This window comes from Apodemus sylvaticus, chromosome 5 (assembly GCF_947179515.1).
Source record: "Apodemus sylvaticus chromosome 5, mApoSyl1.1, whole genome shotgun sequence".
NCBI lineage: Eukaryota > Metazoa > Chordata > Mammalia > Rodentia > Muridae > Apodemus > Apodemus sylvaticus.
This window is the reverse complement of record NC_067476.1, coordinates 26,325,967-26,470,145: the sequence shown is the minus strand read 5'-3', so window position 1 is coordinate 26,470,145 and position 144,179 is coordinate 26,325,967. Positions and strand designations below refer to the sequence as shown.

Genomic DNA, 144,179 nt, shown 5'->3' with positions numbered 1-144,179 from the left:
ACACACACACACACCTTTACTCTCTCTGGCTATAAGGCACTCCTTTAATCCCTTTGGGTAGAACAGAGACATGCCTTTAGTACAAACCTTTAATCCCAAACAATGATGTCTAAGCACAAAGATTGAGAGCAAATTAGAGACAGATTTAACAGAATATGGTCAATTCTCACAAGAACAGACAGAAAGAATGGCTACTTAACAAGTAATGAGAGAGAGAGATATAAAGAGGACTTGGGATCAATTCAGTTCAGTACAGTGGGATTCAGTTCAGTTCAGTTCAGTTGAGGTCAGTTCAGTTCAGTTCAGTTTGGAGTTCAACTAATAAAGTTCAGAAGCAGTCTTTCCAAACAGAGCAATACAGTTAGAAGTTGAGGGAAGCAAATTTGAAACAGTCAGCTTGGAGAGGAGTTTGAGTCAGAAAACCTGATTTGAATCAGCCAGCTAGAGTTCATGGAGAGATAGAAAGTATGAATTTATTCAGAAGTAAATCTCAGAGGCTGAAATATTCTAGGAATGGTTAGTGGATGGAATCTAGAAGATGAAGTAGTCAAGGTCAAGACTTGCATAATATTAGAATTTTCCAGGCTAAAGCCTATGGATAGTTAGCCAGAAATGTGCTGAGGTTGACCCAAGCCACGTATCTTTACAGCATGGGTAAAGATTCTATCATATCCCTTCATCTTAGGAAATAAAAGCTACATTTGCATTAACATGTGTGTGTATTTAAACACTTAAATTATTCAGAATCTTTACTTCGCATAATAATACTGGATTTTCTTAGCCAGGAAGTGAGCACTTGTACACTAACATAAAATAAGCATGTTACTAACAGGAAAATGTCATGTAGAAGACATTTAATAACAGAATCATCATTGAACAATAAAATGATTAAGGTTAAAATGCCAGTAAAAGTTCCAACAACCAACTTAAAAAATTTGTGATTCATAGAGAAAAGACTTGAATTAAACTCCAAGAAAATTGAATATTAAATACAAAGAAGTTTTAGTTGGACTATCAGCAGGTGTCTTAGCAAAATCTTATATCTAAGGGAATTGTAGCCTACTGTTTCCATAGTTCTGAGGAAGCAAAGATTTTACCTGAGAATACAAAGTCTCATATGTTAGTATTTAGAAATAAGAGACTTTCCTAGGAATAAAACCTAAGGTCCTTTATTACTAATTTGATTTGCATTCAAGAAAATCCCAAAGAAGACTTTAAAAGAAAGAATCCTAATTGGAAATGTGAGTGCACGTGGGAATAAGATGTTTACTGGAAATTAAATTCATGCACTAAATATTAGAATACTTTACTAATGAAACTAGCAAAATGGTTAAAAGGAAAAAACTGCAATAATTTATCAGTAGATGACACAAAACTAAATAAACTATGCTACCAAAATCATAAAACCAGGGGAGAATAATGAGTATCATTTTTCTGAAAGTAAGCTAAATTGCTTATGATGTTTTACAAAATCTCTATAGCTACACCAAGGAAAAAGTATAATAGATACACAAATGTAGAAGAGAAAAAAATCTTTGTACTACTCCTGAAATGGAGAAGGGGATGAATGAAACAATATTTCATAAAAGAACAGAAATAGGAAACAAGAATTGCAATATAGTTATACAGCAATGGACAAAACAGAAAACTTATATATATACTCAGTGACTCTAAATAGAAATGGTTTATCTTATCCAGATGGAATAAATCTTGGTGTTGACTGGTTGAAGAGTGAGTTTGAAGTATGTCTCTTTAGAAAGAGATTTTATTTAGGTTTAAGGGATAGAAAAGATAGTCCCCTAAAGGGGCACCAAAGTGAAACAAGAGCTATGCCTCAAGAAAGAGACTATGGACAAGTATAAACAGAGGCCAAAAATGTCAATGTAATAGAAATTTGTTTGATTCATCAACAGATTCTAAAAGTGTAAATAAACATATGTCATTGTTAGGGAACAGAGAGTATAAAGCAAGCATTAACAATTTGAAAAGAGCACATAGAAAATTACACAGTACCTGCAGTGGACTTTAACCAAAAGAAAAATAACCAAGAAAATATTACAATCCTAACTATATATGAACCCACATATATTGTACCTAATTCTGCAAAACGATTTGCCAATAGTAGGGGAATTTCTCCCTAATTAATTGGTTCGCTAATAAAGATGACAAGAAGCTAATTGCTGAGTGAAGAGGAGGAGTTAGGATTTCTATATCTTAGATAGGAAGAGCAGATGCAGGTGGAAGGAAAGGCTTTTTTTTTTTTTTTTTTTTTTTTTACAGAAGGTGGAGAGCAAGAGGATCAGGATGTAGACCTGGAATTGTTAGACTCTGTGGTTTAGGACGATAGATTCCACACCCAGCATTTATATCATCTGCTGATTTTAATCTAAGATTTTCTGCTGTTTTCCATTCTTGGCAACTCAGGTGGACAGGAGCCAAAGATCACAGCCAGAGCAGAATTTGTCCAGTCTTTGAAGCAGGAAGATTGGGCAAAATACAAAGCTTCAGGAAAGAGGTAAATACAGTGGAGCACAGTCTGGCGAGAGTGCTCCAGCAGCTGGCCTTGGGGTTGCGAACTCTCTGGGAACTAAACTACTAACCAAAGAGTACACATGGATGGACCCATGGCTCCAGTTGCATATATAGCAGAAGATGGCCTTGTTGTACATCAAAGGGAGGAGAACCTTTGGTCCTGAGAAGGCTCGGACGATGCCCCAGTATAGCAGGATGCCTGGAAAGGGAAGCTGGAGTAGTTGGGTTGGTGAGCAGGGGGAGGGGGAATGGGATAAGGTGTTTTTGGAGGGGAAACCAAGAAAGGGGATAGTATTTGAAATGTAAATAAAGAAAATGGCTAATAAATAATAATGATGATGATGATCATCATCATCATGATCATGATGATGATAGAGAGACAGGGAGAGAGGAAGAAAGAGAGAGAGGGGGGAACACACAGCTTGCTCCAGTGGGTCGGCACCACAGAGCTTAGGTTCCAGTCGGGAGCCTTCAAATCTCCACTTCGGGATCCAGAAGCACCTGGGCTACAACACCACATCTCCAGGTCCAGCAAGAGGCTAGTGGGGCACCCGGGAGGCCAGCTGGGAGGAGTCAGTGTGCTCTGGTGTGTTCAGCAGGCCCCAGCAGGAGCCTTCAGGTTTCTGCTTTGGGATCTGAACAGCATGGGACACAGCACTCCATCTCCAGGAAGTGCAAGAGGAATGGTATGCACCCAGAGGCAGACTGGGAGCACACAGGCTGCTCCATTGGGTTGGCACCACAGAGATTAGGTTCCATTCCTGAGGCCTCTGGCAGGAGCTTTCAGATCTCCACTTCAGGATCCAGAACAGCCTGGGCTACAACACCACATCTCCAAGCTCTGCAAGAGGCCAGAGGGGCACCGGGAGGCCAGCTGGGAGGAGTCAGTGTGCTCTGGTGAGTCCAGCAGGTCCCAGGCGGGAGCCTTCAAGTGTCTGCTTCAGGATCTGAGCAGCCTGGGCCACATCACCCTGTCTCCAGGCAGTGCAGGAGGTCAGCTGTGCATCAGAGGCCACGTGGGAAGAGGCAGCTTGCACTGGTGAGTCCAGCATTGACAAGACCAACTAACACCAGTGAGAACTAGATGGCAAAAGGCAAATGCAGGAATGTCACTAACAGAAATCAAAGCAATATGGCAGCATCTGAACCCAATTCTCCTTTAACAGCTTGTCCTGGATATCCCATCACACCAGTAAAACAAGATTTGGATTTAAAATCACTGGTCATGATGCTCATAGAGGAACACATGAAAGACATACTTAAAGAAATTCAGGAGAAAAATGGACCAAAAGTTAGAAGCTGTTACAAGGGATACACAAAAATCATTGAAAGAAATTCAGGAGAATACAAAAGCCAATAAGAAGGAAACACAAAAATCACTTAAAGAAATACAGGAGAACTTTGGTCAACAGGCTGAGGTCATGAAAGAGGAAACACAAAAAACTCTTAAAGGATTACAGGAAAGCACAAACAAGCAAGTGAAGGAGCTCAGCAAAACCATCCAGGATCTAAAATCAGAAGTAGAAACAACTAAGAAAACTCAAAGGGAGACAACTTTGGAGATAGAAAACCTTGGGAAGAAATCAGGGGACATAGATGCAAATATCAACAACAGAATACAAGAGATAGAAGAAAGAAACTCAGATGCTGAAGATAGCATAGAAACCATGGACTCAACAGTGAAAGAAATTGCAAAATGCAAAAAGCTTGTAACCGAAAACATCCAGGAAATCCAGGACACAATGAGAAGACCAAACCTAAGGAGTATAGGCATAGATGAGAGTGAAGATTTACAACTTAAAGGGCCAGCAAATATCTTCAATAAAATTATGGAAGAAAACTTCCCTAACCTAAAGAGAGAGATGCCCATGAATATATAAGAAGCCTACAGAACTCCAAACAGACTGAACCAGAACAGAAATACCTCCTGTCACATAATAATCAAAACACCAAATGTACTAAACAAAGAAAGAATATTAAAGGCAGTAAGAGAAAAAGGCCAAGTAACATATAAATGAAGACCTAGTAGAATCACACCAGACTTCTCACCTGAGACTATGAAAGCTAGAAGATCCTGGGCAGATCTCATGCAGACTCTAAGAGAACACAAATGCCAGCCCAAACTACTATACCCAGCAAAACTCTCAATCACCATAGATGGAGAAACTAAGATATTCCATGACAAAACCAAGTTTACCCAATATCTATCCACAAACCCAGCCCTACAAAGGATAATAGGAGGAAAACAGCAGTACAAGGAGGGAAATTTCACTCTGGAAAAAGCAAGATAGTAACCTTCTTTCATCAAACCCAAAAGAAGTTAACCAATCAAATTTTAAAAATAGCATCAAAAATGACAGGAAGTAATAATCACTACTCCATAATATCTCTTAACATCAATGGCCCAATAAAAAGACATAGATCAACCGACTGGATACATAAACAGGACCCTACATTTTGCGGCATACAGGAAACACACCTCAGGAAACACACCTCTACTACCTTAGAGTAAAAGGCTGAAAGACAATTTTACAAGCAAATGTTCTCAGGAAACAAGTTGGAGTAGCCATTCTAATATCAGATAAAATTGACTTTCAACCCAAAGTCATCAAAAGAGACTCTGAGGGACACTTCTTGCTGGTCAAAGGAAAAATACAACAAGAATAACTCTCAATCCTGAACACCTATGCTCCAAATGCAAGGGCACCCTCATCCATAAAAGAAACTTTATTAAAGCTCAAAGCAAACATTGCACCTAACACAATAATTGTGGGTGACTTCAACAGTGCACTTTTCTCAATGGACCAATCAGGAAAACAGAAACTGAACAGGGACACAGTGAAACTAATTGAAGCTTTGTAGGAATTAGATTTAACAGATATATATAGAACATTCTATCCTAAAGCAAAAGAATATACCTTTTTCTCAGAACCTCATGATACCTTCTCCAAAATCTACCATATAATTGGTCACAAGACAGACCTCAACAAATATAAGATTGAACTAATCCCATGCCTCCTATCAGATCACTATGGAGTAAAAGTGGTCTTCGATAGCAACAAAAACAACAGAAAACCAAGATACACATGGAAACTGAACAATATTCTAATCAATGATACCTTTGTCAAGGAAGAAATAAAGAAAGAAATTAAAGACTTTTTAGAACTTAATGAAAATGAAGACACAACATACCCAAATCTATGGGACACAATGAAAGCAGTGCTAAGAGGAAAACTCATAGCCCTGAGTGCCTCCAAAAAGAAAATGGAGAGAGCATATACTAACAGCTTAATGTCACAACTGAAAGCCCTGCAACAGAAAAGCTATTTCACCCAGGAGGAGTAGAAGGCAGGACATCGTCAAACTCAGGGCTGAAATCAATCATGTAGAAACAAAGATAACCATACAAAGAATCAACAAAACCAGGAGCTGATTCTTTGAGAAAATCAACAGATTTTTCCTTAGCCAGAATTTTCCACAAAATAGAAACAGAAGGGACTCTACCCAACTCCTTCTATGAAGCCACAATTACGCTGATACCAAAACCACACAAAGATTCATCAAAGAAAGGGAACTTCAGGCCAGTTTCCCTTATGAATATTGATGCAAAAATACTTAATAAAATTCTTGCCAAACCAATCCAAGAACACATCAAAACGATCATCCACAATGATCAAGTAGGCTTCATCCCAGGGATGCAGAGATGGTTCAATATAAGAAAATCCATCAATGCTATCCTCTACATAAACAAACGCAAAGAAAAAAACCATATGATCATCTCACTAGATGCAGAAAAAGCATTTGACAAAATTCAGCATCCTTTCATGCTAAAACTCTTGGAAAGAACAGGAATTCAAGGCCCATACCTAAACATCTTTAAAGCAATATTCAGCAAACCGGTAACCAACATCAAACTAAACTTGAAGCAATCCCACTAAAATCAGGGACTAGACAAGGCTGTCCAGTCTCTCCATATCTTTTCAATATAGTACTTGAAGTTCTAGCTAGAGCAATTAGACAACATAAGGAGGTCAAGGGGATACAAATTGGAAAGGAAGAAGTCAAATTATTACTATTTACAGATGACATGATAGTCTATTTGAGTGACCAGAAAACCTCCACCAGAGAACTCCTATAGCTGATAAACAACCTCAGCAAAGTGGCTGGTTATAAAATCAACTCAAGTAAATCAGTTGCCTTCCTATACTCAAAGGATAAGCAAGCTGAGAAAGAAGTTGGGGAAATGACACCCTTCACAATAGCCACAAACAATATAAAGTATCTTGGTGTGACTCTAACCAAGCAAGTGAAAGATATATGTGACAAGAACTTCAGGTCTCTGAAGAAGGAAATTGAAGAAGACCTCAGAAAATAGAAAAATCTTCCATGCTTGTGGATCGGCAGGATTAATATAGTCAAAATGGCTAATTTGCCAAAATCAATATACAGATTCAACGAAATACCCATCAAAATCCCAACTCAGTTTCTCCCAGAGTTAGAAAAAGCAATTCTCAAATTCATCTGGAATAACAAAAAACCCAGGATAGCTAAAACTATTCTCAACAACAAAAGAAATTCAGGGGGAATCAGTAACCCTGACTTCAAGCAATACTACAGAGCAATAGTGTTAAAAACTGCATGGTATTGGCACAGTGACAAACAAGTGGACTAATGGAATAGAATTGAAGATCCAGAAATGAATCCACACATATATGGTCACTTGATCTTCGACAAAGGTGCCAAAAATTTCCAGTGCAAAAAAGATAGCCTTTTCAACAAATGGTGCTGGTTCAATTGGAGGTCAGCATGCAGAAGAATGCAAATTGACCCATTCTTATCTCCATGTACTAAACTTAACTCCAAGTGGATCAAGGACCTCCATGTAAAACCAGACACACTGAAACTAATAGAAAAGAAACTGGGGAAGACCCTTGAGGACATGGGCACAGGGGAAAAGTTCCTCAACAGATCACCAATAGCTTATGCTCTAAGATCAAGAATTGACAAATGGGACCTCATAAAATTAAAATTTTCTGTAAGGCAAAGGACACTGTTAAAAGGACAAAATGGCAACCATCAAATTGGGAAAGGATATTCACCAACCCTACATCTGATAGAGCACTAATATCCAACATATCCAAAGAACTCAGGAAGTTAGACCCCTGGGAATCAAATAACCCTATTAAAAATGGGGTACAGATCTAAACAAAGAATTTTCACCTGAAGAAATTTGGATGGCTGAGAGGCACCTTAAGAAGTGCTCAACATCATTAGTCATTAGAGAAATGCAATTCAAAACAACCCTGAGATTTTACCTTACACCAGTCAAAATTTCTAAGGTCAAAAACTCAGGAGACAGCAGGTGTTGGCGAGGATGTGGATTAAGAGGAACACTCCTCCACTACTGGTGGGCTGTAAGATGGTACAACCACTTTGGAAATCAGTCTGGCGGTTCCTCAGAAAACTGGACATGACACTTCTGGAGGACCCTGCTATACTTTTCCTGGGCATATACCCAAAGGATTCCCTGGCATGCAATAAAGACACATGCTCCATTATGTTTATAGCAGCCTTATTTATAATAGCCAGAAGCTGGAAATAACCCAGAAGACCCTCAAAGGAGGAATGGATACAGAAAATGTGGTATATTTACACAATGGAATACTACTCAGCAATTAAAAAAAATGAATTCACAAAATTTTTAGGCAAATGGTTTGATCTGGAAAATATCATACCAAGTGAGGTAACCCAATCACAAAAGAATACACATGGAATGCAATCTCTGATAAGTGGATATTAATTAGCCCAGAATTCCTGAATACCCAAGGTACAAATCGCATAACAAATGACTCTCATGAAGAAGTATGGAGAGGGTCTTGATCCTGGAAAGGATTTGTCTAGCATTGGAGGGGAATATAAGGACAGAGAAAAAGGAGGGAGGTGATTGGAGAACAGATGGAGAGAGGAAGGTTTATGGGACATATGGGGAAGGGAGATCTGGGAAAGGGGAAATCATTTGGAATGTAAACAAATAATATAGAAAATAAAAAATATTAAAAATAAAAAACAAGGAACCCGAGAGAGAGAGAGAGAGAGAGAGAGAGAGAGAGAGAGAGAGAGAGAGAGAGAGAGAGAGAGAGAGAGCTCTGAGGTCTGGCAAGGCAGGGCAGGGCAGGTATCTGTGGGAGAGGCATTGGCTAGAAGAAACACATGGTCATGGTCTGCATCTATGCAATGAGCTAGGAACAGACAGTGACTGCCAATACCAATGCATAGTCAGATTTAGTGTGGGTTGATTTTAAAATTAAACAAAACAGCCAATAGATTTGAAGGCTCAAATTAAATGCAAACTAACAATAGTAGGTGATATCAATACCATATTTTTATAATAGGATATTTGGACAAAATTAAACATGTGAAATACCAGAACTGAATGGGGTTATGTTAGAGAAAACTAAAACTATCTACATACCATTCCACCTAAGCAGAAAGATAATGTATTCCATTCAGCAGCCTATAAAAAAGTTCTTAAAAGGAAATACAGTGGGACCCAACCCAGAACTTAGTAAGTATAGAAAAAAAATTTAAAATCCCTGAATTTTTTCTGAAAGAAAACAAAATTTATGTTAAAATTAACAGCAAACTATCTATTAAGATATTTGATCATACTGGGATTCTCAAATTGTATTATTTAATGAAAAAACAAAACTCTATTTGTGATATGGCTTAGCCCTTAACACAGACCTATCATCCCACTGAAAGGAATACAGACATGCTTTTATTCCAAATAATAAACGTGAAATTAATGTGTAGAAGCAAGCAAGCACTGATGTTTAAAACTGATGTTTAATTGAGTGGCAGACAATGTGATAAATTAGAAATTGATTTGACAGAAACTTCCCAGAAGGGAACTGAAATAGGAGCTACTTAAGGGGCAGTGCAGAGAGACGGACAGAAAGGAACAAAGAAACAGAGAGAGGGAGCAGGGGAGAGAGAGAGGAGGCAGTTTTATCTGCACAGAGAGAGGTTGAAGAGAGAGAGAGCAAACTAGACCTGGGTAACAAAAGGATGAGCCAGAGAATGAGAAGTAGCAAGAAGATTAGAACATGTTGCCAAAATTTGTATGAGACCAGGCAGAGCAATTCAGGGGAAACTGAGAGATCCCAGATTGAATCAATTAGTATGGAGAAGAGTTTTGAGCCAGGACTGCTTAGTTGAATCAGCCAGCCAAAGAACAGAAGAACAAGACAGAGTCAGTTTATTCATGAGTAAATCTGAGAGGCTGAAACATTATAGGCCTAGATTATATTTTTCAGAGGCTAGAAGCTTCCAGGACTAGTCCTAGGTTAGCAAACAGAGGCAGTAAATTGCGGAGATGACAGATACATCAGGCAAGTAAAGTTACTTTTACAAGGAAATCTCTGATAGTCTAGAAACTCATGCAGATTACATAAAATATTCTAAATGATGGATATTAACAAAGTAAGAAAGGAAGGAAGAAGGGAAAGGAAAGGAAAGGAAAGGAAAAGGAAAGGAAAAGGAAAAGGAAAGGAAAGGAAAGGAAAGGAAGGGAAGGGAAGGGAAGGGAAGGGAAGGGAAGGGAAAGGAAAGGAAAGGAAAGGAAAGGAAAGGAAAGAGACAGTACTTAGAAATGAATGGAAAATGAAATCATAACACAAGAAAACCTCAGGGACACATTAAAAGATTTATACACTAAACACACATCTCTATTTTCCTAAATAAAAAAAAAAACACTCTTGGCTCACTTAACCAATGAAGAGATAATACAAATTAAAAGAATCAATTATAAAAGACATACACAAGAAATTTATAATGAAATAAGATAATACTTAAAAATTAGAAAATCTAAAAAATTATAAAAGTTTTAAAATTTATCTAAACCATCAAAGGTAAACTAAGAAGAGATCAAGAGTTTAAATAAAGTAATAATAAGATTGAAACACCCATAAAAGCTTTTCAAGTAAAAAATACAAGTTTCAGATGAATTTAGAACAAAATTCTACCGGCCAGTCTATCAATGAATATCAACAACCCAGACTTATCAAATGATTCCACAGTGTAAATGAAAGGAGTACTTCAAAACTCTGAACGAACCCAGCACTATTCTGAAATTTGCATGGAACCACAAAGTCATCCAGCTAAGCCAAAGAAATCCAGAACAGGGAAAAACGAGGAATGACAGTGACAAGATACAGTATAAACACACAGTAATAAAGACACCATGAACTTAGCAACAAAACAGATGTGCAGATCACTGGAACAAAAAAAACAAGACCTATACATGAATATAACATTGACAAAGGTACGAAAAATACATGATGAAGACAAAATAGCCTCCTTGACAAATGGTGCCTGAAAACCTGGGTGTCCACATAAATAATACAACCACACACACACACACACACACACACACACACACACACACACCTCTCTGTCTCTGTCTCTGTCTCTGTCTCTGTCTTTCTCTCTCTCTACCTCTCTCTTTGTATATATATGCATATATATTTCTACTTCTCTATAATACAATAATAATAATTATAATAATAATACAATCATACAAACATACACACACCTCTCTCACTCTCTCTGTCTCTCTCCATATGTGTATATATATATATATATATATATATATATATATATATATATATATATTTCTACTTCTCTATATTTCTGTATCTCTATATATCCATCACTATTTTTTTCTATTTATATATATATCTACAATCTCTATTGCTATCATCCATATCAATCTTTATAGTGTTCCTGAAGATCAGTCAACTTTTTTTTAATTTTATTTCAACTATTTTTACACTCCAGATTTTATCTCCCTCTGGGACCACCACTCCACATACTATACTTCCAGCCTCACAAATACACAACCTTCCCACCCCCTCAAACTCTGCCCCATCAGACCTTCCACTCTTTGAGGCCTACAGTCTCTCAAGGGTTAGGTACACTTTCTCTGAATGAAACCAGACCCAGCAGTCCTCTGCTGTATATGTGTTGGGGACCTCATATCAGCTGGTGTATGGTGCCTGGTTGATGTCTCAGTGTTTGAGAGACCTCAGGTGTCTAGGTTAACTGAGCCTGCTGGTCCTCCTATAGGATTGCCCTCCACCTCATGTTCTTCCAGCCTTTCTCTTATTCAACCACAGGGATCAGCAACTTCTGTCTATTGGATGTGTGTAAATATCTGCATCTGACTCTTTCAGCAGCTTTTTGGGTCTTTTGGAGGGCAGACATGATAGACTTCTTTTTGTGAACACTCCATAGCCTCAGTAATAGTGTCAGACCTTAGGGAATAATGTCTTTTAGTCAAATTAACTAAGGTGTCTGATGCACAGCATGGTGACTACAGCTGATGTACGGAAATGTTTTGACCAAATCGGGTGTGCTTCATCCACTCATGAAGACGGTGTCTGTGAAAGGTGAAGGTTACATCTATGAACCAGTAGTGCAGAGCATAAAGAATTATAATACACACAAATCTATCAGCTTGCACATACATAAAGCATTTCTCAAAAAAGAGACTAGGGAATATGAGTAACTCCTTCCACATTTTGGTCAAGTTATGGCACCAAATCACTTCATGTCATGTCTTCCAATGAGCAAATTGGGTCTATTTGGCACTGAATACATTGGAAAAAAAGTCATCTGAGTCCTGGAACTATTAGGACATCAGCAACATGGGACATGTGGTAGCCACCTCTATAACATCACATACTGTCTACATTTTGCACTGTTTTTCCTCAATAAAATACCATGAATTTTTATGAGTTTTAAGGAACATCAGTAAAAAGGCGTGTATATGATTTCAAAGTAACATGAAATACAAAATATAGTCAAATGCAATTAATTTTAAAAAATACTGAAGGAAATAATTGTAATTATTTTTACTTTGAAGGAATGTGTGCCCTGTGTTTATTTATTTCTTGTATTTTCTTGTTTTGCTATATCATGCTAATCCTACTTAGCCCTCATAATGTACAGAATGATTCATTTACTGTCATTGCCAAGTCATTACTTCAGCTCACACGAGTCGCACCATCTCATTTAAGAAATGACGTGCACGGACTGATTACTGTGAGCAAGAGGTTGGATTCTGCAGCACTCTGCTCTCAAGGCACCCTGTAATAGTTGTGCTTTCTTCACTGAAGCAATCTCCTTCAAGGCACTGTTTGTTTCCAAAGCTTCCTATACACAATATGCAAGCCTTTCGATTGTGAACAGTGCAGTCAGAGTAGTTAGGGCTTTATTACTTAGTTCTAATTTGTATTGATGGCCTAAAAAAAAGTAGCATGCTTTGCAGTTCTATGAAAGAAAAGATTATAAATGGAGATTAATTATAATTTTGCTAGCTCAGTACTTGTAAAACTAAAGCAATTTATATTCTTTCTCTTAATGATCTCCATTCGTGATTGCAGTAATGTAATCTAATTGTGATTATGATAGTATCTGAATCATGTGGGCCTCAATGTGATTGAAACTACTCTTTGCATTAAAAAGTAATTTTGGAGTAATGATGAAAAGTTACTGTGGAAAATTGGCAAGTAATATATTTTCCTCTGTATCTTAAGATTCTGCTTTCATTTTTGATTATATCTCAAAGCATGGGTAAGTATGATATTATATCAAGGATTTATTACATCAAAACCTTATTGATGATGTGTGAGTATCATGGATGAGCATGACATTGAAGCTGCAGTACTATGTTTGTGTCAGGGGATTGGCTACAAATTTAAAATGCTAGGATATGTTTACTGAAAGTAAAAACCATCTAGAAGGCTCTTAGGGAAAGCTATGAGTGTTTTAGCAACACAGTTTGGATATAAATTAAGGAAAATAAGAATGGACAGGTGATTTATGAATGTAGAACTCTAGCTCCACAATGTAAAGAGAAAAGAGAGAAGGAGCTGTAGTAAGCTAAAGGAAACAACCTGTGAAGTAGTACTTCAGACTCTGGAAAACATGAGGGTTAACATATACTTTTGGAAAGCTGCGTGCTATTGATGCATACAGAAATATACTTATGAAAATAGATGTTCGGAGTAGTTAATTTTGTATGAAAAATATTTTGGAAAGAGCATTAAATTGAAAAACATGTTTCTCCAAATGTTATAATGCACAAAGAGTTTATGATAAAAAATTGTAATTAAAATGGTATGATGCATTAATATCCATCTGAAATTATAACATAAATTATATGATTGAAAAACTTCTACATAGGCAAAACACTCCTTAAAATATCTAGAAATATATTAAAGAATGAAAACAGAATCTAGAGTAGAGCTGATTATTGGCTATCTACAACATTTTGAAAGACAGGGTAGCCTTGTTTTGGCTGTGCTCCTATAGAGCCTTTGCCTAGTTCTTCAAAGCATGAGGATGCTGTGGGAGCAGCAGGTATAATACCAGCCCTATAGCAACACCAAAGTTAACAAAGTTAACCCTGATATGAAAACTCCTGCCCTATCCTGAGAGCCCTTAAAGATCCATTTCAGACATCTCTTGATGCAGCTCTGAGGAAGAGAAAGGATTGCCCAATACAAACTGCTTGCTGTCTACCACTGGAAAATGTACATTTTTTTCAGGCCAGTAGAGTCAATTTGCCAAATAACTTTCTGTTCTGTTTTTTTTTTTCAAGGCAACAAATTGCATTGAAGAAGTAACGCAACTCTATGAAGTGCATCATTTACTCCCATTCTGTCTTTGATGCTTATATACAGATAAGTGCCTCCACTATTGCCATTTTTAGACTCTCCCTTTAAGGGGAATATACTGTGAAATAGATACTCTCCAGGCTCAGTCAAGAAGAGAACATCTAGAGCCTCTATGGTACATTACGGTCAGCTATAATAGACCAAGGGGGGAAGTGCTCCCCCGCCATAATGACTGTAATATGATGACCCCCTGAACAAGAGAGGCATCCAGAGGTAGCCCTGGACATTTTGCCGGTTTTCTTAATCAGAGATACTACATCTGTAAAAATGTTCAAGACAGACAAAACATTTATTTCTTCTCACCGTTTTGATGTACACAAGAATCTAACAAGCATCTGACTGTCGTCCTTTGCAGCACTCTCCGAAGGCGAGCTGACATAAAGATTCATATTTCATAAGAACAAAAGATCGAGGTTTCCCTCCGGAATTCTTGTCACATAGGTGGAAAGCAGGTGGAGCAGGCATGTCCCTTTTCCATGTCAGAGTCAACTCTTCTCACTGAGATTTCTAAAACGTCAAATCCTTGGAGGAAAAGGCTCACTTATTTACATGCAGCAAATGCTCATTAGGTAAATGCCTGAGATCAAGAAACTCCAGGGCAGTACCTTGGACCACCTAGTACACTCTGTTCATGATTTTTCCCCCAATTCCTGTGAGGTCAGTACTCCTGCTCCATTCCTCTCTTGCTGGAAAGAGAGAATTGAAGGAAATTAGAGAAATAGAGAATCTCACATCTCAATGGCAGGTAAAGTTGGAGAAAATTGCCGCAGAGCAGGAGGAATACCTCCAACTTTCACTGGCCAGGCAAACTCCAAAATTGGCCTTTTTCTACTTCAGATGTGCACAGTCTCTAAGAGTAAATCTTATAAACATGGTAGGCAGATGAAAAATGATTCAACTTGTCAAGAAAGCTTGTGTGAGTTACTGGTTATCCAAAAGGAACAGGGCGATAAAAATGCATTGGCTTTGGATCTTACAGATTTCTGTTTCTCCTTAATCTCAGCAGCTTAATTTTATATCTGGCAGCTGAATGACTTTCTGATTGCTACAATATTTCTTTTTCTGCAAAACTAGGTGTGGGTCCTGATTTATGGAAAAATAATAGCTAATTAATGTTCTTTGTTAATCCAGGTCAAAAAATGCTAAGCTCAGGTTGAAATTTAGAATCAAGAGACTATTTTAAAGCTATGAAACTGGGAGAGCTGATCAGCTGCCTCCTCATTGAAATGGAGCAGCATTTAAAGAGTAAGACATGTCACACATTCATGGTGAAACTAGTAGCTTACATCTGTATAGCAAGAAGGGCCCAAAAGAACCAGCACATACTCTTATTACTTGTTCTTGTTTGACTAAGAACTTAGACTGATAACCTTTCCAGTTAATGTTTGAACAATGTCTCAGTATTTTTTTTTATATTCTGATATCTGTTTGCAACTGTCATGGCTGCATTGATTTAACCCAAGATAATAATCTTTTCACTGTGGAACTGTGGCTAGCTTTGGCTTTAGAATATTTGCTCAAAGTCCGTAACTAATAGCCAGAGTCTAAGTTTCAGTGACTTGGCCATGAAGCTTCAAGGATATATTTGGTCAGCAGTAGTAATGATATGTAGGACTTATGTTGTTTATGTTCTAATGAATATATATCTGTTCACACAGAAAATAAACAGACAAAACAAAATGAGATAAAAACAAAACACATTTAATGTATAAGGATGTTTTCTTTCTCATAGGACATTTAAAATTTGCTAATTCGAGGGATCTAGAGCCTTGCGTCTTTTGTTCCTATCACACTGCATCCCGCATCCAGCCTATCTTTTGAAAAATCAGAAAAATGTTGCCTCTTTGGCTAGAGAAGGTTCTATGAGAGTGGTTCTCAGCTTGTGAGCCACGACCCTTTTACGGGAAGAGTCCAAGGACCCTTTCACTGGGGTCATCTAAGACCATCAGAAAATACAGATTTTTTTCTTAAAACATTCATTTCATGTATGTGAGTACACTATCACTGTCATCAAAAACACAAAAAGAGGACATCAGATCTCATTACAGATGATTGTGAACCACTACGTGGCTGTTGGGAATTGAACTCAGGCCTTTTGGCAGGGCAGTCAGTGTTCTTAACTGCTGAGCCACTGTCCAGCCCCGAAAACACATATGTTTATATGAGTCATCACTGTAGCAAAATTACAGTTATGAAGAAGCCACAAAATTAATTTTATGGTTGCAGCTCACCACACCAACTATAGTAAATGGCCATAACTTTAGGAAGATTGTGAACTGCTGTTCTATGACAAGGGGGAGACAACTGCAGCTGAAGTCAGAAAACAACCCTGTTACATTTGACAACAGCACTTGAAAACAAGACCCTGAAAGGGAGTTTAATGCCATTGAATTCCTTCACTCAGACCTACACCTGGTTATACAATTGACCTTTTCCATTCAGTAGCCAAAATCCAGCCTGGAGAGAAACGAAAGCAGGATTTACAGTGCTGTTGAAAGTTTCACAGCTTTCAAGCCACACAGATTAAAAACGAGTTTGAAAATCTGTCTCCTGACTTCTTTTAAAGAGTCACTGATCTTCCAAAGGATCTCATGCTCGCTGTGCATGAGGGGGCTTCCATAGGAAACACACTTAAGCTCTTGGAAGAGACCAATTTGTTTTCTTTTTTAACCTTAGAACAATAAAACTACTTGTCAGGCTGAACCACTTCAAATCAATATCAGATATAATAGAATGTTTCCTTAAATTTTTCAGGCCATGTAGACAAGTATGGCTCTTGTTCTTTTGACTTCTAAGAGAATATATAAAAGCAGAAGACAAAACTAAATGAAAGACTGGATTAACGTCTCTTGAATTGATAGACTGAGGTCCAGAGCAAGTGGGTATTTTGGCCTCTACTCTACAAAGAGGAGGCTGATTCTGTCAGTGACAGTAGTCCTCCTGGGGAGATACAACAGATTCTGCTTACTTTATGTTGAGGAAGAAAATGTATCTCTCAATATTTTCTGCAATATTCAGATTTCTAAAGAGTGGTTGTCTATTGTAAAAGGACAAATGACTGTTATAGCGGTTTAGTTTGGTTGTTTAATGTTTCAAAACATTGGACTTGATTTCTTCTGAATGCTGGCACGCATACACATTAACTAATTGCCAAACGACAGAAAGGCGAGTCTCAGTGGGTCAAAGAACCATGTGATGATCTGTTTAGCATCTTTTTCATGGGATATCTTGTTTTTAATAATAGTTATGTCTTCTACTATGAGAAGAGAGGTACCTTAATGCCCTTCACAACGTGGCAGAGCCGCAGGAAAATCCTATTGCCAAAAGCCAGTTTCTAAGCAACAGCACCCTCTCAATGTGTCACAAAGTCTGAAGCCCTTTGGCCCCTCAAAGGAAGTTCCTTAGGTGTCTTTTACACATTGACTGCTTTGTGATAGTTGAGGCCTGCTGGCTGTCAACTCTGTCCCTTAAGGGAACTTGACAGATCTTAAAAAAAATCAATTTTAAGCTCACATGCCCCAGTGGGTGCCAAAGCCACTTCAGAGAGCCTGAAAGATGGCTGAGTCGACAGGATTTGACTTCTCGAGGTAGAAAGGTGACAAACTCTATCATGAGAAAGGGGCAGCTCCGGGCCTCGGAGGCCTAACCTGCTCCCAGGATCTTGGGCCTAGTGCTGTATTGAACCTATTTATCTCTTTCAAGGGCCTAAGGTACCACAGGGAAAGAAAAGTTGTTCAAAAAATGCTGGCAGAATTCAGGGGTGTAAATGATGAATTACTTTTCATCAGCTGAAAGGAAACATACTCCGGAACAATACTGAAAGGGAGCAAGAGAGGCTGACCCCCTGCCTCAGAGCAGCCAATATCTTCATTCAAGAAGACAACCATGAAATTACACAGAAAATGGGATTGTCATGAACAGCCCCTTGAAATCTCAGTATACAGTCATTACTGCATGGGAAAAAGCCTTCATCCACACATCATAACTTGTAACAGACAAGGAGGGCGAAAAAAAGAGCAGGGGGAAGGCTGTGAGTTCCAGTAGGAATGTAGAAAGCATCTGTGGACGCTCACTCCCCCTGTATCCTCCCTGATGCTGATGCTTCTGCATAGCTTTTTACAGAGTCTTAACTTTGTGCTGAGTGATTTCTTCTCTTCTCAGCTATTATGGAAAAGATTGTATGGATTTTAGAAAAATGGCAGTGGGGAGAAATAGTTGCCTTTATATTAATAAGATCTTTATGCTTTAAAATGGCCTTATTTAATAAGTCCCGAAGCTATTGCATGATTCTTATTTTAAAGCCCAAGAATATCTGTTATCTAAGTAATATAAAAAAATTCTTCAATACTTTCAAACTTTGCAAGATTAACTAATTTTCAGGTCTCAATATGAGCCAGAATACAGGAAAATGTCATCAACATAATATTTTACAGGGTACCATATGTTAAAACTAGTAGGGATCCAAAATAATTAAAATTTAGTGTTTCAGCTACATGTTTACCTTGCTGCCCTGGCTACTTTCTCCACCGAGTTTAACTAACTTTACTTTAGGCTTTTTTTTTTTATTTCTGAAAGTTTTATTCACGACATTAACTCATTCCTCTGTACCCCTCCCAGTGGATAAAACGAGTAACACTCATGAAAATCCAAGTGACAAAATTTGTCACAGGCTTAAATGCAAATGAATCAGAAACTGTGACTTATTTGTGTGATGCACTTCTCTTTGTTGGTAGTCACAAAAAAGAAAATAATATTAGAAAGTGTTTTCAGACTAACTGATACCTTGCAAATTTTATAGAAGATTCTATGGGATCCTTTACTTATTCTCTATATTCAGTTAATTCCAGATTGTTACTCATAATTTAACCTGAAATCCAGTATGTAACAGAACAAAATAAGTTGTGTTTATTGAATGAGTAGAATTTATTTATACTAGGTTTTAGCTATTTATGATTTTCAATATGACAAGGTAAACATGACCTAAGGGATGTAAAGAGAAATTCACCCAGGAAAGCACATTGTTCTTGAGTGCCTCTGCATTAACCTTGTTTTCTATGCTCTATGAGAAGTTGTAGGACCTATGTCAGGTTAACACTGTATGTGAGGTACTGCATTCTGATGTATTGGCAGTGTCTGTAGGGCATTCGTCATTCCCACTGATTACCAAAGAGTGAAAATAATGACACAGAAGAAGCCACATTTTGTAGGGACCTATACAGCAAGACTATATACAAAATAAATGTTATATAGATTGGTAGTAAAGTTAAGCTTAATCTTAAATTAGCTAATATGTCCCCAGGATTGGCATACAGAAGCATATTACAATAGTGATAGTTTCCAAAGTCCAAGAGTTTGCAACCAGTCCTCTTAGTGTGGTAAGTGTAATTTATTAAAGATGCCACAAGGGTTGTTTTTAAAAAACAGAAAACCAACAGGCAGAAAAGAAAAAAAATGATGTTTTAGATTCAATGATAAAATAATCTCTTTAATGTCATCAGAAGAGTCATAACTTAACTTTCAAGATCATGAGTTTAGCATTCATGTATTTAACTTCTTTCTAAGTCCCTGGAAAAGACTGAAGTTCATCTCTTCCTTTTTATCCATCTCTTATTTTCCAGTAACAAACTTGAAATTGCATCTTTGGAGCGGAAACTCCATATTTGACACAAAAAATTGGACAGAAAAATGTAATGGGTAACTTTACTAGAACTAACATTTTCAAAGATTAAACTAAGTGATATTACTCCTAGGTAGCATTTTTTTACTTGTTGACTCAATTTATAAGGTTTGATTTAGCGCTTTCTAGTATTATATGAATACATGTCTTCATACATATTAATGCTATGAATTTATACTCATTCATGGTCCTTGTCTCTCTCTTATTCTTTCAGTATAATACATATGCACAATTTATTTTCCATAATTTGGATCTGTTTTATACATGATAGCTTTCATATCACTAAAACTTTTCAGTAGCATAAAATATTGCTTTAGCTATAAATTATTTAATAACTTCCATTAAAGAATTGTATATCATAAGTAGATGTGTTTATCCTGATTGCTCTTAAAAAACTATATCAATAATTTGTTACCCATTTTTCTATTTGTCATATTTATACAGTCTCTACACAGTGAAAGAGGCCATCAATTGTTAATTTTTTCATCCAACATGAGAGAAAGTATAGTATGACTTTGTATAGAGGTGGAAATATGCAATATTCTCGAATATTGATGTATATTGTAACCTAAAGTGTTAGTGAAATCTAGTTAATTTTAACATTTATTGTTCATCTTTCTTTGAATCATTTTTTTTTAAATCAAGTTAGAAGAAACCAAAGAGGAAAAAAATAGTTCTTTGGCAAATAGGGCTCCTGTTTACTTTCCAACTCTGAACTCAGCAGGTTAAGTAATTGGGCTGCGGAAAAGTCCGGCGTTTCTATTTCCAGCTGGTCATACACAAAAGGCAGGAAGTTATCTCATTAATGGGGCACCAGCTTTATGCAAATTATAGTAACAAAAAGGCTTCCCTTCATACTTTTTCATAAATTACCTAATAAAGTGGGAATAAATGGCCATATTCAAGAGCCTTTGTTGTATTTTTAGCACAAGACCCTTTCTGTGACTGCAAATATGACTGAATGTGCCTGTTCAAAAGGGTGTTTATGAAATAAGGCCACTCCAAAGCTTTTATTCTTAACAGCCTTCAGTTACTTTTATGGCACAAAATTAACATAATTAGTCACAGAGAATAGATGACATAAGCAATGTGCCCTGCACAGAAAGGGGGAGCAGTATCTAAGGAAGGTATTTTGAGAGATCAAAAATTTTCAAAGTGCTTAATACTGTAAGGTCCTTTTTATTTGTGCACAGCCTTAAGATACTTTTTTTTTCAACTCCGTGAAATTCACATAATGAGATGCAGTAGACAGATGACATTAGCGATGTGCCATTAGAAAGAGGTCAGTTTCCTCTGAAAGATAGTCACTGTTTCTCCTCGTCATTAATTTGCAGCTTCAAAGCACTGAGCATATGATAGCCTGGCATGTAGAGCAAGCTGCAGTTATCTTTAAATAACCATTTTTCCAGTTATTAGAAGCTAAAGTTTTTAAACTACTGACTGAACGTGAAATTAAAGCACGCAGCAGTGTAGGGGGAAGAAAGGAAAAGCAGGAAAGACTGCAAGATTAGCCAAAGAGAATCAAATGCATTTCAGAAATGGAGTTCTGGTATTCCCTGGGGTGGCCTGCTTTGACTTCAGCACTAGAATTTGGGTGGGGAGGGGAGTAATGAGCATCAAGAATGGGAGCTCCAGATTGTAAATGAAACAAGGGAAACATTTGGTTTCTGAACCTGTATAATGACGCACAGTACAAGGCTAAGAAGAAAATTTCATGGTTATTTATAATTCAACTGGGGAAGAACAATGCTTTTCTGAAGTCCAGGACTTCTGTGGAGAGGAGAATAAAAAGGGTTAAGAGCGCCTCTTCTTTGCACAAGGGCACTTCTCAAATATAAATACACTGAGAAAGACATCAGATGATCTTACTTTAAGGAAAAGATCAGGGAGATTTCTCTGGTTTTGTCTGTGAATAAATCATAGAAGAGAAGACAGCAAAGTAAAGAAATTAAGACGTTGCATTCTTCTGAGTTCAAATCTATTATTACAAGTCTATTGAGATTTATTTTAAGTAATTTATTTTTGCTTGAGAGTACATGAATGTGACACAAAACTCATCACGTTCATGAAAACAAACAGACCCTTACATTTCAAAGTCCCTTGGGGCTTATTTTTCACTTTGAAATGGTAGAAGCATTATTTAGCATTTAACGTACTCTCTGTGTGTAGATTTTATAGTGCTTGAGACTACAGATGCTAAACAAGAGCTTCACATGGGGCTTAACTATTTACAAAGTTGCTTTCATATCATTCGAAGTAAAATTCAGACATCCAAGCCTCTGCTGTGCATGTGATAGCAGGCATTCTGCAGAGGTAGACAGCAGTACTGTGGAATGTTCAAGTCAAAAGGTACTTACTGAAGAGGACAGTGTTCATCAGGAAACAGTGAGCGGTATTAGCGAGCATTTCCGGAGCATTTCCCAAGCTCTTAGGGAAATCTTAAAGGTGTGTATCCAGACCAAAACTTAACTACACTTCTATCATGGAATAACCTCAAATTTCTATTATTATGATTATTATTTTAAATATCTAAGTTTCTGGATTTTAATTTCCTGCAGTACAGATGTGGAGGCATTTCATAGATGCCACACTCCATGGTAAATATGCAGAAGCCAGAACTGCAGTAGAACACCAGTTGGGTCCTAGTCCAGCAAAACCATTTGGGGAAGCCCTGGCAGGAAAGAGAAAAGGGGTTCAAGAAAACTGACCCTGACTGAGACCTTTCCTTTCTGAGATCTGGCTTCATCTGTTTTTAATACTGTTTCCTTTGCTCTGCTTTAGTCACTAGAATTTCCCTCTCATTATCATTCTGGGTACTTACTGTACAAGGGTTCAGTTTTTCTCTGAGCATCAGAAGGTATTTCAGCACTTGGGCAACACAAAACAGCCCATAAGTCAGTGCTATTGGGAGCAAAACTCGACAGGTGCAAGCGCAGGGACTAGATGGTGTTAATACACATAGGTTTGTGTGAATGTGTCTCTCTTACTCCCTTTAAAAGATACTATTGAAGAGAGACAGAATTCACAGAGTCATGGAACCAAGCATCCTGAAAGGCCATAGGCCATGAGGTCAAGTACATCCCTGATGAAGCTTGAAACTTGGTCAGTTAAAAAGAGCTGGTACCATGTACCATGTTTGTAGAGAATGGATGACAACAAAGTGTAATAGCACTTTGATTAAAAAAGAAAACAATACAAAAAGCAGCAATTATATACAAAGCCAAGATTTATTGGACCACATAATGGAATCACATTTTTTTTTAAACTAATAACAACCGGTTTCTGAAGAGTCTTCCATGATTTTAGAATTGTAGTGGCTGATTTGCAGAGACATTCCATTTAACCCTTTACAATCTACTACGAAATAGACGTTTAAAAATGGGATAAATTTCAATTAAAAGAAAACATAAGAATCTCTAGGTGGTGTTCTAAAATACAGTAAAAATTAGCAAGATTGTTAATTATAATATACCTTGCTATCCATCAGTGGTTGCTTCACTAGGAAGAAAGACTCTTCTTGAATTTACACATAATTTTATGAAACATTTTCTGTTTTTACATTCTTTCTTAAAGGACAACACTCAGGTGCAGTAGTAAAAAGACTAACATTTGTATCTTTAATGCACAAACATGGCAAAAATCCAGTCAAAACTCCAAGAAATATACATCAATAATGTGTAGTTCTAGAAGAAATTTCCAATATAAAATTTAAATGCTGTAAGTAGCTCTCAGCTCCATTCCACCAAATAGTAGTGCTTAGCTTTAAACAAAAGAAACAATGATAAATATTTTTTCATATAGATCTCATCTGCTTTTGTTACCAAGAATAACTACTGTAAAAGGAGGAGCATCTTAATGTAGATGGCCTACATAAACTCTACCTTACTTTAATAAAAATGTCAAGTATCTATAGGACTACTTAGACACAGATAAAGCACCTCCACTTTGATGTTAACCCTAAAGCATCTTATATTGTTCTGCTGAGTATGTGGTAATAATAAGCAAGAGGATGCACTGAAATACTCTTAAATTGTGGATAAGGAAGAGAAAACGCACTAAAATTTGCATCAAAATGTGTGGCCTATGCCAAAGTAGTATTTTTGAACTACAGGATTTTGAAATAAATTGTTCATCTAATTTGGTATTATTACCTGTTGTTTATAATAGGTCCTATCAGACATTGCTGTTTCAAACAACTACATGTGGTAACAGGTAATCTTCTTAATTTAATAAAATTCTTTGGATAAAGGCAAATTTCAGATTTACTTTATACAAAGAGACTAAAAATACAACAAAGAACTGTAGGGCTTTTTTCATAATTTAAATATTATCACATTATAAAATGTATCTTTTCTCTTTATTGTATTCTGCCAGTGGAAGCCAATTTATTGGATTAATGCCAATGTAGGACCAATAGCGGCAGAATATTCTACAAGTTCTTCTGGAACATTTTTTTCTTTCAAATACATTTTTACAAAACAGTACCCAAAAGATATTCCAGTGATTGTCAGAGTTTCTAGGATAAACGCTATGTATTTTGGAGAGTCATAAGAGACAATTTGACCACTGCCAAATAGCTCAATCTGTAGTGTAGCCTGCAGCTTTGCACAAATTTGAATCTTGGCAGTGATCAGCTAAAGAAGACAAATTTGAAGATCATGTAAACAAGATTAAGAGAAACATTGAGGGGCTAGAAAATTTCAAGACATCTATCAAGATTAGAGGGGATAAGATAGAAGTAGACAGACATGGTGGCCAGCCAATCTGGGGCCATTTTATACTTCTGCTTTCTACTTTCTCCAAAGTCTATCTTTTTGAAGTGAGGAGAAAAGGTGCCAAATTAGAGATGGAAAAGGTGATGGTTCTAACTTTTCCTAGAGGAAATATGCATTATTTCTATCATGGGCCATTCTATTAGGCTGAAATCAAAATCTTCTTTGAAAGACAAAAATACGTTTAGTAAGTATGACATAGAAATCTGACCATTTGGGGACAGTGCTCAATCCTCAAAGAATAAATACCTGTCTCTATTAGATGCTGCCTTGCTGCATGAGGTAAGCTGTTCTTATCTGAAAAAAATCAGAAATATCGAAGTTTTAGTGACATAATATAGTTTTCTTGAAATGTGAGCAATTGGTTAGTTAGTATTAAGCAAATAGATGGCTACATTAATCAAATATAGTACAACTCTGAACCAATTTTTTCTAGCCTCATTTTCTCTTTCTGCTTTAAATATAATTAAATGGAATTACAGCATTTTCCTTCCTTTTCTGCCATTCTACAGCTTCCATCTTTTCCTCTCTCCCAGAGTCCCAACCCTGTATGGAGAACTACAAGCGAAAAAAAATTATTCTCCCCCAGAAATGAGCACAAACTGACTCATTAGATTAATTTTTTGAGATAGTTACCAAAATATTATAATGTTCTCACAATTAAAATTTCAGTACATTTTTACTTTTTGTTTTTTGACAAGATCTTACATTGATCTTTGATGCATTGATTCAAAAATGCAGTCTAGGCATGGTTGGCCTCAGGACTGTTCTTCCTGCACCTCATACGCATTGGGATTACAGAACAGTGCAGCAGTGGATCCTACTTAAACCCTTTTTAAAACAGGACACTGAAATTGATAAGAGTAAACCTGACCACAGCAAACAACAACAGCTTACTAGATATACTTAGGTTCCTCTTCTCCTGTGTAATGAAAGACCCGACTAATGTTACATAATTTAATAACTCTAACTCTGTAATTCATCTGTTTTCTCTTGAGTCCAAAGGATATCAGAATTTCTAGTGTTTTTTTTTTTTTTTGAAGTTTGGTTCATTTCTTCCTTCCTTTACTTTCTTTTCTTTCTGTCTTCCTTCTCTTCATCCTTCTTTTCCTCCTTTTCTTCCTGCCCCTTCTTCCTTTACTCATCCTGTTCTTTTAAAGATGTGCCAAATTATTACAGCAGAAATCAACACGAAAGAATTAAAACTCTTTAGTTTAAACAAAGATAAACACAGTAGTAACACAATATACTGTTATTTTATGGATATTCCTTTGGAAATTAAAAAAGTCTTAGATTTTGGCTATTTTTTTTTTTTTACTTTTAAAAGAAGATAATCACTGAAAAGCAGTTGCGTTCCCATAATCTTCCAGTATTCTAACTTTTCCTACATCAGAACTAAAAGGAAATAGAAAAGGACTAAGAGAGAGAAGTTTCAAAGTCAAACAAAACAATATTTACAAGAAAAAATGGGAAGAGAAAGTTTTCTGACAGTAATAGAAATATATTTCTCTAGAATATAGTATTTCATTTTACATATTACTTTTAAATTTTTATTTATTTTTGAGACTTTAACACATTATATTTGCTTATATTTTTGCCCTTCCTATAGCTGCTCCTAGATATCTCCCATGTTCCTAACCATGGGACATCTTGCTCTTTGTCTCCTATTCTCAATAAAATAAAATAAAATAAAATAAAATAATAAAATAAAACTCAGAACTTGAAGTCTAATTTATGTTAGACCACCATTGCAGAGCATTGGGCCAATTTCAAAAGAAAATAAATGTAACTTTTAAACAAGAATATATCCACGGCCTAAGGCCATTAGTATTATTTTAATATGTGTTTTTTACTCTGAAATATTAATCACATGGTTGCTATTATCTTGTATCTAAATTCTACTTACAATTTCTCTTATTTCTCTACATTTTATTTGAAACAAATGTGCTACACTAATATATCAAATGACAAGCTATCAGATCACAATCTACTCCTACCTTAAAATTATTAGGTATTTTAAGAATCCAAGTGTGTCCTCCATCTGACCATTTAATAATGTCTGTTATCTTAATTTGTTTCCCTTAAAAGTTTTGCGATAGCTTCAACAAAAAGGAAAGTGCATGTACTTGTCACTGAGGCAGAAAGGGCTCTAATCATGGTTTCCCACCAGAACAGGGTCACCTCCGCTGACATTCTCTATAAACAAGTAAGTGCTGAGACAGCAGATTGGCTTCCTTCGTGCTTCTTTCCCCTATTAAAATCAGTTTGAGATAAATTGCAAAATAAATAAATGTCAAGTAACAATTCCCACAACTAACATTTGAATTGAATTTAATGATTATTATGAAGACAAAGTTGTGATAGGCCTCTGACTGGAATGCTACAAGCAAACTGTCTGGAATGATTTTAGCTTGGAACCATCTTAACAAATGAGAACATTTCTTCAATGACTGGAGCAACTGACTCTTCTATCTAATTATGGATGGCATAAAGGACTACAGATTAATGATTCCAAAGATTAAACCATTATTTTGGTTGACTTTCTTCACTACTTAGTGAATAAGCCTGAAAAGTATTTTTTTCCAAATCTATATTTTAGGTTTCTATATAACAATTTCCTGAAAATAAAATAGAAACTTGTTGGAAATGGTTGAAATAATCAAATGTTTAGTTTAGTAAAGATACGTTAACTCTTTCTATCCTCAGATGATTACAAGTGCTTCTCTGGATAAAGATTTAAGTTATCTGTGACTTTTTCTATAACAAATTAAGGGAAAAATCGCTAAAATAATGTATTTAGTGGAGACAATGTTTGTCTAGTCATGCCTAGCTCATTTTACAAGCATTTGCTTTGATATTTATCCACCTATACGTAGCATCGATAAACCTGAGAGTAAGAACAGCACTGAATTCAAAACCTTTCTAAAAGACTGTAGGGAAATAATATATTGACATATTTGTGAAAAGCCAGAGAATATACTTGAAATATTTGAATTTTGTATTATACTCTTCCCTTCCTTAAGTATGTAGTCACCATTATTAAATAAATTTCCTGATTGTCTTAACTTTACACATATTTTATCCACTTATTTTGAAGGAACTGTCAAATAAGGGGTTAAAAGTTGGTATTAATCTTAAAAAGCTGTCTTGTTCCCAATTTCTCTCAGCCATATCCAAGAACATTATTATTTATTTAATTTTATTTTTTACTTATTCACTTTACATCTCGCTCATTTCACCCCTTCTGGTCACCCCTCCCACAATCCTTGCACAATCCCCTTTTCCTTCTTTTCTGAGTAGATTGGGGTGTCTGCCCACCCTCACCCCCCAGTGTAACACTCTCTCCCCCTGCCACCCAGGTATATCAAGTCTCTGTGAGGCTAGGGATTACTTCCACAGAGGCCAGTCAAAGCGGCCTAGATAAAAGAACAAATCCTACCCAGGTACTGGCAACAGCTTTTGGGATAGGTCCTGCAAAAAAACACCACCCCCACCCCTTTTTTATCACCCAAGGAATCTTTTATTTGCTTTTTATTATTACTTTTATTTTTTTTACAGCCCAGCCATTGTCTCCCTCCAGATCACCTCTCCCACATTTCCTCATACTATTCCTCCCCCTGCACCCCCCACCCCTGTCCCCGAGAATACTCCCACCACCACTACTGGACCTCCCACTCCTTGGGCCAGACCCAGAAGTCCATTGCTATGTATGTGTGGAGCCTCAGACCAGCTCTTGTATATTGCCTGGTTAGTGGCTCAGTGTCTGAAAGATCTTGGGGTTCTGGGTTAGCTGAGACTGCTGGTCTTCCTATGGGGAAGCTTCGTCCAGCCTTTCCCTAATTGAGCCACAGGGGAACCCGGTTTCAGTCTAATGGTTGAATGTACGTATCTGCCTCTATCTCAGTCATCTTCTAGTTGGGCCTCTCAGAAGACAGTAATACTAGGCCCCTATCCGTAAGCACACCATATCATGTGTAACAGTGTCAGGCCTTGGAGCCTTCTTTTGAGATGGATCCCAAGTTGGGCCAGTCACTGGACTGCCTTTCCCTCAGTCTTTCCTCCATGTTTGTCCTTGCAATTCTTTTAGACAGAAACAATCCTGGGTCTGAATTTTTGAATGTAAGATGGCAACCCCATCTCTCTGCTTGATGTCTTATCTTTCTACTGGAGATGATTCCTATGAGTTCCATCTCCCTACTGTTGGGCATTTCATGTAAGATCCCTCCCTTTGAGTCCTGAGAGTATCTCAACCTCTTAGGTCTCTGGTACATTTTAGTGCCCCCCCCCACATTCCCCCAACAAGGCTCCATATTTTTAATTATTCTGCCGAGCCTCAGGGCTTCTCTTCAATCTCTGCCCCTCCATATGTGATTTTGTTTCTCTTTTGCCTTCCCCCTCACCTCTCTCATCCAAGTCCTTCCCTCTCTCTGACTTATGTGATTATTTTCTTTTCCCTCCCAAGTGGGGTTGAAGCATCTTCACTTGAGCATGTCTGCTTGTTAAACCTTCTTGAACTCTGTGGATTATATTCAGGTATTCTGTACTTTTTTGGTTAATATCCAATATATAAAGTTTTTATTAGTATAGAATTAGTAAAGTAAGATTGGATGAACAGTCTCTAAAAGGTACAGAGTACCCAAGGAACTAGGGAAGGTGAAACCTTGCCTTATGTTGACAGGACTCAAGCTTCTCAAAACTGGTATTCATTTTTCTACCAACTCACAAATGCTCACAAATTTTATTTAGAATAACCTCTTAACTTATTATAACATTAATTCTTTATATTTTATGAATATTTTCAAAGAAGCTAAATTATCAATAACTACCACTTAAAAATTGTTACAATTTTTGAAGGGCAAGCACCATGCATTGCTGGGTAAAACTCAGTTTGTGATTTTGTAAGTTTAGGTGAAATCACCTAATTCACAAAATCACAAATAAAGTTATAAGAAATACTTTTAAATTTTCTTAATCGGTGATATGTTTGCATCAATTAGACAAGTAAGCTTTATCAATTAAATAAAACTAAGCTTCTCTTTGTAAGGTCAACTTTGATTTTGGTGTCTTCAGTATCTCTAGGGAGAACTTTCCTGTCTGCAGTTTCAAATACTTTCCCTCTTGCTCCTGCACATTTGTCACAATTACAGTGATGTGCCCATTTTCCTTTCTTTTTTCGTGTTGCCTGTGACTTTTTTTGCTACATTTCTCCATTATTTTATGTTAAGTGCAAAAGACTGAGCAGTTTTCTGTGACCACCCACCACTGAAGCAGCTACGCTAATCAAGATTAAGCATGTAGAGAGGCAATGCTTATTCTTGAAATGAAGAAGACACACACTGTTATAAGGTAAAAAAGGAGGCAAATATGCAAAATATGCACAATGTCAAACACTCAACAAAGACAGTAATGTACAGTAAGCAATAATCCTAATTATTCATATGAGACAGTGTTTGGGAAAACAATATTTTTTTCAAAAAATTTTAAGAATCTCTTGGTTGGAAACAGGTGGTTATCTACATAGAAAAATGAGGAATAATCTAAATTTATTATTTAAAATATTTTACTGTCTACAATAGTGACATCAAGATGAAATGTGTAAGTACAACTTAAGAGAAATATTTTGTTTTAATAACTCAACTTTAATATGGCCAAGCCTCCATGTTTCCTAACTATACCATTAGATTTTATTATATATTATTCACAGTCATTGAAGGGATAATTTGTCCATTTTAAAATGCTAACAAATAGAGGTGTCACAGAAAAGTTTGGGAAGAGAACTATTGCCTTTAATCCCATATCCTTTGGTGGGTCTACAGCTCATTGATGCAAAATATTAAACTATTGAACAAGAAAATAGATTCTATGCAAGAGATATTTTCTTTAAAGATAGGAAATTTGCAGGGCAAAAGACAGTATTGTCTGAGGATAAATTTTCCAAGAGCTACTAATGAAACAGCATGCCTTCTTGAGGAAAGTTTTGAAGAAAACTGATTTAATGCTGACATAAAAGCTTATGAAAATAACTGTGGCACAAAAACTCCATTGGGCCTATATTTTGTTATTATTTCACTTATTAAAATTGTTGCCTTGAATAGTTTTGTTGGTTCATTATGATTTTAAATAATGCTGTTTGTGTCTGTCTTTTGAAATCTTTATACTGAAGTAAATCTCATATTTCCTCTTGAGTTTAGTAGAACAGAAGTTAGCATATCAACAGGTAAGGCCATTTCCATATTTAAAGCATAGACAGGGACACCTTATTGCTTTGAGGTATTTTGTATTGGTGTGTTGTAGCATGAGTTACATTTACAAAAAAAAAATGCTCTTTTTTTGTACTTTCCCTTTTGGTATGTTATTTGTATTTCCTTTTTATATGTTCAGGTAATTAGAAGTTTATGTCACTTTGTCAGAATGGAAACAAATTTATTTGGCTAAATTTGGAAGTAGAGTTGAAGTAACATTACTGTAATATTTTCCTCGTATTCCCTACCTTTATTTGACCTGTTTAAAGAGATTTAGAAACATTTTCAATTTTATGTACAAAGTATGCCAGTAGGTGGTAGTAGTATTTTCTACAAGCAATACAATAGTATTTTCTTTAGCCAATAATACAAGAACAGAGACCATTCTAGGATCCTCATATTTTTAACAATATGTGGACTTTAGGGACACTGTTTTCCAAGTGATAGTTTCTTTCTATGTTTCAAACTAAAACTCTGCATTAGAGTTTGCAATGCAGGGTGGAAAGAAAATCCTATAGAAAGTTTGGAGGCATGTATTTAATTTCACCACATTGACCATTACATTTTTCTTTTTTAATAGATGTCATCCATTAAATTAGAAAATTGCAGTTGAAGATTAAAGGTTAGATATGCATATGTGCGTAGTAAGTGATTTTAACCATATTTTCTCCTTCATCAAGGCTCATTTGCATTGTGAATGCCCTGAGAGAAACAGATTTTGTGGGACCTTTGCTGTATTTGTTGATCCTACAGTGTAATTCAAAGAGTCTGATTGTGTATTCAGACATTAATGTGCATAATACTGTGAGTTTGGGATTTCCTGTTACTATGAATGATAAAGCTTTCCTATTAAATGTACAATTCACCCATTGTTTATAGATATATGAAAAGACACTTTGGTATGATATTCACAAAAAGAATCATGACTTGGAATAAGGCAGGACACAGTAGTTTGATGGAGAGCACAAAAAGTTTAGTCTAAAACGTCCTACCAGATAGGAGCTTGAGTTTGGCATATAGTAGTTGACAATAAGATCTAAGATTTAAGAATTCTGAATGTTTAAAGGGTTTTTGTTACTTCATCTAATCCAGCTTTTGTATTGATCCAATTTTATTTTTTATAAATCAGTAACTGGAAGAACAAAAGCAGATATAAATCAAGTTTACAAATGAACAAAATCTGTAAGTTTGGATACCAAGATTGGGAGAAGAATTGTTGAGAATCACTGTCTCCTCAGTTTCCTCCTTTGCCTGGCAGCGTCACCTGGGAACTGCCCAGAAATGCAGAATCCAAGACCACACACCCTGAGAGCTTTCTCAGTCACATCTGTAGCTTCCCAAGATTCCTTGGGGGGTCTGCATTCATGTCAATATTTATGAAACACTGAGAAAATTTCAAGCTAATAGAATCTGCTCTTGCTTTTCTTAGTAAGGGGCCAGCAAAACCTGAGTGGTGTTTCCGTGATTCCCACAGCCTAACTGAGGATATTGTCTTCACCATAAATTTCCTGCCTTCAAATTCTTCTTTTGTTGCCACAGTTTTGCATGGGGATTCTGTGTGTATTGCAATAAAGCATTTTTTAATCAACCAAACCACAACAGCAACAAAATCCTGGACAGATGGCCAAGAAGAACAATTTCAAGATCAACTTGCAATTTTAGGGATGACTGAATCTTAATGACTTAGTTTGTTCTTCCCCTGCCTTGGCACCCAGTGGCAATGTCCTCATGGATTATCCTTCCATCAGGACTTGGTGACTCAAGTGTCCTAGGAAGCTAGCTTTGCTCATAAAACTAGTGTTGCAGTTCTTCTTCCGAAGCTGAAAGCAAAACATCACAAAGTTTAGTAACTAAATTTTGAAAATGCAGTTATCAGCAGTAAAATAGAAGCCAGTAAATCTTATAAGCAGGAGGAATCCTCATTATCCTACAAGATTTCCTATTCAGTTGAATCCAATGCTGTTCCAAACACATTAGACGTATTTTGCAGAAATTTTAGCCAGTTACTACTAATAGGACTACCGATTTAACAAAATGAAAATAACCCATTTCCAATTTTAAAACATTTGCAGTAAACATTTTCAATAATGACAGGACTGTGGTTTCAATATTCTACAAAGTATGCCCCAATTTTTCAAAGTTATGAAGCATCCATAGTTCATTAGTACATATTTATTTATTTATAACAATATTTAATCACTATGTATATGACATTATCTAAAAAACAAAAAAGCAAATGTAGAAGAAGCAGAATCCTATGTGTGTATGCTGGATTCCAGTAGGAGATACTCCATGTAGATCCACGTAGAGAAGATATACAAATGAGTAAGTTCAATGGTCATAGTGGAATCCAGTTCTCAGATGAAATTTCTGTGTAGTAATCAGTTGAAAGCTATTTTCTAAAATAGATGTAGGACACTAAAATGACTTTAATTAATCGTTCTGGTCATTTTAATTGAAGGAAAGTCTATAGAAGTAAAAAAATTTCTGATACTCAAGAGTTGCTCAGACCAGCTACTGACACAATAGGACTCCTCTTTATGGAGATTTAGTTGACTCAAGACTCAGACCCTGTTCTACCAGTTACCTATACAAGTCTTCCTGCTTCTATACTGAGCTCCCTTCTGAAATTAAAAAACAAAGTATAGCAAAACAAACAAATAAACAGAAAATTCTATGCATGTCCCATTTTATTTGGTAACAGGACAGAACCAGGAGATGTAAAAGCAGTGATAGTGTTAAATCTAAATGAAAGCAAAGGGATGAAGAAATATAAGTAGCCTATTTGTTGCCTACCTCAATAGAAATCTGAGACATGGCTAACAAAACTGTCTTTTGAATGAATTGGGAGAAAAGATGCAGTGAAAAATCACATTCTGAATATTTCTCCATCAATACTCAAAGAAAAAAATATATCAGGCTGAGTATGTGGTAATAATCCTTGTCCCTAGGACCACTTTGCAGTGTTCCTAGGGCACACCCATCATAAAATATTGTCTGCCAAAAATTATCAAGGAGAGATTCCATTAATACTGTCATACTGAATTTCTATCAAAAGTAGTCAGTGAAACATGCCAAGGCCAGTGATGTTTAAGTCATGTTTTACATTTCTTTGTGGAATGTTAAAGGTAAAGGAGAGACAGTAAATTATAGTAATTTAATAAACACATTGGTATCATCAAGGAACTATTACTCGGACTATACAGTTCTCTTGCAATACATTTACAAGTTTCCTCATGAAGTATCTAGTCATTTAAATAGAAGTACAGACATCTTTATATACATATTCACACACAACATATCTGTCTGTATAGGCACATCAAGGACACTTATTCTACCATTTCATGAATATTTTGTGATAAACTATACTTATACACTGATAACTTTAGTGTTGACATGAGCAAAAATCTCCTATTATATAAAAGTCAGAAATATAATATCATATATTCTAGGAAATTATAGCAGGAGTGAGTATATTAGCTTATTAAAGAAACACATGATGAGAACAATAAATCTTTGGAGTTAGTTTAGTTGGCAGTTCTGCTCATGTTTCCCAGAGTATAACTCCATGACTTTCAGCATTTTCATTCCCAGGAAATCTTTCAAGTGTGTACATTTACAGAACTTCTAAATTTCATTGGCTAATTGACTGTCAGCTGGAGGCAAAAGCACAATGACAAATTATCAGGTACTATAAGGAAGAGGCAGGGTTAGTAAGAAATGAAGAACTTCTTGGTCAAGTTGGACTTCCCTCATGGATAGACTAGGATAGGGTGAAGTCAATGAACATCCTCTTTGCAAATTCTGTCATAAGTGGTAAATTCCTATGGGGGGGGGTTAAGACTAAAATCGAAGAAATGATACTGTCCTTTAATTTTTCAGTCTTGTTGGAATGCAGATAACTCTGCAGTCACAAGCCCTGTGTGTTCTCCAGAGGCTCAGTGAATGGGTATTTCCTTGAGGCCTTGTATCAGGAATTGGAATCTAAAAAGGAAGTGGAGGAGGCCTGGGGGTGGAATCATGAGATTATGACTAAGGTAGGCAGACCTTAAAAGTCACTGTGCAGGAAACAATAAAGTCACAGAACTACGTGTTTGTGCAGACTGCTGTGTGGGAGTAAAAGACAAAGAGCCTTTTCTTGGTCCTGAATCAGACTGAATAACTGTGAAAAACGGTTGTCATCTGATAATGTAGTGGTTGATAGTGATTTGTGAACCTGTTTTTTGGACTTTTTTCCCTTGTGTTGTAAAATAATAATCTGGGGTTAAATAAATATGCTGTTACTTCTTTGTTTCCCTTCTGTGGAGTCTGTTATTCAGTTATTACATGTTTCTTGATTGGATTAATTATATATGTCCCCCTTTTATTTTTCATTTCTACTCTCCAGAAGGAAGGAAGGAAGGAAGGAAGGAAGGAAGGAAGGAAGGAAGAAAGAAAGAAAGAAAGAAAGAAAGAAAGAAAGAAAGAAAGAAAGAAAGAAAGAAAGAAAGAAAGAAAGAAAGAAAGAAAGAAAGAAAAATAAAAAAGCCTGGGATCTTATGAGTTTTGGAACTAATGTCATTGCGTACTCCAAATACAGTTTTAAAGAAGCTAGGCTAATCATCCTCTGCTTTTGGATGTAGTTGTCATTTTCAGAGTGATGAGCAGAATTCATTTCCCTACAACTGCTTAGGAAAGTCTCCTGTCCTGTTGACTTTTTTTTTTTTTTTTTTTTTTTTTTGTGAAGAGTGACTTAATAAGCACATCCTTGGTAGCATTCTTATTGAAGAACATAATCTAATAAGTAATTCATGAGTAAATATAAAATATATAAAACTCATCAAACATATAAAATTTAGGTGTTAGATTTTTAAATTTGTAAGATTTTAAATTAGATTCTTGCTGCTATTATAATTTTCCAGCCTGAATATTTACTGAGTGAAATCCTGTGTTTCGTTTCCTTAAAAGTCGTGTCGAATGGGGCCCCTTGCTCATAACAGCTTCTCCCTGGTTCTGTGAGAGACAATGCTTGTTGACTGAAAAGCATTCCCTTGTCAGACTCTTGCCATAGCATGCTGTCCTTGAGATCTAGAAGCAAATATTAATACCTCTTGGTATTGCTGTTGTAGAATAAGTAGGCTCATTGAAATGGGTGATGTTCTACTGTTGAATTATATGTTTGTGCAGCAAAACAGTTTCAGAGTCTTCTTTCCAAATGGGTTATTGTTCATGTTTGAAATGACGATGTCATGGGTTTAAGCCAAAAATAAATGTTCTTTTTCCATGGTTTACTTCAAACTTACTAATGTTTCTTCACCCAAACTGTTCTAATATTTATCACTTTTGTGATATATCTGTTTCATCACATGGTCAATTTTTGCCAAATTCAGAATATGCAAACAAAAAGCAATTAACAGAGAACAAAAAGACAAAAACTGTATAATTGATCAGAGGTGAAATATGGTTGATTTTTATTCATACTTGAAACTTTTTTGTTTGTTTGTTTTTGTTTTGTTTTTTATTCTTATTTTTAATAGCTACATTCTTTATTTACATTTCAAATGATAGCCCGTTTCCTTGTCCCCACCCCCCGAAAATCCCATAAGGCATCTCTCTTCCTCCTGTTTCCCAATCAACCCTCTCCCACTTCCCTGTCCTGGTATTCCTCTACACTGCCACATCAAGCCTTTCCAGGTCCAAGGCCATCCTCTGCTGTTATGTTTCTGGAGCCATGGGTAACACCATGTGTACTATCTGTTTGATGTTTTGTCCCTGGGAGCTCTGGGAATAGTGGGTGGTTCATATTGCTGTTCCTCCTATGGTGCTGCCAACCCCTTCAACTCCTTTGGTCCTTTCTCTAGCTTCCCTACTGGGGGCCTGTGCTCAGTTCAATGGCTGCCTGAAAGTGTCCCCCTCTGTATTTGTCATGCTCTAGCAGAGCCTCCCAGGTCTAAGAGAAAAAAGTGGTACAACCAAGTGAGCACTAAGCCTCATTTACTTTCAGTAAAATGACTGTAGCTATAAAATTATCACTATCAAGAAATTACTGAAGCCTAATATCCATGCTACTTACAATTGCAACTAAAATGCTTTTGAGAACTCACTATTGTCAGAAAGAGATGATGACCCTATAAACCCATCCCATAGGTTCCCTGATAGCCTTTGCATATCTACACAAAAGATAACTTCATAGTCAAGTCTAGGGCATCCTTACAGCACTACATATATCTTTAATTTTTGAATGAATATACAGATACTATCCTCATATTTGTAAACTAATTTACAATAATGACTGTTCTATATCTGTGAATATGCATTTCTGTCATGAACAGATTTATTCATCTCTCACAGGAGAGAGCAATATTTGGAAAGCAAAATGTGAAAACAAACTTTTGACTTAGAAAATATAAAATCCAACAGCCCTAAAACTTCTATTTTTAGTGTATTTTCATGACAAATTAATAATCTTAGAAACTTATTTCCTAGTTTCAAACAAAGTGGAGAAAGAAGAAAGCAGTTCTATCATAATTTTCATACCATATTTCAGTGTTATGTGACTTAAAACACATGATATGTTAAGTATGAAAATTAGACATTATAAGAAAATTCAGTTGAACCTTGGCTCAGCTTGTCTCATAGTTTGAATATCTGAACTAAATTAAAGGTCTTTCTTTGTGTCAGATTAGGCAGTCCCTAACAAAACATTCCTACTATATTCAACAATGACCTATCTCTTTGCTTTGGCAAATTTGTACAAATACATAAGTTTGATTGGCAGCTCATTATTTTACCAAATCTTGATACCTGGGTCCTGGAACCAAGGTCCTGGTTCCTGGTTCAGTAATCCAGGGTTTTCTGCTTTGACTGCTGTAGTTGCAAATAGAACTGATGTACAGATACTGTCCTATTGACCTACCACACGGGACCAAGCTTGATTTCTATGATCGTAAGTTCAGAATATGTGCAGCAATTCTAAGTGCTCAAAGCAAGGGAATTGGAAGAAGGGACTAACGATTCTTTCTTTAAAATGCTTTGGCACACATGCAGATTTATGAGCTACATATGTGTTTTGTTTTTACTCATGGTTATAACTAGGGACACCTGTAAGACAGAGTGAAACTGGAAGAGTGAAAAATAAATGGAAGAAAAAGACTAATGAGAAGCTGCAGTTCAGGCATTGTCAGGGCCTAGGACATGAGATGCTAAAATCTCCCCTTTTCTGAAAAATGTTTTATCATTTAGCTCATGTGATTTCACATACAGTACAAAGGCTGAAATATAACAGTCTTCAAAGAATTCTTTCTGTATTTCCAACGGAAATGTTGAGCTAAGTGTAGAATTTGTGGGATCAGTTAGCTTATAAATAATGATCCTTTATGCTGGCATTGGGAAATCCCAGTTCCCACAGCTAGTTCAATAAAGCAATTAATATCAATAAATGCTGAAGAAAGCAAATCTCTGTTCACTTTTGTCTGGATTAGTTAACATGAAAAAACAACTATCCTTTTCCTAAAGTATTTAACCTCATAAAAAGATAAATAAAATATTTTGACACATTTCTATTGTCACACAGTCTGCTTTTAATAAGAGGATTCAACTTTCTCCTACCTCTAGAATATATATGATGTGGCTTTGATTTTAGACCAAGCACTTGTCAGAACGCTGTACTGTTTCTATACCCTTAAATATATTTTGGGCTTAAATGATATATTTAAAGGAAACATGTTCCTTTTTTTAATATCCATATGTAATGTTCCAACAATATAATGCATGTCTATTTCATACAACATTATACCCATATTTTCATCATTTATAGGAGTTTCTGGAGACAAAGGCATTCTATGACAAAGCCCTATTCCTGTGAATTCTTAAATGCAACCTATGTAATAAGAAGGTAATGCTTAACACACCTCACAGATGGATAAGGGTTTGGAAATTCAAATAGTCATGCATCAGTACACCAGTGTCAGGAAATGACTCTGAACTCTCACTGCATTTGGCTACATCATTTGTGATTACATACAAGCAGTAAAAAAGCTGAAAATATATTATCCTGTGGTGTCCAAGAAATGTGGTAATAAGGTAAGAGTTGAAATGTATTATTGCAGTAAGAAACCCATGGCTCATACTTGATTTATAACACACCCAGTGTTGTCAGAGTTGGCACCACACACTGCTTGACAATATGGTGATAACATACTACAAGTGTCGGCCCTGCCAATTCTTACACCTTCATTTTACTAGCAATGAAATTTAAAGGAAACTTTCAGTATTGCAATAATATAATACAACTTCACCCATTCTCAAAACTGAGAGACCCAAAGTTCATGCTGATAGCATCATGAAGAAAGTCTAATTTTTAATATACTTAACAAAGGATTTGAATGCATATTCATTGAACTAAATACCTTATGTACAGTTAAAATTTATGGGATGAGGTTAATTACTAACCCTTAAAAGTGGAGATAGTTCAATTTTGGAAATGAGAAGTTAATACAGTGTCCTAAAATTTAAACCCCATATTATTACTCTCATGATGGTTTAACTCAATTCCATACTATCCCTAGGATTAAATAAAATAATATTTCTTACAATAAAATTATATTTTACAAATTATATTTATACTTTGTATTATAATAAAACTTGTAAATGCTTTGCACAGTTGATGAAGCTTATAGTACTGAAAGGAAGTATTAATGTGGAAGAAGGAATATCATGAACCAAAGTTTAATGTGGGACAATGCTCTTACTGAGATTTATATAGTTTCAGCTTTATCAATTTTAAATGAATTATTTTATTTTTAATAATGTGTACTTCTGCGGAAGGTGGTGTGGAAATAGTATGTGTATGTGAATGCAGGTGCCTATAGAGGGCAAAAGAGAGAGGTAGATGTCTGGAGCTGGAGTTTCTGGCTATTGTGAGCTTTGTGTAGACACTGGAGACCAAGTTCTGGGTCTCTTTAAGAGGAACAAGGGTTATTCACCGTGAAGCCATCTCTCTAGTCTCAGCTCTTGTCTGCATATATGTGTATGTGTATATATAATGTTTATTTTCCAAACCAAGTTTAAAGGTGGTTATATTATACTGGTATTCATAGCAAGAGATTAATAGTACAGCACATTTCTTTATTTTATCTGGAGATAATTGTAGATTATCTCATAACTGTATGAACTTCTTTGGAGAGGATCTCTTGTATTACTGATCTAGTTGCCCTGGAAGGTATTGACATCATCAGGAATGTTATCACTGATAACAACTCCCTGATGATATTCATCATGCCCAGTTTCATTTGTACTTTCATGTCTGTACGCTCCTTTAGATCTCCATTGTTCTGTAATCTGTACTAGCCCATGCCTCTGACAAAATAGGAAGGACCCTGAAGAATTCAATTATATTTTCATTTATAAAAATTCCTACTGCCTATGCAAGCCACCCTGACTCCTGTAAACCACTATCTCTACCTTGACCACAGCTATATTGTCAGCTGTGTAATACAGTAAAATCATACACAAAAAAAGTTATTTTATATTTCCTTTATTTCCATGTCCCTAAAAACCTCACTAGATTCCAGGTGAGTTTCAGTGCCCATTGTAGAACAATGCTCTTGTTTTCTTTGCTGTCCATTACCTGTGACTCAGTTGTGCCCAATGATTTCAAGATTGTCTGAATATTTTTTATTCAGTGACTACATTAGCTATCCATCAACTGTTGCATTTATCACAATAGTTTTTTTCAAGTGGCATTTCTGTGATATTGTGATGCTCCCAAACACAGGGCATCGATGCTTCCTGTGCAGATGGGTCACAGAGTTCACACGTACCACTTCCTTTAAACTAAAAGGAAAAAAAATAACTTTTATAATAAAAGAGGTGACAAAAAGGTGTTTGGGTTTGTGTTGAAGAAATCTGTGGTAAAAATGAATCTTGTATGAAAATTTTTAAGAAATAAAAATGTTCATGATAGATTTGTCACTATCTCAAACTAAAAATTAAAATCACAACGTAAGAGAAGGGCATAGTTAAGCCTGAAAATGAGATTCAGACATAAGATTTGGTACTCCCTGGTGGTCAGGCCTCACTGTGAACTTAAGAACCATAATCAATGCCCCATCATTAGGGTACGACAACTGATTCAAAAATTTAAAAAATTGACTGAACTATTCGTGCAAAGCTATGATTACAATTTGAGCTATGATATGCAAAGGCACTTGTTTGTTTGTTATTAGTTTGAGCTATTCTGCAATAGGTAGAAATATGTTGCTCTTTTTAATGTATTTAATGAGAATCATTCTGTTAAGAGAATCATTCTATATGAGTTGCTTGAAATTAAATATGGTATACCATGACCCAGCATGTTTAAATAATCTGTAACCTTATTGTTCTTTTTATTTTTTGTTGTACCTTTGTCTTTTCTTTCTTTCTTGTGTATTTTTGGTGTGTTTGTGTGTGTGTATGTATGTGTGTGTGTGTGTTAATTTTGTTTTATAACATAGGATTTTGCAGTATAATTAAAATATCTCTGGTTTTTCTATTTCTTTAACTTATACCAGATTTAATTTTATATAAATTAATGTCTTAATATATATATATATTATATATATATATAATATATATATATATGTAGTTAGTTAGAACAATTATGTCTTCTGGGTAGATACATTTTTTTTTAATTTTTTTATTCGATATAATTTATTTACATTTCAAATTATTTCCCCTTTTCTAGCCCCCCACTCCCCGAATGTCCCTTAAGCCCCCTTCTCTTCCCCTGTCCTCCCACCCACCCCTTCCCACTTCACCGTTCTGGTTTTGCCAAATACTGCTTCACTGAGTCTTTCCAGAACCAGGGGCCACTCCTCCTTTCTTCTTGTACCTCATTTGATGTGTGGATTATGTTTAGATACATTTTTTATCATTTTATAATGATCTTTATTGCCTTTAGAAGCTTTATTCCCCTATAAAGTCTGCCTAATCTTATGTTAGTACAACAGCACTGTGCAGTGTTGTTCCCAAAAGTCATTGGTTATTAAATGAAAAACCCAGTGATAGGCATAAGATACTGCATAATGACTTGTTTGAAAAGGATGCCCAAGATCCCTCTCAAATCAATGAAAGCTAATGTGACAGCATTCTGGTCTCACACCAGAAACAAATGGTAAGAACCCACTGCTAATAACACTACACACATTTTAGTTGTGGGGCTTAGAAAAAACAAGTTTAAAATAATCCACAGATTTTTCTCCAGGCTGACTATATTATGAAGATCTCTAATGTGAGAACATCATCTATAATATTGTCCTGTGGTAGACCTTGCATACTAACCTGTCAGGTAAAATGAGCTAACTAGTAGAATACTGGTATATATGTTATTGGAGTAACCAAGCATCTACTGATTCTATTTGAGCCCTGAATCATTGGAGGAAGTACTGTAAACCTGGTCAAAAATCCCATAGCCATGCAGATGTTAAACCTTAAGAGATGGGGATTTTAATGTTTTTTTTCTAAATGTGCATGTTTTCAAAATGTACTATAAGTATTTTATTTATTCACATGGATTAGGGCCATTCTTAACCTTGATCAATGAAACTCCTGATTGAATTGGTAGCGGTTAAACAACAGACTTCTAAATGGTTGAAGCGCTGAGCCTAATTGACTTTTTTGAATGTTTAATCCTAAATGGGACATTTATTTTTCATTCCTGTATCATGTATGAGGCACTGGGAACATCTTAGAAGAAGGAACAGAAAGAAAGAATTAGAGGATGGGAAAGAGTGTGGTGAAATGATGTCTTCTAGATGTGACATCATAACTGTATTCACAAATTCACCTATGGTTACACTCATAAGCCTGTAACAAGATTGAATGTAGTAATATTCCAGCATGAACAACAGAAAAGTACATTAGGCTAACCCTACACAGAAAAATCATTGTCAATTTCACTGCTATAGATGACAGATTTTTTTCTATTCTTTTCTGATTTTTTGTGATTATAATATATAATTATATAATTTACTCCTTTGCCCTTTAATTTCTCCCATATTCATAGTCTTTTTCTTGAATTGTTTATATTGTAATAGTATATACATATGTATATTTATAAATATATATGTGGTGTATATATTTATATATATATGTATATATATATATTCCATATTCATGCAGATTCAAGCAGCCCTAATTATATTCAGTGCCGTCAACAAACCCCAGAACATTTGGAGACAGTTGTTTTAGAAAGAAGTGTTCCAAAAGGAGTTGGGAGAGGATAAATGAGAGCAATTAGGTGGCAGTAAATATTGTGAAAAAAATATATGTGGAATTGTCAAATAATAAGTAAGAATTACGTTTAAAAGAGAAATGACCTTAGAGGTAACAGATTACTTCTCTCCAGCTAGCTTCTCGTGCTTGTTTTAAGCAGTTTAATTACAATGTGTGCAGATGTAATTATGCTTTGTTTGTTTCCCATCTTTGGTTTTCTGTTATCTTCTTCATTCTAAATATTTAAATGTTCAGTGAGTTCTAGGAACTTTTTAGGGTTGTTTATTTAGATATTCCTTGGGATGTTCTGTTTCTTGTCTCTCTGGAATGCTGATGAGGCAAGTGTTAGACACTATCCATGTGCGGCAATACTGTGCAATTACTCCATGGGGTTCTCTTGACAAGCTTGCTTCCTCTGACCGTTTTTTCCATCTATTATTCTATCTTTAAGTTTACTGACTGTATCTTATCATTGACATTTTACCACTAAGCTCGTTGGAGATGATTTTTTTTATCATTAATCTTATTTTTTCATGGAGGGGTCTTTTTACTTTGTTTGATACATTTTATAACTGCTAATTTTTACTTTAGATTTCTAATATTTCCTTTCAAGAGGATTTAAAATTCCTTGTCCGCAAATATTTTTCATATTGTTTCTAAACCTTAGCCAGAAAATTATGACATAACTTACTTTTGACATCTTTCTATTGTCTTTTATTACTGACTTTGTGCTTTTCCTGTTTCTTGATAGAATTTAAGACGTCCAAAGAAAACCTCAGACATTTGAGCTATTGTATCAGTATCTTCATTAAGCATGCTGTCATATAGTCAACAGTTTGGTATTAGAATTTAAGTTCTGTTCTACAGTGGGAGATCATTGTGTAAATATATATTTAATATTTAGTGGGCTTGATCACCTTGCTTTTCTGTTACCATGTTTATTTTTTTCTCACTGCAACAAATTCATGCAGTCCTAGTTTAAAAGCTTTCCTATCTTTGGCTTTGATGAAATAAAAATGTTCTCAGTATACAGAAACAAACAGAGCTATTACCTGTGCTAAGAGAAATTCTGATGTTGTGACACACAGTATCTCTCAGTACAGAAGAGAGACGGAGGCCAGTGTGCAAGGTCAACACAGATGTTGTTAACTGTATCGCACTTGAGTCTGTTTTCCTGATGTTTGGTGAGAGATTTATCATCCAGAAAGATAATATCAAGAATGATAAGATCCAGAAGCATAAAATGCCTACCAACATTATCTTTTGTTAGCACACTGGATTTTAGAAAGTGTGAAGATTGATGCTATTATTCCATCTGCTGTTGAGAGACGTATCATCAGGCATCTTAGTGGAAAGACGAGAGATGGGATTCTCTGTTACCTTGTATCTCTATGTGCGTTGTTATGAGGACAGTATAATTTTGCAGATTCAAGCACAAGTTTATAAATGAAACAATCTCAGGAACAGGGGACATGGAAGTAAGAATAGGTCTGATAAGGAGTGTGAACGTTAATGTGTTCAAAAACATTTCAGAGATAGATTAATGTATCAATATAAGTAAGAAAGAATATATTAATGTATCAATATAAGTAAGAAATATTAATCAGAAATGATTAATGTATCAATATAAGTAATAAATACTATATATATATATATATATATATATATATATATAACGGGAAAAAACCAGATAGTTTTGATGCTTTCAACAAACCTTTAAAGTCTTGGTCAGAATAAATTAACAGAAGCTAACTGTAAGCAATTTCTTGTTTATGTATCATAAATACTTATCTTAGATATTCTAAGATACTAACATGGTTATAAAAATTCAGAATAACATAGTCAACTTTGGATACTAAAACAAAATTTCACAATTTGCATGATACACATATAAAGACATAATAAATATAGGACAAAATTGAAACCAGTTAGAAAATATATTGAAGATAAAAAAGAAGGAGGTCACATTTCATTATTGACTTGCTAGAGAAAAAGACAGTGCTCCATTTTGGCAAATAAATACCCTCAATAAATAGTGTTCAGTCAATTTCACATTTAAATGATAGGTACAAAGGACTCTGACCAATATTTTACCACTTCTTCAACGGCCTATCTCAGATAGATCATAATCTAAATTTGAAAGATAATATGCTACGGATAACACAGGAATGAACTTTCATGAACTTGAGACAGACAAAGATTTCTTAAGCAGAATATAAAAGCACTAATCATAAAGGAACAGATTTGTAATTTGTGCTATATTAAAATTTAAAACTTCTGTTCATCATATGACAATATTAAAGTGAGAAAAGGCGTGCTACAGAGTGGGAGAAGAAATTTGCAATGCATATATCCAACAAAAGACTTACACAGAATGTACAAAAACTCTTACAATGGCGATATAAAGACTGACAACCGATTTGAAAAATTGTCAAAAGACTTAAACAGCACATTACAAAAGAGATTATCTAACTTGTCAATAAGCATATGAAAAGTTACTCAACATTATTACCCACCAAGGATATTGAAACTATTACCAAAATGAAGTATACTACATATATATAACTAAGTGAAAAAAAGATGATATCGGAGTCATTGTGAAACTGGAGCATTCATACAAAACACTTGACAACTGAAATATCTTTATGACTTTGAAAAATATGTGGAGGTCCCTATAAAAATAACCATACTTGTAATCTTACAATCCAAGCAACTCTGCCCAAGGCTACACATAAACAAACCCACTTCCCAAAATGCATGCAAGAGAATGATAACAATAGATTTTTTTCATTGTAGATCAAAACAGGAAACAACCCCAATGCCCATCAACAGACGATTAAGTGAAAAAACTGCAGAATAGTTGTAAGTAGTAACATGATATAATCAATAAACAAAAATCATAACACATTTCTACAAAATACAAGGCAATAACTAATGCAGAACAGAATAGAGTCATTAAGTATATAACAGTATGTAATATTGATATTCTATGGAAAAAAGGAACAAATTAAGTTACAAAATCATTTAAATAAGTGTCTCACATTTCATTTACTGAGATTGGACTTAACAAATATTTCTTAGTGGACTGCTAAGGAAATCAAATAAGTATCTCTCAGTATTTATTTATCAGCTTTTCATGAATCCTACTTTGTTTGCTGAAGGATTACACATATATAGTCTTTAAAATGTTGTCACAACTAATTTTAAGTAACAACTAAAGTATGGAAAAGAGGCACTAATAAGCATTGATTTCATAAACGCTCAGTTCAAAACACAAAGTACAACATTATATATGATTAAAGGTGAGAGGATGAACTTTTGATGGGAGTACATTATAGCAGATTACTTATATTAGCAATTATATTTCATCCATAAAATACTAATTAAAACATTTCTTTCATTCAAGCTTCTTTGTATCTTGGGTAGATTTATTATTGCTGTCAAGAAACACTATGATCAAAGCAACTTGGGAAAGAAAGGGTTTATTCAGCTCACACTTCCACATCACAGTTCATCATCAAAAGAAGTCAGGAAAGGAACTCAATCAGGGCAGACACCTGGAGGCAGGAGAAGCTGATGCAGAGGCAATGGAAGGGTGCTGATTGGCTTGCTCAACCTGCTTCCTTATAGAAACCAGGACTACCAGCACAATGGAAGCAACCACAACTGGATTCCTCTCTCATCAACTACTGTTAAGGAAATGACCTACAGGCTTGTCTACAGCCCAATCCTATGGAGGCATTTTCATAATTGAGGTTCCATTCTTTCTGATGACTCTAGTTTGTGTCAACTAAGCTACCCAGTACGATATCTGAGTAACCATATGGAAAGGTGGATAGGAAAGTATTATAATAATTTTTACACAATCTACTTATTTATGCATTTACTTTCTTTCTCACTCAAGTGATTTTCATTTTATGTAATAGTTGTTAAGAGAAAATGTAGAAATTTTTAAAACTGCCCTCGGGTCTCTACTCTGCCTTTGACCATATAGTTCATGGATAAAGGGTATGTTTACAATAAGAATGAAACAGTACAAGAGCTGGGCAAACAGCTACCCTCATGCTATTAGAATCTACTTTCCTATGTGTAATCCAGAATTATTACTTACTACTTCTTATGTTTCATCTACTCCTAATTCCAATTGACCAGCCCTCAGGGTCATGTTCTCATACATATATATGTGGATATATATATATATATATTATAATCATATATTATAACTGCAGGGCTACTTCATTTGGCACTGGGGCTTCTTCCAAAAAATATTTCTGTTGAGTGGCAAGCATTGTCTACTCAAGTGGCACAACTTCATGGAAGTGTGTGTGCGTGTGTGTGTGTGTGTGTGTGTGTGTGTGTGTGTGTATGTGTGTCTGTATACATGTATTTTTAATAAATGTAGAAGTCTGATTCAGTGTTGCTTCTGAAATTGTGCTTACTCTTATTTACATCTCCCTGCCACTTCCCTTGCCAGCTTCATAGTGATCTCTAGCTCTGTTTATTCAAGGTCCTCCAAACCGTCCCTCTTTTCTCCCATCTCTCACTTTTATCTTTCTATTTCCCTCTCTAGTACGTGTTTGATTTCTGCAGTTATTTCAGGGTTATGGGATCATGCCTGATGATTTGTAGCTAACAACCAAAGATGAGAAGAACAGGCATCATTGTGGAGTTTTGTCATTTTATTTTTGTTTTTCTCAGTCTGAGTTACTTCACATTATAATCTTTTCTACTTCCATCTATTTACTTGAAGGTTTCATATTTTCAACAGCTGATAATAGTTCATCCTGTATACGTAATGTTGTCACTGTATTTTGTGTCAGTTGGAGAAAATTTCATTTATTTGTATTTCTTAGCTATTGTTAATTGAGTAGCAGTGAAATCACCTGAGTGAGTGTCTATGTGTAGGATGTCAAGATTTGGGGGCAAATACCTAGAAGTACTATGGGTGGCAGAATTCTCTACTCTGCTTCTTAGAATGGTGGTAGCAAGTAGCAATCTTACAACCAGTAAAGAAGTTTCTACTTTGTCCATATTTATTCAACAATTTGCTCTCAATTGTGTTGTCTGGTTTTAATAAAATCTTAGCCATTCTAACTCTTGATGCTGTTAGATGAAAAAGAGGTGTCTAGTTGGGTATTGTGCCTCTTTTCTATCAGCATTTTTAGGCAGAAGCAAGAAAGTCCCAAATTTAAGGCCTATCTTGTATTAAAAATGAGATCCTGTCCATATCCCAAATGTCAAAAACACACCATGCCAAGGTAATCAAAAATAAATATCATATAGCTGAAGCTAAATAAAATGTAAACAAATTGTGAAATATTCTGAATGAGAAATATAGGAGCTAAAATACAGAAAGTATAATTGACCAAGGTCTTCAGAAAATTGTTATGACTGTGAATGGGGACTTTTCTTTTGGAGGACTGCTGAACCTGTTTTGTCTAGAGCTAAACTCTTCATTCCCAGTTGTATTTCTCACTCTCTCATGGTCTGCTTTTTGTCCTTAATTCTTGCTAAAATCTTGCTTTAGACGTGCTTCAATAACCATGCTATTACTTTTTAATTTAGTCTCAACTCATTTTAGTCCATATTCCAGTGTAGGGGTTGTTCCAAGGCAAAGAAGCTATACTTCTTCAAGACATTATTACCTTAAAAACAAGCCATGCTGTGCTTTGCACTAGATGATAGCAAACATTTGACAATGAAAATATTTCACAAATGCCTGATCTCAATGCCCACCACTGTAGTCACTGGCTCCAGTGTATAAAACTGTGAAGTTATTTTGCATTAGATTAGATTCTGAATTCTTGATTAGAGAGCACATCCAGGGTAGCTATTTCTGTTACCCTGGTATTTCAACATCCTTAGCCATCAGGATAACTTGCTCAAATAGGGCCTCCTAGAGAATTGTTTTTTTCTTCAGAAGCAGATGCCCCATTTTAGCGCAGCAAGGACTAAGGATTCAACTACTACTTAATCTGGCATCAGAAAATTCCATAGTTTGTTGTTTTGCAAGCAGGAAGAAGGTCAATTATAGGCCATGCTTCAAGCAACTTCTTATTGTTGCTGTTGTTTATGATATTTTATATATACTACCTGTATGGATATTATTTCCATTTTATCTACTTGGTATTGGATAATCGGTATTGGATAATCAATTATGGAGCTCATCCCTGGGGAGGACTAGTTCTCTTTTCTCATCACTCACTAGGTTGTCTGTAGTAACTATCAAGTGATGAGATAGCATAAGATTTCCATCTCCGACATGTCTTTGTTTAAGTCTTATGGAGGCAACCACATTGTGGAAGAACCATGGATGAATCTTCCCTGCCATTTTTAGGAGACAAAATCTTGCAGCCAAGTACCAGGTGCTCTTATTCTTACAATCTTCCCACACCCTTTTCTTTGGTGTTCTTATACTTAGGTATAAGAGTTGTATTGTAGATAAATCCTTTGTCTCTGGGCACCCCACAATCAGTTTTTCAATGCATTTCTAGCAATTGTGGTTTTCTGTAATTGTCTCGATCTACTGCAAAGAGAACTTTCTTTCATTTGGGGTGAGAGATACACCCATTTGTGGGCATATGGGTTGGTATTTAGAATGCACTTCTGTAAAGTGGCAGTAGTCAGTTCTCCTCTCAAATTCTTGACCTCCCTAGTAACAAGAAGCAAGGATTCCAGTACCAGCAATTATTTCCTTCCTCTTACATGAGCCTTAAGCACAAAGGATAGCTTCTGGTTCCTGCCACACTATAAGTGCCACTATTGCACCTTTAGGGCTTTTACCATGGTGGTCATTGTAGTGGTTCATGGTCATCATAGCTGGGTAAGACCATTGATTGCCCCCACTCTGGCAGTGTGATACATACCTCAGAGTACAGTGTGAACTAATTCTAATGGAGGATGATTTTTAGGTCAGATCCAGCTGAGATCCTCCAAGAGTTATATCAAAGCTCCATAAACTTAACTTCAGCTTCTAGGAGGCAAAACAATACAAAACAAAAACAAACAAGCAAAGACAAAAACAAACAAGCAAACATAAAACCAAATAGACAAACAAAACAACAGTTCAGCAATAGCTTGTGGTATTTTGGGACTTTTTTGTACTGCTTTGACTATGTGGGGATTTTTCTAGTGCCTTGACTGTGGTTTTTGTTGGAGAGTAGATGGCCCTTGGGGATGGAGTGGCACTGTAACACTAAGTGGCACTTACATGAATTATAAATGATTTTAGGTGAATATAGGACGACATAATTCCTTTTCCAAAGAGCCTTACTTTTACTGAGTCCTCTTTCCTGATATTTGGTACTTACCTCTCTCCTCCTAAGAAAATAAAATACTCATTTTCCATTTACCCCATTGTCTGTTCATACACCTGAATCCTGTTATCTCCCCACTCCCTTCAGTGCTGTTTCCCTTCCTCAGTACCTGTTTACTTCCCTGGTTCTGTTGTAATTCCATATTATATCCTCACTTCTCAAGATCCAGATCTAGGATGCACAGATCAGCGAGAACATGTGGTATCTGCCTTTTCAGTCTGAAAATTTTGTGAGATAGTCAAGACAGGGTCAGAGACTCCATGGGAAGACCTAAGAATGTTGGTTCAGAAGCTTTAAGGGTAAAACCCAAGCCTTATAAAAAATTATCTATTGTCCTCCCTGTATACTGGATGTGCCAGAAATGTGCAACATCCTCCACTAAACCTTCAGGGAAGGAAGGGGACCAACTCAATAAGAGGATACTGAGCTACAAAGTACAAGACTGTAGGTAAGACTGCCCATCCTCACAGCATGAGAGTCGGATGGTGCACTAAGGGTTTAATATTTGCTGTGCTGAGTTTGATCTTGATTTGTTCTCGACCTGACATTTTTGCACTCATTCCTCCCTTTGGAAATGTGTCTGGATGCTCCTTTACACTGTATGTTTAATAAACAAAGCTAAACATTATTAGACATGATTTTTGGATTGTAAATTTGAAAATGTTGGAGCATTTAAGACGGTGGGACTTCTAAAATTGGATTAAATATGTTTTATCTTATGTTTTGGTGAAAAGCCTTTGGAATCCTAGATCAATATCTATTTTCCTTCTTTCTTTCTTTCTTCCTTCCTTTCTTTCTTTCTTTCTTTCTTTCTTTCTTTCTTTCTTTCTTTCTTTCTTTCTTTCTTTCTTTCTTTCTTTCTTTCTTCTTTTTTCTTTCTTTTACTTAAAAATAGATTTTTTTTCATACAGTATATTCAAATTATGGTTTCACCTCTCCCAACTCCTCACAGATCCTCCCCACTTCAACACCCAACAAAAGCTAAAACTTTTCTTGTTCTCTCTCATTGAAAAAAAAAGAGTTATGCTAATATTACTAATAAAATACAATAAATACAAGTAAACAAATCTTAATAAGCCAAGACAAACAAATGAACAGCATACCAATCTTAAATGCCTTGTTAATCTCATAATTTGAATAACTGATCCTCAGTTCTAGGCATTATTTTGGCAGGTTCTGGAAATCTGAAAAGGTACAAGTCACAGAAATAGATGGGACACTGTTAGTGGATCTCTCTCTCTTTCTCTCTCTCTCTCTGTATGTCTGTCTGTCTGTCTCTTTCCCTCTCTCTCTCCCCTAGTCAAATGTTTTCAGCCATATAATGACCATAAAGTTACACAGATAGACCAAACCCTCTGACCGAGGAAATAGCATACAGTCTCCCTTCTTTATGTAGCTTTTGTCAGATACTTTACCAGTGTAATCCAAACACCAGTACACCAGGCGGTAGTACTACTATTCTCCCTTCATTTCTTTCATAGATTCTCCCACACATCACCCCTGACCTTTCATGGTTCACACTTCTTTATCTTCATTTTAAAGACACCCAACTAATAGCTAATCTTCTTAACACTGGCATAAAAATTCTTCCACGACATTTCATCATTTATTACATTCTCAATATTATTTCCAAGGCCAAGTGCACGTGCTAATACTTGCTTTTTGGCATATGATAATCATTCCACGTCTTTGGGAACAATATCCAAATGTAAGTGCACATACTTCCTCGTCAATTGTCATTTCTTATGAGCGGACCTATATTCTTTATTTACAAGTCATGTTCTTAGAAATATCTGTTTAATCCTCCTCCTCACAGGCCCACTTCCTCAGATCCTTTGCATCGTGGGAGAACTGAGAAAGTCCAATAATATATGAATGTGAAAATATTTTAAGCAACTTTCTTCCTATACCCGCCACTCTCCTGTGCTCTCAGATAGGAAAACCATCTATGTAGTGTCTTCAGGAAAACCTATATGTAGACAGTGAAATGGATGCTCTCACAGCCTGTTAGCCTTTTGTATCTTCTCTGTGAGTTTCTCCCATTAGTGGAATTTCTGTGTTAAATGAAACCCCTTAAGCTCCAATACATGTATCAATTGTGATTATATCACTGGGGGAGTAGCAGACATTCTTTGAAAATGATGATGTTTCAAGTAATAAATGATACCCTGTGCCTGACCTTGCTAAACCTCCCTATTGAAACTCAATGGATGTTTGTTGCACAATTAGGTAAAGAGGGTTTTCGGCATGACGGAGATCTGATATGAAAAGTAGCAACACATAAGAGAAGAGTTCATGTGTTGAGAGACCTAGTGGGGGTAGACAAGGAGCCTTATGAGAGTTCATGAATGAGAAACAACCTTGCCAAAAACTCTACGTTAGGATACTATGTCAAAAAGAAGCCACGAGGGAGGAGAGAAGAAAAACATAAATTAAGAAAAATAGTGGCAATGAGAGAAATAAAACAAGATTCTTTTCCCATATGAGTCATTAGAATGTGGATGGGATTTTTTGAAAATAAGATAAGTAGAGTTCCAAAATGTAGAAATAATCAGGGGATTTAAAGAATGGCTGAAGAAGAATTGGAATTATACAAACTGTGATCTCACTATTAGGATAGGGAATTATAATGACATTGGATATCAGTTGGAAACAGGCATAGTTTGCAATGATGCATATAAATAATATTGAAGCTATGAAATACACATGGTTAGCAGCATATAAGTAATAAATAAATCAAAAATTATTGTGTTATTTTACCAAGTGCTATATGAAGTTTAATATTCATTTTGCTTATTATTATCTTGAAACTTCCCTTATTAAAAATGACTTCCAAACCCCCAATTGTGTTATAATCACGAGCCATATAAATGGCTATATATGAAATAGCATATTCTAGTGAGTCCAAATTCAGTTTTTTCTTCATCCACTCAGAAGGTTTATGTTATATTCCAATAAATATAGAGCAGCCATGACATCTGGGAGAAAGCAAGCACATGTTTCCCATAATCTCCCTAAACAAACAAACAAACAAACTAAAAGACTAGTGTCACTCACATTAGATATTAGAGTTACCCAGATCTGTACCTTCTTTTGACTACTACATAAAGGTCCAGTATTGTCTAGGCACTTGCTTTCCTGTGAAGCAACTACTTACTTCACATAATTTACACACATCTGTTTTCTCCTTGTCACCATTTTTATTCATGATTATTATCTGTGAACTATGTAGTCTACTTCCATTTCCAAGGGATGAGAGTATGAATATGCAAATGCTTGATTTGAAACCAAAAACAATGCTCAGCAAGGACGCTGCTGGTGATTTTAAATGAAATTAATCAAGCCCAACTCTCCATAAATTCAGAGTCATCTATACAGTAAAACAACACAGAAAACAGAGGGATGTTTGGGTACCTACCATACATGTTCTCTTGGTTCTGGGTTACCTCACTCTGAATGATAATTTACTTCCATTTGCCTCAAAAATTCATCATGTCCTAATTTGTAATAGCTCAATAGTATTCCACTGTGTATATGAAACACATTTTCTATATCTGTTCTTTGGTTGAGGGACATCTAGGATGCTTCCAGTTTCTGACTATTACAAATAAAGTTTCTATGATCATAGCGGAACATGTTTCCTTGTGGAATGGTAGAGAACCTTTTGAGTTTATATCCAGTAGTAATATAGATGTGTCTTTAGATAAAGCTATTTTCAGTTTTCTGAGGGACCACCAGATTGATTTTCCAAGTGGTTGTAGCAACTTGAAATCCCACCAACAATGGAGAAGTGTTCCTCTTTCCCCACATCCTTGTCAGTATGGGCTGTCACCTGAGTTTTTAATGTTAGCAATTCTGACTGGTATAAGATGGAATCTCAGGGTCATTTTGATTTGGATTTCCCCGATGGCTAAGGATGTTGAACACTTTTGAGGTGCTCCATTAGAGATTCCTCTGTTGAGAATTTTGTTTTGCCCTGCATCCATTTTTAATTGTGTTATTTAATTTTGGCATCTAACTTTTTGAGTTCTTTGTTTATATTAGATATTAGCCCTCTCTCAGATGTAAGGTTAGGGAAGATCTTTTCCCACTCTGTAGGTTGCTATTTTGTCCTCTTGACAGTGTCATGGTATATTCTTACTAACAAGTGGATATTAGCCAAAACGTACAGAATACCCATGACATAGACCACAGACCATAAGAAGTTAAGAGGAAGGAAGGACAAAGGAGGGTGTTTTGATCTCACTTAGAAGAGGGAGAAATAACAAAGAAAGAGAATTTCAGGCCAATTTCCCTTATGAATATTGATGCAAAAATACTCAATAAAATTCTTGCCAACCGAATCCAAGAACACATCAAAAGGATCATCCACCATGATCAAGTGGACTTCATTCCAGGGATGCAGGGATGGTTCAATATACGGAAATACATCAATGCAATTCACTACATAAACTCAAAGAAAAAAACCATATGATCATTTCATTAGATGCTGAAAAAGCATTTGACAAAATCCAGCATCTTTTCATGCTAAAAGTCTTGGAAAGAACAGGAATTCAAGGCCCATATCTAAACATAATTAAAGTAATATACAGCAAACCGGTAGCCAACATCAAACTAAATGGAGGGAAACTTGAAGCAATCCCACTAAAATCAGGGACTAGACAAGACTGCCCTCTCTCTCCATATCTTCAATATAGTACTTGAAGTCCCAGCTAGAGCAATTAGACAACATAAGGAGGTCAAAGGGATACAAAATGGAAAGGAAGAAGTAAAATTATCACTATTTTCAGATGACCTAATAGTATATTTAAGTGACCCAAAAAACTCCACCAGAGAACTCCTACAGCTGATAAACAACTTCAGCAAAGTGGCAGGTTATAAAATCAACTCAAGCAAATCAGTTGCCTTCCTATACTCAAAGGATAAGCATGCTGAGAAAGAAGTTAGGAAAATGACACCCTTCACAATAGCCACAAACAATATAAAGTATCATGGTGTGACTCTAACCAAACAAGTGAAAGATCTTTATGACAAGAACTTCAGATGTGGAGAAAGAGGAGCACTCCTCCACTGCTGGTGGGATTGCAAGATGGTGCAACCACTTTGGAAATCAGTCTGCCGTTTCCTCAGAAAACTGGGCATGACACTTCCTGAGGACCCTGTTATACCCCTCCTGGGCATATATTCAGAGGATTCTTCAGCATGCAATAAGGACACATGCTCTACTATGTTTATAGAAGCCCTATTTGTAGTATCCAGAAGCTGGAAAGAACCCAGGTGTCCTTCAACGGAGAAATGGATACAAAAAATGTGGTATATTTACACAATGGAGTACTATTCAGCAATTAGAAACAATGAATTCATGAAATTCTTAGACAAATGGATGGAGCTGGAGAACATCATACTAAGTGAGGTAACCCAGTCTCAAAAGATCAATCATGGTATGCACTCACTGATAAGTGGATATCACCCTAGAAACTTTGAATACCCAAGACATAATCCACAAATTAAATGATGTCCAAAAAGAATGGAGGAGTGGCCCCTGTTTCTGGAAAGACTCAGTGCAAGAGTATAGGGGAATTCCAGAACAGGGAAGCAGGAAGGGGAAGATGGAGGAACAGGGGGAAGGAAGAGGGCTTATGGTTCTTGTGGGGAGTGCGGACCCAGAAAAGGGGAAATCATTTGAAATGTAAATAACATATATATATATATATATATCAATAAAAAAAAAGAACTTCAGGTCTCTGAAGTAGGAAATGGAAGAAGACCTCAGAAAATGGAAAAATCTTCCAGGCTCATGGATTGGCAGGATTAATATAGTTAAAATGGCCATCTTTCCAAAGCAATATACAGATTCAATGCAATCCCCATCAAAATCCAACTCAGTTCTTCACAGAGTTGGAAAAAGCAATTGTCAAATTTATCTGGAATAAAAAAAAGCCCAGGACAGCTAAAACTATTCTCAACAGTAAAAGAACTTCTGGGGGTATTAGTATCCCAGACCTCAAGCAATACTACAGAGCAATAGTGTTTAAAACTGCATGGTATTGGCACTTTGACAGACAAGTGGGCCAATGGAATAGAATTGAAGATCCAGAAATGAATCCACACACCTATGGTCACTTGATCTTCGACAAAGGAGCTGAAAACATCCAATGGAAAAAGATAGCCTTTTCAACAAATGGTGCTGGCTCAACTGGAGGTCATCATGCAGGAGAATGTGAATTGATCTATTCTTATCTCCTTGTACTAAGCTCAACTCCAAGTGGATCAAGGACCTCCACATAAAACCAGACACACTGAAACTAATAGAAAAGAAACTGGGGAAAACCCTTGAGGACATAGGCACAGAGGAAAAGTTCCTGAAAAGAACACCAATAGCTTATGCTCTAAGATCAAGAATTGACAAATGGGATCTCATAAAATTACAAAGTTTCTGTAAGATAAAGGGCACTGTCAAAAGGAAAAAATGGCAACCAACAAATTGGGAAAAGATCTTCACCAACTCTACATCCGATAAAGGACTAATATCCAATATATACAAAGAACTTAAGAAGTTAGACCCCAGGGAACCAAATAACCCTATTAAAAATGGGGTACAGACCTAAACAAGGAATTTTCACCTGACGAAATTCGGAGGGCCGAGAAGCACCTTAAGAAATGTTCAACATCATTAGCCATTAGGGAAATACAGATCAAAACAACCCTGAGATTTCACCTCACACCAGTCAGAATGGCTAAGGTTAAAAACTCAGGAGACAGCAGGTGTTGGCGAGGATGTGGTGAAAGAGGAACATTCCTTCATTGCTGGTGGGATTGTATGATGGTACAACCACTATGGAAATCAGTCTGGCAGTTTCTATGAAAACTGGGCATGACACTTCCAGAGGACCCTGCTATACCTCTCCTGGGCATATACCCAGAGGATTCCCCAGCATACAATAAGGACACATGCTCCACTATGTTCGTAGCAGCCTTATTTATAATAGCCAGAAGCTGGAAAGAACCCAGATATCCCTCTATGGAGGAATGGATACAGAAAAATGTGGTATATAAACACAATGGAGTACTATTCAGCAATTAAAAACAATGAATTCATGAATTTTTTAGGCTAATGGATGGAACTGGAAAATATCATCCTAAGCGAGGTAATGCAATCACAAAAGAGTACACATGGAATGCAATCGTTGATAAGTGGATATAATTAGCCCTGAAGCTCTCAACACTGAAGATACAATTAGCATATCAAATGATTCCCATGAAGAAGGAAGAAGAGGGCCCTAATCCTGGAAAGGCTTGATCCAGCATTGTAGGGGAATAAAAGGACAGAGAAAAGGGAGGAGGAAAGATAGGAGAATGGATGGAGAGAAGAGGACTTATGGAACATATGGGAGGGGGGAATGGGAAAGGGGACGGCTTTTAGAATGCAATCAAAGAATATAGAAAATAAATAAAAAATTTTTAAAAACAGGAAAAAAAAGAAGGGGGAGAAATAATTATGGGAGGCAGAAGAATAGAGGGACCTGAAGATGAAATGGGAGAGGAAGGGGGAAACTGGAGGTGGATCAAGTATGAGGGAGACAGGAGAGAAGCCCAGAGGTCTGGGAGAATGAATAGAAAGAAATATGCTGTTGCCAGGGGTGGACCTGGGAGAAATAAGTAGAAGTCTCAGAGACTAAGAATATAAGAGGTTTTTAGGACTCAGTAGACATGACCTTAGCTGAAATGTGAAAGAATTGGGGGATGGAACCTGATGAGACTACCACCAGTAGTTAGCCAGGGCCCCTAGGGGGAGGGATGGGTACATCAACTCATCTTCAAAACTTTTGACACAGAATCGTTCCTGTCTAAAAGAAATGTAGGGACAAAAGAATGGAGCAGAAACTGAAAGGCTGAATATTGACTGGTCCAACTTGTTATCCTTCCCGTGTGTGAGCACCAAACCGTGACACTATTACTGATGCTATGTGGTGATACAGACAAAAGCCTAGCATGGTTGTACTTGGAGAGGGTCTACCAGTAGCTGATTGAGACAGAAGCAAATACTCACTGCCAAACCTTGGAGTCCCCAGGTATAAGGGACCTCTATGGAAGACTTAGGAGCAGGAATGAAAGAACTGAAGGGGAAGGCAACCCTATAGAAAGACTAACATCAGCTCACCTGGACACCTGGGATGTCCCAGAGCCTAAGCCAACAACCAAAGAGCATACACAGGTTGTGCAGTAGCTCCTGGCATATATGGATGGCCTCAGTGGAAGATGATAAGCCTAATCTTGTAGAGACTTGATTCCCCAAGGAAGGGAGATGCCTAGAGGAAACAAAAGTACCCTCTCAGAGGCAAATGGCGGGAGGAATGGGGTGAAGAGCTCTGGTAGATAGGACCTAGAGGGTGGGAGATATTTTGAATATAAATAAATAAAATAATTAATCTTTAAAAGGAATAATGATACAGAGGAAAGGAAAGGAGGCATTGGTTTTAAATAGGAATGATATTTATATTTCAACAAACTAATATTTAATAAAAAGTTTTAAATAAATTAAAAATGGAAGGATGTTTGTCTCCAAGAAGGAACACAAGGTGTTGATATGAATCAAGAAAACACTGGCAGAGCTATACTGGACTTGGGTGTTAGAATCTTTCCCTTGCAGTTAAAGTTTATTCCTTTCAGCATAAACTCCATATTCCTTTGGAAGTTCCTAATACACTAATCTTTGTTTATCTCCAGAGATATACTTTTCTCACAATCACATTGTCAGGAAAAAAACTGCATAGATAAAAATGTCTTTTGAATATCTAGCCACTTTGATCTAATGATATCTTGATATTATGAGGACTTTGATGAATATCAGAGACCTCCAGGACACACGTTTTAATCAATATTTTAAAAATGTGACACCTTCTGGGATATACAAACAAAAATATCTACTTAGACTGTGTAGCTGAAATGAAGCAATCTTATGGTGAAGAAAGGCTTTGAACTGACAGCGCTTGGCTCCTGTTTTACTCCAAATGTGTCGCCTGTGAAGCAGGTCTTTAGCATCAGCCCAAGACTGTTAATATTAATGCCCAGCTGGAAATGTCAAGACATCACCTGCGTGAACACTGATTCAGGAACAACTACTCTCAGGATTCCAACTAACTTTATAATTTCAAGAATAAAAGATAGGATTATGCAATCTGAAAAATATCACTTGTAAATTTAAAAAATAGCACCCCATGCTGAGAATACCCATACTTTCTGCACCCTCCTTTCTATCACAAATCTTGTAAGAGATTTAACTATGATACTTAATCAATCACAATTTGCTAATGATATCAAAGTGGCAGATTCAAGTGCTCTTTAGATCATCTGAAAAGCCTTTTATTTTTCATGTTCTCCTTTTGTCTGGTGTAGAATAACCTTTAAAGCCCTGTCTCAACCCTCTCTTCAGTGAAGACAGAAACTAATCACAAATGGGAAGTGATTGCTGTTCACCAAACTTGAAATAAAATACAGGTCGAAGGATTGAAATGCTGAAAGATGGAATCCTCTTATCACATATTGAATGTGATTGCAGTCTTTCTCTTCCCATCCTTTGACATCTATTACCATATTAAGGACACACTTAGAGAAGGACTGATACATTTAAATTTACAGTCATATTAATTATAACTGATATTTATTCAGAGTCCTTTGATTTATCCCTTTAAACTCATGTCCAGTATGCCTCTTCTTTATCCAACCCGTCTTTTACAAATTAATGGCATTATCATGGACATTAAAATAATTTAATTTTTTGAATACTGAAAAGAACATGTTGCTTCTTTAAAGGGTACTGAATATTTTTAATACTTCTGAAATATAATAATCCAAAGGCCTTACTTACACTTCATGTCAATACTTGCACCTAAATTCACTCTAGAGTTCTCCTGCCTTTCTTATCTTTTATTTTCCTTGAAGAGTGAATGTGCTGGTTGGTATATGTATCTGTGTATGTATATATGTGTATATGTATGTATATATGTGTACATTATTAACCTGTACATATATATTTTTAATATTTGTGGGCAAAAGATTTCTCTTGGTTTTGCAGACTGGTATAGTCCTTTAACCATCACCAGAAAACATGCTTACCTAGGTAGTGTCCACTCCTTTTAGCAAAGGTTCATTCACCTCTCTTTTCCCCAGTTATTTTTTCAGATTTAAATTGTTCCTTTATGATGTTTTTTTAAAATCCATGCAGAGTTATTACTCTTTTCTGTATTTTTTAGAAGTTTTGATTTTTTATTGTTAATGTGCTAAATTATACTCACAATTAACTGAAAACGTGTAAATTAAAATTACTAGTAAATAATATTATATTTTTGTGATAACAGATAGGGTCATTAAAGGGATTAATGATCTTCAAGTATATTAACAAATACAATCATATTGTTTTCTGTGTATGTATTTTGTATATGAACATATCTGTGTGTTTGTATAATATGAATTTATTAAGTCATAAATACAAGCAAAATTATGTGATATTTAGGAAAATAGAGGCATCTACAGATTATTATATCGAGCCAATTAGGTCAATTTCATAAAGATGAATACTGTATGCTATTCTCATTTGTGAATTCTATATTTTACTTATGCACAAATTCATATATTTGTATATGTCAAGAAAGTAGAAGTGATACTTTTAATAGAATGAAGATGACAAATGAGAGAAAAAGATAACAAAGGAGGAGAGTTGATTAGAGTGGGAAGCATAGTGATAGTACATCTATTCGCATATGAAAAATGTCCTTAGCATGTCTGATAACAATTAACAACAAATACATTCCAACAAAAATATACAAAAGGAAAGAAAGCTGCTATGTAACAAAAAGCCTTCATCTGACAAAGATTTCAACATAATTGGTGTCTTCATAAAAATGGCAGCTTGAACATGTAGAATGGCATGGAGGTACAAAGGGTAGTATGGAGAGGCAGCACATGAAAGACCATTGCCAAGTAGTGACAACTTTGGAGAAGGCAATCAAATATGCCTTGATCTCGGGCTTTTTGATTCCAGAAATGGGCGAGAAGTAACTCCTGGTCAACATTTCCAAGGAAGTCAAATTCAATGAAATAAAAATTAGAAATAAATAAGGATAATGATTCCTTGGGGAAGTCTGCTAGCCAAGAAATATCACAAAGTAAAATTGTAACTAATCAGCATACCATAGCACCATCTTGGCTTATGTAATAGAAAATTCACATTACAAAGATGTGATTTCCCTTTTTTCCACATCTTCTACCCTCAGCTGAAGGTTGACAGATGGATCTTTGTGAAAGATGACAACTACTGCCATATATTCCCACACTTGGACACCTTTGTCCCTTATCCTCATATAAACTCCTTATTTTTTGCCCCCATCATTCCATGCTTTCCCTTCTTTTTGGATTTATCTATCTCTTTCTTTCAAAGTCTTCAGGCCTGTGAAATTACACAACATATTTAATCAACTTCTTCACAAGGTGAACTACATAATTTATCAGGCATTATGCCAAATAAAAATATGACTATTCATTTATGAAGGAGAAAAATAGCATAATTAAAGGCACTGAAATATTAATCTGTCCATTTAAGGTGCTCTAAATTAAAATACAATTCATATATACAATGAAGCACTCTTGAAACATGAAAATGTTTCATGTAACTTATGTGACACTATGGATGAAATCCATATGATCAGGATAAATGAAATAATCCAGATATGTAGAGAATGACTGACTACTCTCATATATGCAAGGCAACTAGCTGATTTTACAATAAATTATAGCAACATGGCAATCAGAAACTGGATAGAGTACTTTTATCTTTCACTGAATTGAAAGGCTATGTGTTTGAATTTCCAAACTTAAACCTGATAATTATTGGACATTTCTCATTGTGCATCTAATTAATACCAAAATTTTATTTTATGTTTTAATTTTTAAATCATTTTTGATGTTATAATGTAATTATATCATTTCTCCCTTCCCATTGATTTCTCCAAACATTCATATATACCCCTCCTCCTAAATCTGTATAATATTTACATATTACATATAAGATATGAATATATATGTGTAATATAATATATAATAATTTTTATATCATGAATATTTTTGTATAATGTTCGTATGAAAATGTTCTTAGGACTGGCCATTAGATATCATATAGTCATTTACACTTCATGGGGAAGACTATTTTCCAGAAATCATCATTCTTTAGTTCCTTGTAGTTCCTTGTTAGGTTTTAGGACTCATGAACATTTCCTTGTCCATATTAGCATGTCTATGTACTTTGCCATCCTTTTTCAGCTCATATTTAGGCAGTCAACTTAGAAAGAAATTATGAGTATATATTCTGACATGCCTAGGAGACATAATATCAACTGCAAATTCACTATTCTTCTGGCTCTTACAATTTTACATCCCCTTTTCTGCAATGATCCCTGAGCCTAAGGTGCAGGCATTGTGTTGTAGATGTATCAGTTGGGACTGGACTACACAAGTCTGGATTTTGATTGCTTGTTCTTTTCTACAATGTTACATAAACACAGTTTCCTTCATAATGGATAAGACTACACTAATCTGTAGGTATAAGGAGAAATGCTTAAATCAAAACAACCCTGAAATTTTACCTTACACCAGTCAGAATGGCTATGATCAAAAACTCAAGAGAAAGCAGGTGCTGGTGAGGACATGGAGAAAGAGGAACTCTCCTCCACTGCTGGTGGGGTTGCAACCACTGGTACAACCACTCTGGAAATCAATCTGGCAGTTCCTCAGAAAACTGGGCACAATACTACCAGAGGACCCTGCTATACTACTCCTGGGCATATACCCAGAGGATTCCCCAGCATGTAATAAGGACACATGCTCCATTATGTTTATAGCAGCCCTATTTATAATAGCCAGAAGCTGGAAAGAACCTAGATATCCCTCAACGGAGGACTGGATACAGAAATATGGTATATTTACAAAATGGAATACTACTCGGCTATTAAAAACAGTGAATTCGTGAAATTCTTAGGCAAGTGGGTGGAACTGGAGAATGTCATCCTGAGTAAGGTGACCCAGTCACAAAAGAACACACATGGTATGCACTTACTGATAAATGTGATATTAGCCCAGAAGCTTGGAATATCCAAGAACCAATTCACATATCAAATGATGCCCAAGAAGAAGGAAGGAGAAACCCCTCGTCCTGGAAATGTTCATTGCAGCAGTATAGGGGAATACAAGGACAAGGAAGTGGGAAGAGGTTGATTGAGGAACAAGGGGAGGGAAGAGGGCTTATGGGACTTTTGGGGGAAGATCCAGGAAAGGGGAAATCATTTGAAATGTAAATAAAAAATATATCTAATAAAAAAATATGAGGGAAAAAGGAAAAATATACCAAATAGTTACGTAAAAGTCTGATTTGAGGTGCCTGACTGAGAGATTAAATCTCATTCTCTTGAGGAAAAAATTTAAAAAAGGAGAAATGCATATAGGTTCTTGTTGGGAATTATGCTGGTTTGGTAGATTGCCAGCTATAATTTCTCTTCCAAAATACATGACATCAGGAGCCCTGAGTGGTTGGCTAGGTTTTCCATATCAAGCATGGTTTATTTTCCTGTTGTTGAATAGGTCTTAAGTGCACTTAGATAGCTGTTGGATGCCATCAAAGTATGCATGTCATCACTACAAGTTTAGTGATGTTGTACCATGTTCATCATTGTTGTGGTTCTCTTAGGCATGATAACTGTTTATGACTGTTGGTTGATTCCTTTCTTTAGACACTTGCATATTTTCTTATGGTACTATAAAAGCTAATTTTCAGGGAGTGCATTTTTCTGGTTTGTTCCAGCCTAGAAGATTCTGTGCTCTATGTCTGAAGTTCATGGTACCTTTAAAAATAAGAATTTATCATCCACATCAGAGATAGGGGTAACAAAAACAACCGTCATATCCAGTAATGTTGTGGGAATCTCTTGAACATCCTTTAACAAGTCAAAGAGGGCTTCTTATGCCTCACTTTGGGGATGTTATTAGATAGTCATTTGCTCTTCAAGGAAGCACTGTGCATCCAAATAGAAAGGTTTCATTTACACTATATATGTAAAACAATATATTGATTTATGGGTATTTTAGTTATTTTAAAGTAGCTAGTTAATAGTATGAATCCTTACAAATTTTCTAGACATCCTGATTGTTTTTAATCCTCCTCTTCTGTATTATCTTCATTTATTTTCCATAATTGGAGGTTCATATTTCCTCTATTTTCCCTTTCTGATCACTTTTTCTCTGCTCTTCACATTGTTTTTGATCCCGGACAGTCCTACTTCAGCTTGACAGAGTTGGGTACCACTCTTTTATCATTGTCTTTTATTTTCAGTATCAAACATATTTCATCCAGTTTTTCAGTACCAGAAAACAAAATTCACATCATAGAATTAAAACTAGAAGAACAATTAGCCTTTTATTTTCTTCTATAGCTCATGTCCACGACTAGAATTAAGTACTTCCTCATCTCCTTAATTTTAGCCATTTTTTTCTTTTCTTCATGGTAAAATGTATCCACATGCACATTTGTTTAGATATGTATAAAATTATATAGTAATAATAATTATATATAAATATATAAGTACATAAACTTCATATATGAAATCTAGATAATAATATACATATTCATTTATATATTACATGTGTGTGTATATATATATATACACACAGACACACACAGACAGACAGACACACACACACATGTACACACACACATTCTTTATTTCTAAGATTGTGTAACCCCCATCTTAGTTAAACTTTTATTGGTGTGAAGAGACATCATGACCACAGAAAATTGTATAAGGGAAAATATTTAACTGGAACTGGCTAACATATCAGAGGTTTAGTCTCTTATCATCATGGTAGGAAGCAGGGCGACATACACACAAATCTGGTATGTGAGAGGTATGTGAAACTTCTATATCTGTATCCGTAGAGAGCTGAAATTTAATGTCATACTGAGTGTGCTTGAGCTTCTGAAACCTCAAAGCCTACCCACTAGTGTCACACCTCCTCCAGCAAAGCCACACCTACTTCACAAAGGGCACACTTTCTAATAGTGCCATTCCCAATATTCAAACATATGAGTCTATGGGGGTCACTCCTATTCAAACCCAAATATAAATTTTTAGACATTTATAAATTTTATTATTCATTCATCTGTTGATGAATAACTACTCTGAAGCTTTTCTTGTTTGCTAATCACTCTCCATCTGTATGTATTTGCTTTGTCTCTTATCTGCTAAAGTTCAATAACCACAGCTCAGTATCAGTCTGTTTTAATCATTGTTTGCCTAATCCTCCCCTCCCTACATCTCCTAGTCTTAAGAATTATGTCTATGATGATGACTACCATGATGACATGCCTAGCCTGGGAACATGTGTATGGTATATGCTGATCCTCATCATGTCTCTGATGATGACGACCATGATTATATGCCTAGCCTGGGCACATGTGTATATTATGTACTGATCTTCATCATGTCTATGATGATGACTACCATGACTATGTGCCTAGCCTGGGTACATATGTGTGTTATGTATGGATCTTCATCCAAATATATCTAAAATCCATTTTCTATAATCATTTAATTCTTATGCTTCATTTCTGTTCAATTTTGACTCCGGCTTCAGTGCGCTAGGATAGGAAAGGATTTTTCAGAGCTCTGAATGCACCTCTGTTGTGGTGGTGGTAGAAATAGGAGTGATTTACACAGGCTCACATATTTGAATAATTGGTTCCCAACTGACAAATATTTTGGAAATTAAGGGGTTTGTTGAAGGAGAAGTGACTTTTTAAGATAAAATATGTTACTGCTGGTAAGCTTTGAAGTTTCAAAAGTCCAATATCTCTCATTATCCCCACCTCCATTTATTGCCTAAAGATCAGTACGTAAGTTCTCAGCTACTGCTTAGCATCATGCCTGCCTTCTTAATATCATGCTCCTAGTCATGATAATCTTAAACTGACTTTCTGAAACTGTAAGCCAATCCTCCCCTTTAACTGCTTTTTCCTGTAAGTTGCCTTGGTCATAGTCTCTGCAAAGCAATAGAAAAATAACCAAGAAAGTGGCCTTGCTCTACCAATCCTAGGTCCCATATCTAATAACAGAAATTTTAGAAAATGATCGTATGTGCTTCTGTTTAATAACTTTAGGATATTTTGATTGATAAATATTTAAAAGAGATCCACATTTTATTCACTTTTCAGTACTTCCATGGCAACACATTCAGACACCGTCCCTGCTATTTCTTTCCAGAGCTCTGTCACAGTCTGAGAAAATCTCCCAGCCCAATCTCACCTTGCTATCCTTTATAAACCAATTAGATGGAAACACTTGAGACAGAAAGTCCAACCTATACCACTCCTGGCTCAAAGCCCTTAAAGGGCTTACATTTTTACTCCGGTAAAAGTGAAATGCAAATTGCTCTATGTGTTCTAACTAATCTAGAACCACTTACCCCTTAATTTTGGGTACTCATGGGTTTTAATTTTCTTATTCATTCATTTTATTTAATTTTTGAACATTAGGCATGGTTATCCTGCCAATAAGAGCTTTGATGCCTTTTCCACACTCCCACTCGCATCTTCAATATCTGTCAGCCTCTTGCTTCATTGCCGATTTGAGATTAAGGTTCATTTTCTATGAATCCCCTGTTCTTTATTAGCCCTGATCATCCATACATGTCAAGTCTGTATTTTGTCCATTTGTTGTAAGCAATCCTAGGTTGTGTCATCCTCTAAGAAGAAATGGCTCTTATAATATTTTTTAATATTGAAATACATAGCTATTTCTAATGCGTTTGTATTTCACCTGAGAATGTATTTATTGGTCATGTTTCCCATGTGTTAGTTGTGGCACAAGAACAAAATGTTTCCAATATGTCATTTTAATAAATCTAAATTTCACTGAGAAAAAAACTGACATGGGCATTTCTTTTCATCTTTGTAAAATAGGCTACTTGTGTGCTGCCTCTTCATTATTTAATATGAAGTGTAGCTTGATGCAGACCTTCATTTCTACATGTGCTCCAATAATTTTTTATCTTTATTGCCAATTTATAGTATTTATGTAGGTGAAACAGCAATTTAGAAATGTGGACCAGAGTGATGACTATAATAGCATACAACATTCATTCTTCTACTGTATGGCTATCCCTTTATGTAATTTCACAGGACACAAAATAATTAAAATTAAAATGTACCAGAAAAAGAGGAATGGCATTAAAATTGATTTTTAAGAGCTTAAAATAAAACTTTCATAATGACAGAAATTATGTTCTCTTGTGTAAAAAAAATCCTATTTCAAAATGCAATATTCAGAATTAAGGTTGAATTTAAGATATTCAAACTTTGGAAAGATACATAGGTTATATTATCAAACTCCTAAAATGCATTCTGTTAGGTAGTCATGGGAAATTCCACTAAACTTCATGCATGCTGGGTGTACTATTAACAAAATCATCCCAGCTCCTAGAAAACTGATTTGCAAATGTTTCAGTAAAAATGTATTGACAGTGACAAAGGAGAGAGGTAAACTTTCAGTCCATATGTGTGACATTTGTCATTCTTTTAGATGTTCCTATAAATAAGTTTGACATGCAGGAATCTTGTCACTTCATCATTTGTTTTGAGATAGAATCAGTATCATTTTTGAGTTTAGATTTTATTTTTTTGTCTCAAAACTTGCACAATTTTCATGGGTGTAAATATAATAAACAAAATAAAATATATATTACCAATGCTCATTGTAATACTTAAAGATATTGAAATAATTTTTACATTCACCTTCTGCTACAGACATTTTATAAATGTTTTTGTTAAGATGACTTCAGTCCTACTACCTCCAGAAATGGTTGATGAAAGTTAAAATAAAATAAACATAAAATTTAATCATTAACATGATGAAAGTTGAAATGATATAAATATATTTTATATTGAATAAATCAAATATTTTAACTTATTAATATTAAATAAATATTTGTTAAATAAATATTTTAATTAATTTAATATAAATATTTAGTAATTAAATATTTAATAAACATTTATTTTATATTTATTTATAAATATTTAATGTTTATTTATTTTATAAAATAAATATTTATGATAAATATTTCAAAATTTATTTTAATATTGTTATAATTTAGCATGAAATTTAGCTCACAGATTTTAGAAATAAAAACATTTCATTAATTTAAAAGAAAACTGAAAATGTCAGTGTTTCTATAAATGTTACTTAGTACACCTATAAAGAGTATTAAGAAATAAATTTCTTAATGAAGCTTAGATATTAATAGATATTTCTATTATAGACAAGTGAATATATTACTATCATAAATGGATAAGAATTTTGGTGCTTTTATTTAGGTGCTTCCACTAAACCTGAGACATTTTAACACTTAATCCACAGTTAATAACTATTTGGAAAGGATTAAGAGGCATGGCTTCACTGGAGGAAGTTTGTCACAGTATGTGGGCATTGAGGTTTCAAAAGATTTAGACATTTTGAGTGACCTCTCTTTCTGTTTCTTGGGGACAAAGAGAAATACCAGAGGCATATGGAAAAGTTAAGAGCAAATGGAGAAAGGTATACATTGAACTTGGCCACCTGGTTGGGCTTGGCTAGGAAATGGAAGGAGGTTTTGGGGGCAAAAGATAAAGACTAAAAGAAGACTAAGAAAAGGGGAAAGGAGATTCCACAGCAGAATTTACAAGGTTATAACAAAAAAATGGGTAGCTGAGAAAAGGGAAACTGCCTGGACTTTTAAGGTTAGAAATAAGATAATTAGGTGCTGTGATCCTGAAGGGACCTGGAGGTCATCCTTTCCTTTTACATGCTAATGAGCATCACAGATGGACATGTGTCCCTTTTGTCAGTAATATGGGAAAATAGCTCTTTGGTTGAGAAAAACTGGCTTCACAAATTCCTGAGGATTGGTGGCTTTTGCCAAACCTTCAGAATTTAGTGGGGGTAGGAGGAGAATGGATTTTCTTTTGGAATTGACAGCAAGTATCTTAGCCATCCTTTTACATTATATATATATTTCAAACTCTACTTTCAATAGGACCACAGAAAGTGTTAAAGTTTAAACTTTAGAGTAGATCCAAAAAAGAATCTTCACTACTGGGATTATGTGTGATTGCCAGTCTATTTTAGTATTCATGAAGATTCAGAAATGTGAACAAAATTTCATTCACCAGAATGGATACAAACTTGTTTTGATATAAAGGAGTAGACTGTCAAATCCATGTATAACTAAGCCAACGACTTGCCAAGTAGAGCTACATGATTGGCTGGAATATCAGTTGGAAAGACAGATGTCCATGTAGAGCAAAGACTGACTCAATTTAGCCCACAAAGCTAAGAGAAGGCATGGTTTATTACGTTGACCACTAAATTTATGATTTAGAACTCAGACTACGAGAAATCTGAATAGTGTTGTACATGAATTTAGTGAATTTTTATTCCCAGACCAGCTAATCAAAGTTTCAAGAATACATGGTAACTATGATCAAATAACATTCTAGTTTTTATTTGTTCCTTTGTCATCTTGAGGAACTTATGTGTAGTTCCCATTTTAAAGCTAAACCTTCTGGGATATTAAATGGCTCAGTGAACTCCAAAGCAATGTGGTACCAAAATTTAATTCAAGTATCTATTCTTTCTTCTGGTTAGTCAACATTCATGTATCACAAAAAGAGTTAAGATTTTTGTGTTAATTCTTTTTAATAGGAAAAATATTTAAATTTATGAAAGTTATATAGGCACATAGCCGGTTCGTCTGCCAGCCAGCTGGTCATGGTGCCTATGTCCTACATAGAGAGCAGCAGAGGGAGTGAATCACTGTGACCATCTTTACTACCTGCAGGGGCAGAAAAGCATCACTAGGTACTATATTATCCTGAGCTTAAGATCTCTGGGGGTACAAACCCCCAGGGGTCTGCCTGCGTCCAGGACCTGAGCACATAGGCAGTTTGTCTGCCAGCCAGCCAGTCGTGGGGCCTGTGTCCTACAAGGAGAGCAGCAGAGGGAGTAACTCCCTGCAGCCATCTTCACTGCCTGCCAGGGCAGAAGAGCATCACTAGGAACTGAATTGTCCCAAGCTTAAGATCTCTGGGGGTGCGAACCACCAGGGGACTGCCTGTGCCTACGACCTGAGCACATAGGCAGTTCATTTGCCATCCAGCCTGTTGTGGGGCCTGTGTCCTACATGAGAATCAACAGAGGGAGTGGCTCTCCACCACAATCTTCACTCCATGACAGAGCAGTCAAGGAACACCTGGTTTACTGAGACAACCCAAGTATAACATTGCTTGAGGCAAGACTCAGCAGGGCTTCAAAGGCACAAAAGAGGAAGGCAGCACATCAGCAATCTGTGCCAGAGGCAATCCAGTCATCCAGTGTCACAGAAATAACCTTAAAGGTCTACAGGATGTTAAAGCACCAGCCAGGGACAATAAGACCATCTAACACCAGTGAGAACCAGATGGCTAAAGGCAAATATAGGAACTTTACTAACAGAAACCAAGGCATTATGGCAGCATCTGAACCCAATTCTCCAACAACAGCTAGTGCTGGGTACCCCAACACACCATAAAAACAAGAGTTGGATTTAAAATCACTGGTTAGGATGCTGTTAGAGGAACACATGAAGGACATAAATAAATCTCTTAAAGAAATTCAGGAGAAAAATGATCAAAAGCTAGAAGTCCTTACAAGGGAAACACAAAAATCACTTAAAGAAATTCAGGAGAATACGGATCATAAGTTAGTAGCCAATAAGGAGGAAATGCAAAAATCACTTAAAGAAATACCAGAGAACTTTGATCAACAGGCAGAAGTCATGAAAGAGGAAACACAAAAACCTCTCAAAGAATTACAGGAAAACACAAACAAGCAAGTGAAGGAACTGAGCAAAAACATCCAGGAACTAAAAACAGAAGTAGAAACAATTAAGGAATCCCAAAGTGAGACAAATTTGGCGATAGAAAACCTTGGAAAGAAATCAGAGGCCATAGATTCAAATATCAACAACAGAATACAAGAAATAGAAGAAAGAACCTCAGATGCCGAAGATACGATAGAAACCATGGACTCAACAAAGAAAATGCAAAATACAAAAAGCTTGTAACCCATAACATCAAGGAAATCCAGGACAAAATGAGAAAGCCAAACCTAAGCATTATAGGCATTGATGAGAGTGAAGATTTACAACTTAAAGGGCCAGCAAATATCTTCAACAAAACTATGGAAGAAAACTTACCTAACCTAAAGAGAGAGATGCCCATGAATATATAAGAAGCCTACAGAACTCCAAACAGACTGGACCAGAACAGAAATACTTCCTGTCACATAATAATCAAAACCCCAAATGTACGAAACAAAGAAAGAATACTTAGGGCAGTAAGAGAAAAAGGGCAAGTAACATATAAAGGAAGACATATCAGAATCATACCAGACTTCTCACCAGAGACTATGAAAGCTAGAAGATCCTGGGTGGAGCTCATGCAGACTCTAAGAGAACACAAATGCCAGCAAAGACTACTATACCCAGCAAAACTCTCAATCACAATAGATGGAGAAACCAAGACATTCCATGACAAAACCAAATTTACACAAATAAATTTGTGTAAATATCTTTCCACAAACCCAGCCCTACAAAGGATAATAGGGGTAAAACACCATTACAATGATGGAAACTATACCCTGGAAAAAGCAGGATATTAAATTTCTTTCATCAAACCCAAAAGAAGATAACCACAAAAGTATAAAATTAACATCAAAAATGATAGAAAGCAATAACCACTACTCCTTAATATTCCTTAACATCAATGGACTCAATTCTCCAATAAAAAGACATAGACTAACAGACTGGATACTTAACAGGACCCTACATTTTGCTGCATACAGGAAACACACCTCAGTGTCAAAGACAAAAACTACCTTAGAGTAAAAGGCTGGAAGACATTTCTACAAGCAAATGGTCTCAGGAAACACGCCGGAGTTGCCATTCTAATATCAGATAAAATTGACTTTCAACCTAATGTCATCCAAAGAGACATGGAAGGACACTTCTTGCTGGTCAAAGGAAAAATCCACCAAGAACTCTCAATCCTGAACATCTATGCTCTAAATGCAAGGGCACCCTCATTCATAAAAGAAACTTTACTAAAGCTCAAAGCACACATTGCACTTAACACAATAATCATGGGTGACTTCAACACTCCACTCTCCCCAGTGGACTGATTAGGAAAACCAAAACTGAACAGGGACACAGTGAAACTAACTGAAGTTTTGGACTAATTGGATTTAACAGATATATATAGAACTTTTCATCCCAAAGCTAAAGAATGTACCTTTTTCTCAGCACCTCATGGTACCTTCTCCAAAATCAATCATATAGTTGATCACAAGACAGACCTCAACAAATATAAGAAGATCAAAAATGATCCCATGCCTTCTATCAGATCACTATGGAGTAAAAGTGGTCTTTAATAACAATAAAAACAACGGGAAGCTCACATACACATGGAAACTGAACAATACCCTACTCAATGATACTTTGGTTAAGGAAGAAATAAAGAAAAAAAATCAAAGATTTTTTAGAATTTAACAAAAATGAAGGCACAACATACCCAAATCTATGGGACACAATGAAAGCAGTGCTAAGAGAAAAACTCATACATAGCTTTGAGTGCCTCCAAAATGAAATTGGAGAAAGCATAGAGTATATGCTTAATGGAACAACTGAAAGCCCTGGAACAAAAAGAAGCTAATTTACCCAGGAGGAGGAAAGGACAGGAAATCATCAAACGCAGGCTGAAATCAATCAAGTAGAAACTAAGAGAACCGTACAAAGAATCAACAAAACCAGGAGCTGGTTCTTTGAAAAAAATCAACAAGATAGATAAACCCTTAGCCAGACTAACCAAAGAGCACAGAGGCAGTATCCAAATTAACAAAATTAGAAATGAAAAGGGATATATAACAACAGAAACTGAGGAAATTAATAGAATCATCAGATCCTACTACAAAAGCCTGTACTCAACACAACTGGAGAATCTGGAAGAAATGGGCAATTTCTTAGACAGATACCAAATACCAAAATTAAATCAGGATCAAATAGATCATCTAAACAGACCCATAACCCCTAAAGAAATATAAGGGGTCATAGAAAGTCTTCTGACCAAAGAAAGCACAGGACCAGATGGTTTTAGTGCAGAATTCTATCAATCCTTCAAAGAAGGCTTAAAACCAATACTCTTCAAACTATTCCAGCAAATAGAAACAGAAGGAACACTACCCAACTCCTTCTACAAAGCCACAATTACGTTGATACAAAATCCACACAATGATCTAACTAAGAAAGAGAATTTCAGGCCAATTTCCCTTATGAATATCAATGCAAAAATACTCAATAAAATTACTGCCCACTGAATCTAAGAACACATCAAAACGATCATCCACCATGATCAAGAAGGCTTCATCCCAGGGATGCAGGGATGGTTTAATATACAGAAATCCATCAATGCTATCCACTATATAAAGAAATTCAAAGAGAAAAACACATAATCATTTCATTAGATGCTGAAAAAGCATTTGACAAAATACAGCATCCTTTCATGCTAAAAGTCTTGGAAAGGACAGGAATTCAAGGCACATATCTAAACATAGTAAAAGCAATATACAGCAAACCGGTAGCCAACATCAAACTAAATGGAGAGAAACTTGAAGCAATCCCACTAAAATCAGGGACTAGACAAGGCTGCCCCATCTCTCCATATCTTTTCAATACAATTCTTGAAGTCATAGCTAGAGCAATTAGACAACTTAAGGCGGTCAAATGGATTAAATTTGGAAAGGAAAAAGTCAACCTATCACTATTTGCAAATGATATGATAGTATACTTAAGTGACCCCGAAAAACTCTACCAGAGAACTCCTACAGCTGACCAACAACTTCATCAGAGTGGCTTGTTACAAAATCAACTAAAGCAAATCAGTAGTCTTTCTATACTCAAAGGATAAGCAGACTGAGAATGAAATTAGGGAAATGATACCCTTCACAATAGCCACAAACAGCATAAAGTATCTTGTGGTAACTCTAACCAAACAAGTGAAAGACGTATATGACAAGAACTTCAGATCTCTGAAGAAGGAATTCGAAGAAGACCTCAGAATATGGAAAAATCTTCCATCCTCGTGGATTGGCAGGGTTAATATAGTTAAAATGGCCATCTTGCCAAAAGCAATCTACAGATTCAATGCAATCCCCATCAAAATCCCAACTCATTTCTTCATAGAGCTAGAAAGAGCAATGCTCAAATTCATCTGGAATAACAAAAAACGCAGGATAGCTAAAACTATTCTCAACAGTAAAAGAACTTCTCGGGGAATCAATATCCCAGGCCTCAAACATTTCTACAGTGCAATAGTGATAAAAACTGCATGGTATTTGTACAATGTCAGGTAAACAGATCAATGGAATAGGATTGAAGACCTAGAAATGAACCCACACTCCTATGGTCACTTGATCTTCAACAAAGGAGCTGAAAGCCTCCAATGGAAAAAAGATAGCCTTTTCAAGAAATGGTGCTGGTTCAACTGGAGGTCAGCATACAGAAGAATGCAAATCGATCCATTCTTATCTCCTTGTACTAAGCTCAACTCCAAGTGGATCAAGGACCTCCAAATAAAACCTGATACACTGAAACTAATAGAAAAGAAACTGGGGAAGACCCTTGAGGACATGGGCACAGGGGAAATGTTCCTGAACAGAACACCAATAGCTTATGCTCTAAGATCAAGAATTGACAAATGGGACCACATAAAAATACAAAGCTTCTGTAAGGCAAAAGACACTGTCAAAAGGAAAAAACGCCAACCAACAGATTGGGAAAGGATCTTCACCAACCCTAAATCTGACAGAGGGGTAATATCTAATATATACAAAGAACTCAAGAAGGTAGAACCCACCCAGAGGGCTTAGGTTCCAGTCCTGAGGCCTCTGGTGGGAGCCTTCAGATCTCCCCTTCGAGATCCAGAACAACCTGGGCTACAACACCACATCTCCAGGCCCTGCAAGAGGACAGAGGGGCACCCAGGAGGCCGGCTGGGAGGAGTCAGTTTGCTCTGGTGAGCCCAGCAGTGCCCGGGCGGGAGCCTTCAGGTGTCTTCTTCAGGATCTGAACAGCCTGGGCCACAGCACCCTGTCTCCAGGCAGTGCAGGAGGTCAGCTGTGCACCAGAGGCCAGCTGAGAAGAGGCAGCTTGCACTGGTGAGTCCAGCATTGACAACAAGACCAACTAACAGCAGTGAGAACTAGATGGCAAAAGGCAAACACAGGAACGTCACTAACAGAAATTAAGGCAATATGGCAGCATCTGAACCTAATTCTCCTTTAACAGCATCTTCTGGATACCCCATCTCACCAAAAAAAAAAAAAAAAAAGATTTAGATTTAAAATCACTGGTCATGATGCTGGTACAGGAACACATGAAGGACACACTTAAAGAAATTTAGGAGAAAATGGATCAAAGGTTAGAAGCCATTACAAGGGAAACACAAAAATCATTGAAAGAAATTCAGGAGAATACAAAAGCCAATAAGGAGGAAACACCAAAATCACTTAAAGAAATACAGGAGAACTTTGGTCAACAAGTTGAGATCATGAAAGAGGAAACACAAAAATCTCTTAAAGAATTATAGGAAAGCACAAACAAGCAAGTGAAGGAGTTCAGCAAAACCATCCAGGATCTAAAATTAGAAGTAGAAACAACTAAGAAAACTCAAGGGGAGACAACTTTGGAGATAGAAAACCTTGGGAAGAAATCAGGGCACATAGATGCAAATATCAACAACAGAATACAAGAGATAGAAGAAAGAATCTCAGATGCTTAAGATATCATAGAAACCATGGATTCAACAGTTAAAGAAAATGCAAAATGCAAAAAGCTTGTAACCCAAAACATCCAGGAAATCCAGGACACAATGAGAAGACCAAACCTAAGGATTATAGGCATAGATGAGAGTGAAGATTTACAACTTAAAGGGCCAGCAAATATCTTCAATAAAATTATGGAAGAAAACGTCCCTAACCTAAAGAGAGAGATGCCCATGAATATATAAGAAGCCTACAGAACTCGAAACAGACTGGACCAGAACAGAAATACCTCCCGTCACATAATAATCAAAACTTCTAATGTACTAAAAAAAGAAAGAATATTAAAGACAGTAAGAGAAAAAGGCCATGTAACATATAAAGGAAGACCTATCAGAATCACACCAGACTTCTCACCTGAGACTATGAAAGCTAGAAGATCCTGGGCAGATCTCATGCAGACTCTAAGAGAACACAAATGCCAGCCAAAACTACTATATCCAGCAAAACTCTCAATCACCATAGATGGAGAAACTAAGATATTCCATGACAAAACCAAGTTTACTCAATATCTATCCACAAACCCAGCCCTACAAAGGATAATAAGGGGAAAACACCAATACAAGGAGGGAAACTTCACCCTGGAAAAAGCAAGATAGTAACCTTCTTTCATCAAACCCCAAAGAAGATAACCAATCAAATTTAAAAAATAACATCAAAAATGACTGGAAGTAATAATCACTATTCCTTAATATCTCTTAACATCAATGGGCTCAGTGCCCCAACAAAAAGACAAAGACTAACCAACTGGATACATAAACAGGACCCTACATTTTGCTTCATACAGGAAACACACCTCAGGGTCAAAGACAAACACTACCTTAGAGTAAAAGGCTGGAAGACAATTTTACAAGCAAATGGTCTCAGGAAACGAGCTGGAGTAGCCATTCTAATATCAGATTAAATTGACTTTCAACCCACAGTCATCAAAAGAGACTCTGAGGGACACTTCTTGCTGGTCAAAGGAAAAATACAACAAAAAGAACTCTAAATCCTGAACATCTATGCTCCAAATGCAAGGGCACCCTCATTCATAAAAGAAACTTTACTAAAGCTCAAAGCACACATTGTACCTATCACAATAATTGTGGGTGACTTCAACACTGCACTTTCCTCAATGGACCGATCAGAAAAACAGAAACTGAAAAGGGATATTGTGAAGCTAATTGAAACTTTGGACCAATTATATTTAATATATATATATATAACATTATCCTAAAGCAAAAGAATATACCTTTTTCTCAGCACCTCATGGTACCTTCTCCAAAATAGACTATATAATTGGTCACAAGACAGACCTCAACAAATATAAGAAGATCGAACTAATCCCATGCCTCCTATCAGATCATTATGGAGCAAAAGTGGTCTTCAATAGCAAGAAAAACAAAAGAAAACCCACATATACATGGAAACTGAACACTATTCTACTCAATGATGCCTTGGTCACGGAATAAATAAAGAAATTAAAGACTTTTTAGAACTTAATGAAAATGAAGACACACTATACTCAAATCTATGGGACACAATGAAAGCAGTGCTAAGAGGAAAACTCATAGCCCTGAGTGCCTCCAAAAAGAAAATGGAGAGAGCATACACTAACAGCTTAATGATACACCTGAAAGCCCTGGAACAAAAAGAAGCTAATTTACCCAGGAGGAGTAGAAGGCAAGAAATCATCAAACTCAGGGCTGAAATCAATCAAGTAGAAACAAAGAGAACCATAAAAAGAATCAACAAAACCAGGAGCTGGTTCTTTGAGAAAATCAACAAGATAGATAAACCCTTAGCCAGACTAACCAACGGGCACAGAGACAGTATCCAGAATAAAAAACTTAGAAATGAAAACGGAGATATAACAACAGAAACTGAGGAAATTCAAAAAATCATTAGATCCTACTACAAAAGCCTATAATCAACACAACTGGAGAATCTGGAGGAAATGGACAGTTTCCTAGACAGATATCCAACACCAAAACTAAATCAGGATCAAATAGATCATCTAAGCAGTCCCATAACACCTGAAGAAATAAAAAGGGTCATAGAAAGTCTCTCAACCAAAAAAAGCACAGGACCAAATGGCTTCAGTGCTCAATTCTATCAGACCTTCATAGAAGACCTAACACCAGTACTCTTCAAACTATTCTACAAAATAGAAACAGAAGGAACTCTGCCCAACTTGTTCTATGAAGTCACAGTTACGCTGATAACAAAACTACACAAAGATCCAAGAAAGAGAACTTCAGGCCAATTTCCCTTATGAATATTGATGCAAAAATACTTAATAAAATTCTTGCCAACTGAATCCAAGAACAAACACATCAAAACGATCATCCACCATGATCAAGTAGGCTTCATCCCAGGCATGCAGGGATGGTTCAATATAAGGAAATCCATCAATGTTATCCACTACATAAACAAACTCAAAGAAAAAAAACATATGATCATCTCATTAGATGCAGAAAAAGCATTTGACAAAATTCAGCATCCTTTCATGCTAAAAGTCTTGGAAAGAATAGGAATTCAAGGCCCATACCTAAACATTGTTAAAGCAATATACAGCAAACCGGTAGCCAACATCAAACTAAACGGAGAGAAACTTGAAGCAATCCCACTAAAATCAGGGACTAGACAAGGCTGTCCTCTCTCTCCATATCTTTTCATTATAGTACTTGAAGTTCTAGCTAGAGCAATTAGAAAACATAAGGAGGTCAAGGGGATACAAATTGGAAAGGAAGAAGTCAATTTATCACTATTTGTAGATGACATGATAGTCTACTTAAGTGATCCGAAAACCTCCACCAGAGAACTCCTACAGCTGATAAACAACTTCAGCAAAGTGGCTGGTTATAAAATCAACTCAAGCAAATAAGTTGCCTTCCTATACTCCAAGGATAAGCAGTCTGAGAAAGAAGTTCGGGGAATGACACCCTTCACAATAGCCACAAACAATATAAAGTATCTTGGTGTGACTCTAACCAAACAAGTGAAAGATCTATACGACAAGAACTTCAGGTCTCTGAAGAAGAAAATGGAAGAAGACGTCAGAAAATGGAAAAATCTGCCACGCTCATGGATTGGCAGGATTAATATAGTTAAAATGGCCATCTTGCCAAAAACGAATATACAGATTCAACGCAATCTCCAACAAATCCCAACTCAGTTCTTCACAGAGTTAGAAAAAGCAATTCTCAAATTCATCTGGAATAAAAAAAAAACCAGGATAGCAAAAACTATTCTCAACAACAAAAGAAATTCTGGGGGAATCAGTATCCCTGACTTCAAGCAATACTACAGAGCAATAGTGTTAAAACTGCATGGTATTGTCACAGTGACAGACAAGTGGACCAATGGAATAGAATTGAAGATCCAGAAATGAATCCACACACCTATGGTCACTTGATCATCGACTAAGGAGCTGAAAACATCCAGTGGAAAAAAGATAGCCTTTTCAACAAGTGGTGCTGGTTCAACTGGAGGTCAGCATGCAGAATAATGCGAATTGATCCATTCTTATCTCCATGTACTAAACTTCACTCCAAGTGGATCAAGGACCTCCATGTAAAACCAGACACACTGAAACTAATAGAAAAGAAAATGGGGAAGATCCTTGAGGACATGGGCACAGGGGAAAAGTTCCTGAACAGAACACTAATAGCTTATGCTCTAAGATCAAGAATTGACAAATGGGACCTCATAAAACTACAAAGCTTCTATAAGGCAAAGGACACTGTTAAAAGGACAAAACGGCAACCATCAAATTGGGAAAGGATTTTCACCAACCCTACATCTGATAGAGGGCTAATATCCAATATATACAAAGAACTCAAGAAGTTAGACCCCAGGGAACCAAATAACTCTATTAAAAATGGGGTACAGATCTAAACAAAGAATTTTCACCTGAAGAAATTCGGATGGCCGAGAGGCACCTTAAGAAGTGCTCAACATCATTAGTCATTAGGGAAATGCAGATCAAAACAACCCTGAGATTTCACCTTACACCAGTCAGAATGGCTAAGGTCAAAAACTCAGGAGACAGCAGGTGTTGGCAATAATGTGGAGAAAGAGGAACACTCCTCCACTCCTGGTGGGGCTGTAAGATGGTACAACCACTTTGGAAATCAGTCTTGCGGTTCCTCAGAAAACTGGACATGACACTTCTGGAGGACCCTGTTATACCTCTCCTGGGCATATACCCAAAGGATTCCCTGGCTTTCAATAAAGACACATGCTCCATTATGTTCATAGCAGCCTTATTTATAATAGCCAGAAGCTGGAAAGAACCCAGATATCCCTCAAAGGAGGAATGGATACAGAAAATGTGGTTTATTTACACAATGGAATTACACTCAGCAATTAGAAACAATGAACTCACAAAATTTTTAGGCAAATGGTTTGATCTGGAAAATATCATCCTAAGTGAGGTAACCCAATCACAAAAGAATACACATAGAATACAATCTCTGATAAGTGGATATTAATTAGTCCAGAAGCTCTGAATACCCTAGGCACAAATCGCATAACAAATAACTCCCACGAAGAAGTATGGAGAGGGTCCTGATCCTGGAAAGGATTGATCTAGCATTGGAGAGGAACATAAGGACAGAGAAAAAGGAGGGAGGTGATTGGGGAATGGATGGAAAGAAGAAGGTTTATGGGACATATCGGGAGGGGGGATCTGGGAACGGGGAAATCATTTGGAATGTAAACAAAGAATATAGAAAATAGAAATATTAAAAAAAAGAAGGTAGAACACAGAGAAATAAATAACCATATTAAAAAGTGGAGTACAGAGTTAAACAAAGAATTTTCACATGAAGAACTTCAGATGGCTGAGAAGCACCTTAAGAAAAGTTCAACATCATTAATTATTAGGGAAATGCAAATCAAACCAATCCTAAGATTTCACCTCACACCAGTCAGAATGGCTAAGGTCAAAAAATCAGGAGACAGCAGGTGTTGGCAAGGATGTAGAGAAAGAGGAACACTCCTCCACTGCTGGTGGGATTGTAAGATGGTACAACCACTTTGGAAATCAGTCTGGAGTTTCCTCAGAAATCTGGGCAGGATACTTTCGGAGGACCCTGCTATACCACTCCTGGGCATATACCCAGAGGATTCCCTGGTATGCAATAAAGACACATGCTCCACTATGCTCATAGCTGCCCTGTTTATAATAGCCAGAAGCTGGAAAGAACCCAGATGTCCCTCAACGGAGGAATGGACACAAATAATGTGGTATATTTACACAATGGAGTACTATTCAGTCATCAGAAACAATGAATTCATGAAATTCTTAGACAAATGGATGGAACTGGAGAACATCATTCTAAGTGAGGTAACCCAGTCTCAAAAGATCAATCATGGTATGCACTCACTGATAAATGGATATTAGCCTAGAAACTTTGAATATCCAAGACATAATCCACACATTAAATGATGTCCAAGAAGAACGGAGGAGTGCCCTCTGGTTCTGGAAAGACTCAGTGCAGCAGTATAGGAGAAAACCAGAACAGGAAAATGGGAAGGGGTAGATGGGGGAAGGGGGGGGGGGGGCGGAAGAGGACTTATGGGACTTTCGGGAATGTGGAGCCAGAAGAGGGGAAAATAATTTGAAATGTAAATAAAGAATATATCAAATAAAAAAAGAAAGTTAGATAAATTTACATGTTAGTATATATTTCTCTCTATTTCAGTTTTAGGCACTATTTGAGTGTATATCTACTTCAGACACACTTCTTTGGTAAAGTCTTTATGTTTGGTTTCACTTCACTTTATGACTACCTGTACTAAATGTGGCACACACATTACCAGATTTTATCCAATAATATAAACTGCATCAGGTAATTAAATTTAAAAGTGTACAGAGAGACTTTTCAAAGAACACTCTTTTATGTTTATAACTTCAGGATTTTCCCTTAGTAAGTTTAGTTCCTCAGAACTTAAATTTTCATGCAAATTTTTAATCAATAATAATTTTTGTCTCATGGGAAATTGGGCACCAAAAATATTATTTCATGTTACCTTCAATGATTCACTTCTTGATTAATGACCACTGGATTTAAAAAAAAATAATTTAGTTTGTTCCTTTCTTAACTCTTTATCCTTTCAGTATTTGCTTTTCAATTAAAAATAGATTGTATTCCCTAAGGTCATGAATAGAAGATTAAGCAACTTTACTAGTAAGCTCTTCTTCACATTAGCATTAAAAAAAATCACTACTTTTCAACCAGGGGCATTTTGCTTTTGGTTGTCACATATGGCAATAAGGGAACTTTTCCTCCATGCGTTCAGTAGAGATCAGTCTTTATTTCCTCCTCTTCTTCTTCCATTGCCAGGATATTGGCAGCATCTTCTATACTGTTTTTCATGAATCACTTTCTATCTATACCTAATCAATATTGCTATCTCAAAATTGAATAGTTCAGGTGATTTCTTTCAGATATAATGTATCATACAAACCCTATTTCAAATATACACACTCATTCTGATAGCTTCCAAGAGTGTTGACTTCTTAATGCCCTGTAGCTCCATCTCTTTTTGGCAAATGCTTTCTCTGCGACAGAAAGCATGAAAGAAAGAACAATTAAAAGACTACAAAAAGCCTTCTGTCCCAATTGGTAGTGTATTTTTAGTTTCAGAGCACCACAGCAGATTCATGTTCTGTAATGTTGCTGTTGCAGCAATATAGCACAATGTGCCCAGTTATTCAATTGTGCCACCTTCTTTTTACGTGGGTTTGTACTTACAACATTTTTAATAAAATTCTGGATGATCTTTCAAGCAGAATATGTTTCCAGGAAAACCGAATAAGATTGTAATGTTCTAACATAAAATGTGAGTGCAGGAGCATTGATTTCTTGGTACTAAGATCCTTGTCACTAGAAGCACATAGGATACTGTTACTGATATGTTGGAGCTTGTGAAAGAGGACAGACTTTTCAGACATCAATGAAAGGAGAGGCCATTGGTCCTGGGAAGGCTTGATGACCCAGTGTAGTGGAATGCCAGGTCAGAAAAGTGGAGGGAGCGGTTGGTAAGCAGGGAAAGGAGGGATAGGATCGGGGGGTCTTGGGGGAGGGTAAATGAGGAAAAGGGTTAACATTTGAATTGTAAATAAAACAAATATCTAATAAAATAATTTATAAATAAAATTTTTGAAAAACTTCCTTATTGTACTAAAGACTAAATACAGCAATAAAGAAAGCAATGTCTATTGGCATAACTCACATGTTTGAGGAAAGCTGATGTATATTTGATGGAATTTGAAAGTAGAAAATGTTTCAATGAAGAACATTCAATAAAGATAATCGTCTATAGGTATGTATTAATGTAAAGCAATTGAGAATGTCAAAGTAGAACTGGGCACCATATAAAGGTAAGGGTATTCCTGACAGCCAGATGGTAGGATGATCCAAACATAAGTTTTAGAAATTGTAAAATGAATGATGGATCTCCAGACAAGTTGAAATTCTCAACAACAATACATATGCTGTCCATACTTTACAGCATCGGTTTGAAACATGAGACTCTTTAACTTGCAATTTTTGCTTATGGATTATTGTTCTCAAAAGTTTTGAAACTTCACATCCTCCTTTACATTCTGCACCTATAGGAGTAGCTCAATTTCTCTATTAAAAGCCAACTTTTTTTGGGGGGGGGAAGTACATTTTTCAAGAGCTTAAGCAGGAGTGAACATTTACCTCTTCTAGGTTTCCCCTTCTCAGAGTTGCTTGTCATGGCAGAAAGGACAGAATACAGCATGGACTGCTGTGAAAAAGGAATAGAATGTAGAGAAGCAGAACATCTAAGAACTGAATGGTCTCTACAGGGCTGCAATAGCAAAACAGCTATCCATTCACTTTTTCTCCAGCCTATGTCCCATGGCATATTCTGAATTAGTAGTAATCTACTACTAATTATTCTGGGGCCTGAAGTTATAGACAGAATCTTCATCAACTGCTACTTGTTCGATTTTGACAACAAGAAGGCAAGGTAGCCATGTGCTTAGAAAGAGAAATACACCAACATTTCAGATTATAAATAGACATTAAATGTGAACATAGCTGAAGCATCACCTTGGGCTTCATGTTATAGCAGGGATTGGGTAATAGACTAGAGCACAGGTTAATGGTTTCATGTGTTCATTGAGCCACGTAACACACTTTTGTTCTCTGTACAAATGAAAAGATTATACTCAATAGTAGAGAAAAGCCCCTTCATGCCCGTTTCACTTCAGAAATGAGAGTTCTCTTAGTTCATATAGTACAGTGGAGGCTTCAAAAACATGCAGCACCTCAATTAACTTGGTAAAAAATAATTTTGCAATTTATATATAACAGGGGACATAAACTCTAGTTTGCCAACTTAAAGGGTATAAATGATAAACTTCATAACATTTCCATTTAAAAATCTTTTTCTTAGACCAAACTAGTGAAAATTAATTTAAAAATGACTTCTCAACATAACTACATATTATCCACAATTGAATATGTTGTGTCACAAATGACATAGTTACTTGAACCAAGTGACGGAGTTGGGACATATGGTGTGTGCCTATTGGTCTGGTACATGCAATTGTTTTCATAACCATGAGAAATAATAACAACTATGCATTTATATTTAAAATGACCACAGTGTACTTTTGCACAGAACTAACCTTGCTCTACAGTTAGTTTTTCTGAAGTTGGATGGTTAATTATTATTCTCAACTTTATTGGGGGGGGAGAAACAACTAGCATAAGACAACAATAAAACCATTTCTGGGTATGTCTGTAAGATCATCTCCAAAAAGAAATAAGGGAAGATAAGGAAACTTACTCTGTGAGAGACTTTGGAACACTAAGGACAAAATGGATACCACTACAAAACTTCAAGGCTCAAGAACCTATGTAGAAGAGGAAAAAGAAAGAGCCCAATATGGTGGATGATTCCAAGTAAACAGTATCTTTCAGACACAATAGGGCTAATGCACATGATCTCACAGGAGTTATGGGTGAACTTAGAATTTCAAATCAGAGAAAATTCCAACACTGAGAAGGAAAGTGAGCAGAAACTCTCACCTATTACCATGAATCTTTTTACAAGTATAACTGATGGGAAAGAAAAACAATTTGATTTTCCAAAAGAATGATGCTACGTATGTCAGCCACACTACAGGAAAGTACAAACCCAAGGCCAGCAATGATTGGCCAACACAAAATGGACTCCATGTTTGTGTTAGTATGTGTGTCTGAGTCTGTGTGTCTGCTTTTAGTTTGTTTTTCTACTTTTGTATTGATGTTTTTCTATTGCTTTTGATTTTTATATTTATTTTTATTGTTGTTGAAAGAAATGATATGAAAGGAGGTGGATAAAGACATAGAACAGATTTAGAAGGATTGCCGTGAAGGAAAAGAATATAATAAAAAATATTGTATGGAAAATTTTAGCCAATAACAACAAAAGAAAAGCAGTAAGAATCACTCAAAATGTAAGAGTGACCATCCTTCAAGAAAGGAGAGAGGTGGGACAGAAAGCAAGAAGAGATGGCCAGGAAAGAGCTCTGCTTTTAGAAGCAGGTAGTAGGCCACTCTGCCGACATACAACCCCTGCCTTGGTCAACCGAGAATTCAGAAACTGTGAGATTAAAAATATAAATCTTCCTCTAAAGCTACTTTATACACACAGACAACCCAGAATTGAAAGAAGTCTTTACCATCTGTACTTCATACACTTGTCAAATATCCAAAATTTATAAAGAAATATAGAAATTAAATATTAAGAAAAGGATCTCAGAAAAAAATCACATGTTCTCTTTCATATATGAATACATATGAATATATGTGTGTATTTATGTAAGTATGCATTCAACTATAGTATGATATACTGAAAGAACAACATGAAAGAGTAACATTTGATGAAAAAGGCCAGGAGGTAGATTAGTTCTCAAAGCTAATTGTTTTTTTCAGATTTGTATCTGTCATTAATACCCCCATATGTGTATGTGTATGTGAAAAGATATATACATCGATAGATAGATAGATAGATAGATAGAGCATAGACAAGCAAATTATAGTGAAAATATAAAATCCAAATGGATGTTCCATGGCTGTAGGATGACTATTCTAAAAGTAGAAGTTCATTGTGATGTGATGTGGCTGGATGAGTGTTTGAATAGCTATACTAATCTAGCTGTGTGATATTTTTTACTGAATAGCCCGTACATATTTTGGAGAATTTGGTACTACACGTGCACTCTAGAGTATAGAGTATAAAGGCAAAAATTTTATGATTTTATTTGCATGTATTATACAAGCATATGTCTTCAAAATAAAAGATTAATGCCTACCATCTATTGGGAAAAGTGCTCTAAAAAATTGGGATGAGAGATCTATTAATCTATGAGCATAATGATAGGTCATTGTAGGTCAGTTTTGTGTTATGTCCAAGTAACAGAAAAGAAGGAGATTTTTTTAATACACTCTGACCTGTCTAGACATAGGTTTTTGTGCCAATAATGTTGCTATGTACAACTTTCCTCTTGTGGAAAGGACTTTAAATCCAACCACAACATGATCTCCATCCTTTCCACTATTGCAACAATGGGCATTTCTTGGTAGGCTAATGGTTATTATAGCTCCCAGGGTTCATGGCTGAGTAAGACTGATGATTACTAGTCTCCTCTGGCAGCGTATATAGAATCTTCAGTGACAAATTGCAAGTAGGGATAAAGTTTCCAGGCAATTACTTTTTGTTCTATGTTTCATGTATAAAGTGTCTTTAGCAGTAGGTTTTATAGCAAATGCTGGTAAGTAACCATAAGCATTACCAGTAGTCTATAATATTGGGAGGTGATGGGACCTCATGCCCAACAACTCCAAAATATGGAATTCATTCCTGGCACTAGACTTTTTGTTTGTTGGTTTACAATGTATAAAAGGAACATTATTACCACATTACTGGCTAACTATATCTTAACAGTTTATATACATTTTAGGAAGTATGCACTGTAGTAGATTTCCTTATGACTTTTTCAAAATATCCTTAGTGATAACCACTCCTACCCATATTGCCTTCATAACCCAGCAGTCTCATCTCATACCACAATTCAACAGTTCATGCTTCATTATTAAATTTAACCTTCTATATCACTAAATCCTACATCTCTTCCTTGAATATCCCTGACATGGTCTCTAAATATCTCTGAACCTAGAGACTAAGGAATGTTCAACCTTATAGGAGATACCTGTATTGTAAGTCCCTCCTCTCAAGACTTGGAAATTGTCACATTAGAGAAGCAAGGAAAATCGTAAGAATTAGAAGTAGTGGATGATGACAGACAGTGTTTTCTGGATGCAGTATGGCAGCTAAACACATGAATTCATGTTTGTTGTGACAACGTGAACAAAAATTGCACAAGTTCAAGCTAGCCATAATTCCAGCACAGAGGGCAGGAAGCCTGCTCAGAATTCTATCCATATCTGAGGAACAATTGTATATTCCAGGATCCTAGGATAGGAGACATCAGTTTTCCTTAGGGTTGTGGTCACTAGTACCTAGACAGTGATACATTGGAAAGCCAAATCTCTAACAGTACAAAGACAACATAAACTGGACTTTATGTGTTGAAAAAGGTAAAGGAGTGTGGGTGGATCTGAGAGGAACTAGATGACAGGTGAATATGACCAAAATGTACTGTACAAGAGTCTCAAAAAACTGATTTAGTTAAGGGATGATTGTCTTTTACTTTCTACCATTGAGAAGTGAGCATGGGACTTAGTATGCTTTTGGTCAGTTTAACAGAAGCACTGGTCACAATAGGAAATGAATATCTTAGACTTTCCATGGTGATAAGGAGAGCACCAAACACTGTAGAAGCTCTGGGACAAATGTTTGTATTGAAAAGGTAACCTGACATTATTACTGGTGCCGTGTTGTACCTGCAAACAGGAGCCTAGCATGACTGAAACAGATGTAGGTACTGATAGCCAATCATTGGACTGGGGTAAAGAACTCTTATGGAAGATCTGGGGAAGGATTGAAGGAGCTGAAGAGGATGGCAACCCCATAGGAAGAACAACAATATCAACTAATCTGGAACCCTTCTGGAGTTTCCAGAGACTAAGCCACCCTAGTCCAAATTCCCAGACACTGACATAGCAGGAGACTGCCTTTTCTGGGTGAAGTGGGAGAGGATGTGCCTAATCCTGTAGAGACTTGATGCCTCAGGGAAGGGGCATACCTTGTGGTGGGGAACACTGGGTAAGTGGGTGAGGAGGTAGGCAGGTAAGGGATGGAAAATACCCTCTCATAGGCAAAGGGGAGGGGGTAAAGTACTGTTGGAGAGCGCACTGGGAGCGGGGCAACATTTAGAATGTAAAGAAATGAAAAAATAGAAATTGTTACTGATTAAAAAATAAGAAGAAATGAAGAGGTTCATGCTAATGTGTAATCATTTCTGCAGGTAATGTGACAGTCCATAAATTCTTGAAAATGCTGTGATTAGCAAGTACCTATGTTGTATTTGCAGAGAGTCTCAGTAAGGAACACCTAATTTTAGTCCCATGGTTTTTTTAAAGATGGGTACCATCTGTAAGAAATAACACATCACTTTTTTCAAATTAAGATGCAGCCTATAACAAGTCTTGTCAGCCACTGAGTGTCTGGTAAAGAGATATCACTCGGCTGTGTGATCAGATCTATACATCATGAGCTATGTTCTGTCAAACAGAAAAGTGGCACATCTCAGTGGACTCAACATCAATCCATCATAAAATCCAAGTGTCATGGCTAGAATCAAACATAAAGAAATCCAGAGGGCACAGAAAAGCCATGGTAAAAAATGCGACAGGCCTGCATCACACTCCATTATGACATTTGTGTCTTTTACTTACTTCACACCTGTGATAAACATGATCATACTCTTTACCTGGCTGAGAGAAGGGATAAAAGTCCCTGAATCAATTGTGTTGCTTTTCTATTTTTTTAGCATATACCAAGGCAATTTATTGTCTTGTTATTTCAGAACTGGATTGGCTCTGAACTTAATCTGTCCTGGAAAACCTCATGGTAATGGACTGAATGAGAACTATCTTGCACAGGCTCAGGTATCTAAATGCTTGCTCTTTGTTTAGTGGCATGTTTTGGAGCTCTCATGAAGCCTTTAGGATATGCAACCTTGCTTAAGTAGCATACCTTTGAGGGCAGGCTGTAGGGACTGTGGCTTTGTTCTATTTCTAATTTACTGCCTGTTTCATGCCAACAGTTACACATGATGTCTTAGCTGGCACTTATGCTGCTGGCTGCTATGCCTCTTCTCATTGATGAGTTTATTCTTCCAGAAATCTAAGACAAGAAAATCTCTTCTTTCTGTAAGTGCCTTGGGATTTAATCCCAGAAACATGAAAGTAGCTAAGACACTATTAAATCATCTGAGTTTTGGATGGTTTACCTAACCCTCAGAATTCTATAGAAAGAAAAATTACTAGATACAAGAACGTATAAAAAGACATCTGTCCAGGCCCTTCTAGCTTTCAAATCTCTGTTATATAGTTAAGTGTAGTTCAGAGAGGTTCTACCTTTGTATGTTACTTGGCCTTTTTCCCCCAGCAATGTTTAATATTATTTTGTTTTGTGGATTTTTTGTTTTGATCATTTTTCTTTTCACATACAATTTAATTGGTGTTCTGATAAAGTTATTGTATGTTTGTAGGCATCTCCTTCCTTAGGTTGGGAAATTTTTCTTCTATGATTTTGTTGAAATATTTTCTTGTTTTTGGAGCTGGCACATTTCACCTTCTTCTATTCCTATTATTCCTAAGTTAGCTATTTTCATTGTATTCCAGATTTCCCAGGCACTTTTTAGATTTAACATTGTTTTGGCTGATGTTTCAATTTCTTCTATCTTATCTTTTACACTTAAAATTCTCCTTCTATCTCTTGTATTCTTTTGTGATGCTGTGTCTGTTCCTGTTTCCTTTCCTAAGCTTTCCATCTCCAGGATATCCTCAAGCATGGTTTTTTTTATTGTTAGTATTTCCATTGTCAGCTCTTGAACAGTTTTATTCATTTCTTTCCCTTTGATTACATGTATTTGTATTTCTTTAACTGATATATTAGTTTGCTTTTTAAAGTCTGCTATATATTTGCTTGTATTTCAAGTTATTTCTTTGAGTGGTGCATTTATTTGCTCTTTAAAGGCATATACTATCTTTATAAGGTTGGATTTAAGGCCGTTTTCATGTGCTTCACTTGTACGATATTCAGGGCTTGCTAGAGTGGGATAACTTTGCTTTGAAGGTGCCATGTTGCTCTGACTATTGTTTGTGATCTAACCCTGACCTGCAGACATTTGGTTTTACCTGCATCTTTCTGGTGTAGCAGGTATCAGGAAGGCAGTCCTAATCTGGATGTTCCCTATGTAGAAGGCCTCCAGTGGGCAACCTTTTACTGAGTATTCTTGTTGTAGCTGGCTTGGGTTTTCCTTGTTTGGTGGGCCTGATAGAGGCCAGCAGAGTGGTGACCAGACATTGGAACTCAGGAGGACAATCTAAAGCTAGGTCAGGACAACTGAAGCTGAGCATTCCTCAAGGAACAGACTGGGAAATCAGAGATAAGGGTCCAACCCTGGATGTTCCTTCATTGGATGGCCTGACAGAGGCCAGCAGAGCAGTGGGCAGAAAGCTGGCGCTCTAGGGAAAGTTGGCTGCTAGCTCAGGACAGCTGGGTGGGGAAATGGAGGTGGGGAAGAGGTCTAATCTGGTTGTTCCTTGTTGGGTGGGCCTAAAGGAGGATGGCAGAGAAGTGGCCTGTTAGAGGAGCTCCTGGGACAGCCTCCAGTTACAGAGAGTCTATGGGGATCACCCTTCCTGAGATTCCAACCAACCAGGGATGGACAGACTGAAATGGCCACCTCTTCTATCTAGCAGGTGGAAGGATGGGCATAGAAATCCACCCACAAAACCTTCAACCCCAAATTTGCCACGCCTAGAAAATACACAGGGATAAAGTTGAAGCAAAGACTGAAAGAACTCCCAACCACTGACTGCCCCAATTTGATACCCATCTCATAGAAGAGAAACAACTTCTGACTCTATTGATGTTCTGAAATGATTCCAGATAGGAACCTAGTGGAGCTGTGTCCAGAGAATCTTCATCCTGCAGCAGATGGAAACAGATGTAGAGACCCATAGCTAAACATCAGGTAGAGCCCAGGGAGTCTTGTGGAAGAGTGGGGAATGGAAGTGAACAAGATGGAGGGGTCAAAGACACTATCAGAAAGTTTACCAAGTCAAGTAAGCTGGGTGCATGGGGGCTCACAGAAACTAAACAACCAACCAAAAAGCATGAACGGCTAGATCTATGTGATTCACCTGAACTGTACCAATAGACGAATGGGATTGGGACTGCTGAGGTGAAGAATTCTCAGACCCTGGAAATCTAAGTGTCTGAGACTGCAATAGAGCTAGCTACTCCCTGTCTCCATGCCTGATTTGGGGTAAGAAACCATTTGCCCTATCTAGATGATCACTTAATCATTATAAAGAGACAAATCTCTTGCCCCTGGAAGTGTTGCAGGCATGGCTGCTGTGTCACATGTATGCCAGTAGGTAGCAGAGAGGACAGAGTCTGTGTCTACATTTAGAGTTCTCACCAATTGTTGGTCTACCTTCTGCCCCACTGCTGGGGTGTAAGGCACACTGCTAGGCAGGCAAAACTCAGAGAGTGCTTGACTGTGTCTTCCTGTACTGCTGTGATGGGAAGCACTGAGACACCTCTTGCTGAGGGTTGGAAGAATGCAGTCTAAGATGGGGGTGGCCAATGTTGGAGGTCCCTGAGTGCCAAACATCCAGTCACCACTGGAGTGCCACACAGAGGAGTGGGGAATGAAGGATCAGGGTCCACAGGCCTGCAAAGAAGGAAGGAGCAGGGTGTTGCCCACCATCTCAGGAGGATGCCTGGGTGCCAGTAACTCAGACCCACTCTACTTGAACAAGTTTCCTGGAAAGGTTCATTATCCCATAACCAGTGAACATCTGAATGATTAGTAGTCCAACATTCCCTGAAAAAAAGCTACCTTGAGACAACCACCAGTCTGACCATGCAGGCTTCTTTAACTCCCAGGACCAGGGATTATAGAAGAACTAGAGTCTAGAAAATTAGTCCAGAACCTAGAAGAATCTGCTCTAGGACTGAGAGACCCAAGTGGGAGTGACCTGGAGACAGACCCTCTCCTGGGGCCATTCAGACTTGCCAAGAGAGAAGAAAATACTAGATGACTGCTAGACCAGCACCATGGGGACTGGACTAGGAGCTAGTCTGAGATGACTACCAATTGGACATGATAAAGTATGGAGGGAATATTTTGTGTATTGTATGGAAGCATCACCTGTCAACATAAAAACCTAAGGCTTAGGCAGGAACTTGAAGGTGGGGCATTCAGGAGTCAGTGAGGATTCTGGGGTACAGCCAAGAGTAGGAATATTCATCAAGAAAGATATGAAGAGTTGATAGTATGGTACCTGAGAACAGGTAATTAGCCACAAGGCAGAATGGGGATTGAAAGGGTTATTTTAAGTGATGATCTATTTAAGAAAACTATAGCTACATGGCCGAGTATTTATAAATATATTTTGAGTCTGAGTCTTATTTTGCTGAGCATGGGGATAGGAGGAAGAGCCAGACTCAACTTCTACAACCCAGGACTGTTGCGTAGGTAGTACTTGCTGCTGGGGCTTCAGATGTAGTACTGTGTTCCTTCCTAGCTGCTGGGGTGCTAGCCTCATAGGATGCTACCACTCTGCTCAGGGGAGGCAAAATGCAGCCTAAAATAGGGTTTCCAGCCCGTGTTCCTCTGGGTGAGAAACGGTAGGGGCTGGGATGGAGGCTGTAGTTCTAAAACTCCTGTGCACTCAGATGCTCCTGGGGACCACAAGGAGTTGGAAATAGACCCATTGGCCTGTGATGAGCCAGGGGCACAGGAAATTGCTTTAGTTCAAAGTGAGTGCCAGGAGTGTGGTGGGCCCTTTTGCAGGAGACTTAGGTGCAATTGTGTATGATGAAAGCTTCCTCCTGCAGTGGGTCCTTGATGGAGAAGGTACTTCTTGCTTGTTCACACTGCTTTATTCATGGTGAATGAAATTGCATGCAACTTAGTTGTCATGAACCAGAGATTGCATACTTTTTGCAAGAAGGAATGCCTAGGAAAGGATTATCATTGGATAAATACTTGGGCCTGTAAAAACCTCATTAGAATGGAGTACTCTAGGCTCTATGATATGACTGATTGTAATGGTCCTTTTAGCGGGGTGTAGTGGTCACATGCTCCAGGACAGGAATCTGGTTAGGAATTTGTCTGAACTATGTTGTTCTCAGTTTTATCAGGTATATTAATTATGACTTACTGATGTGAACAGGCATTATGACCAAAGCAACTTTCATAAAGGACAACATTCAGTTCTGGTTTGCTTATAGGTTCAGAGATTCAGTCTACTATTATCAAGGTGATAGCATGACAGTGCCCAAGCAGATGTGGTGCTGGAGTAGCTGAGAGCTCTACATCTTCATCTGGAGGCTGCTAGGAAAGGACTAGTTCCAAGGCAACTAGGATAAGGGTATTAAAGCCCATGCCCATAGTGGCACACCTACTCATCTCACATCTCCTAATAGTACCACTCCCAAGGACAAGCATATATAAACCATAACATTGAGATTCTGAACTTCACTACTACCCTACCAGTTCTTCTCTCTGCTGGCACTGTCTGCTACCTCACACTCAAGATTACCTCTGCTCAGTCCCATAATGTATGAGCTAGACATAGCACTCTTGAGACCAGTTCTGAGATGACCCTAAACATGCAAAGAGCATAGGTGCCTCTAAGAGAAGCAAGTAAGTGGTGGAGAAATGGAAGAGAAACGTAAAGGGTTTGGGCACAATTAGGAGAGGCAGAACTGTACACTCAAGGATAGTGAGGAACAGCACAATGTGAGTAGTTGGTGATGCTACCCAGGACCATGGTAAGGCTCTACCTGTGCTGGCCTCAGGAGGGGTCAAGTCTGATTCTATGGCCCTGCTGTGGCAGGGGTCTGCTACAACCAAAGTCCAGACAGATGTCTCCAGTCTGGGTTCGTGCTGGGGGACAAGTCAATGTTCTAGGGCTTTGCAGAACTGGATCCATCCCTTACCTGAGCATCAGGGAGAGCTGGCCTTGGGGTCAAGAAAGCTAGAGACCAGATCCTGCACCTGTCCAACTATAGTACTTGGGAGAGGGGCCCTTCACATTGCAGAAGTTGTAGGTGAGCTACCTACTAAGGATATGAGCGTGGGAGACCTAGCCCGATACCTCTTCTTTTGTGTGGTAGTAAGGACAAGGAGAGATGGCCTTCTCCCCATTGCCACTCATCACCAGTGTAAAACAGGATACATGGCCCTATTTTCATAAGAGCAGGAATGCTGCACTTTATTGGTTGTACCACTCATGAGGGAAGGCCCTGCACCTTACCTGGGCAGCAAAGAGGAGCTGAGCCTGGGAATAGGGGCATGTACCAGCCAGCCCACAGAGCATGACCATGGGAGATCCCACCACTTGTCTTGCATGCAGTGGCATGGGTGAAAAAGAGATGATTCTCCTTCCCACCCCTTGCCACCTACATCAGTCAGTACAGCTGGTCCTGAGATCACAAGAGCAGGAGAGCTCTCCCTGCCCTTCACCTGCTGCAGTGCTTTGGGGAGAGGGACCTAAAGCTCCCCTGAACAACACAGTAGAACTGAACATGGTACAGGCATGAGTAGGTTGGCCCAATGGTATGAAAGTGGGAGATCTGGTACTGTCTCTTGTCCACTGGGCAGTAGCACAGATGAAGGCGATCCAATCCTTCCTCCCTCACCATCTATGGCAGGCACAAGAGTTGGCCACATGTTAAGTAGAGTGGGAGAATTGGCTATGTCCCTCACCAGCAGCAGTACTCAGGGGACATCAAGCCCTGCACCTTGATTAGGCAGCAGAATAGTGCTGGTAGGGGTTGCTGCTGAGCCAGCCCCAATGGTGTGAGAGCAAGCAATCCAGCAGGCTAACCAACTCAGATACTTTACAAGTTCAGATCCAGGTCTTGGAAGTAGGCCATCCTAACCTCTACTCTTTTGATGAACTGCTGGAGTGCATGTAGGGGACAGTTTTACAGATCCAAAACTATAAGAACTCCATCACACATAACAACAACAGGATATTCAAGAGGAGTTCCAGTGAGGTTTAAGTATTTATGGAGTAGTAGAAGCCAGAAATCTTGTACCAAACCAATGAATCATTGCAATAAGTCATTTCAATCAAAGCATGGAGTATACTGTGAAACATACACTGTGACACACTACAGCTTTGACAACAAGAATTTTCCCTTCTTTGGTTATGTGGAGGTTGCAAGAGTAAAGTGGATACAAAAGGAGGGGATGAGTGGGTTTGGGGTACATGATCTGAAAATCACAAAGAACCAATAAAAAGGTTTATTAGAGACAAATCCACAAACTTTTAAAACAGTAGATGAATGTAAAAGTTGTTTAGCTTATCATAATGTTCTGAACTCTGCTTATGATTTTTTTTTTGCTCCTTTTCCCTGACTATCATATAGTCTACAGTGGAGATATCCAATATGCATGCAATGATGTATTTACTCAATACTTGTTTTATACACTTGAGAATTTGATCATGTTTAATAGGGCTTGTGGGCATGAGAAACTATTTTTTGTTATTGAATTTTATTTATATTTTTTCTGGCTACAATATTAAACAGTATATTTGTTTTGTACTACATTCCCAAGGAGATATCCTTTAATCAACAAATAAGAAAAAACTTCCCACTGGATTTTCAAAGTTAAGATATTACTAGTAAACATCATTCTCAAGAGGTAAATGGGGACAGAAAGGAATGGGGAGCAACATGTTGCAGTTGATTATGATTAACTTCATGAAAAGTATCTGTAATAGGTGATGGAATATGAAAGACTAGACTTAGTAAAAGCAGGTAGTCCACTAGAGAGTGTTTAAGTAATTATTTGTCCACTTCTGAGAAAGGTATATTGGGGTGAATTCCTAGCTTTCAGAGGTGAAAATCCAGGACACTTGAAGGGAGAAAACTTACCAGAATGAGCAGCAAAGTGGAGATATGTCCAAAATCATTTACAGTCTGTGATAGTTAGTACATGCTTGGTCCAGGGAGTTGCACTATTAGGAGGTATAGCATTGTTGGAGTATGTCTGGCCTTGTTGGAATAGGTGTGTCACTATGGGTGTGAGCTTTAATACCTTCATTCTAACTGCCAGGAGTCCAGTATTCTCCTAGTTTCCTTCAGAACAAGAGGAGGGAGTCTCAGCTCCTCCAACCCCATGTCTGCCTGGATGCTGCCAAATTCCCACCTCGATAATAACTGACTAAACTTCTGAACCTGTAAAACAACCCCACTTAAATGTTGTCTGAGAGTTACCTTGGTGTCTGTTCACAGCAGTAAAAGCTTAAGACAACCTAAGAGTAGCCAAACCAACATACTGGTAAAGGTTGAGAATTCCAGAGGTCTTTCATTAATCACCCCCTTGTAAATATCACCAGGAGAAAGGGCAAAAAGAATCAAAAATGTTATTTCTGAGGAGGTAAAATGTACTAAACCGACACTATAGCCTGTTACTTAAACTTCTCTTTTAGGACCCAAACTATTATTTCTTCTTTTGGTTAGAGTATTTGGTTTAAAAGCCAAAATTTTCAATCTCTACACACAGTGTAAATCTTTATAATATTGTATGCCTTCTACATGGTATGCAGTCCTTTCCAATGATTAACCAGTGAACTATACAAAAGGACTCCATGAGTGACCAACTCCTGAAGAAGGAACAACGCTGTAACCATTTGGACTTTCTATGATTTGATAGCTCCTAGATAATGACTTGGAGACCTATTACCATTTATGAAAGCTTAAGTGTCCCAAATAACTCTTATAACTCTGATTAACCTGCATAAATTATTCTATGTTCTATCACATGGCTCATTATCTCTCCTGTTTCATAAGTCCAACTACCTCTGCCTCTCAATAACTGATCAATTTCTTAACCCTGTCTGATGAATTCAATCTACAACCTCAGACTCTTTCCTAGAGTCCCTAAATTTACACAGAAGTCCCAACTATTCTCTCCTCCTATAGACCATTCATCTCTTTATTAAAGTCACTCAGAACATGCTTTAGACTGATGAGAAAAGACAGATACACATCTTGATACAGTGCACAAAATAGTACTGCAACACAAAGCATCTTTTAGGTCAGCATTGGAAAATGCATGTCCTCCACAGTCGTATTTACTAATGGTGGAACAAGTTTGTTACTCTGTTTACCACAATAAAGTATACCAGTGATTTTCTGTAAGTTTCTTCCTATAGCTCCTAAACTTAAACGGGGTCTTTATTTTATCTTTTTCCATAAGGAAGTCCTTTGCTTCACAGCTCTGTCCTTTCACATAAATGGTGCCACTTCTCAGCTCATTTTAGTTGCTTGGGAAGCCAACATTTGTAAAGTATTTGGACTGTTCATTTTCTTTTTTTCACACCCCTCGACGAGTTTCTAGTTGGGGATATCCACCCTTCACTTTCTTTGGGCCAAGTCCTTCACAGAAAACCAAATGGAAAAAAGTCACATAAGTGAGCCATATAGCTGTCAACTGCCAGTTTTCATACCCAGTTGTCAAAGTTGTATAGGACCTAAACTCAGTTTTTCTTATTACATGGTTTCATAGATTAGAAGATGTTTTGTATCTTCTCTCTAATTATATTTACTTTAAAATATATAATCTTGTTGTAGACATCCAGCTACATAGGATACGTTTTCTGCTGGAACAATCAAATGATTTATAATTAAATTTGATGATCCTGTGATCATATACATACATGTAATATTATATGAGCTGATTTTAGGAATTATGTATTTAGAAATACACACACATACACACCTGTATATGTATATATAAATGTAGGAACATGAAAAAGGAATGAGCTTAAGAGAAAATAGGGTTCAAGGAAATAGAGATAAAGTGGTAAATGATATAATGATGTTATAACTTTGAAAAATAATCTTAAAAATATTTTTCAACTCATTTGCTAGAGACTTATTAAATACCAATATTTAAGCAAAGACAAAATTTACTTAAATAAATTATGGTCAAAATTTTAGTAGTAGGTTCTAAGATGTAACACATTGGCTTTGTACTTTAGCCTGAATTGGTTTAAGATATTGTCATGCTTCTAAGTAGAACATTTATTATAAAGGTTGTATCTTTGAATCACTGCCTTTCATTTAAATCATTTTTTCTTTATGAGAGCTCCATAGCCTCAGTAATAGTGTCAGGACTTGGGACCTCCCCTTGAGCTCGATCCCATTTTAGGTCTGTCTCTGGACTTTCTTTTCCTCAGGCTCCTCTCCATTCCCATACCTGTAATTATTTCAGAGAGGCACAATTATGGGTTAGAGTTGTGACTGTGGAATAGACCCCTTTCCCTCACTTGATGCCCTGTCTTCCTGCTGGAGGTAGGCTCTATAAGTTCCCTCTTTCCACTGTCGGTCATTTCATGTAAGGTGCCCCCTTTGAGTCCTGAGTGTCTCTCATGTCCCAGGTCTCTGGTGCATTCTGGAGTGTCCTCCCCTAAACTCCTATCTTCTGAGGTTGCCTGTTTCTATTCTTGCTGCTGGCCCTCAGGACTTCAGTCCTCTGCGCATGACCACACTCCAGAAGGCCCAACAAACAGCTGAGAGAGTCAGATGCAGATATTTGTACCCAACCAATGGACAGAAGCAGCCAACCCCTGTTGTTGAATTAGGGGAGACTGAAAGAAGCTGAAGATAAGGGTAACCCTGTAGGAGGACCAGCAGTCTCATTTAATCAGGTCCCTCAAGATCTCTCAAACACTGGACTACCAAATAGACAGCATATACCAGCTGCTATGAAGCCTCCAACACACATACAATAGAGGAATTTGGGGTCTGTGTTCATTCAGAGAAGATGCACTTAACCTTCAAGAGACTGGAGGGCCCAAGGAATTTAGATGTCTCAGGGAGGGCTGGGGGGTGGACACATCCATGTGGAGACAGGGGGTGGGGAGGAGGTGTGGGAAGTGGAACAGTCAGAGAATGGATGTGAGTGGGGGAATAAAACATGGAGTGTAAAAAATAAATTAATAAAAAAATCATTTAAAAATTAACTTATAAAATTTATAATTTGTTATTCACTTTCATTTTCATGAAAATACAAATTATTAACTCTTACAAATATTTCTGTCTTAATAACTTCTTTATGAGGTAGACATTAGATATTTCAAATTATTTGTGTTATTCATTTTTCTACTTATTAATCTTATCTCCATTTTCTTTCCTATTGATACATATAGAGAATAAACCAATCATTTTAGACATACATTAAGAAAATAGCATTAAAAATAATTGCATTAAAAATGAAATTAAGGGTCGCCTTCTTGTCACTCATCTTGAGGTACTGATTGAGAGTTGACCCTTATGTGCTGAAAAATAAACCTCTTGCTTTTGCATTGATCTGTGTCTAGGTGTCTCACTCAGTAACATCTCAAAGTAAGCACTACTGACTGAGGGTCACAGTCTTACATTTGGGGGCATGTCCTAGGCTTTGAGCAGACCCTCTAGCAACCCCCAACTAGGCTGATCAAAGGGAAAAATAACAGGTTTTGCAACATCAACAGAAAACTAAGTAAGTGTCTCTGTCTTCTGCTTTCACTTTTGGCTTGGGAGTACAGTGTTGGCTGGAGAGTCTTTGGTCTGGTGTGGTCAATTGTGGTGGGCAGACATGCCTTAATGCTGTAACTGTCTGGAGTCTGGAGGATGCTTTAGGCCCACTGGAGGGAGTTGGGAGCACTCTGCTCCTTTTGGAAGAAAACACATGATATGAGAAAGAATCTACAGAGTCTTACTCTAACCTGGATTCTGTGCACATGGCAGGAGTGAACTGTCTGTGGGCTGATTAACTTTCTCTGTGTTCTTGGACTTGGACTGACATTATTTTTGGATGTGTTCTTGGACTTGGAATGACATTATTTGGAAATTGGATACACTGAATCTACCCCATTAAATATCCTAAGTAACCACTGGAGGGAAGTTAGGGAAAGAGGAGATAACTTGTAAAGAGTAGTGAAGAAGAGCAAGTTAGTTACTCTCTATTTCTCCAAGTGGCCTACTTTTGGAGTCAGGTGGTCACCCATAGGGATCTTTGACTTGCAGGTGATAAAAGCAGTAGAGGAAAATGTCTTTAGGCAAGGATCCATTGGGTACTCAGACCAAGTGTCCTATATAGTTACCTGGAAGATTCTAGTGGAGGACCGCCTTCCCCCATGGATAAAAGCCTTTCTTTCCCTAAGACCCACCTCTAACAGGTTCTGCCTAAAAGGATAAAGGAAACACAGGAGAAGGGATCCAGACCTGAGAAGAGGTTGATCCTCTAAGACCCTTCAACAGTAGACCTGTGGCTCCAAGGCCCTCCTCCTCCATATCCCCCTTGCCCCCCACCATGGCTCTGCCAGTGCCATCACTGGCTCTGGGATCCTCAGCCCAAATGAGACTGAGGTCATTGTATTCCCTTTTACCAGAGGGAGGAGAAGTAGGAGACCTCCCCAACTTCCAGGTCTTGCCTTGGGACCCGAAGTCTGACAGTCACCTCCCTTGATACCACTGTGGCTTTCCCACTGAGGCATATGAGCCTCTAGTTGATAAGGGAATCAGGGTATGCAATGTTGGCCCTTCTGTTCAGCTGGCTTGTGTAACTGGAAAGCCTAACAACCTCGCACCTCACCCCCACCCTCACACACTTCAGATAACCCCAAGTGGCTTTCTTGGGGTTAATTTCTCTGAGACTGTTTCATTTACTCATTAGTCCACCTGGGATGATATACAACAACACATGAGAGTGCTCTTCATGATTGAACAGCGAGAGAGGATAATGTAGGAAGTGAGAAAGCATGTTCTCTCAGACAAGGGGCACCATCTATTGACCAGGCTGCCATCCACAGCGGGTTTCCCCTGACTACACCTGACTGAAACGTTAATGTGGCAGAAGGTAAGGGGAAATTTGACCAAGGTTGATGAGGTTAAACAGGGACCATGAGACATGTGAAGTTTTTCTAGAGTGACTCATGGAGGAATTCTACTAATATACTCACTATGACCTTAGCAGTGAAGAGCACAAAGCTATTATGACTATGGCTTTCATAGACTAAGCTAGTAGAGATATCTGGAAAAAGCTTCAGAGACTAGAGGGACTTCAGGATAAGTTGTTGAGGGATTTACTGCAAGTGGCTGAGAAAGTCTACCATAACAGACAGAGGAGAAGAAGGAACAGATAAAGAGAAAGGAAGAAGATGAAAGGGAGATGTAAAAAGAAAGGATCATGGGCCTCCATGTAAAATCAGACACACTATAACTAATAGAAAAGAATCTGGGGAAAACCCTTGAGGACATGGGCACAGGGGAAAAGTTCCTGAACAGAACGCCAATAGCTTATGCTCTAAGATCAAGAACTGACAAATGGGACCTCATAAAATTACAAAGTTTCTGTAAGGCAAAGGGCACTGTCAAAGGGACAAAATGGCAACAACAAATTGGGAAAAGATCTTTACCAAACCTACATCCGATAGAGGCTAATATCCAATATATACAAAGAACTCAAGAAATTAGACCCCAGGGAACCAAATAACCCTATTAAAAAATGGGGTAGAGATCTAAACAAAAAATTTTCCACTGAAGAAATTCGGATGGCTCGAAGCACCTTAAGAAATGCTCAACATCAGTCATTAGGGAAATGCAAATCAAAACAACCCTGAGATTTCACCTCACACCAGTGAGAATGGCTAGGTTAAAAACTCAGGAGACAGCAGGTATTGGCTAGGATGTGGAGAAAGAGGAACACTCCTCCACTGCTGGTGGGATTGCAAGATGGTACAACCACTATGGAAATCAGTCTAGCCATTCCTCAGAAAACTGGACATGACACTTCTGGAGGACCCTGCTGTACCTCTCCTGGGCATATACCCAAAGGATTCCCCCACATGCAATAAGGACACATGCTCCATTATGTTCATAGCAGCCTTATTTATAATTGCCAGAAGCTGGAAATAACCCAGTTGTCCCTCAATGGAGGAATGGATACAGAAAATGTGGTATATTTACACAACGGAATACTACTCAGCAATTAAAAACAATGAATCCATGAAATTTTTAGGCAGATGGTTGGAACTGGAAAATATCATCCTAAGTGAGGTAACCCAATCACAAAAGAATACACATGGAATGCAATCATTGATAAGTGGCTATTAATTAGCCCAGAAGCTCTGAATACCCAAGACACAATTAGCATAACAAATGACTCCCATGAAGAAGTAAGGAGAGGGTCCTGATCCTGGAAATGCTTGATCCAGCATTGTAGGGGAGTATCAGGAGAGAGAAAAAGGAGGGAGGTGATTGGAGAATGGGTGGAGAGAAGAAGGCTTATGGGACTTATGGGGAGGAGGGAACCAGGAAAGGGGAATCATTTGGAATGTAAACAAAGAATACAGAAAAGAAAAGAAAAAGAAAGAAAAAAGAAAGGCAAGAGTAAAGGAAATTACAGAGAATCAGTAGTCAGGGAAAGTGAAAAAGAGAGACACCAAAGAGAGAGAGAATGACCCTTGTAAAGAAACAGAGTACATGCTGCAAGGAGAGAGGACACTGGGCCTGAGTGTGCCCCAACAATTGGAAGCCTGGGGCAGGAAATCCCAGGCCTTAGGAAAAGTACCCTCAAATTGAGAAGGTGTTAGTCCTGGGAGAAGACAGTGATTGGGGTAGATGAGGATCGGACCCCCTCTCCAAACCCACAGTAACTCTGAGAGTAGAGGGGAAAACCTCTCAATTCTTGGTGAACATAGGAACTCAATACTCAGTCCTCCAAACTGATAGCTCCATTTCCAAGCAAGAATCTTAGGTCCAAGAAGCCTATGGCACCAAGATGTACTCATAGACTACCCAAAGAGCAGTGGACATAGGGATAGGCTGGGCATTCCATTCATTTATGGCCATCCCAGACTTTCCCTACCCTCTGTTGGGGCAAGATGTACTCTTTAAGATCGGGGACAAGATATACATCCTGCCCCAAAGGCCACAACTAACTGGCCCAAAAAGAGAGTCCATGGGAGGAACAAAGACCTCTCTGACCCCTGCCAGGAGTTGATGCTATCTGGTTTACAGATAGGAGCAGTTTTCTCCATGAAGGTCAGAGTCTAGTGGGTGCTGCTGTGGTGGATGGCACAAATGTCATCTGAGCAGAACCTCTAACTCCCAGCATATTGGTGTAGAAAACAGAGCTAATTGCCCTCACTAAAGCCTTGGAACTTGGAATAGGCAAGAAAATTAACATCTACATGGATAGCAGGTATGCCTTTGCCACAGCTCACATCCACGGGACTATATACTAAGAGAGAGGACAACTCACATCAGAGGAAAAAGAAATAAAAAACAAGGAGGAAACCTTGGATCTCTTGGATACTCAGATGAAGCTGGCAACTGTGATTATTATTCATTGCCCAGGATATTAGAAAGGAAGAGACTCAGTAGCCTGAGGCAATAAACAGGCAGATCAAGTGACTGGAGGAGTGGCAATGCAGGAGAATATCTCATTTATGGGCCTGCAAGAGACACCAGCTGAGGAATGGGGTTGGACTAAGGCATGGACTCACTTAAAATATACTGAAGATAAAAGGACTCCGTTTGCCAGTCACCCTACCAACTACTACGTAGAGAAAGAAGGGCACATATACACAACAAGAAAGACTATACTCTCAAGAAAACAAGCTGAGAACTTCCTTTATCAAATGCATAAATGGACTCATTTAGGGATAAGAAGCTCATCCAAGCAGTCAAGGGATCTAAGATATATTTAACAGACTTTAGGTTTTACAGCAGAGAGACAGTAGAACAGTGTAAGGTATGTCATCAAGGAAATTCTTATGCAGCCAAGACTAAACAGTGCAAGAGATCTAGGGGAGAACTGGCTAGGGTTTATTTGGAGGTCAATTTTACAGAAGCCAGGAAATATAGTTGCAAGTACATTCTAGTGTTTGTGGATACTTTCTCTGGATGGGGTGAGGTTTTCCCAACCAAGCAGGAAACAGCTTCTGTGGTAGCCAAGAAGGTATTAGAGGAAATTTTTCCAAGGTTCAGAGTTCCCACAGTAATTGGATCAGACAACAGTCCTGCTTTTGTCTCAAAGGTAAGTCAGGGATTAGCAGAGATACTGGGGACTAATCCTAACCCTAACCCTAACCCTAACCCTAACCCTAACCCTAACCCTAACATTACCCTAACCCTAACCCTAAGCCTAACTCTAACCCTAACCCTAACCCTAAACTGGAAAGTGGTAAAATGGTTGATACTAGAGAAATCTTATATCCTATACTATCAGAAAACACTAAAATATGTGCCTCAAGATTAAAAATAAATTGGGAAACCTGGAAAGAAGACTTGACCCGCAAATTCCCACTTTGATAGAAATCCAGAAAAACAATAGGCTCCTAGAGAAGTAGAGTTTAATTTATATCTTAGAGTTTCTGTTGCTATGAAAAGACCACAGCCAAAAGAAATTTGGGGAATACATGGCTTATTTCATCAAACAGTATGTATGTAGTCCATCATTCAAAGAAGTTAAGGCAGTAACGTGAATTCTGGAACTGGAAGACAAGACATGGAGGAGTATTGTTTAATGGATTTTTCCTTCTATCTTGCTCAGCCTGCCTTCTTCTACATTTCAGGACCACATACCCAGGACTGGAACCATCCACCATAAGCTGGGCCCTCTCCCATCAAGCATCCATCAATAAAATGTCCCAAAGTCTTCCTAAAAGCTGATGTGATGAAAATATTTTGTCATTTGAGAATACCATTTCTCAATTGAGTATCTAGACAGAATTCTAGCTAGTGTCAATGGTACATAAAAGTAGCCAGGGAAACATATTAATATGTCAAATGATAGGGAGAAAGAACAGACATCTGCAGATATCGCAAGTGTGTAACTGAAATAAAAGGGGAAACCGTGCATGACTGAAGAACACACTGGGATCTGGAAAGAGATATCTATTAATGGTAGTCAACAGACAAAGACACCAGTCTGCCCACAAAACCTTCTACCCCAAATTTGTCCTACATACAAGCACAGTGACAACGAGGGAGCAGATGGGGGAAATGGCCAACCAAGCACTGCCAGAACTTGAGAGCCATCCCATGGACAAACACCAATCCCTGACAGTACTAATGATATTCTGCTATGCTTGAAGACAGGAATCTAGTATAACTGTCCTCTGAGAGGCTTCACCCAGCAGTTAACAGAAACATATGCAGAGACACACAGACAAGTATTAGAAAAGTTCAAGAGTCTTGTTGAAGACTTGGGGGGAAAGATTGAAGAACCCATCGGGGTAAGGACTCCACAAGAAAACAAACAGACTCAACTTGGACCCTTGGGATATTCCAGAGACTGGATCATTATCCAAAGAGCTGGACCTATGTCCCCTTATAGCAGATATACAGATTGGTCTTCACATGGGTCCTCCAACAACTGGAGCAGGGCATGTCTCTGGACCTTTTGCCTGCATGGGGATGCTGGTCACCTCATTGGACTTAGTAGAAGAGGTCCTATCTAGTCCTGCAGTGATTGATGTGCCAGTTGGGTTGGGACCAAATCCAACCTCCCCTTTCTCAGAGGAGACAGGAAGAGGGATAGAGGGAGAAGGTATCCAGAGGGGTGTTGAGAAGAAAGGGGGCTGTGATGGAGATGTAAATTGAATAAATCAATAAATTAAAGGGGAAAGGGGAAAAATAGGTAATGGTAATTATGAAGAAATGAATAATATATTCCTTCCATCTGTCATTTATGGTACTGATGTACTCTCATCCATATTTTCTACAGTTTTAAGATTTAAAATAAAAAATTTAAATATTTTGTGAAATGAATTCTCAAATGTTTTGATATTGATGAGTCTAGATAAGGGGTACTATGGTTGTTGTGATCTTACTTCGGAATGGGAGATACTCAAACATGAAATAGTTTTTTCCCAGTGAGATGTGGGGGCACATGACGTTAGCCCCAAGCACTCACTCAGGAGGCAAAAGCAGAAGGATTCCCTGACTTCCAGGCCAGCCTGGAGCTTATACTAGGGCTTAACAGAGATTTCTTGCCTCAAAAATCAAAACCAACCCAAAACAAAAGGGTTTTCCAGTGTCACCTAAATTATAGATGGAAAAAAGAAACCAGGGCTTGAGTTTTCTGACTTCAAAATTGGATAATTTAGTCACTTGTTCATGACCAAAATATATTTGCTTTGAAAGTCAACTTTGGTAACACAAACTGACAATCATAGTCTACTCTCAAGAAAAGCATCAGACAAACTTTAATGAAACCACATTTTATAAAAGGTGCCCCTCATTACTATAATGTCATGAGAAACAACTGGAAAAGCTAGGACAGCCTCAGGAGACCAGGAGTTTAGTGGTATTCTGTACAGGATCCTGGAAAACATTGAGACTAACACCAAGGCATTTATGACTGTGACTCTCAAATATGTCATATTTACAAAATATTTTGTGAAGTAGCCAGGTCTGTTATGAATGAAATAGTCCTACATGATGTACAAGATGGAATCAGGGTCATGTGAGGGCTGTGCTGTGAACTAAATGTGCTGCTGTATATGGGCACTCTACAGTCTTTGAAAGTTATGTGAGTATAAACTCATTCTCAAATTTGAATTTTGTTTTCAAATGGACATGAAACCCTATTGCACCAGGACTGTTTACCCTGAAAATGGCTATCTGCTTCAGGAAGACCATATTTGGACATCTGAGACAGAAGCCCACCACCTTATTTTTCCTACTTTAATTAATGTTTCAACAATGGACTTTGTTTTTCTAGATGTAGGTTGCCTTAGTTCAACACGATTTCTTTTTAATTTTTCATTTATTAACTGTTAATATTCCCTTTGTCTCACAAACCAATAATTGCTAACATAAACATAGCTAGGTGAGTAACTGGATGTGTAGCTAGAAATACCTCATAGTTACAACACTAAGCCCAATAATACACAGCTGAATGCATATATGAGCATCATATTTCACTTCTGATAATGCTATTAATACTGGTCCTATTATGGGATGTATAGACCACTGTGATAATTTCTCAAAACACATAACAATGTTTCTTTATGAGAGAGAGAGACTTGAATTATAATGACATAAGTGAATGTATATGATTCTGAAATTCAGTACAATCAAAATTAAAAAGATGCTTGAATTAATTTGCATCTATAATCTGCATTCTTGACTCACTAGTATGTGGATTTATAACTTGAATCTTAATAGTCTCTTACAGGTTCAGATTTTGAATGCTTGGTCTCCAGATGTACATATAATTTTGGTAGGTGTTGGCAGAAGCAAGTTATGAGGAGACTGAATTTGAAAACGATACAGAACCTGTTACAATATTTTCTCACTGATCCACAATAATATTGATATCCTCTGCAACATGCTCTTCTTCAGTGAACTCAAGTACTCTGCCATGACTTCTCAAACAGGATGTTATTCAAACCACACAAAACTGTGAGATTAAGTGCACCTTCCTCCTTCATTGTTGTTTCTGTTAGGTATTATAGGGATATCCAACTAATAAACCCAGTATATGTCAGTTGAAGATATCAGAATAAGTCCAAGCAGAAATGTTTGGTCTTGGAAAAGGTGATGATAACCACATGATAATGAACATATTTTTGTATATTTTTTATAGAATATAGTCTTCATTTACATTTCAAAGGTTTCAAACATTTCCCGGTCCCCCCCCCCAGAAAATCTCTAACATATCCTCCCTTCCCCTGCCTCAGAGAAGCTGCCCCTCCACCTAACCTATTCTACTTACCCCCCTCAATTTCCCTACTCTGGAGCATCTATCAAACCTTCCTAGGACCAAGGACCTCTCCTCCACCAATTCCTGACAAAGCATTCCTCCACCATATTTGGAGCTGGAAACATGTGTACCTGTTGGGTGACGGCTTAGTCCCTGGGAGCTCTTGGAGGTCTGGTTGACCAACACATTTTTATCTAAGCATCATGGCAACATTTTATTCCAAAAACTTACTAAATAAGACTCACCAATCCAGAAAAAAGAAAACAAATCAAACAACAAACAAAAAACCCACAAAAAAACAACAAAAAAACCCTCAAAATACAAAACTTAAAAATGGCTTTTGAAAATCCTATTCTCCAAAGTATTGAATTTATTTTTTCTAGCCAATCAGTATAACTTATGCGAATCACTGCATTATGCTGCCCACAGCTCATAACACATATAGTGTGTTCCTCATGATATCTTGTCTGTTGAAATCTGATGATTGATGTAGTTGTGTATCATATACAACTTGTCTATCCCCATTACCAGTAAATGACTATGAAAGTTATTTATTTATACATAATTGAAACTTATGCAAAGAATGCACACTTTAAAAATTCATGTTAGTATAAATTCACAAAACTAATTTTTTACATAAACAAGAATATAAAATAAAATTTAACTACTTCAAGTTTTGTATGCATGAGAAGTTATTATCTTACATGTTCCTATATGTCAAAATTCTTATAAAACAAACTGATAAACTATGGTCCCACCTTACATATGCAAGCAATAGCAAGGCTACAGATATGTATAAATATGTAAGCCTAATGTATTCTACACTTGTGGTTTTTGACAAATAGTAGTAATCACAATTTGTATATGATTAGTTCTTTATAAAAAAGGAGCATTTTCTTGAGTAAAATATGTTTTCAGAAATAAATAATGAAGAGATATATCATATAGTAATTTAATCTGTTTTGTTTATATGAAAGATGGGTTACTTATAGTAGCTTATCTTTAAGGTTAGGACTTTGCCTAAACAATAAAGAGAATATCAAGTCTTGGGTTTACTATTAGGGGTAATGGTTAAGCAAATATCTCAAGAGGACTGAGTCCTGCTTGGCAGCCAATAACAAAAACTTAAAAAGAGAAAATGAGTGGCTTAATTCTATTAGAGTATGCATTTTGTGGCTTGTTAATATTTTACATTAAGCCAATTTTGAGTTATTAAAGTTTTTTTTTCCTCTTCCAGTTTTCTGACCATCAGGAAGCACTCAATTTCTTATGGGATTTGTTGGCCTGGATCACCTTACATCTGGTCTCTTGTGCTTCGTTCTAAGCTTTCAGAATCCCCATTGTAAGTTGACTGCCACAGAGTTGTATGATATGATGGTATTTTCAGATTGCCAGAGAAATATAAGCACTCATTTCATGAAAATAGGCTTCTCTGTGTTTCTGTGCTGGCTCTATTAGAAGAACAGACTATATTAGAATTCACAGGTATTTTATTCATTCATTCATTCATTCAATTGGGGGATTTTTGTTTGGTTTTGCTGAAATATACTTCAAAGCTTCTATTTGAATTGTAGATCTTCGTCTGATACTCTGTTACATTGTCACTGGTCACCCTTTCTTTTTCACCATATCTTAGAAATCACTGTCGATGAGGGTTACAATAAGAAACATGTTATATTTAAAGGGATTTGATGGAAAATAGGTTATTAGAAAGTCCAGGATTAAGAGAAGCATATGGTGATGACTAAGGTTCCCTGTGCATCTGGAGAATGGTGAGCCATCACTGCCCTATTCTAGAAAGAAAGGAGAAAAGATCTAGACAATGATGTTCTTAGAATTAGAATCAGGGATAAGTACCGTTCTTTGGCATCCAAAGTTTTGTCATATATGGTACGAATCACTACTATTTATATTCATTTTTTCCATGTGAATGGGATTCCAGAGCAACACACTAATAACCAAAAGAGTACACATTTAAAAAGGAGTACATTTAAGGGAGAGGGTAGGTGGTCAGGCTAGGAGGAGTAAAGGGAGTGGAAACAGTGGTTCAGATGTATTGTGAAAAGAAGATATTATTTTCAATAAAGTGAGAGAGACAGGGAGGGAAAGGTAGAAGGAGAGGGGGGATGGAGAGGGAGGGAGGGAGAGAGAGGGGGAGGATGGAAAGGGAGAGAGAGGGGAAGGAGGGAGAGGGAGAAAGGGGAAGAGAGAGGGAGAGAGGGGGAAGGGAGGAGAGGGAGAAAGGGTGAAGGAGAGGGAGAGAGGGGATAGGGAGAAAGAGAGAGAGAGAGAGAGAGAGAGAGAGAGAGAGAGAGAGAGAGAGAGAGAGAGAGAGAGAGAGAATGTGAATTTAAGAAGTTATTTATTTGGGGTGGAAATGTTACCCTCAAGGAATTACATATTAAGAAAGACATCAGTACAAGGCAGCATGAGAAATACTCCTGAATTTTGGGTTGTTGGCCAGGGAATTACAAGGAATCCATCCCAAATAATATAGATTTCTTTTACCTTTCTTTGGCTTTCCAAAGTCAAAGGTAACCCCTATTATTGAAAATACTACCCACATTTAACATAGTACTGTGAGGATTCTAGCTAGATTGTCCCTGGTGCTTCCAGAAAATATCATGTAAACTGCCAATGGGGGACACAATTAATGACCCTACCTAGCTGTGGCACATACTAGGCTGCGACAAACAGCTGTCTGATTGGATTTAAGACACCACGCTCAATGGGAGAGAAGTCTTGTCAAAGGAAATTCTGACTAAACATTTTCTTAAAGTAAAAGAAGTGCTACACACAGTTCTAAGGCATCTGAAGAAGCCAGCCTGCCTATGTTTGCCTATTCTGCTATCATTGGTGGTCATCTCGCAGTCTTTGCTCTTTATCACAAGGCCTTCACTGTGACTGATGTACATTTAACAACAGCATCCCAACCTGTTTTCAGGAACTCCAATCCTGACAGATAGTTGCAAACATCAGCTTCTCTTTCTGACACTTTTAACCCTGCCTTACTCATGTCACCAAAACCAGTAAGATCTGACAGACTCAACACATTACTTCATTTAGCTGTCAGCACAAGATACATCCCTGGCCCTCTTTGTCTGCTGGTCCTGGGGAAATAGTACCAGAAGATTTGTCCCCAGTGATCCTGGTCTTTTCTCAAATCACTACCTATTCCTTTCAGCCCCAAGTAGCCAGAATCCATTGTACTACTAAAGCAAAGGGTTTGCTCCTATCATTCTAATACCTCCCCATGATATTCTCCAAACCAAAATGGTCAAGTCTGTCACAGCAATAGTTAACATGTTCATACCATTCTTTGCCTATTGTTATGACGAACACTATCACTTAAAGCAAATTAGAGTGGAAAGGGTTTAGTTCACTTTAGAGCACACAGTGTGTCACTGAGAGAAATGTAGGCAAGAACTGAAAGAAGACCACAGAGCAATGCTGCTTACTGGGTTGATCCTATAGCTTGCTCATACCACTTTTCTCTACAGCCTTACAATACCTTTCCAGAAGTAAAACTACACACAGTGGCCTGAGCCCTCCCACATCAATCATTAATGAAAGAAATGCCCCTATAGACTTGAATGCAGGGCAATCTTACTGGAGCATTCTTTATAAGAACTCTTCTTAAACTCACTCTTCCTAGGTGATCCTAGATTCTATGAAGTTGTATGGTTTTATATACATTATCACATATATATAAATATCATAAATCATACATATATGAATTAACTGAAGGAAAGTCTCAAAGAAGTACATGTACACCAGAGTAAGTAGAATCCTGTTATTTGGAGTAACACTCAACATTTTGGAGTGCAAAGAAGAGTCCCTGATAGGAAGGGCTGCACACTAACATTTCACCTCACTCATCCAAACATGTTTTTAGTGACATTTTTATTCATCTGTCTGTTATTGATTATACTCTGTTGTAACATGCAGGGACTGCTACTATCAAAATTCTCTACTATCACAGTTATGTACTTGCAGAGAGATTCCTATTTTAACAATCTTTATCCTTTTTCAGAGTGGGAAGGATTACTGTTGAACTCCAAATATTTTGCCGTAGACACATTGTTTACACAACACAGCTGCTAGAATGGCTTTGATGACAGGAACTTATTAAGGCCTTTGGGGGATGATGAGATTTGTTGAAATCTTGATGTCTCTTTGCTGCCCCTGATTGATGTAGCATCATCAGTCCAAGGCTCCGGGCATATTGTGGTGTACAGAAGTTTTGTGGACAGAACGGCAAGTATGTCCTACTGTAAAAACAAATCAATCCTTTGTTTAAAAGTTTTCAGCATCTTCTACAGCCGGAGAGATAAAGTTTAAGTTCTCTGACAATACATACAAGACCTGCTATTAATCTGCTATCTAGCCCCACAACCCACCACTGAGGGGGACAAATGGTAAATACTAAATCACCATATGCTATCCATTCTTCCCACCCACTTCTCATATTTTTTTTAATCTAATACAATTTAAAGTCTCATGTTTTCAGGTCCTATCCCATTTCTTTTTTTTTTTTTACCCTAAACCTTTCTTCGACATCTGTCTTCTTCAATGTTTAGGGTTCTTTACAGAGAACCAGAAAATTTCGTCATTTCTCTTAGTTGTCTGTGCCCATTCCACACTAACAGACTTGCAACTTTCTCTGTGAGGCTATCCTCTATTGTGTGGGTTGCCAAAAAACTCAGTCATTCTACAATGCATCCTGCATGTCTTTAAAATTTAGCCTAATGACTCTATATCTTCTATCAAAAAGGACAGTCAGAGTTTCATTGCTAGTGACTTTTGTGATGTAAAGGATTGCATAAAGGAAATATATGGCACTACTCTGTGTCTGTATTTTCAGACTGAACTCCTCCACCTCTGAACGTGGTAGTCTTCCCTTCTCCTTCTACTATAGTGTCATCCAGATGTATACAGATCTGTGTACAGACAAATCTCTAAAATCTGTATCACAGGACAAAAATGGTTTATTTCACCACCCTGGTCTCCCATTAGGAAGAACTTCTTCCAGGTTGGCCTCAGGCTCTCAACAGCTTAGAGATTATTAAAGCACAAACTTTACACTGTATTGATGTTTTAATCTTGATAAGAAAGTAGTAATTGAATATAACATACACTTGAACCCTAATATGGGAAGTAGTACATGGAAAACAGCAGGTCACAAGAATGTATTATTAATATCATTTTTTATTTTTTATTTAATCTTTTATTTTTATTTGATATATTTTTATTAGCATTTCAAATGATTTCCCTTTCCCTGGGTCCCCCCCCCGAAAGCCCCATAAGCCATCTCCTCTCCCTTTCTTCCCCAGTCAACTCCCTCACGCTTCGCTGTCCTAGTATTCCCCTACACTGCTTCATCAAGCCTTTCCAAGACCAGAGACTTCTCTTCCCTTTGATGTCTAATAAGGCCATCCTCTGTTACCTATGTGTCTGGAGCCATGGGTAACACCATGTGTACTATCTGGTTGATGGTTTTGTCCCTGGGAGCTCTGGGAGTATTGGGTGGCTCATATAGTTGTTCCTCCTATGGTGCTGCAAAGCCCTTCAGCTCCTTGGGTCCTTTCTCTAACTCACCCATTGGGGACCCTGTGTTCAGTTCAATGGCTGGCTGAGAGTGTCCCCCTCTGTATTTGTCATGCACTAATAGAGCCTCCAAGGTGACAGCTATATCCTGCTCCAGTCAGCAAGTGCTTGTGGGCATCGATAATAGTGTTTGGGTTTTGTAACTGTTTAAGAGATGGATCACTAGCTGAGGTAGTCCCTGGATGGTCTTTCCCTCAGTCTCTGTTCCACACTTTTTGTCTGTATCTCCTTCTGTGTGAATTTTGTTCCCCCTTCTAAGAAAGACCAGAGAGAGTATCCACACTTTGTTCTTCCTTCTTCTTGGGCATCATTTGATATGTGAATTGTGTCTTACGTATTTCAGGCTTCTGGGCTAATATCCACCTATCAGTGAGTGTATATCATGTGTGTTCTTTTGTGATTGGGTTACCTCACTTAGGATGATATTTTCCAGTTCCACCCATTTGCCTAAGAATTTCATGAATTCATTGTTTTTAATAGCTGAATAGTATACCAGTGTGTGTGTGTGTGTGTGTGTGTGTGTGTGTGTGTGTGTGTGTGTACACCACATTTTCTGTATTCATTCCTCCAGTGAGGGACATGTGGGTTATTTCCAGCTTCTGGTTATTATAAATAGGGCTGCTATGAACATGGAGGAACATGTGTCCTATTACATGCTGGAGAATCCTCTGGGTATATGCTCAGGAGTGATATAAGAGGGTCCTCCAGTCATATCATGCCCAGTTTTCTGAGGAAACACTGGACTGATTTCCAGCGTGGTTGTACCAGCTTGCAATCCCAACAGAAGTGGAGGAGTGTTCCTCTTCCTTCACTCTTCACATCCTTGCCAGCATGCGCTGTCTACTGAATTTTTGATTTTAGCCATTCTGACTGGTGTTAGGTAAAATTTCAGGGTTGTTAGGTAGGTGCTTCTCAGCCATTCCATATCCCTCAGGTGAAAATTCTTTGTTTAGCTCTGTATGCCATTTTTAATAGGGTTATATGGCTCCCTGGAGTCTGACTTCTTAAGTTCTTTATATATATTGGATATTAGCCATCTGTCAGATATAGGGAAGGTAATCTTTTCCCAAATTGATGGTTGCCATTTTGTCCTTTTGACAGTGTCCTTTGCCTTACAGAAACTTCGTAATTTTTTGAGGTCCCATTTGTCAATTTTTGATCTTAGAGCATATGCTACTGTTGTTCTGTTGAGGAAATTTCCCCCTGTGCCCATGTACTCAAGGCTCTTTCCCAGTTTCTTTTCTATTAGTTTCAGTGTGTGTGGTTTTATGTAGAGGTCCTTGATCCACTTGGACTTGAGCTTAGTACAAGGATATAAGTATGGATTGATTTGCATTCTTCTGCATGCTAGCCACCAGTTGATCCAGCACCATTTGTTGAAAATGCTATCTTTTATCCACTGGATCGTTTTAGCTCCTTTGTCAAAACTCAAGTGACCATAATTGTGTGGGATAATTTCTAGGACTTCAATTATATTCCATTGATCTACCTGCCTGTCACTGGACCAAGACCAGGCAATTTTTAACACCTAGTACTGCTTGAGGTCTGAGATACTGATTCCCCCAGGAGTTCTTTTACTTTTGAGAATAGTTTTAGCTATCTTGGGTTTTTTATTATTCCAAATGAATTTAAGAATTGCTTTATCTAACTTTATGAAGAATTAGGATTTCGATGGGAATTGCATTGCATCTGTATATTGCTTTTGGTATGAAAGCAATTTTACTATATTAATATTGCCAATCTATGACCATGGGAGATCTTTCTGTCTTATGAGGTCTTCTCCTTTTTCTTTCTTCACAGAGACTTGAAATCTTGTCATGCAGATCTTTCGTTTGTTTGGTTAGAGTTACATCAAGATACTTTATATTGTTTGTGACAATTGTGAAGGGTATTGTTTCCCTAATTTCTTTCTCAGCCTGTTTATCCTTTGAGAATAGGAAGTCTACTGCTGAAGTTGTTTATCAGCTGTAGGGGTTCTCTGGTGGAGTTTTTTGGGCACCTTAAGTATGCTATCATATCATCTGCAAATAATGATAATTTGACATCTTTCTTTCCAATTTGTATTCCTTTGAACTCCTTTTGTTGTCTAATTGCTCTAGCTAGAACTTCCAGTACTATATTGAATAAATATGGAGAGAGAGAGAGAGGGCAGCCTTGTCTAGTCCCTGGTTTTAGTGGGATTCTTTTAAGTTTCTCTCCATTTAGTTTGATGTTGCCTACTGGTTTGCTGCATATTTTTTTTATTATATTTAGGTGTGGGCCTTGATTCCTCTTCTTTCCAAGACTTTTAACATGAAAGGATGCTGAATTTTGTCAAATGCCTTTTCAGCATCTAATTAAATGACCATGTGTGTTTTTATTTTTTTAGTTTGTTTATGTAGTGGATTACATTAATGGATTTCAGTATATTGAACCATCCCTGCATCCTTGGGATGGCACATATTTGATCATGGTGAATGATCCTTTTGAGTGAACTTAAATGCTGGTGGCAAGAATTATATTGAGTATTTTTGCATTGATATTCATAAGGGAAATTGGTCTGAAGTTTTTTCTTTGTTGGATCTTTGTGTGGTTTTTGTATCAGTGTAAATGTGGCTTCATAGAATGAGTTGGGTAGTGTTTCTTCTGTTTCTATTTTATGAAATAGTTTGAAGAGTATTAGTGTTCGGTCTTCATTGAAGGTCTGATAGAATTCAGCATTAAAACCATCTGTTCATGTGATTTTTTTTTTTTTTTGGTTCGGACACTTTCAATGACCACTTCTATTTCTTTAGGAGTTCTGGGACTGTTTAGATAGTCTCTCTGATCCTGAATTAACTTTGGTATTTGATATCTGTCAAGGAAATTGTCCATTTCATCCAGATTTTCCAGTTGCGTTGAGTATAGGCTTTTATAGTAGGATCTGATGATTTTTTGAATTTCCTCAGTTTCTGTTATTCTTTCTCCCTTTTCATTTCTGATTTTGTTAATTTGGAAACTGTCTCTGTGCCCTCGGTTAGTCTGGCTAAGTGTTTATTTATCTTGTTGATTTTGTCAAAGATCTAGATCCTGGTTTTGTTGATTCTTTGTATATTTCTTTTAGTTTCTACTTTGTTGATTTCAGCCCTGAGTTTGATGATTTCTTGCCTTCTAGTCCTCTTGGGTATATTAGCTTCTTTCTGTTCTAAAGCTTTCAGGTGTGCTCTTAAGTTACTTTTGTATGCTCTCTCCAGTTTCTTTTTGGAGGCACTCAGAGCTATGAATTTTTCTCTAAGCACTGCTTTCATTGTGCCCTTAAACTTGGGTATGTTGTGCCTTCATTTTCATTAAATTCTAAAAAGTCTTTGATTTCTTTCCATATTTCTTCCTTGAACAATTTATCATTGAATAGATCATTGTTCAGCTTCCATGTGTATGTGGGCTTTCTGTTGTTTTTGTTCCTATTGAAAACAACCCTTACTCCATGGTGATCTAATAGGAGGCATAGGATTAGTTTGATCTTCTTATATCTGTTGAGGTCTGTTTTTTGACCAATTATATGGTCAATTTTAGCGAAGGTACCATGAGGTGCTAAGAAGAAGGTATTTTGTTTTATGGTGAAAAGTTTTATAGTTATCTATTAAATACATTTGGTCCAAAACTTCTGTTAGTTTCACTGTGTCTCTGTTTAGTTTGTATTTCCCTGATCTCTCCATTGAGTAGGGTGGGGTATTGAAGTCACTCACAATTATTGTGTGAGGTGCAAGGTGAGCTTTAGTATAATTTCTTTTACAAATGAGGTTGCCCTTGTATTTGGAGCATAGATATTCAGAATTGAGAGTTCTTCTTGGTAGATATTTACGTTGATGAGTATACAGTGTCCTTCCTTGTCTTTTTTGATGACTTTTTGTTGAAAGTCAATTTTATCTGATATTATAATAGCTACTCCAGCTTGTTTCCTGGAACCATTTGCTTGGAAAATTGTTTTCCAGTCTTTTACTCTGAGGTTGTGTTTGTCTTTGACACTGAGATATGTTTCCTGTATGCAGTAAAATTTTGGGTCCTGATATGTATCCAGTCTGTTAGCCTATGTCTTTTTATTGGGTAATTGAGTCCATTGATGTTAAGAAATATTAAGGAATAGTGATTGTTATTTCCTGTTATGTTCTCTTGGATTCATTGAAAGAAGATTAATTTCTTACTTTTTCCAGTGTGTAGTTTCCCTCCTTTTGTTGGTGTTTACCATTCATTATCCTTTGAATGGCTGGATATGTTGAAAGATACTGTGTAAATTTGCTTTTGTCATGGAATACCTTGGTTGCTTCATCTATCTATCGTAATTGAGAGATTTGTAGGGTATAGCATCCTGAGTTGGCATTTGTGTTACCGCAGGATCTATATGGCATCTGCCCAGGCTCTTCTGGCTTTCATAGTCTCTGGTGAAAAGTTTGATGTGATTCTCATAGGTCTATCTTAATATATTACTTGACCTTTTTCCCTTACTGTTTTTAATATTCTTTCTTTTGTTTAGTTCATTTGGCATTTTAATTATTGTGTGATGGGAGGAATTTCTTTTATGGTCAAATCTATTTGGAGTTCTATAGGCTTCTTGTATGTTTATGGGCATTTCTTTGTTTAGGTTCAGGAAGTTTTCTTCTATAATTTTGTTGAAGACATTTACTGGCCCTTTAAGTTGGAAATCTTCACTCTCTTCTATACCTATAATCCTCAGGTTTGGTCGTCTCATTTTGTCCTGGATTTACTGAATGTTTTGGGTCAGATTTTTGCCTGTTGCATTTTCTTTGACTGTTGTGTCAATGCTTCCTATGGTATCTTCTTGGTCTCAGATTCTCTCTTCTATCTCTTGTGTTGTTGATGCTTGCATCCATGACTCCTGACTTCTTTCCTAGACTTTCTATGTCCAGAGTTGTTTCCCTTTATGATTTCTTTATTGTTTTTACCTATGTTTTTAGATCCTGCATGCTTTTGTTCAATTTTTTCATCTGTTTGGTTGTACTTTCCAATTATTCTGTAAGGCCTTCTACCGGTTTACCTTTGTTCTCCTGTATTTCTTTAAGGGAGTTATTTATGTCCTTCTTGAAGCCCTCTATCAGCATCATGAGCTGGGATTTTTAAATCCAAATCTTGCTTTTCCGCTGTGTTGGTGTATACAGGACTTGCATTTTTGCAAGAATTGGGTTCAGATAGTGCCACGTTGCCTAGATTTCTGTTAGTAATGTTCCTATGTTTGCCTTTTGCCATCTGGTTTTGTCTGGTGTTAGTTGGTCCTGCTGTCACAAGCTTGTGCTTTTCCCTCCTGTGTGCCTGCAAGCATTTCTCTGCACCCCTGGGTAACCAGCTCTCCCTGGCACAGAGTGCTGTGGCATTGCCCAGCTTTGTGTTCTCTGCTTTCCTGGCTGTACTGGTTGGTTCAGTCATAGGAGCAAAGATGGCGGCCTCACCTCTAACAGCGGGACTCCCTGCATAGCAGATGTCCCATGGCAGGCTAGGTGCATGGACAGTTGTGGCACTGCCCAGCGCCTGGGTGCAGGTGGAGCCCTCTATTAATATTAGTAAAGAAAAGGAGAAAGTTATTTTAATTATTTGGTTATATGTATGTGTTTCTGAATCCTGTTGTCTACATGTGTGTGTGTGTGTGTGTGTGTGTGTGTGTGTGTGTCAGTGTGCATGTAAATGTATGAGCAAGTATATAAAATCCAGATAACATTCTTATGTGTCATTACTCAGGTTCTGTCTAGCTATTTGTTGAGGCAAGATCTCACACTGCTCTGGAACTTTACAAGTAGGCTAGGCTGGAGAGCCAGTGTGTCCCAGGACCTGCCTGTCTCTGTTTCCCAGCCCTGGAAGAAAAATTTATATTAACACTGATGAAATTTTATGTACTTTCTGAGGATTAATCTCAGGAATGTAATACATATACATCGCTGAACCATCTCATCAGCACATTTTAAGCCATGATTTTATAATGGCTCTTAGGATATTGACATCTTTGGAAATGAAAACAAAATATATTTTACAGAAAAAATATCTAGAATGACAGTCTTGAATGTGGATTCAGGAATATATTATGTACCTTGTAAATTTCCCAGATGCCTTCTTATCACTAATCTAATGGTAATCTGCTAACTAACTATATTTACAAATAGTTCAAATACAAGAAAATGAAATAGATAATTACCATATTTTTATGTGGCTTCTAAACTTTTTTAAAAGACATATATGAGTACACTGTAGCTGTCTTCAGACATGCCAGGGGAGAGCATTGGATTCCATTAGAGATGGTTGTGAGCCACCATTTGAGTGTTGGGAATTGAACTCAGGACTCCTGGAAGAGCAGCCAGTGCTCTTATCTTCTGAGAAACTTTACAGCCCAGTAATTAACATTTTAAAAAATTAATTATTTTGCTTAAAACTCATCTTAAGTCTGACTTTTTTTGGTCTCATAGTACATACTAGGATCTTGTAGCTCCAATTTGACATATTAACAGCATTTTATATTACTAGTTATTTGCATCAAAATGTCAAGTATTGCAAGATTTCCTCAATTTACAATATCTTAAAAATAGGGAAGCAAAGACTGTCCATAAATTCCATCTGATATACAATTTATTGTAAATTTATGAGTGATCAATTTCTTTCCTCATAATTATATTCTTTATGAAACAGTATCTTTTTCCATGATGTAATTATTGATACTCAGTAATAATGATAATAAAGAGGAACACTCCCCCACTGCTGGTGGGGCTGTAAGATGGTACAACCACTGTGGAAATAAGTTTGGAGGTTCCTCAGAAAACTGGACATGAGACTTCCAGAGGACCCTGCTATACCTCTCCTGGGCATATATCCAAAGGATTCCCCGGCATGCAATAAAGACACATGCTCCATTATGTTCATAGCAGCCTTATTTATAATAGCCAGAAGCTGGAAAGAACCCAGATGCTCCTCAAAGGAGGAATGGATACAGAAAATGTGGTATATTTACACAATGGAATACTACTCAGCAATTAGAAACAATGAATTCACAAAATTTTTAGGCAAATGGTTTGATCTGGAAAATATCATCCTATGTGAGGTAACCCAATCACAAAAGAATACACATGGAATGCAATCTCTGATAAGGGGATATTAATTAGCCCGGAAGCCCTGAATACCCAAGGCACAAATTGCATAACAAATAACTCCCATGAAGAAGTATGGAGAGGGTCCTGATCCTGGAAAGGATTGATCTGGCATGGGAAGGGAATATAAGGACAGAGAAAAAGGAGGGAGGTGATTGGAGAAGGGATGGAGAGAAGAAGGTTTATGGGACTTATGGGGAGGGGGGATCCGGGAAAGGTGAAATCATTTGGAATGTAAACAAAGAATATAGAAAATAAAAATATTAAAAAAAAAGAAAAAATAATGATAATAATAAACCTAATAAAGATTTTATTATTCCATTTTTTTAACACCTGGTATGTTTCAAATGTCTACATGGTTTGGCTGCCCCCTAACTATAATGTAAGCAAGATATATGCTGAAAATGAGACAGAACTATGGTAGAAAAGCACTACTTTTCTGATATAACTAACAAAAGATAAAGAGGGATAGTCAGTCTCAAAATGTAATCTAGATTCTACAGATGCAGGAAAGAACTTAAATACTCTTCCTTTCCATAAAAATAAACAGTCATTATTTTCAATATTCATAAGCTCACTAGAAGCAGCACTAAGGTCAGTTTCTCAGAGTGCTGTTTTAGTTTGAATTGAACATTAATACACCCAACATCTAAAAATAACCTAAAATATCTCTCTATACTTTCTGTTAGTATGTGTATCCATTCATTTATTCTTTTCTGCCAAACAAGACTATATTAAACAGTTTAGAAGTAAATCAAGAATGGTCTGACTATGAGTGGTGGCTTCTTGGATTACTTTAGATGTTTCTTTCCCTCTTCATGTGACAGTGTAAAATACACTGAGGAAAGGCTTCACCTTCCTGATCTCCTCATCCAACCTGGACAGATGTGCACATCCTAAAACAATTGCCACCATTTCTTTTCAAAGGCTTGGGCTTTGGAACAACTTGACAACTTGAGCCATAACAAACAAGCTTTCGAGGCACTTTTATTTTTTTTGTCATGAAGAAGTTCTGCCAAAACAAATTCTGAACAAATTCTTTCTTCCTGAAGTGCCAAGTATTTCTCCATTCTGAAACTGCAATGCAATCTCATGAAGTCTCTCCTACAAAACAAGACTTCATCCTTTTACACAGCTGCAGTACCTGGCAGGATCCCTAGTCCTGGGAAGCGACTAAAAAATAACTATAGTGCCTGTCAGAGCTGTGAGCAAGTTTGGAAAACACTGCAATTTTAACACCCTCACCACAGAAAATGAGAACACAGCGATGTTATTACTAGTGGTGTTGCAAGCATGACACTGCTTGAAGGAGCATGAGAACAGTCGGTATTCTATTGCTCCATCAGGGGCCTCAGTACATGCAATCAGTTTTTCTTATTCTTTACTATCATCCTTGACATGCCTGGAAAGAAAGTCTAACAAAGCTAATTGTAGAACTCATTTCTGTGTGCCTAACCATATTAGGATGCAATCAGCAACAATACACAAAGTGTTCTCTAAAAGCCTGCCTTCCTTCCACTTCCTGAGAAAGCAATAAGGCATCTTGTGAACTACAAGTGCCCCTGACTGACACTGAAAATTAAGGATGAATGTTCTGCATATCAACTGCAGTACAAATCACTCTGTTATCCTCTTGAGCTCGTGGAGTAGATAAGTCTTGTTTTGTTTGCTGTAGGGAGGTGTATCTCTCTGGCATCTTCTGCTGTGCTGTGCTGCTCTGGAAGCTGTCCAGAGTCAACAGCTGAACTGCATGATGGAGCCTATGATTCAAAGGCCCAGGGCAGAAGGGAAATAATTCCCTGGTGCCACTCTTGATTATCTTGCTTTTTACATAAATGAATCAACATCCTCTGAAAGATAGTGGTTCTGTAGGTAGTAAATTTAAGAAGTTTGCCTCATGCAAAGATAGAGAAAATGATAGTTGGCCCTTAAAAATTGGTCTTACAACAAGAACCACATATGTCACAGATTATTTTAAAGATATGCATTGAAGGAAAAAGATACTGTTATCAGAATGTCATGTTCTCTCACAATGCATTTTTCTCCACAAATATTTAAAATTACCATCCTAAAAATATAACTTGCTTTAGAGAGCAAAACTGAAAAACAAAAAAATAACCCTCTGTTTTGTTAAGATTTGTATATTTCATTCACAGAACTTAGCAACCAGGCCTTAAAATATACTTAAATGACTTTTGTATGCATTTAAGATGAGCACTAAGCTGGAACATTCAAACTTAGAGCAAGCTAGCTCTCTACTTATGCACAGGAACTATGCATTGTGTTAGACAGGATAAATAAAGCCCAGGCCATAGTTCTTCAGTATATTTGACATTTAGTTACAGAAGCATATAGGAAGTAGTGGTAATATTAGACAGAAAGTAAAGAAGAATATTGGGTCCAATTTTGAGTTTCTGATGCATTGTAAAATTTGTTGGATTCCAAAGACCTCTTTTTCCTAATTCTGCCAAAGTTTAGAAGTGCCCAATAGGGATGTCAATCTCACTTTGTGGACATTGTTCATCAGGACCTGGTATAATCTTTTCACAAATTGCTGCTGCTCGAATCCTAGGGAATACACAATTTTGGCTTGGACTAGATTTTTGAGAATGCCTACTGAGTTGCCTCTTGCATCTATCTACACATTACCTGACAGCCAAACCCCAATGTGAGAGTTAACTGGGTAAAGACTGCTGTGTTGGGGGAGTAAATTAGCATCTCTATGGAAAAGAATTTCACTGGCTGGGTTGACTTTCCTTCAACAGTGAATAGGTGTTTTAACTGCTTTGCTTTTCACAGTGATTACTGAGTTCTTGACTCCTAATTAGTGTCTTCACTAATTTCAGTTTTATTATTATTAATCATTGCTTTGGTATTTCCTTCCATTAGAGATATTTCTTCCTAAACAGAAGTGGGAAGTGAAAAGATACAGGAAGGTCCTTAAACTTGAAAGATCCAGGAAGTTAATAAGACTCATAAAACTCAAGATCTGAGGAGCTCTTCAGATTATCCAGGCAGCACACAGTAGGGAAGAGGACACTCAGGTCAGTGAGAGGAGTGTCTTCAGAGAAGCTACCTGCAGGTTGTAGTGGCAATTCAACATTCATTTATTGCTTGCTACTTAACCTCAGTATTTTCAGTGATGCAGCTGCTTTTGATTTATCCGTGGTCCTGTAAATAATCCCAGTAAACTCGTCGATTTACCAATCTAGACTTGTATGAAATCCTTTGGTCTGTTGTTGACATCACTTATGGTTAGATCAGATGTATATTGACATGTCCTTACAGAATGTTGAAGAATATCAATGCTTTCCAGTATAAATCCAGCACAGCCATTTTGACATTGGAACAAAAAAATGTCTTAGTCTAAAAAAAAAACATGCATATCCTCTGGTTTCATTAGATACAGGGTGAAATTATTACTTAACCTTGGGCTTAGCTATATATTTTCCATTGACTCACTGTCGTTTCTTTTGTTACACCAAAATGGTCCTGGGTGGATCCAGGGCCAAAAAATATGGCTCAGTAAGTAAAGAGCATATACTACCATACCTAGCAACCATAATTCATATGGTTATAGTAGAGAATGAACCACCACAAGTTGTCCTCTGACCTCATACATGCACTAGAACACTCCATCTCATATACATAATAAGTAAATAAATGGATACATACACACAAGAAAATGATAGATCTTTTCGGAGCATAGTTATGATTGTCATTTTCATGTCCAAATTCATTTTAGGTTCATCCATTCTCTAGACAGAGAAAAATAATACAATATTTTGTTAACATTTTATAATTTCTTATTTATCCTAGTATGGTAGCCTTTAAAGATTTCTTTTTTTTATGACATTGATGAATGTTATCTGAACAAGTCTTTGCTTTTTACTTAATTTGATGTATATAATAATTGAAACGTACTTAACAATTTTCAAAAATCAAGCAGTATATCCACTTTTTTCCACTAATTTGTTTATTCACCTTAAATCCCAATATCCACCCCTCTCCTTTGAGTCCTCCTTTCACACAGTTCCTTACCCCACTGTGTCCTCTTCCTCTGAGAAGGAGGAGAACACCTCCCCTGGGTATCACCCCATTCTGGCACATCAAATCACTGCATGACTAGGCACATCCTTTCAGACTGAGGCCAAACAGGTGGGCCCAGTTAGAGAATCAGGATCCACAGGCACGCAACAAGTTCAGAGACAGCCTCTGGTCCAGCTGTTGGAGGACCTACATAAAGATCAAAATCTACATTTGCTACATATATACAGGGAGCCCAGTTCTGTATGTTCTTTGGTTGGTGTTACAATCCCTGGGAGCTCCGAAAAGTAAAGATTAACTGACTTTGTTGGTCTTCCTGTGGAGTTTCTATCCTCTTAGAATCCTTCAATCTTTCCTTCTAACTCTTCCACAAGACTCTCTGAACTCCATCTAATGTTTGACTGTGAATCTCTGCATCTGTTTCTATTGGCTGCTTGATGGAGCTTCTCAAATAATAGTTATACTATGTGCAAGCATAACAGAGTGTCATTAATAGTGTAAGGGATTGGTTCTTGCCCACATGATGTATTTCAATTTGAGTCAGTCATTGGTTTGTCATTCCCCAGTCACTGCTCCATCTTTGTTCCTTTACATATTATAGGCAGGACATAGTTTGGGTTAAAGCATTTGAGGGTGGTTTGCTGTTCTTATCCCTCCACTGGGAATCCTTCCTGGCTATAGGTTTTGGCCACTTCCTAATAGCCAGAGACTGGAAACAATCCATATATCCCTCAACTGAAGAATGGATTTAAAAAATGGTGGTTCATTTACACAATAGAATGCTACTCAGCTATTAAAAGCAAAGAAATCATGAAATTTGCAAGTGAATGGATAGAACTAGAGAATACCATCCTGAGTAAGTTACCTCAGGCCGAAGAGTACATGGATGTTATGTACTCACTTCTAAGTTGATATGAGCCACGAAGTGCAGGGGAACCTCACTACGTTCCACAGACCCACAGGAGCCAAAGAACAAGGAAGGCCCAAGGGAAGATGCTTGAATTTTTCTCACAAGGGGAAATGAATTAGATATCACAGATTGATGAAGGGAGGAAACAGGGTGTGAAAGGGAATGGGGAAGGTAATGGGACAGGTGATCAGGTATAGGGAGAGAGAACTAAAATCTGTAGAGGGTCAGAGGAGGGGGCATCCTTAGGACAAGCCAGAGACCTGGTAATGGGAGGCCCCAGGGTGTCCATGTTGGTGACTCTAGCTGAGACTCCTAGTAGTGGCGGATATAGTACCTGAAGTGGCCACCACATATCCAGTTTTTTTACACTTTGAGCCTTGTCATGTCTCATTCAAAACTGCCCTGTATCTGCTCTCCCTTGAAAATGCAGTAGTCTTTATAACCACCCTAAGAAGTGGGGTATGGTTTTACACATCCATTTTCCCTCATGGCAATATACTGTTTAGAACTATGTCTTTGCATTCAGAGCCACCATGAGGAACCATGGAGAAGGCCATCGTCTCCAGAGGAGATTCAGCCTAGTCTTCAGTAGAAGGCCTCTCTGCACTCCCAGCCACAACTTTACCAAGCCTACTGCTGTCAAGCCAAGGGTCATCACTGTGAGAAAAGCCAGGGCTCCTCCTGTTCCCCTGGTGCTGGGCTAGATGCCCGTCCCCAGTCTGTGGGGCCTGACTCTGCTCAGCTCTTCCACAATTCCCATCAGAGCCTGGATGTCCAAGAGCCTAAGAAGCTGTGGCCCTAGCTTCATCTCAAAACCGGAAACCCTGAGCCAGCTCCAGCTTTCCCACGCCTAAGACTGTACTTTCCCACCCCTGGAGAGGTGCCTCAGTGCTTCCCTATGGCCCAGCACCCGCGCCAGTGGTGGAGTGGGATAAGCCCAGTCAAACTCCCCATGTTCCACTTCCCCAGGTGGCTATGCCCTGTGGCAGAGCAGACTTGGGCACACAACCCAACAAATATGAACTACACATCAGTCACCACAATGAGTAAACCTTCAAATGTCTCATCCAGAACCAGGTTTTCTCTCCTAAGATCCTCCTAGTCAGTGTGATAAAGGGAACCACAAACCAGTCTCTTTCTTTCCTGTAAATAATTTGGACCAAGAATATATGTGTGTGCCTTCAACCATTTCAGTGACATAAAAATGCACAGAGAAAACTCTCATAAACATAAAATAAGATTAAAATGTTTTAAAGAGTTCAAATAAGCAATTAATTTAGCAATGTACAGAGATGAATCAGCAGTTAAAAGCCATGGCTGCTCTTCAAGTGGACTGAGAGTTGTTTCCCCCACCCTATGAGAACTTAGGACTGTCTGGACCCCCAGTTCCAGAGGATCCAATGCTCTCTTCCAGTTCCTATGGGGATTATGCACATAAGTGGGACACACAAACATGTAGTTAAAATGCAAGAACATAAATAAACATTTGACAAGAAATAAAGAATAAAAGAATTAACCAAGTCATTAAATTTATGTGTCAAGTCATTTAGGTTGTGCTTGCTTGGTACTAAACCCCCACTTCCCTTCAGATGAAGAAGTAAATTCATAATGGCAGCATATGAATGTTTCATATGTGCATATCTGTATGTAAAATTCATTCTGCGCTAAGCATGCACACATAGGCATACTGGTTTTTCTGCATTTTGGTTTTAGAGAATTATATGTTACTTAACCAGAATATGTTCTTCTTTGTTTTAAGGTGGATTATAATCCATATGCTGTCTGGCAATGTCTTCCAGCAAACTCCATTCCTCTGCAGAAATGCAGTATGGACAGAAAACTGGCATTGAAGGACGTATGCTGTAAAGGATCCACAGCAATCACAGGAGAGGTCTGAAAAAACTCAAAGAAAATGTCAGTATGCAGTGTGGGCAAGGGTTGAATCTACTCTTTGCACCCTTTCTATGTGTGCCTAGGGCGAGAATATTTTCTTTTATTTATCAATAAGCAAAATGCCACATTGAATAGTACTTCAACATAGCAGTATGCTATAAACCGAAAGGCTTAGAGAGAAAGAAAAGACTCATTGGAAAACTAGACTCTTCCCTTCTTAAGTTTAAATACTGGGAATCAGAGTGGTCATCATTTTAAAAGAAAAATTGTACTCTTTCCTTTGCAGCTTGATCTATCCTTAGATGATTATTACATGTAGTAATCCCAATTTCAGACAAGCACCAAGCATTAATTCAAACAGGAAGTCTAATAAATTTCCATTGTAAGGATGTATCTCTTTTCTCAAAAGCCTGTGCAAATATGCACATACACACTTAGATATTAACTTGCATATTTTAACACCTAAATATTTCTTCTGAATTTCACTTACACTGAAATTTCAGTTCTTCAAAATCATAAAGGAGTTTGTCCAAATTCTTATGCAAAAAATATCTGGGGGTTGTAAAAGCCATTGAAAATTAAATCCTTTATCTTCAAAATGTGGTGGTCTTGCTTCTAAATGTTAAGAGAAAGGCCAGAGCCTTCTGCTAAGTGACCTCAATGTATTTCTTGGTATAGCACTAAGTGCTTCCTTCTTTAGTGTGCAAGCAGGTGATGCCTCATAGTCAATAGGGTGAAGCCTGGTACATTGTGCGGACAACAAAGCTGGTTCAGCTGCAGCACGCTGAGAAAATGTAATCAGAAAATGAGGGTGAAAGACAAAAACCTGGAAAAATACCAGAAAAGCTTAAAAATTAATAAACATAATACAAAAATATCTAACATTTTTATAAAAAGATCAAAATTAAAATCAAGATTTCCAAATAAATACTCAGCAATAACCTCTTGGTACTCTAATCAGAAATATTATGACAGAAAAAAAAACAAACATAATGGGCTTTAATAACAACTCAGAAGTCCCATAAAACCACTCCTCTGTGCTTTCATCCATCAGCTTACTGGCGGGACTTGTAAATACAGCACAGTGCCGTGGCCTTGATCTTGAGATCCAGCCCAGAATTTAGGCCCTCTTTTAAACCACAAAGGTGGTATTAAAAGCAACATTGAAAAGTTTAATGAGATTGGATAATGCAAAGATTCAGTCCTGGTAAATGATTAAGCGGCTGTCCTGCCACTGTTCTAGTATTATTAGAGTGTTGTGGAAATTTAATATAAAAATAAATACTTTTATCTTAGCAGTTTTTCCCTAGACTCCTAAACAATAAGGAAAAGCTGTTTGTATTTCTACCAATCTGTCATGCATCTTGTTTCTTGGTCTTGACTTTTTCTTTCTTATCTATCAAAGCTCTGAGATGAGAAAGGTCACGAGTAAACATTAATGCCTGAATTTTTACAGAATTTCAAATGCAAGAATTTCAGGTCTTAGCCCAGTCTTACTTTTCTATGGCTGGGACAAAACTCCATGGACAAGCCAATTTGCAAAAGATGTCATTTAATATGACTTATTATTTTAGTTATGTACAGTCCACTATGGGAGAAACAAAAACTTACTGGCAGGAACAGCTGAGAGCTCAATTATAGAACCTCAAGTACTAAGCAAGATGTGTGTGTGTGTGTGTGTGTGACAGAGAGAATGAGAGAGAGAGAGAGAGAGAGAGAGAGAGAGAGAGAGAGAGAGAGAGAGAGAGAGAGAGAGAGATTGGGAATCATGAGTCTTTTGAAATCTCAAAGACAAACATAGAGATACACCTCTACAACCAATGCACAACTCTTAATCCTTTCAAATTCCAAAACTCCAAAGCATACCCACCAACTTGGAAACAAGTGCCAAACATGTGAGCATATGGTGCCATTTTCATTCAAACCATCACATTCCATTTCCTGGGCCCCATAGGCTTCTGGCAATGTTATAATGCAAACTGAATTTAGTGCAATTTCAAGGACCTCCACATAAAGCCAGACACTCTGAAGCTAATAGAAAAGAAACTGTGGAAGACCCTTGAGGACATCGGTACAGAGGGAAGTTCCTGAACAGAACACCAATAACTTATGCTCTAAGATCAAGAATTGACAAATGGGACCTCATAAAATTACAAAGTTTCTGTAAGGCAAAGGACACCATCAAAAGGGCAAATAAGCAACCACCAAATTGGGAAAAGATCTTCACCAACCCTACATCAGATAGAGGGCTAATATCCAATATATATAAAGAACTCAAGAAGTTAGACTTCAGAAAACCAAATAACCCTATTAAAAAATGGAGTACAGAGTTAAACAAAGAATTTTCACCTGAAGAACTTCGGATGGCAGAAAAGCATCTTAAAAAAATGCTCAACTTCTTTAGTCATTAGGGAAATGCAAATCAAAACAACCCTGAGATTTCACCTTACACCAGTTAGAATGGCTAAGATTAAAAATTCAGGAGACAGGAGATGTTGGTGAGGATGTGGAGAAAGAGGAACACTCCTCCACTGCTGGTGGGGTTGCAAATTGGTACAACCACTCTGGAAATCAGTCTGGCAATTCCTCAGAAAACTGGGCACCTCACTTCCAGAAGATGCTGCTATACCACTCCTGGGCACATACCCAGAAGATTCCCCAGCATGTAATAAGGATACATGTTCCACTATGTTCATAGCAGCCCTATTTATAATTGCCAGATGCTGGAAATAACCCAGGTATCACTCAACAGAAGAGTGGATGCAAAAAATGTGGTATATACACACAATGGAGTACTATTCAGCCATTAGAAACAATGAATTCATGAGCTGGAGAACATCATACTAACTGAGGTAACCCAGACTGAAAAGATGAATCATGGTATGCACTCACTAATAAGTGGATATTAACCTAGAAAACTGGAATACCCAAAACATAATCCACACATCAAATGAGGTACAAGAAGAACGGAGGAGTGGCCCCTTGTTCTGGAAAGACTCAGTGAAGCAGTATAGGGCAAAACCAGAACAGGGAAGTGGGAAGGGTTGTGTTGGAAAACAGGGGGAGGGAAGGGGGCTGATGGGACTTTCGGGGAGTGGGGGTCTAGAAAAGGAGAAGTCATTTGAAATGTAAATAAAAATATATTGGATAAAAAAATTGTAAAAAAAATTCCCATAGTCTTTAATGGTTTCACCATGTTAAAAGTCTAAAACCCAAATTTCTCCTGAGACTCAGGTCAAAGACATAGGCACTTTCTGAGTTGACTCATGAGCTTTGGTTGTACTACATTAAATATAATTATCAACACTGAGGAAGCCTTGGTCCCTTCAAGATGTGTGTGAATGATGTTGTTTTTCCATTTATCCATTAGGATTTTCTTTCACCATATCTTTTTCTTATTGTTTGTAATATTTTACTATATCCCACCAAGTTATGCTGATGAATTATTTCCTACCATCCCCCAAACTTTGACAAGCAGGAAAAGGTATAATTTTTTAAAATTGTTCAGAATATTGAGTGACCATTGTGTGCTTTCTGCTTTAGCATCCTGTAATATGAATTTGTATTGTTATTTCCCATAAAATATTCACTTATCTTAAAAAAAAATTCTGTATTCTTTCACCATTTCAAAAAAATGTATTTTGGTCATTTTCATCTCCCAGCCCCAACTCTTCCCAGGTTCCAAAGGTATGCTTTCCTAGCTAACCCCCCTTTTCTCTCCTCTTATAAATAAAAGGTATCTTGTATGTTTTGTACTGGCTTATAATGCCTAGTATTGAGATTCCCCCTAATAAAAGTCAATATGTCACATGTCATTCCATTGGGAAAAAACCAACAAAAAACAAACAAACAAGGTGATTTTCACTCTCTTAAAAGCAACCAAATGCCAGTAAGTCCCTTGCTAGTGGCTGGATGTTGTATTCACTTTTACTTGTCAATTCTGGGATTTTTTTTTTTTGTCAAGTTTGATCTTGCGTATGTGTCATACATATTGTCATGATCTCTGTGAATTCATTTGTAAATCAGCATTGTCGATGTATAAAACCTTCTTTCCCTGAAGTCAGCCACCACCCGCGGTTCTTCTCAGCTTTGCACTCCATCTTCCACAGAGATCACTGAGTCTTGAGGGAAGAGATATATAACAGATATCCAAATTTCAGATGCACATTCTAAAGTCCCTTATTCTCTGAACTGCTGAACACTTGTGTTAATTATCATCTACTACAAGAAAAAGAAATGTGTTGATTAATGAATATGACAATGTGTCATGAGCAGTTGTTTTATTTATATTTTTGTTTAACAGAATAATAGCAGTAGATTTCACAACAGCCCATGACCTATCTATACATAGGTTCTTTGGGCCTCAATGATAGTTTTGAGTGTCAGATAGGGGTTCCATTCAGTGGAGCAAGCTTTAAACTCAAATAATGTTATCTTTTTTATTGAATATTTTATTTATTTACATGTTAAATATTATCTCCTTACTCAGTTTCCCCTCCAGAAACCCTCTATCCATGCTCCCTCCCCCTGCTTTTATGAGGGTGCCCACCCACCTACCCACCCACCTCCTCTCCTTGACATTCCCCTAAACTGGGGCATTGAGCCTCCCCAGGCCTCTCCTCCTACTGATGTTCAACAAGGCCATTCTTGGCTACATCTGCAGCTGGAGCCATTGGTCCCTACATGTGTACTCTTTGATTGGTACTTTAGTTCCTGGGAGCTCTGAGGGATCTGGTTGGTAGATATTGTTGTTCTTCCTATGGGTTGTAAACCCATTCTGCTCCTTTAGTTCTTTCTCTAACTCTTCCACTGGGGACCCCATGCTCAGTCCAGTGGTTGGCTGTGAGCATTCGCCTCTGTATTTTCCTGGCTCTGCTAGAGCCTCTCATGAGGCAGCTATATCAGGCTCCAGTCAGCAAGCACTTCTTGACAAACTCAATAGTGTTTGTGATTGGTATCTGTATATGGGATGGGTCCCCAGGTGGGGCAGTTGTTGGCTTTTCCTTCAGTCTCTGCTCCACACTTTGTCTTCTTATTTCCTCCCATTAGTATTTTGTTCCCCCTTCTAAGATGAACTGAAGCATCCTCACTTTGGTCTTCTTTCTTCTTGAGTTTCATATGGTCTGTGAATTGTATCTTGGGTATTCTGAACTTTTAGACTAATATCAACTTATCAATGAGTGCATATCCTGTGTATTGTTTTGTGACTAGATTACCTCACTCGGGATGATATTTTCCAGATCCATTTACTTGCGAGTGAATTTTGTGAATTCATTGTTTTTAATAGTTGAGTAGTATTCCATTGTGTAAATGAACCACATTTTCTGTGTCCATTCCTCTGTTAAAGGTCATCTGGGTCCTTTTCAGCTTCTGGCTATTATAAATAGCTACTATGAACATAGTGGAGCATGTGTCCTTGTTATATGTTGAAGCATCTTTTAGGTATATACCTAGGAGTTGCATAGCTGGGTATTCAGGTAGTACTATTCTATTTCCAATTTTCTGAGGAACCACCAGACTGATTTCCAGAGTGGTTATAGCAGCTTGCAATCCCACCAACAATGGAGGAGTGTTCCTCTTTCTCTACATCCTTGCCAGCATCTGCTATTACCTGAGATAATTATCTTTACCATTCTAATTGGTGTGAGGTGGAATCTCAAAGTTTTTTTATTTGCTTTTCTGATTCCTGTAATATTCATGCCACTACTGCACTAATAAACATCTTGCCAGGCATGTTGTTGTTTTAGCTCTTATGGTTCATAGCTGAGTGAGATTAATCATTACATCACTCCTACAGTAGTGTCCACCACATCTTCCAGCATTATGAATGCTACCCAGTAGGAATGAAAGTTCAAGTTGAATACTAGCTAGATTTCTCCATATTCTGTGACTCAAATATGTGGTATCTTCAGCCAAATAGCCTAATGAACAAGTCCTTGAGTATAACCCACAACATTGACATTAGCCCATAATATTGGTGGAAGGTTTGTTGGAACCCACTGACCAACAACTGGAAAAAGGGCAACCTATCCCTGGTACTTGGGTTTTTATTTGGTAGTTAGTTGTGGTAGTGTTCCCCAAATTTAGGCTGAATCCACTGGAAATTCATATATACATTCTTTAGGAAGCTTATGAAGTGGTAAGGTTTCCATATGGCTTTTTTAAAGAGGTGTTTAGTGTTAGTTCTCCATCCCCGTATCCCCTTCTCTAGCCTCACCTTCCACCTGCTGCCCCACTTAATCCTTCCTGCTCCATTTCCCACTTTCTCCCTTTATAACTCTATATTCCACTTCACTTCCTTGGCTGATTCCCTACTCCCCATGGTCCCTTACTAGTTTCCTAACCTTTATGAGTATTTCCAAAGAAACATATGTATCTAAAGCTTAACTCAAATATCCACATATAAAAAAAAGTATATAGTGTTTGCCTCTCTGGGTATGTTGTTTAGATATTATTAAAAAGTATTTCTTATTCAAATCAATAGTCTTTCTAGGCTATTCACCTTTTGCTGCATGTTTAGATGCTTTTAAGAGCAAAGTTAAAGCAAGTATTCTATCATGCTACTGCATGTGTGTGTGTGTATGTGTGTGTGTGTGTGTGTGTGTGTGTGTGTGTTACACACAAGCATACACATACTTGTCAGAACTTGCAGGTATGCGGCAGTTACTCCAGAGAGCACTCATGTGGGAATAGTGCAGGAAGTCCTGACACCTGACTGACTTCACCTTCTCACCCAGATTTATTCCAGGCCAGCTGAAGCTATTAACAGGGTATCCTGTCCACTTCCTGTGTGGGATCTATTTCATAGCTCCGGGGAGTTCCTTTCTTCTGGGATGATTATTTTTCAATGCATCAGTAAAATATGTATTTAAATCTGTGATATTCCTAGGACAAATAAAAATGATGAGCATCCAAAGAAATGTAGTCAATATTTTAAATAAAGAATGAATGAACTCACTACTTTTGAGTTTATGAGTTATTTCAGTTATATGAAGAACTGAGTCTCTCCTTAAGAGTCATGTGACAATTGACCACTCCCTACTTTTCACTGCTGTGAAAAAATATAAGCACAAAGGGACTCTTACTGGATTTAAAAGGTAATAAATTCAGACCAAACAAGAAGAAGCATTTCCTCAGACATCATATAGTTAACACTGTTAACCTGCAGCATCTTTGGCTCAAGGGTTCATTTAATGAAATAATCTGCACACATAGAATTAAGTAATTTTATGACCACTAATAACATCGTCCATTCTACAATGTGAGTAGGGTAAAGTTAAATCAAGCTTCAGCCTTCTGGCATAAGTTAATCGTCCATAGAAGATAAGTTGAAATTCTCTTCTACTTGCAAAAACACTGGACTGCTGGCTGATAAACTCCACTGACTAATTTAAGAAGATCAGACAATATTGTTAGAGTTCTCCTTTCATCAACAATGCAAAATGAACCCCCACATAAACCACATTGGTACTAGAAATATTAATATTTGGATAGTCACTTGCAAAATTTAACAGTAAGTTACTGTCTCTGTTTTATACCTAGGAAAAGTGTGTGTGTGTGTGTATGTGTGTGTGTGTGTGTGTGTGTCTTTGTGAATGTGTGTGGTTTATGTATATGTCTGGCACACACACATCTATGCACATGTGTGGGGAGAAAGAGATCAATACCTGATGTCCTGTTCTAATTATATATCCCTTATTTTTTGAGGCAGGGTCTAGTTCATCACTGAATATAGAGTTCATAAGTTAAGATACTCTGGTTGGCCAATAACCTTGGTGCTTAACCCCTGCAATTCATAGGTAGTTTTACCAGAAACATTACATGAGTCTTTATACACTATGGTAAGGTTCTTATGTTTGCAATATAAATCCCTAAGTGAGCCATCTCCTCAGACATCTCACATTATATTACAGAAAAAGCTATAGATGTGGGAGGAAAGCAAATTAGGGAAATTAAAGATAGATGTGAATATTCAGAACTTGCTACATTTCCTGCCTGCTCAGTTCTGTTACTGAAATATTAGACAATGTATTAGAGATAAAAACATGAGGCTATTAAATGTATTAGTCTGCTCAAGATGCCAGGAAATGTTACTTGGAAAACATATTTTTTTTTCTAAAAGTTCTGGTAGGAGAGTCTGAGATTATGGCATGGACATGGTGAAGCTAAAGCAAGGATCCTCTTCTTTACCCATAGGTAACAAGCTTCTTCCTACATTCAAGAGAGACAAAGAGACATCCCTCTGCTAAAGTTTTCTATGAGGGCCTTAATCATCACATGAGGGCTCAATCTTACAACCTCATCCAAAGGTATCCTATCTCCAAATGTCATCACATTGAGGATTAGAACTTCCACTTATAAATTTTGAAGACATGAAATAATTTACTCTGAATCACTAGTTAGTCAGAAAATTTCTAATGTAGTCGACAATTACATTCTTTGTAATAGCTATGACCCCTTCAATGCTTATTTTATTTATGTGATGTTATGTATATTAGAGTCCCCATTGCTTTGGACTCACAGAAACTCCAAGGCTATAGATTGAAGCATACAAGTTTCTAAAGAGGCACCAGTGTCCCAGGAAAAGCTGTGGCGTTTAGCTTGCCAAATAGAGTGTAGAAGCCAGGGTACTTTGTGTGATAGATCACATGATAAACATTTATGCTGGGTGGTGGTGGCGCATACCTTTAATTCCAGCGCTTGGGAGGCAGAGGCAGGCAGATTTCTGAGTTCGAGGCTGGCCTGGTCTACAGAGTGAGTTCCAGGAGAGCTAAGGCTACACAGAGAAACCCTGTCTCAACAAATAAACAAACAAAAAAACAAAAACAAAACAAAAAAACCATTTATTATGGAGTACTTGATAAAAAATATAATTCTTAAGTAGATAATCAGCAATAGTAAAGTACTGAGTTAAAATAGCATAGATTTATACAATATGCATATGATTAAATTAGGTTTTCTATTGCTATGCTAAAACTCCATTACTGAAGAAGTTGATAAGGAAAAGATTTATTTGGCTTACATTTCAAAATCACTGCTCATGGCTGAGGGAAAACAGGACAGACACTAAAACAGGACAGTGACCTGGATGTAGGAACTGATAAAGTGTATCGCTAACTGGCTTGCTCCTCCTGGCTTGCTCAGCCTATTTTCTTATAATATCCAGGACTACTAGCCCAAGAATGGTCCCATACACAATGGGTTCCCCCCACTCCCATCCCCTTAAATCATTAATGAGGAAAATGTTCTACAAGATAGTCTATAGCACAATTTTATGGAAGCAATTTCTTATTGATACTCCATTCTCTACAATGATTATAGTTTGGGTCAAGTTGACATAAAACTAGACAGCACATCCTGTGAGAACATAGAGAAGAATATGAAATATTTGATTATAATATGTGTGTGTATTACCGATACAGATATTTAGTATCATTTAAGCTGAAGAGAGGATGTATGCTTTTGGTTACCACTCTTATGTGACTTTTAATTTTGAATTCTGTAATTTCAAAGTAAACATTGTCCATGTATTTCTTTGCACACTTAAAACTTAAGTTGTACTAAGCTTTCATTACTTTTTAAATGGGATCACTTCTGTATCTTTAGAGGTCAAGAATTTATAACATGACTGTCCCAAAGTAATGAAAGCTTCTAAATATAAGAAACTCAAAATGAATCCAAATAGTCAGATCAGAAAACAAAGTTAAGGCATTTCAGCAAACAATTCCACTTTTCTTACCCAGCCATCACTTTTGAATCTGTGGTTTGCTTCTTTGTTATACTTAAGAAGTAGAAACCTCTAAGACCTCTCTATACCAAAATAATGTTTGTTGACAGTAGTTAGAATTGTTTGTAATTTTTATCATATTTTAAAATCTTGTCCCTTGAACTTTCCTGTGGGGGGATATGTTATGTAACTGTGGATGTTATAAGCCACCTTTTACTATAGCTTCCTCATATTATTCTATGCCATACATATAACTTGACTGTTTCATAGGTGTTTTGATAGTTTAAGATCATGACCATAGACAAACAAAGGTGCTGTTTTCAAAGTATAGGGGACTGATGAAATGGTAAGTAGGAAGTGGAATATCATTAAAATTTATTTTTTTATAAAAAGAAAAAAGAAATAAAAATAAAATTATCATACAATGCACAATATGTTGTCCTGCCAGCAATAGAACACATTCTTATAGAATGTATTTTATGGATTTCCCTTTCAAAGTGTTTTCAAATGACTTCTCCTTTCCCTGTTTGGATACCCTTCTTAAAATGCATTGACCATAAACACAATTTAAATGTGTTCATGGTTGCCTCCCTATTTATTTCCTTTAAACCTCAGAGTAGGATTTGTCCTTCATACAATCAATTTCTTTTGATTGCCTACTTCTTATTTTTTCCATTTAAATTGTGAATTCTATTAGAAAGTACAATAAGGTTATGTAATGGAGTTTAAACACACTTTATTGCAACAATATAAGTTCAGAGTACAGTTATAAGCAGTATGGATATACTTAATAATTTTACATTACAAATATAATTATAGTATCAAATTAGTAATTTCCATGAAGCACTTGCATTAGAAATTTCTATGACATAATACATTTCAACTCACAGTTGCACAGGAAGACAGCAATTTGTTTAATAGGAGAACTGGGGATTCAGCACATATTCTAAAATCTGATTGTCCAGCTTTTTGCAGAGCTTAGAATCCCACTCACAGAATTTTATAGCTTGAAGAGGCCTTGGAGATCAAATAGTTCAACAACTTCATTTTATAGAAAAGAAAGTAGAACTTAAAGGAAATTCTTTGATCTCACTAAAACAGCAAAAAGAGAGTGAAAAGAAAACCTGGAAAGATTTTGTCAATGTTCTGGTAATCATGAAAGTATCGTGTCTGTCTGTCCATCTATCTGTCCGTCTGTCTGTCCATCTGGGTGTCTGTCTGGGTGTATGTGTATGTATGCTAGATTTGGAGTTCTTTGTACAGAAATACTACTTTACTGTCTGTCTTTGCTTGGATTCAGATGAAGGGTAGGAAGGTCTGTTTCATACTGCAGGTACTGAGTAAAACAAAAACAATAACCCAAAAATGGAGAAAGTAGCTGGTCAAACACTAATGGGGTCTGAAAGCAGTGAACCCATGAAAGATCCAAGCTTAGTTCTATACCAAATTTTACAACATCACACAGACATGACAATGGACCTGCCAACTTGGCCTTCCCCTGCAGCATGGAATTCATCCATCGGTTTCCATGACATTTGTGCACTGAAAGAGTTGCAAGGATCAAAGCCTGGTTAAAATGAATAAAGTATACAAAGTGCCTGAAAGGCACTTAAGCCTTAGCATGGTGTTTCCTAATACCATGGTAGGGAGCTAAAAGCTTAAATTACATCTTCATTAAAGTGTTTCAAGTTTGTATACCAAACAACTGATGAAAAATTATACTTAATATCAGTAATTGATTTGCAATTTTTTATTTGGGACATGTATTTTCCCCCACCAGGGGTTCCTAATTAGTAAACTTTCTTTCTTAAAATGTTAATAAATTTTACCAGAATCTTCCAAGGTGGAGATGAAAACTCTCACATTTTCTATTTGGTCATAACAGGGCACCCAGACAAATCCTCAGAGACATCCCTTTATCTTCCAGTGCAAGCTGACACAGGCACTCCTTGTCTAAAATGGTCCACCTTACTGACTAGCTTCTTCCAGCAGAGCTCATCAATATCTGCACAGCCTTGCCGGCAGCGAGGAGGCTTGTCCATTAATGAAATGTTAATGACTGAATTAGACCTGTAATAACTGATGTAGGATGCACTGCTGTGAGTCCATTAGCATCAGCAGATCCTGCTGTGGAACAAGCAAACACAGCACAGAGTGAGAAAACTTTCTACAGAAAAGCTGGACGTACTGGCACAGGTGTTTTCAGATGGAAAATGTCATTTCCCTGAAGCAGAATTGGTTTATTTAGAAGAGCTAATCCCACCCACTGTATTTCTTCAGAAGAAGACAGAATACAAGATGGGTGATGTCCTACTCAAGATTGTTTAGCTTTTCAAAAATTCCAGACTTGCACAATTGGTTTTGCAAAACTTACAAAATTTGGAACATAACTAAGCCTGGGTCTTTCAGGATAATTAGTAGATGTCATCGGTATCAATTATTCCAAGCAGATACTGCTTTTTTTGGTCAGATTTATGGTTTTTATTTTATATTTTCCAATTTTAACTTTTTGTTGTTTACATAAAAGCCAAGATATTTATAAAAATGAAGGAAAGATTATGAGGTCTTTTAAGTAAACATTGATATTTCCAATTAGGTCTAGATATTCTGAACATTTTTTGAAACATGATTAATACAATGTAATTGTAGAATTTATTTCTGAGTTTTAAATACATTATATAATATACTATTATGGATTAAGGCTCCACTTAGTTCAGCAATATATTGAAATATCACATTAAATATTTACCATTATTATTGAAACATATTGTAATTTAATAGCATTTGAATTTTGCCAGCTGATATGAAGCAAAAATCATCACTATTCTATTTCAAAACAAAATAGTGAAGGCAAAGTTTAGTAGATTTATTATTAAATTGACAAGTTTTTATTGCCAAATTTTCATACTTAAATGTTTCACTATAGTTAATGTATTAAATTAGAGGTTTGATGTATATTTAAGGAGTAGATAAAATAATAAATCAGGCAAAGATTTGACAGAAAGAGTCAGAGATAGAATATACCAAACTCTGATGAGAACAATACAGAAAAGACAAGCTAATTAAGGCAATAGAACAGAGAAAGGAGAGAGGGAGAGGGGTGAGGGGAAAGGGGAAATAGGAGAGGAGGGGAGAGGAGAGAGAGGGAAGATATGGGGACGGGGTGGGGGCAGAGGAGGGGAGAGGGAAGGGAGAAGGTATATAGGGGAGAGGAGAAAGAAGGGAGGAGAGGGGAGGACAGGGGAGGACAGGGCAGAAAGGGGGAGGACAGGGGAGGAAGCAGGAGTCCAGGGGAAGAGGGGAGAGGAGAAGGGAGAGGGAGAGACAGACAAGATACAGAGACAGAGAGACAGAGATAGAAACGGGCAGTCTTACAGGGACAGTTTTACAGAGATAGATTACAGAACAAAGGAGCCAGAAGATTAGAACAGATTGCCTATATTATTTTTAGAGACCCTGCAGAGCAATTCCTTCAGAAGCTGAGAGATGTTTTGAATCATACAGCTTGGTGAGGACTTTGGGCCAGAAAGCTCATTTGACCCAGGCAACCAGGGTACAGAAAGTACTAAAAAGATGAGTTTATTTGGCCATAAGCCCCCAAGACAACAATTACATCTAGTGAATCAACGTTACTTTTACACATCTACATAGATAGACAATTATCTCAGAAGTTAAGAGCACGTTACTCTTATGAAGGAATATCTTATGTTTCCAGACACCCCTATGAGGCACCTCATAATCTGTATCACTGCTGCAGGGAACCCAACGTCTGTGGCCTCCTTGGACACCCATACCCAAATACATCCACATAATAAAAATAAAGAAAGAAAGAAAAGTGAACATTCTTTAAAATGAATCTTTATTTAAATATAAATTGTGATGTATTTGAGTGTTTAAGGAATGGAAGTAGCTTAAAATACAAAAGTAAAACATTTGCCATCATGAACTCTGTGTCCCTCTAATTAAACATTACATCAGAGGAACCAAGATTCACAGAAAAAGAATTTATTCTACATAAAGATAAAATAAAGTTTTTAACAAAAGTTACAAATCCAAACACGAACTTATTTTCTTGGTCATGTGGTGTAGACCATGATCCATGTAATTTGGAAGGTATAAACAGAAAGAACAACATGCTTGTTTTAGCATGCAGTGCTCAATGTTGATTTATTGTGTAAATCATTTGTTGAGTTATGTCTTAAAGTAATCTAGTTCAGATCAGACAATGCATATGAGTGGGTATTCTTGTACAAGTACTCAAAATTCAAGGAGAATAATTCCATCCAGCACTTTTCAAATAGGAAGCATGACACTTGAGTTGAAATTTAGACCACACAATAGACTGGCCTATAAAGATGAGGTCAGTGACAAACAACACCACCCAACAAAGAACATCAATTTGATAATCACTATTAAGATGTTTTTCCTTATTTAGAATTCCCTAGGACTCTAAATATAATCACATGGTTATAAATGGAAAAAAAATCAGAAGTCTATCAAGGTCACTTACACAATTCTTGTGTCTGTGAAACATCCATATGTTGTGTTGAAGATGTTCATGGCTATTCTTGCTCGTCAATTTGACCACATTTGGAATTAAAGCAAATCCAAAAATAAAGGGCCCACTTATGAGGGATTTTTGTTTAATTTGAAGTGAAATGATCAACTTCTATTCTGTATTGTTTAGGTGGGAAGACATAACTTTACTTCAGAACTTGAGGAAGGAAGCCATGCCTTTAATGGAGCCATTTGCTGGAAAAAAGCATCTGGGCCATACCCTTTCCTACAAGCTATATAAGAACATGGAGGAAGGAAGAATTTGATCTTTGCCTGTTTGCTCTTACCTCACCAGCAAGTCCATTCCTTCATTGGTATTAAAGCCTACTTCTTTAGCAAGATTCCAGGATATAATAAACACCAACTGAGACATTTAGTCTCCTGGACTGAGAAAACTATTGGATTCTTAAACTTTCTGAACACAGGAAGCCATTTTTAGATTATCTGACCCTCATTTTACTAAATTTCCCTTACGTTTATGTTAGAGAGAGAGAGAGAGAGAGAGAGAGAGAGAGAGAGAGAGAGAGAGAGAGAGAGGTAGACAAATACAGGGAGAGAGTCAGAGACAGAGACAGAGATACAGGGACAGAGACAAAGTCAGAGACAGAAGAGTGAGACTGAGGCTGACATAGAGAGACAGAGAGACAGACAGAGACAAAGACAGTGAAAGAGAGACATATATAGATAGACAATCAATCTAAATTTTGTTAGAGAATCCTAACTAATACAAAAAGTCAAGGTTGCATGCTCAGATTAGTACTGTTAAATTACTACAAATAAAATAGCCCCTAAGAAAAATTATAAGATACAATTAATTTACATTAGTTACCTATGAATTTTGTCCATTTAATATCAACAATCTTTATTAATCCTTGAGAAGTAATTGTTCCAGAATCCAATATCTATTGTAGTTGTTTGTTATAGAATTTTTAACAAATGTAGATGTTTATATTTACAAATTATTATTTTGTAAAATGATTAGCAATATGTGTTAAGAATTTTTTATGTGAAGATCAAAATAAGAAATTAATTAGATCCACATTTTTTTGGTAAGGATCAACCCACACCAACAAAATATAATTATATAGTTGGTAAAGTACTAGGAATGATGCAAAGAAATATAGCCAATGCCCTCTGCTCTACTACCTATCTAGAGTGTTTAAAAGCTTGCAATATAGAATAGTTTAAATATCTTATTGTATAACAATAATAATAATGAAGGATTCATCTATACCTATAAAATTACATGATATTTTTTAAAGATTGAATATGTGGTGGTGAAGGCCTATATTGATGTCATTGTGAGGCTGACACAGAAAGTTTTTAAACTTAAGGTCTACACAGGGTGGCACTCTCTCAGACACACATATGTGCAAACTCTATTTTGTCCTAATGGCTGATAAAGATGTTAGTTAATTCACAGAAAGACTAGAATGGAAATTCACAGACAGTATTTTCTCATCTCTTAGAGCCATCATTTGCAGGTAGCTATATGAATATCTACTAGCCTTTGCTCTAGAGAAATTAAATTGTATAAAGTGAAAACAGTAACTATAATTATTGAAATTAAAAAGTGAGACAATTGTCACTCATTTTTCTTATACTTCATTACAACTTTTACAAAGTCTCATTAATACAGTAAATACAAGAGAGAGAAGAATGTGATATTTAAACAAATAACTAGCTAGGGCATTCACAGATCTTGTTATTCACTGTGTATTCTTTCATTAAAGTGTATTAACTCCCGAACAGAGTCTGGTGTATTCATATAAATCAGTAATTATTTTCCTGAAAAAAATTTCATGTACAATAAGAGGTGCTTGTTCATTCATTCACTCATCCATGTACCCAGCACTCTCTAATAACCCAAGCACTGTAAAAAATATAGAAGTAAGTTATAGAA

General features: G+C 37.1%; 1 pseudogene; it reads left to right on the top strand.

The window, feature by feature from the left end:
- Positions 1–92,029: 92,029 nt before the first annotated feature.
- Positions 92,030–92,121, top strand: LOC127686582 (uncharacterized; annotated as a pseudogene).
- Positions 92,122–144,179: the final 52,058 nt, after the last annotated feature.